At 42.8% G+C, this 121,896-nt stretch overlaps 2 protein-coding genes and 2 long non-coding RNA genes across 6 annotated transcripts in view; 2 read left to right on the forward strand and 2 right to left on the reverse strand.

The window, feature by feature from the left end:
• NRG4 (neuregulin 4) overlaps positions 1–14,498 on the reverse strand; it is a 21,715-nt gene extending 7,217 nt beyond the window's left edge. The window contains exons 1-3 of the mRNA XM_069765529.1: positions 14,286–14,498; positions 13,807–13,876; positions 6,461–6,551 (exon numbers count right to left, since the gene is read on the reverse strand). Coding sequence (XP_069621630.1) covers positions 6,461–6,551; positions 13,807–13,816 — 101 coding nt within the window. The 5' untranslated portion in view covers positions 13,817–13,876; positions 14,286–14,498. The remainder of the gene's footprint in view (positions 1–6,460; positions 6,552–13,806; positions 13,877–14,285) is intronic.
• A 25,229-nt stretch (positions 14,499–39,727) lies between these two features.
• Positions 39,728–40,554, forward strand: LOC138674167 (uncharacterized). Its single transcript, XR_011320513.1, has 3 exons — positions 39,728–39,931; positions 40,149–40,259; positions 40,441–40,554. It is a non-coding gene; the product is annotated as an uncharacterized lncRNA (long non-coding RNA).
• Positions 40,555–46,004: 5,450 nt separating this feature from the next.
• LOC138676338 (uncharacterized) lies at positions 46,005–55,473 on the reverse strand. Its single transcript, XR_011320776.1, has 3 exons — positions 53,363–55,473; positions 52,348–52,463; positions 46,005–49,957 (listed from the first exon to the last, which is right to left on the reverse strand). It is a non-coding gene; the product is annotated as an uncharacterized lncRNA (long non-coding RNA).
• A 979-nt stretch (positions 55,474–56,452) lies between these two features.
• Positions 56,453–120,964, forward strand: TMEM266 (transmembrane protein 266). 3 transcript variants are annotated; one of them, XM_069765531.1, is made up of 11 exons: positions 56,469–56,555; positions 60,554–60,616; positions 70,044–70,140; positions 72,437–72,591; positions 74,803–74,876; positions 77,167–77,223; positions 77,433–77,571; positions 85,031–85,146; positions 86,357–86,534; positions 118,172–118,234; positions 119,936–120,964. In XM_069765531.1, exons 3-11 carry the CDS (start codon positions 70,127–70,129, stop codon positions 120,466–120,468), a joined length of 1,329 nt encoding a protein of 442 aa, XP_069621632.1. In that variant the 5' UTR covers positions 56,469–56,555; positions 60,554–60,616; positions 70,044–70,126; the 3' UTR covers positions 120,469–120,964. The 3 variants fall into 3 exon arrangements, with proteins under 3 accessions (XP_069621631.1, XP_069621632.1, XP_069621633.1); XM_069765530.1 differs by lacking the exon at positions 60,554–60,616 and having other exon boundaries at positions 56,453–56,555; XM_069765532.1 differs by lacking the exons at positions 56,469–56,555; positions 60,554–60,616; positions 70,044–70,140 and adding an exon at positions 71,434–71,665.
• The last annotated feature ends 932 nt before the right edge of the window (positions 120,965–121,896 follow it).

The raw sequence follows: 121,896 nt of genomic DNA on the forward strand, positions 1-121,896 counted from the left end.
AACAGAGACCTAAGAACGGTCTAGTAGCTTAGAGACACACTAAATACTGAAGATGCTCAAGCACCTTCCTACAGGGGAGGGTGCCTTAAATACCTAATGCCTCCCAGCTATAGGCTGGGACATTTCCGGAGTGTATGCCCTGCTCCTTTAAGAATCAGGGAGTGCGCGCCATGAGCACATTGCCAGGAGACATGCACGACATGAGTAGGCCCTGGAACCTGGGAGCCGGAGCAGGATATACTGGCGGGCGGCCGTGATGATGAGCATTTCAGCGTCCCTACCGGGGGATGGAAGGGGAAGGGTGCAGGGATGCTGGTGTTACAGAGTCCTAAAAATAAAAAGATAAACAAGTACAGTAATAGAAAGGGGGTTATAATAATATTAGGTGAGAACCATGTAGCTTAGAGGTAGTAAGGTAGTGTATACAGCCTAAGGCAAATGGTAAATATACAGTTAGGTCCATATATATTTGGACAGAGACAACATTTTTCTAATTTTGATAATAGACATTACCACAATGAATTTTAAACAAAACAATTCAGATGCAGTTAAAGTTCAGACTTTCAGCTTTCATTTAAGGGTATCCACATTAAAATTGAATGAAGGGTTTAGGAGTTTCAGCTCCTTAACATGTGCCACCCTGTTTTTATAGGGAACAAAAGTAATTGGACAGATTCAATAATTTTAAATAAAATGTTCATTTTTAGTACTTGGTTGAAAACCCTTTGTTGGCAATGACTGCCTGAAGTCTTGAACTCATGGACATCACCAGACACCGTGTTTCCTCCTTTTTGATGCTCTGTCAGGCCTTCACTGCAGTGGTTTTCAGTTGCTGTTTGTTTGTGGGCCTTTCTGTCTGAAGTTTAATCTTTAACAAGTGAAATGCATGCTCAATTGGGTTGAGATCAGGTGACTGACTTGGCCATTCAAGAATATTCCACTTCTTTGCTTTAATAAACTCCTTGGTAGCTTTGGCTTTATGTTTTGGGTCATCGTCCATCTGTAGTATGAACCGACGACCAATCAGTTTGGCTGTATTTGGCTGGATCGAGCACAGTATGGCTCTGAATACCTCAGAATTCATTCGGCTGCTTCTGTCCTGTCTCACATCATCAATAAACACTAGTGACCCAGTGCCACTGGCAGCCATGCATGCCCAAGCCATCACACTGTCTCCGCCATGTTTTACAGATGATGTGGTATGCTTTGGATCATGAGCTGTACCACGCCTTCGCCATACTTTTCTCTTTCCATCATTCTGGTAGAGGTTGATCTTGGTTTCATTTGTCCAAAGAATGTTCTTCCAGAACTGTGCTGGCTTTTTTAGATGTTTTTTTGCAAAGTCCAGTCTAGCCTTTTTATTCTTGATTCTTATGAGTGGCTTGCACCGTGCAGTGATCCCTCTGTATTTACTTTCATGCAGTCTTCTCTTTATGGTTGATCTGGATATTGATACGCCTACCTCCTGGAGAGTGTTGTTCACTTGGTTGGCTGTTGTGAAGGGGTTTCTCTTCACCATGGAGATTATTCTGCGATCATCCACCACTGTTGTCTTCCGTGGGGGCCCAGGTCTTTTTGCATTGATGAGTTCACCAGTGCTTTCTTTCTTTCTCAGGATGTACCAAACTGTAGATTTTGCCAATCCTAATATTGTAGCAATTTCTCAGATGGGTTTTTTCTGTTTTCGCAGCTTAAGGATGGCTTGTTTCACCTGCATGGAGAGCTCCTTTGACCGCATGTTTACTTCACAGCAAAACCTTCCAAATGCAAGCACCACACCTCAAATCAACTCCAGGCCTTTTATCTGCTTAATTGAGAATGACATAACGAAGGGATTGCCTACACCTGTCCATGAAATAGCCTTGGAGTCAATTGTCCAATAACTTTTGATCCCTTGAAAAACAGGGTGGCACATGTTAAGGAGCTGAAACTCCTAAACCCTTCATCCAATTTTAATGTGGATTCCCTCAAATGAAAGCTGAAAGTCTGAACTTCAACTGCATCTGAATTGTTTTGTTTTAAATTCATAGTGGTAATGTCTGTAACCAAAATTAGAAAAATGTTGTCTCTGTCCAAATATATATGGACCTAACTGTATAGAATGGTGGATAGGATAAACAGAAACAAGTAGTGAGATGGGGAGGAGAGGAAAGGGGGAGGGGGTGTTTTGGATAATCTCCACAAAGAAACAGAGTGTCCAGTTTGAGTTGTGGGATATGAAAGGAAGAGATGTTAGGAGAAAATTCTTATAAAACGGTATATGAAGTAGCAGGGTAGTTGTATGCAGAACCAAGAAACACACCAGACAGGTCAGGGATAAAGTTGTGGAAAAGAGTAAAGCAGGGTTAGGTAAAAAAAAAATAGCACAGGCTTTGAACATCTCACAAAGCACTATTCAATCCATCATCCAAAAAATGGAGGTAGAATAGCACAACTACAAATCTACAAGACATAGCCACCCACCTAAACTGACATCCCAAGCAAAGATAGCACTAATTAGAGAAGCAGCCAAGAGGCCCATGGTCACTCTGGAGGAGATACAGAGATCCATAGCTCAGATGGGAGAATTTCTCCACACGACAACTATAAGTCGTATACTCCACAAATCTGGCATTTATGGAAGAGTGGCAAGAAGGAAGCCACTTTTGAAAACAAGAAATAAGAAGTCCTGTTTGCAGTTTTTAAAAAACGATGTAGAGGATAGCATGTGAAAAAAGGTACTCTGATCAGATGAGGCCAAAGTAGCACTTAATACTATGTGTGGTGGAAAATTAACACTGCACATCACTCTGAAAACACCATACGGCATGGTTGTGATAGCATCATGCTGTAGGGATACTTTTCTTCTGCAGGGACAGGAAAGCTGGTCAGATATGATGGGAAGATGAATGGAACTAAATACAGGGCAATTCTGGAGAAAATCATGTTAGATGCTGCAAAAGACTTGAGTCTACGTTCATCTTCCAGCAAGACAATTACCCTAAACATACTGGCAGTCACAATGGAATGGTTCAGACCTAAATCCAATTGAGAATCTGTGACAAGACTTGCAAATTGCTGTTGACAGACGCAATCCTCCAATCTCACTGAGCTAGAGCTAGCAAAGAAGAATGGGCAAAAATGTGCAAAATTGGTAGAGACATACCCCAAAAGACTTACAGAAGTAATTGCAGCAAAAGGTGGTTCGACAAAGTAATGACTGAGGGGAGCTGAACACAAATGCACATCACAATTTTCATATTTATATATTTTTTTCAATATTTATAAAATCATGTATCATTTCCTTTGCACTTCACAAATACTTGCTACTTTGGGTTTGGTATATCAAATAAATTCCCAATACAATACATTTAAGTATGCGGGTGTGTGGAAAAGGTTGAATAGTTGAAAGAACTATATATATACATTATATGTATACACTGCTCAAAAAAATAAAGGGAATACTAATGTCCCACATCTATATATCACTGAATGAAATATTCCAGTTGTAAATCTTTATTCATTACATAGCGGAATATGTTGAGAACAATAAAACCTAAAAATGATCAACGTAAATCACAACTAATATCCCACGGAGGTCTGGAGTTGGAATGATGCTCAAAATCAAAGTGGAAAATTAAGTTACAGGCTGATCCAACTTCAGTGGAAATGCCTCAAGACAAGGAAATGATGCTCAGTAGTGTGTGTGGCCTCCATGTGCCTGTTTGATCTCCCTACAATGCCTGGGCATGCTCCTGATGAGGCGGCAGATGTCTTCTGAGGGATCTCCTCCCAGACCTGGACTAAAGCATTCGCCAATTCCTGTACAGTCTATGGTGCAACATGACGTTGGTGGATGGTGCAAGACATGATGTCCCAGATGTGTTCAATCGGATTCAGGTCTGGGGAACGGGCAGGTCAGTCCATAGCTTCAATGCCTTCATCTTACAGGAACTGCTGACACACTCCAGCTATGAGGTCTGGCATTGTCCTGCATTAGGAGGAACCCAGGGCCAACCGCACCAGCATATGGTCTCACAAGGGGTCTGAGGATCTCATCTCTGTACCTAATGGCAGTCAGGCTACCTCTGGTGAGCACATGGAGGGCTGTGCAGCCCTCCAAAGAAATGCCATCTCACACCATTACTGACCCACTGCGAAACCGGTCAGTAATGGAGGATGTTGCAGGCAGCAAATAGCTCTCCATGGCATCTCCAGACTCACATGTGCTCAGTGTGAACCTGCTTTCATATGTGAAAAGCACAGGGCGCCAGTGGGAAATTTGCCAATCCTGGTGTTCTGTGGCAAATGCCAAGCATCCTGCACGGTGTTGGGCTGTGAGCACAACCACCATCTGTCGATGTCGGGCACTCAGACCATCCTCATGGAGTTGGTTTCTAACCATTTGTGCAGACACATGCACACTTGTGGCCTGCTGGAGGTCATTTTGCAGGACTCGGGCAGTGCTCCTCCTTGCACAAAGGCTGAGGTAGCGATCCTGCTTCTGGGTTATGCCCTCCTATGGCCACCTCCACGTCTCCTGGTGTACTGGCCTGTCTCCTGGTAGCGTCTCCAGCCTCTGGACACTATGCTGACAGACACAGCAAACCTTCTTGCCACAGCTTGCATTGATGTGCCATCCTGGATGAGCTGCACAACCTGAGCCACTTGTGTGGGTTGTAGAGTCCGTCTCATACTTCCACGAGTGTGAAAACACAACCAACATTCAAAAGTGACCAAAACATCAGCCAGAAAGCATTGGTACTGAAATGTGATCTGTGGTCCCCATCTGCAGAAACACTCCTTTATTGGGTGTGTCTTGATAATTGCCAATAATTTCCATCTATTGTCTATTCCATTTGCACAACAGCATGTGAAATTGATTGTCAAACAGTGTTGCTTCCTAAGCGGACAGTTTGATTTTACAGAAGTTTGATTTAGTTGGAGTTATATTCTGTTGTTTAAGTGTTCCCTCTATTTTTTTGAGCAGTGTGTGTGTGTATATATATATATATATATATATATATACATACATACACAGTGGGGAAAATAAGTATTTGATAAACTGCCGATTTTGCAAGTTTTCCCTTATACAAAGAATGGAAAGGTCTGTACTTTTTATCGTGAGTACACTTCAGCTGTTACCTGTATAAAAGACACCTTCCTGCACACTCAATCAATCATACTCCAACCTCTCCACCATGGCCAAGACCAAAGAGCTGTCTAAGGACGCCGGGGACAAAATTGTAGACCTGAAACAAGGCTGGGATGGGCTACAGGACAATAGACAAGCAACTTGGTGAGAAAGCAACAATTGTTGGAGCAATAATTAGAAAATGGAAGAAACGCAAGATGACTGTCAATCTTTGTCAGTCTGGGGCTCTATGCAAGATCTCGCCTCATAGGGTAAGGATGATTCTGAGACAGGTCAGGAATCAGCTCAGAACTACACGGGAGGACCTGGTCAATGACCTGCAGAGAGCTGGGACCACAGTTTCAAACATTACCATTAGTAACACACTATGCCATCATGGATGAAAATCCTGCAGGGCACGCAAGGTCCCCCTGCTCACGTCAGCACATGTCCAAGCTCATTTGACGTTCGCCACTGACCATCTGGATAATCCAGAGGAGGCATGGGAGAAGGTCATGTGGTCAGGTAAAACCAAAATAGAACTTTTTGGTATCACCTCAACTTTCCATGTTTAGATGAAGAAGACGGATGAGTACAACCCCAAGAACACTGTCCCAACCATGAAGCATGGTGGGGAAACATCATAGGGAGGACAGATGTTGTCATGTATTGCAAGATTTGGCGAACAACTTCCTTCTCTCAGTAAGAGCATTGAAGATGGGTCTTGGCTGGGTCTTCCAGCATGACAATGACCCGAAACACACAGTCAGAGTAACTAAAGAGTGGCTCCATAATAAACATTTCAAGGTCCTGCAGAGGCCTAGCCAGTCTCCAAACCTGAACCCAATATAAAATCTTAGAAAGGAACAGAAACTCAATGTTGCCCAGTGACAGCCCTGAAAACCTAAAAGATCTGGAGAAGATCTGTATGGAGGGGTGGGCCAAGATCCCTGCTGCAGTGTGTGCAAACTTGGTCAAGAACTACAGGAACCTCTGACCTCTGTAATTGCAAAAAAAGGTTTCTGTACCAAATATTAAGTTCTATTTCTCTATTGTATCAAATACTTATTTCATGCAATACAAAGCAAATTAATTATATAAAAATCATACAATGTGATTTTCTGGATTCTTTTAAAGATTCTGTCTCTCACAGTTAAAGTGTACCTAGGATACAAATGACAGACCTCTCCATTCTTTGTAGGTGGGAAAACAAAATGTGTATCAAATGCTTATTTTTCCCACTGTATATATTACATTAAATCAATACATGTAGGTATATGGCATCTGAAAAGGGCCATCTATAGAAAATTAATTTAGATGTTGAAGGAAGACATACACTCCACTCACCTGCAGAGTTGCTTAGGACCTATGCTATAACATATGCCTCCATTCAAACAGAAAGATTTGTGCCCTTTCTCTGCACAGGGTACTCCATGACCTGAAACACAAGAGGATCCAGTGTAAACAATTCTAGAATCATAATCACCATGCTGTCTGGCTTTATAACTGAACTGCTGATCTCCAACTTAGATAACATATCAGTATTGTCAGTATCTCAATCACAGGATTAGTCTGTTATGAAGAAAGTGAATGGTATTGCATGAGCCCCATACATTTTCCTGTATAAACAAGGACTATATAATGGAAAACAGCAATGAAACATGCCTTTTTATTAATATCTTTGCCTCAATAGTTAGGGAAAATGTCTGTGTACTGTGTAAACCCAGCTGAGAATGGAACATTTCTTTTTGTGTTCACATAAAAAAGACTGAAAAAACACTGCATTCCACATTGAGGCTTGGGAAAGATAATAAAATGCTTTACAGAATGCACGATTGGGCCGCAATCACAATAAAGGAAAACACAAACAAGAAAAACTGTATTCTTGCGTTTTATAACAGTGCGAACACACACACACACAAAACCTAAGGACTACAGCCTGTGAGCAATCTTAGCAGAGTTAAAAGCAACATGTCAACAGTTTTGTCCCATATGAGATAAGACCACCACCTTTCAGCCCTCATATACAAGATTCTAATATGATGTTTATCTGACCCTGATCTAGCCTGCAAAACAGAAAAACGCCTTTTATTTTACTCACCTGTGGGGCGGTGGGTGTCGCTGGTCTTGGTTCGGTGCCTCCTCTCTTCTTGCGATGCCTTCCTCCTTCTGTGGTTCTTGTGGATGATGCGTTCTACATAATCCACACAGTCTCCCCAGCATAGCGCTCCCGCACAGGCATACTTCTCTGCCCTGACCCTGAGGGCAAAGCAAAGTACTGCAGTGTGCGTGCGCCGAGAAAGGTCAAAGAGCCTCTGCATATGAGCATTGCAATACTTTAATCTGCCACAGAAGCGTAATGCCAGGGAGCACCGTGTGGATGACATAGAAGACATCATCCACATGAAGCACAGACGGAGGACGGCATCAAAAGAAGAGAGGAGGCACCGGATCAAGACCACCAACGCCCATAGGAACGGACAGCCCCACAGGTGAGCATAATAAAAGGTGTTTTTCTTTTGTAGTCCAAAAACTACAAGTCAGGACTTATTTGCGCACATACTGTGGTTACATAGGTTGAAAAAAGACCTGGGTCCATCAAGTTCAACATTTCTTGAGTTCCAAACATCAACATATTGGTCAGTATTTTGCAAAACTTCTGAAAGTTGAAGACATTTGCTGTTTTTTGTTAAATACACAGGAAAATAGTTTTGAAAAATATATTAAAATGCACATTTGCACCCAAATAAACGCAATAAACACTGTAGGGTCACCAATCTCTGTCCTGCTTTCTACGAAGTATCAGCTTAGCAAAATGTCTAACTCGTAGATGATGGTCTAATCTGGATACAGTTGTATCAAAGTATATACCAAAGTGCATGCAAGATGACACTATCCAATGATTAATCCTTACTGACATACAAGCGGAAACCCTTTCAACACTTGAGTGGCTGTGATTATCTCCTCTTCCTCTTTTAGTTATCACATAATAGGTTATTATACTTCTCTATTATTACACTCTCAGTTACTCTTCAAACTAGATTGCACTTTATCCCATAGCACATCTCCAGGAGGATGCAGTGTGACGTGCTGTGATGATTGTATAATTATATGTAGCTCATTAAAGAATGATTGCTAGAAAGTTTCCCTAAACAATAGAGAGGTAAGGTGTGCTACCTTGTAGCATTTACTGTAGATGTTGATGAGAACCCTGTAAATGATAAACTACATTGTATTGTTCATGTACTATCTATATCTAGCTGGATAGAAGAAGTCTTGTGACTTCAGCAAATTATGGCAATTATTAAAAAGGATCTGTCAGCAGGTGAAAAGGGCCTAGTCTTTGCTCTAATTTTATTCTCGCTGCTCCAATGATTCAGGGACTATTTGTTTTATTTTTATTTAAATCTGCAATGCAGCTCTTGAGATTTGACCCTTTTTTTAATGCAAATATTTAATTTAATGGATTTTTTTTTTACCAAAGTGGGTGGCTCACAGGGTAATAAATAGCTGATAGAGACCGGCAGATGCTGGATGGACATTGTTCCCCACTGCGGCAGAGGGCACATCGCTCCTCAGAATATAGTCAGATAAATTAAAAATTTTCAGTTATGATATGGGTATGTCTCCTGATGAACCTACATAGGGGAAACGCGTCGAGCAAAGCATACTCAATGCTATAAATAAACTAACATACTTGGTCATATTTACCGAGCAAAGCATACTCAATGCTATAAATAAACTAACATACTTGGTCATATTTATCAAAATGTCACTGGGTTTAGGTCAGTTTGCACCTTTTTGCACTATCTTTGCACTTTATCTTTGCCTCATAGGCTCGCCTGCCTTGGTAATTTTCACCATAGGCTATTTTGGTCTGTTCCTTTTTCTATTATAGCGTCTAATAGGGACAGACGACTAGAGCGGGGGCTCCATTTGCGCAGGAATATAGGGAGCCAACCCCCGCAGGCAGGTAGGGCGCATTTTTAGGTACAGCATAGGGGTATTTGTACATGGCCGGAGTATAGGCCTTAATGTGCAATATAGTATACGAGTATTCAATATACACACTTGTTGCAGAGTCTTTTTTTCTGTACAATAGATGTGCCTTAAATATATGTGCAAAAAGTTATTCCATCTAGCACATCTTTTGCACAATGTTAGTCCAGTGACATTTGTCTGTTTTGTTTTGTCTGTCTGTATGGTCTGCTGAGTGGTATCCTATTTTCCGCATGACAGGGCCTACTAGGGACAGTTGGGGCCAGTCTACGTTGAGCGGGGGCGCCAATGCGCAGGTTTTATTGGGTGCCAACCTCCGCTGCAAGGTAGGGTACAGATAGTTGGCCCTATAGGGAATTGATGCACTTTGTATCTTTGTTAGCAGCCATACGTGTTTTTAGGTCGTGTATGTTGTACTGGTTTATAAATAAATTTAGTAAATGTTAAGTTTTATTGGTGTCATTTACTGTACCTTTAATAGTGTCATATGTCGGTGAGCTACCGGGTCAAGACCACAAACGCCCATAGGAATGGACCGCCCCACAGATGAGCATAATAAAAGGTGTTTTTCTTTTGTTGCAGGCCAGATCAGGGGAATATAACATGATATCAGAATGCTGTATATGAGGGCTGACAGGTGGTGGTCTTATCTCATATGGGACAAACCTGGTGAATGGTTCCCTTTAAACATTGTAAAACTCCCAGGGCATATCAGGCTGAAATTAAAGACCCATATTCATAAAATATTTGGATTAACAACCAGTGAGGCCAAGATTTGAAAATCTTGTCCGGTTGTTCCAACTAAATAAATGCTGTGAGCATCTTGAGTAAAGATCTGAAAAAAGGGAGAGGGAAATTAATAGGTAAATTTTGTAAAAGGATCTTGTGAAGGACATTCATTTTAGCTATAGAACATGTCCCAAACCAAGTAAAAGTGTTTTTTTGTCCAAAAACTAATTGTTATGCTCTAAAGAAGAGAAAAATACTTTATGTTGTATAACCATGCAAGGTCCTTAGATGAGAAGATGCCCAAGTATTCAATGGAGTCAACAGACTGTAAAGGAGTTGGAAAGCTTGAAACCACTGAGATTGAAAAAAGGAAATGTTAAGGATTACTGACCTTTGATAGTTTCTTCTGAAATGTTACACCACAAGAAAATAAGGCCGGCAGTGCACTACTATGTCAGATATAAAAGGCAAAATCCACAGGTCTCTGCATAAAAAATGGGTGGTCCTCTGTGTAAATCAGAGAGATACAACAAAATCCTTCATGAAGAGAGTTATATTCACGGTCCTTACCACATGAATCTTCATCTAAGATTTCAATTTATTCACTTAAGGTGCATACGGGAACTAATATACAGAAGACAAATTTCTTATTTGACATTTGTCTCCCGTATATTATATCCTGTGTGTGCCTTATGTAAATAAATGGAAATATTGGATGAAGAGTGAGTGCCATGAATATACCTCTCTTCATGAAGGATTTTACTAAAATATTTCATAATGCCTCATGTGTCTGTAATTCCATAACAAGTTAAAGATATTTTGAGTGAAATAAGTCAAAATAAAAGATCATCTGCATAGGCTGACACTTGATGTTGGATTTCTCCCAGAGGATCTTCCTTGAAAGTCTTGGTTATACTGTATATACGACATAGGAGGGGTTCTAGTGATAAAATAAGGACTAGGGGCACCCTTTGTGCGTACCATTTAATATGCCAAAAGAGGAACAGCAGACCAATGACCCTCTGTAGATGGGGTAGAATATTGACTTTTTAAGTATTACAGTTTTTTCTCTTGTACTTGGTACAATAGCTTGCTTCGCAGAATGCACAGTTCTCCTGTGACCACTGATGGAGGAGCATGTGGCCAGACCTGCACCTCAGCCTCTTCGAATTTAGACTATCAGGCAGCATCTTGATGTGTGATCTCCACAGAACAATCGTCCCAAGATCTAGGCACAATTATTTTCTGCCATGTGTGAACTTAATAGTAAGCAAGACATTTTCTTTCTATAAGAGTGGTTTTACACTCTAGATTTTTTTGGAAAAATGTCATTTTAATTTTTTGAGCCAAAGACACAAGAGTGTCCTCTAGGAAGGTACTTCCTTTAAATTTTGCATTCCCTTTGACTCGGTTTCTGGTTTTGGCAACAAAAAAATCACCAAAAACTACAAGTCAGGACTTATTTGCGCACATACTGTGGTTACATAGGTTGAAAAAAGACCTGGGTCCATCAAGTTCAACATTTCTCGAGTTCCAAACATCAATATATTGGTCAGTATTTTGCAAAACTTCTGAAAGTTGAAGACATTTGCTGTTTTTTGTTAAATACACAGGAAAATAGTTTTGAAAAATATATTAAAATGCACATTTGCACCCAAATAAACGCAATAAACACTGTAGGGTCACCAATCTCTGTACTGCTTTCTATGAAGTATCAGCTTAGGAAAATGTCTAACTTGTAGATGATTGTCTAATCTGGATACAGTTGTATCAAAGTATATACCAAAGTGCATGCAAGATGACACTATCCAATGATTAATCCTTACTGACATACAAGCGGAAACCCTTTCAACACTTGAGTGGTTGTGATTATCTCCTCTTCCTCTTTTAGTTATCACTTAATAGGTTATTATACTTCTCTATTATTACACTCTCAGTTACTCTTCAAACTAGATTGCACTTTATCCCATAGCACATCTCCAAGAGGATGCAGTGTGACGTGCTGTGATGATTGTATAATTATATGTAGCTCATTAAAGAATGATTGCTAGAAAGTTTCCCTAAACAATAGAGAGGTAAGGTTTGCTACCTTGTAGCATTTACTGTAGATGTTGATGAGAACCCTGTAAATGATAAACTACATTGTATTGTTCATGTACTATCTATATCTAGCTGGTTAGAAGTAGTCTTGTGACTTCAGCAAATTATGGCAATTATTAAAGAGGATCTGTCAGTAGGTGAAAAGGGCCTAGTCTTTGCTCTAATTTTATTCTCGCTGCTCCAGTGATTCAGGGACTATTTGTTTTATTTTTATTTAAATCTGCAATGCGGTTCTCGAGATTTGACCCTTTTTTTTAATGCAAATATTTATTTTAATGGATTTTTTTTTTTACCAAAGGGGGTGGCTCACAGAGTAATAATGCAGACCAGCCTAAGGACCCCCAGATATTTACCCATGATTTATTACCTATTCACAGGTGGTAACTTTTGATCTCTAGGGATGCCAGTGTTAGACTTTTATCAATCCCCTAAAATGAGGATGTCCATGCACCCCTGCATCCCACTCTATCACGTGACTGCAGTGAGGGTTGCTAGCACTCCATACAAACTCAGTGGGAGATATGAAAACAGCTGGGCAAAATTTTAAATATCAGAATTAATACAACCACTCATTCAGTGTAGTAGGAAAGAAACTGTCAGTGATGCAATATTCCATGCCAGCTAATCTCATAACTACACCTGGATTTATGGTGACTGGTTGTCTTTATTAAATCCTTTGTTTCCCCATTGCATCATTCAGGAAGTTAGGAATGACGCATAATGACAACACTTGCCGCCTCACTAATAAGTGTTACTGACACTTTTGTAGTTTAACGCATGAACTAAGAGGCTTTTCAGTTACATCATCCACTTACATATATACGTGATTTAGTGGGGAACATGTGAGAGCATATTTATAATAGAATAGCACAAACCACTACAATAGCCATATTTCTTATAATTCCATAGTCAGAATAAGCCTTTCCTCTCCTAAAAATCAGCCACTGTCATGTACAATGCTATAGAGCACTGCAACCAATCACTGGCTTCAGATGTCTTGGCCGCACACTACTGGTACCGGTGATTTAATCCCGGGGTGGTCACACGGATTGGGAAGCAATCAGAGGCTGGTGGGAAGCACAGGAACGGCAGCGCAAGAGAAGTACAGGATTTATTATAGCTGTTTGTAGTCTTGCTTCATTAATGTCTCTTGTTGACCTTTACTTTGAAAGTGATGGTTACATATTTACGTATGAATCTCAGTTATCTCCATAAAAAAAAACAACTTTTTCTGCACTCATTTTTAACATTATCTTGTTAGTACTCCTCCTTTATAGCAGAACTCTGTTTAATGATGAACACAGCATCCAGGAATAAAGACATATTAGTTAGACTAGCTTCATATACCCTCATTTCACGGTTAGCGTACAGACTACAACTTTGTTATCATACACTGGTCTCCTGACCCAAAATTACTGCCTCATATGTGCGTATGAGGATGTTAGTTTAGTTCAGGAGACCTGTAGCCAGATTGGAAATCGCAGTCCCTTCCTAGACCATGAAATGCGGATGTATGAAGCTGGCCTAACACCATTTTTCGAAGACATATAGTTATTTGTACTGATAATGTCTGTAAAGCGCTGTGGAATTAAAGGAGTTAAATAAGTGAGTAAAATAAACAATAATAGTTTGTATCTTCTTATTAATGGTTTAATATTCATCTGTGACATTTTAGATGAAATGCAATTACCGTAAAGCAAGGAAGCAGCATCCAAGCATATGGTTACTGACTTTTTCACATTATTTATCACATTTTACATAAATTCACATAATGTTCCGCAGCATGCTGAAATTGGCAATGTGCTGCCTTCTCAGTAGAAACAAATGATCTTACCAAATGTACTATGCTTAATATATAAATCTACCTGTTGTCATATTATGCAGACAGATAACTTGGTCTTGGCTTAGAGACAAAGATATGTAGGAGAATTGAGTCTGGAATGATAAAAAAAATCTGTATGAATGAATGATAAAAAAAGGAATAAAAGAATGATAACATTCATTTACAAATGCATTCTGCATGATAACAATTATGTTACCATTAGAGATGCTACGTTCATTGAAAAATATGTAAAATTGTTCATAAAAAGTGCAGTATTTTTTCTTATTCTCTTCAAATAGGAACAATGGGCAAAACTCAAATATAGAGCGTGTATACATATTTCTTTTCTAAGTAGCGCATATTCGTCCTAACACACTAGTAATGACTAGTAAAGGTCTACAAATCTGGACACAGACAGGCCCACATAGTGTGTAAGCATTGCCAGATGTTTCACATACACATGGACTCAGTCGTATAGGGCTGACACATAGAACTGGGCTGTGCTGGTGTTTAGTTACTTACAGAATCTTGGCATCTAGGAGAGATAGTAGAGCTTGTTGCAGGCACTGTCTGTGCCACCCCATGCAGTCCTAGTATGGAGATGAAGCTTCCTGAGCTGCACACAGCTACTCCTCCCCTGGGCTGATCTCTCCGTTTTCTTCTAGGGTTTTCCACTATCTATTCTTTAATTACTAGTACATTACATCTAGTAGGATTAGTAATGCACTGTATTATGTGTTCTTTTACCTTCTCAGTACTTTTATACCTAGCACTTACATTTCCCAAAAACTTATTGCATCACTGGAATGTTGCCGATTGCATAATTTTGCAAGTGATATATTTAGCGGAGGCATGATTTTGCCTATGGCTGCTATAAAACCGGAAAATATAATCTTGGCAGAGTTTGTCTGCAAGAGTGTTTTCCTATAACTAAGCATCCTGTATAATTGTTAATAAACAATTCTAAAAAAATACCTGACATCAGGAGAAAACAGGAAATAAAGGTTACAGACAAGGCAATTGAACTGTATCGAATGAGTGAACGCACTGTATTAGAATACAGTAAAAAAAATCAGTTGAAACAATTTGCTGTGAAATTTTTGTTTAGTTCAAATTGTTGTTTAAAATTGTACATGCTGGAAAAAACATAAAAAATGTACCTGTTAAATAGGATGCAATTTTTAAGATAAATAATAAATACAAAACCTGTTTTATTTACTCATCTTGTTTTATTCGAAGAAACGTATTAAAAGATATACAAAATACATATAATACAAAGGGATAGTGAGACAGTGAAAAATACCAAACCAATGGAACCGCAGGTCAGAGGAACATAGATAAGTTCAAGATGCCCAAAATACAATCACATTTATGAATGTGTATATCAGGTATGTACCAGATCAATATGAGAGGGGAGTAAAGCCACAAGTGGGGCCATTTGGTATTTTTCAGTCTCACTATTGAGTCACCCACCAGGGCCGTGGGGTACCCGGTACCGGGTCCGGTATTCACAGGGGGATGTCACGGTGGCGACCCGGTCTGTGTCCCTGGGCGCCAATGTAAAAGGGAAATTGAATAAAGTTTATGTTCGTGACGCCACCTGTGATATTCGGTCAGTGGGGACCGACGCTGCTTTAACCCCTTTACCCCCAAGGGTGGTTTGCACGTTAATGACCGGGCCAATTTTTACAATTCTGACCACTGTCCCTTTATGAGGTTATAACTCTGGAACGCTTCAATGGATCCTGGTGATTCTGACATTGTTTTCTCGTGACATATTGTACTTCATGACAATGGTAAAAATTATTTGATAGTACCTGCGTTTATTTGTGAAAAAAACGGAAATTTGGCGAAAATTATGAAAATTTCGCAATTTTCCAACTTTGAATTTTTATGCAATTAAATCACAGAGATATGTTACACAAAATACTTAATAAGTAACATTTCCCACATGTCTACTTTACATCAGCACAATTTTGGAACCAAAATTTTTTTTTGTTAGGGAGTTATAAGGGTTAAAAGTTGACCAGCAATTTCTCATTTCTACAACACCATTTTATTTTAGGGACCACATCTCATTTGAAGTCATTTTGAGGGGTCTATATGATAGAAAATACCCAAGTGTGACACCATTCTAAAAACTACACCCCTCAAGGTGCTCAAAACCATATTCAAGAAGTTTATTAACCCTTCTGGTGCTTCACAGGAATTTTTTGAATGTTTAAATAAAAATGAACATTTAACTTTTTTTCACAAAAAATGTAATTCAGCTCCAATTTGTTTTATTTTACCAAGGGTAACAGAAGAAAATGGACCCCAAACATTGTTGTACAATTTGTCCTGAGTATGCCAATACCCCACATGTGGGGGTAAACCACTGTTTGGGCGCATGGCAGAGCTCGGAAGCGAAGGAGTGCCATTTGACTTTTCAATGCAAAATTGACTGGAATTGAGATGGGACGCCATGTTTCGTTTGGAGAGCCCCTGATGTGGCTAAACATTGAAACCCCCCACAAGTGACACCATTTTGGAAAGTAGACCCCCTAAGGAACTTATCTAGAGGTGTGGTGAGCACTTTGACCCAACAAGTGCTTCACAGAAGTTTATAATGTAGAACCGTAAAAATAAAAAATCATATTTTTTCACAAAAATTATCTTTTCGCCCCTAATTTTTTATTTTCCCAAGGGTAAGAGAAGAAATTGGACCCCAAAAGTTGTTGTACAATTTGTCCTGAGTACGCTGATAGCCCATATGTGGGGGTAAACCACTGTTTGGGCGGATGGGAGAGCTCGGAAGGGAAGGAGCGCCGTTTGACTTTTCAATGCAAAATTGACAGGAATTGAGATGGGACGTCATGTTGCGTTTGAAGAGCCACTGATGTGCCTAAACATTGAAACCCCCCACAAGTGACACCATTTTGGAAAGTAGACCCCCTAAGGAACTTATCTAGAGGTGTGGTGAGCACTTTGACCCACCAAGTGCTTCACAGAAGTTTATAATGTAGAACCGTAAAAATAAAAAATCATATTTTTTCACAAAAATTATCTTTTTGCCCCCAATTTTTTATTTTCCCAAGGGTAAGAGAAGAAATTGGACCCCAAAAGTTGTTGTACAATTTGTCCTGAGTACGCGGATACCCCATATGTGGGGGTAAACCACTGTTTGGGTGGATGGGAGAGCTCGGAAGGGAAGGAGCGCCGTTTGACTTTTCAAAGCAAAATTGACAGGAATTGAGATGGGACGCCATGTTGCGTTTGAAGAGCCACTGATGTGCCTAAACATTGAAACCCCCCACAAATGACACCATTTTGGAAAGTAGACCCCCTAAGGAACTTATCTAGAGGTGTGGTGAGCGCTTTGACCCACCAAGGGCTTCACAGAAGTTTATAATGGAGAGCCGTAAAAATAAAACAAAAATTTTTTCCCACAAAAATTATTTTTTAGCCCCCAGTTTTGTATTTTCCCGAGGGTAAAAGGAGAAATTCGACCCCACAATTTGTTGTCCAATTTGTCCTGAGTGCGCTGATACCCCATATGTGGGGGGGAACCACTGTTTGGGCGCATGGGAGGGCTCGGAAGGGAAGGAGCTCCATTTGGAATGAGGACTTAGATGGAATGGTCTGCAGGTGTCACATTGCATTTGCAGAGCCCCTAATGTACCTAAACAGTAGAAACCTCCCACAAGTGACACCATTTTGGAAACTAGACCCCCTAAGGAACTCATCTAGATGTGTTGTGATAGCTTTGAACCCCCAAGTGTTTCACTACAGTTTGTAACGCAGAGCCGTGAAAATTAAAAAAAAAAATCTTTCCCCCCAAAATTATTTTTTAGCCCCCAGTTTTGTATTTTCCCGAGGGTAAGAGGAGAAATTCGACCCCAAAAGTTGTTGTCCAATTTGTCCTGAGTGCGCTGATACCCCATATGTGGGGGGGAACCACTGTTTGGGCGCATGGGAGGGCTCGGAAGGGAAGGAGCTCCATTTGGAATGAGGACTTAGATGGAATGGTCTGCAGGTGTCACATTGCATTTGCAGAGCCCCTAATGTACCTAAACAGTAGAAACCTCCCACAAGTGACACCATTTTGGAAACTAGACCCCCTAAGGAACTCATCTAGATGTGTTGTGATAGCTTTGAACCCCCAAGTGTTTCACTACAGTTTGTAACGCAGAGCCATGAAAATTAAAAAAAAAAATCTTTCCCCCCAAAATTATTTTTTAGCCCCCAGTTTTGTATTTTCCCGAGGGTAAGAGGAGAAATTCGACCCCAAAAGTTGTTGTCCAATTTGTCCTGAGTACGCTGATACCCCGTATGTTGGGGGAAACCAACGTTTGAGCGCATGGCAGAGCTCGGAAGGGAAGGAGCGCCATTTGGAATGCAGACTTAGATGGAATGGTCTGCAGACGTCACATTGCGTTTGCAGAACCCCTAATGTACCTAAACAGTAGAAACCCCCCACAAGTGACCCCATATTGGAAACTAGACCCCCCAGGGAACTAATCTAGATGTGTTGTGAGAACTTTGAACCCCCAAGTGTTTCACTACAGTTTATAACGCAGAGCCGTGAAAATAAAAAATCTTTTTTTTTCCCACAAAAAATATGTTTTAGCCCCGAGTTTTGTATTTTCCCAAGGGTAGCAGGAGAAATTGGACCCCAAAAGTTGTTGTCCTATTTGTCCTGAGTACGCTGATACCCCATATGTTGGGGTAAACCCCTGTTTGGGCACATGGGAGAGCTCGGAAGGGAAGAAGCACTGTTTTACTTTTTCAACGCAGAATTGGCTGGAATTGAGATCGGACGCCATGTCGCGTTTGGAGAGCCCCTGATGTGCCTAAACAGTGGAAACCCCCCAATTATAACTGAAACCCTAATCCAAACACATCCCTAACCCTAATCCCAACAGTAACCCTAACCACACCTCTAACCCTGACACACCCCTAACCCTAATCCCAACCCTATTCCCAACCGTAAATGTAATCTAAACCCTAACTGTAACTTTAGCCCCAACCCAAACTGTAGCCCTAGCCCTAACCCTAATCCTAACCCTAGCCCTAACCCTAGCCCTAACCCTAGCCCTAACCCTAGCCCTAGCCCTAACCCTAGCCCTAACCCTAGCCCTAACTCTAACCCTAGCCCTAATGGGAAAATGGAAATAAATACATTTTTTTAATTTTTCCCTAACTAAGGGGGTGATGAAGGGGGGTTTGATTTACTTTTATAGCGGGTTTTTTAGCGGATTTTTATGATTGGCAGCCGTCACACACTGAAAGACGCTTTTTATTGCAAAAAATATTTTTTGCGTTACCACATTTTGAGAGCTATAATTTTTCTATATTCTGGTCCACAGAGTCATGTGAGGTCTTGGTTTTTGCGGGACGAGTTGATGTTTTTATTGGTAACATTTTCGGGCACGTGACATTTTTTGATCGCTTTTTATTCCGATATTTGTGAGGCAGAATGACCAAAAACCAGCTATTCATGAATTTCTTTTGGGGGAGGCGTTTATACCGTTCCGCGTTTGGTAAAATTGATGAAGCAGTTTTATTCTTCGGGTCAGTACGATTACAGCGACACCTCATTTATATCATTTTTTTATGTTTTGGCGCTTTTATACGATAAAAACTATTTTATAGAAAAAATAATTATTTTTGCATCGCTTTATTCTCAGGACTATAACTTTTTTATTTTTTTGCTGATGATGCTGTATGGCGGCTCGTTTTTTGCGGGACAAGATGACGTTTTCAGCGGTACCATGGTTAGTTATATCTGTCTTTTTGATCGCGTGTTATTCCACTTTTTGTTCGGCGGTATGATAATAAAGCGTTGTTTTTTGCCTCGTTTTTTTTTTTTTTTCTTACGGTGTTTACTGAAGGGGTTAACTAGTGGGCCAGTTTTATAGGTCGGGCCGTTACGGACGCGGCGATACTAAATATGTGTACTTTTATTGTTTTTTTTTTTTTATTTAGATAAAGAAATGTATTTATGGGAATAATATTTTTATTTTTTTTTTCATTATTTTGGAATATTTTTTTTTATTTTTTTTTACACATTTGAAATTTTTTTTTTTTACTTTTTTACTTTGTCCCGGGGGGGACATCACAGATCAGTGATCTGACAGTTTGCACAGCACTCTGTCAGATCACTGATCTGATAGGAGTGCAGGCTGCTTCACAGTGCCTGCTCTGAGCAGGCTCTGTGAAGCCACCTCCCTCCCTGCAGGACCCGGATCCGCGGCCATCTTGGATCCGGGGCTGGAGGGAGCAGGGAGGGAGGTGAGACCCTCGCAGCAACGCGATCACATCGCGTTGCTGCGGGGGGCTCAGGGAAGCCCGCAGGGAGCCCCCTCCCTGCGCGGTGCTTCCCTGTACCGCCGGCACATCGCGATCATCTTTGATCGCGGTGTGCCGGGGGTTAATGTGCCGGGGGCGGTCCGTGACCGCTCCTGGCACATAGTGCCGGATGTCAGCTGCGATAAACAGCTGACACCCGGCCGCGATCGGCGGCGCTCCCCCCGTGAGCGCTGCCGATCGCATATGACGTACTATTGCGTCCTTGGGAAGTAAAGCCCACCCCACATGGACGCAATAGTACGTCTAATGGCAGAAAGGGGTTAAGCGGTCCTCTGGGGTGATGTTATGGCAGCTAGACGGTATAACTTCCCAAAGGTGAAGTATATCCCCAGGACTCCCGGTGTGTAGATGGAAGATGGTGAATGGCGCAGTAAAGAACAAGGACACAGGTTTGTAGTCTCTTTACCTGGTTTACTGAAGACTTCAGGCAGCCACAGAGTTCGGCCGGCTTGGAGGCAAGTTGAGAGTCTCCTTTTCCAGGTGAAGTTAAAAGCCTTCCTCTAGCGCGGTGGTGCTGTAGTCCCTTACTGCCTATGGCTTCTGATAAGGTCCTCACAGTTCTTCTCTGTCCTCCATATACGATAGGACACACACCCAGGTGACTCAAGCCTTTTTACAGGGTCTCTATCACGACCTGTGCCTCCTGGGTATTGAGGTATTGAACTTGCAGTTCAGCTGTTCTGCCGGTCTCTGCTATGTGTCTTAGAGTCAAACAAAAGCCTCGGTGTTCCGGCTGCCAGTTATCTGCGCTTCAGAGGGGGATTGCTCGTTCGCAGCCGTCCTCCCCTGATGTCACTCTCCTGTGCTTCGCTCTCCTACACGCTCGCAGCAATCTGTTCTGCTTTCGGTATTATTTCTGTCCAGGAGCTGCAGCACTTTCTCGTGGCTGCACGGCCCCTCTGCTTCCTTTCCCTCTGTCTTTCTGACAGGAACCCTCTGGCACTATCTCACTAACTTTCCCTCCAAACCACAATATATATAGGGGAGTCACCTAGGAATAGGATCAAAAGCTCCCTCTTGTGGCCTGGAGTGTGAACATGTTGCATGTTTGTATTTACCTGGTGAAAGTTAACCTTGCTTGCCTCCAAGCGTAACATCACTCTCCCCGTGAGGAAAGCAATGTCACTGTGACGACCAGGACCCTGGGGCGTCACACTCTTTCTTTTTATTATTTGTATTTTGTAAATCTTTTAATACGGTTCTTCCAAATAAGCATTACTTTTTAGTGACCCTTTTGTTCTTTTATGTGCATTCTTTCCTCTATATGTTTCATGTTTTTATATATTGATAGATAGGACGTTTCTGACCGCGGAGATACCAAATATGTGTATATTTGGTTTTTTTATTGTTTTATTTTGAATGGGGGGTGATTTGAACTTTTATATATTTTTTTAATATTTTTTAAAATATTTTTTTTTACTTTTTACTTGCTTCAATAGTCTCCATGGGAGACTAGAAGCTGCAGTTGTCTGATCACCTCTGCAACAGAGAGCAGCGCTGCACCCCTGGTTGTCATGACATCGTATCGGCGACCTGTGGTCATGTGACACGGGCGCCGATAGGAGGTAATGACACACTTCCTGCGCGTGCATTTTAAATGCCGCTGTCAGAGTTTGACAGCAGCATTTAACATGTTAACAGCCACGGGTAGATCACGATTCCACCCACGCCTGTTTGGGGCACATGTCAGCTGATCAGATCAGCTGTCATGTGCCGGAAAAGGTGCAGGCTCATCACCGGAGCCCGCACCAAACGGGGTGGCGTCCAATGACGGACTATGTCCGTCATTGGACGTTAAGGGGTTAATTGTCAACAACTCTCAGTCGCCAATTGAGTAGTTGTGCTCCAGAGAATGCCTTGGGAAGAAACCACAGGTCACCATACGGCTGCAGGAGGACTTTTGGGTGAGAACTTCTCCAACCCCAGAAGATGAAGCATCTACCTCCAGAAAGAATTGCTTGTTTACTTTCGGTCAAAGTAATACTGGAGTGGAGGAAAAGACTTGTTTCAGGGAGAGAAAAGCATTCTCAGCCTCTGGAGTCCATACCTTCAGGTCAGCAGCCTTACGGATCATAGCCGAGGTGAGAGTGGTCGGGGACAAAAAATGCGGAATGAATTGTCGGTAATAATTGGTGAATCCAAGGATTCGCTGGATAGCTTTCATGCCAGCAGGGCGCGACCACTCGAGGATGGAAGACACCTTCTCTGGATCCATCTCCAGGCCTGTGTCCAAGATGATATAATCTAGGAAAGTCAGAGAAGATTGTTCAAGCACACATATCTCAAATTTAGCGTAGAGGTGATTCTCTCTGAGTTGCTGCAGGACTTGGTAATCGTTTATTCTTTGAAAGGGCAGATCTTGAGAGAAGACCAAGATATTGTCCAGGTAAACCACGACACAAATATAGAGGAGGTCACGAAAGATGTCGTCACAAATTTTTGGAAGACAGCTGGGACATTTCTGAGCACAGATGGCATAACTGGGTACTCATATTGACCATCCCAGGTGTTGAAAACCGGCTTCCATTAATCTCCACAGAGTATCCAGATTAGATTGCATGCTCCTTGCAGATCCAGCTTGGTAAAAATCCTCACACCTCTTAGGCGGGCGAACAACTCTGGGAGCAACGGTAAGAGATATTTGTACTTGATTGTAATTTGATTGAGACCCCTAATGTAAGAGGAAAGAAACATGCATAAACACAGGGATCACCATACAATATTAAATGTTTTATTGGTATACAAACACGCCTAAACATATTAAAAGCATTTAAAATATAACAAATAGCCTATGTCAACTTTGAGGTATGGCTAACCTCCATTCTCTGATCCATACAGTAGTGCAAATTGCTTATCGACAATAATAGAGCCTGTTAACCAAATTAGCATACAGCACTGTGACTGGCACTCAGGATAGAGACTGTGTAGCAAATAAAAGTCATTTGCTAATGCTGTAATAGCAAACAAATAGTCACACATAAATGCAATTAATGTAATTAAAGTGCTGTGCAGTACAAAATATTGACTTTAATAGTCACTATAATATTCATTATAGCCAAAATAGTTATGCAGACATACAAGAACAATCATAAAAGGCTAATAGCCACTAACTATATGCAGCATCTGACACTGTGAATGCTTGAAAGCCTGCAAACAGGATCTCTACATACAGAAAGGCACTATCTTACCCAAAATCTCTGAATGAATGAACATGTTTATGCATGTTTCTTTTCTCTTGTTACAATATGGTTTGTTTTGACATGCTACGTGTAGATGTCTTTCATATGATGGTGCCCTCCTTTTTGTTTTTGTGTGTCTGATTGAGACCCCTATAATCAATCAATCAATCAGTCCGTGCTCATACTGTGGTAAGCTGTGCCTGTGTGTTTTGTACATTTTTTACTGTGATACAGGAATTGGTTTTCCCTTGGACTATAACTCTATTTCTGTGTATATTACATCAGGCTACATCTGCCTCATTTGCCCTTTACAAAATTGCCTGTTTTAAGAATAAGGTATATGCACATTATGGCAGTGTTATATTTGTTGCACGTGAATCCATTTTTTCTGGTCCTTGTCTTGATTCACTTTTGTTTTTATGGATGTAATTAGACTTTAATAAAATTTGTACTTCTTTATCCCTTTCACTTTATACTCCATTTTTCTCCTGTTTTCATTTCATTCAAGTTCCCCAGTCAATTTCATAACGAGATTATGGAGTTATCGTACATTCTAGCTGTATACTGGTTACTTTTTCGAGATCTCGGGAATGGGCAACATGCCTGCTGGGATCTCGATCCATTGTATCACCTCAGGGTGCTAGAACGACTATTCGAAGCCAGGTAGCAAAGCTGTGTTTTGTCTCCAAGCTTAACGGGTACCCAGCCAGATCTGACGGGCAAAAATCGCCACCTTTGAGAAGTTATGATACATCATAGGTTTTGGAGCTTCAGCTATAAAACAAACCAGGAGAGGGGGGACTAGGACCATCCCAGGGACTGGAAAAGGTGTGACTAACCAAGGGGTTAAATGCTCGTGTGACGCCGTGTGTGACTCCCTCTTTCTTGTTGTTCACTTTTAAGGGGGGTCACAACGTGTATCCTGTTGGAAGTAATTGGAAATAGCTGGCACCATACAGGTTTATCTACAAGGCCAAGCATCATGCCAGCAACTGACATGTTTCATCTGTTTATACCTTGGGTACTACCACTTGTATTTGCATATCTGATCATTGTATGTGTATAACCATTGTGTATATAGTGTTTTGTCTAGTGTGCCCATAAGGCAAATATACAGTGGGTACGGAAAGTATTAAGACCCCTTTAAATTTTTCAATCAGTTTCATTGCAGCCATTTGGTTAATTCAAAAAAGTTAATTTGTTTCACATTAATGTACACTCTGCACCCCATCTTGACTGGAAAAAAAAGAAATGTAGTAATTTTTTCAAATTTATTAAAAAAGAAAAACTGATATATCACATGGTCGTAAGTATTCAGACCCTTTGCTCAGTATTGAGTAGAAGCACCCTTTGGAGGTAGTACAGCCATGAGTCTTCTTGGGAATGATGCAACAAGTTTTTTCACACCTGGATTTGGGGATCCTCTGCCATTCTTCTTTGCAGATCCTCTCCAGTTCCGTCAGGTTGGATGGTGAACTTGGTGGACAGCCATTTTCAGGTCTCTCCAGAGATGCTCAATTTTGTTTAGGTCAGGGCTCTGGCTGGGCCAGTCAAGAATGGTCACAGAGTTGTTCTGAAGCCACTCCTTTGTTATTTTAGCTGTGTGCTGAGGGTCATTGTCTTGTTGGAAGAATAAACTTCGGCCAAGTCTGAGGTCCAGAGCACTCTGGAAGAGGTTTTCATCCATCTCTGTACTTGTCCGCATTCATGTTTCCTTCAATGACAACCAGTCGTTCTGTCCCTGCAGCTGAAAAACACCTCGATAGCATGATGCTGCCACCACCATGTTTCACTGTTGGGATTGTATTGGGCAGATGATGAGCAGTGCCTGGTTTTTTCCACACATACTGCTTAGAATTATCACCAAAAAGGTCTATCTTCGTCTCATCAGACCAGAGAATCTTATTTCTCATAGTCTGGGAGTCCTTAATGTGTTTTTTTTAGCAAACTCTATGCGGGATTTGATATGTCTTGCACTGAGTAGAGGCTTTTGTCGGGCCACTCTGTCATAAAGGCCTGACTGGTTGAGTGCTGCACTGATAGTTGACTTTGTGCAAAGTAGTGTATAATTCAGATTATTCGTCAAACTCAATCTGACAGGTGCCCCGCCCCCTATCAAAGTGTATCAAAGTGTGTAACCCCTCCCCTTGTCTGACGGCTGGTATCCAGCTGTCCCTCCTTGTTTGATTCCCCTTTTTGATATTGTTTAATATAGTTTAATTTGTTGTAGTTTTGATATTATTCCTCGTATTTTGTTTTTATACGTAGTCCGAGTTTGATTCTGTAAGCTGTGTTTTGAGAACTTATATAACACATGTTTATAATTATAGCCTAGTCGTGTATTTATTTTACACGTGGTTTATAACACCTTTCTCATTTGTTTTATATTAGATTTTACACGTAGCCCGAGTTTGATTCTGCAAGCTGTGTTTTATTCAGTGTATTCATATAGTGGAGAACTTAAAGCTGTCTATTTGTTTTTGTAAATGGTGAACACTAACTAAATGGTGAACATTACCTAAATGTTTAGGTTAACTGCGGTTCAGAGGTTTATAACACCTAGGTCAATTGTTGTTGTATTTGCGTACCCAATAAATGTTTATTTTCACAAGCAGAAGAGGCAGCTTTTCTGTTTGTACATGTATTGTACCTGAAGGTTATTGCGGGTCATGTGCCCAGGCATTGGTTTTTATAACGCCGAATGTTTGATATTTGCTTTCTCTTTTTTGTGTCCTGAAGATGGCATCTGAGAAGTTATTTAGATGTTATCTGTGGGGCATTGTAAGCTGTGTTTATTCACAGTGTAGCAGATTTTCTCCTTGTGGCTGCCTTATATACACAATATATATATATATATATATATATAATATGCCACAATGTTACAACACAAGCAAGTAAGAAGCGGTATTTTATACGAATATAAATTTTATTTCTCACAATAAAACAACAGCTCAAATTTTAAGTTAGCTAACAGCATGATGCTGACAAATGCATCTTTGCGGTATCTGATAATGACACAATGAACATTAATTCTGCATTATTTTATCACATGATGAAAATAGCCATTTTATATTGAATTACTGCAGATCGCCGGCATGACTGAGTGTAATATTGCACTCAATACTGTGCAAAGGGTCTGAATACTTATGTCCGTGTGATATTTCAGTTTTTCTTTTTAATAAATTCGCAAAAAAAAATACGAATAATCTGACAGGTGCCCCGCCCCCTATCAAAGTGTATCAAAGTGTGTAACCCCTCCCCTCCCCTTGTCTGACGGCTGGTATCCAGCTGTCCCTCCTTGTTTGATTCCCCCTTTTGATATCGTTTAATATAGTTTAATTTGTTGTAGTTTTGATATTATTCCTCGTATTTTGTTTTTATACGTAGTCCGAGTTTGATTCTGTAAGCTGTGTTTTGAGAACTTATATAACACATGTTTATAATTATAGCCTAGTCGTGTATTTATTTTACACGTGGTTTATAACACCTTTCTCATTTGTTTTATATTAGATTTTACACATAGCCCGAGTTTGATTCTGCAAACTGTGTTTTATTCAGTGTATTCATATAGTGGAGAACTTAAAGCTGTCTATTTGTTTTTGTAAATGGTGAACACTAACTAAATGGTGAACATTACCTAAATGTTTAGGTTAACTGCGGTTCAGAGGTTTATAACACCTAGGTCAATTGTTGTTGTATTTGCGTACCCAATAAATGTTTATTTTCACAAGCAGAAGAGGCAGCTTTTCTGTTTGTACATGTATTGTACCTGAAGGTTATTGCGGGTCATGTGCCCAGGCATTGGTTTTTATAACGCCGAATGTTTGATATTTGCTTTCTCTTTTTTGTGTCCTGAAGATGGCATCTGAGAAGTTATTTAGATGTTATCTGTGGGGCATTGTAAGCTGTGTTTATTCACAGTGTAGCAGATTTTCTCCTTGTGGCTGCCTTATATACACAATATATATATATATATATATATATATATATATATATATATATATATATATATATATATATATAATATGCCACAATGTTACAACACAAGCAAGTAAGAAGCGGTATTTTATACGAATATAAATTTTATTTCTCACAATAAAACAACAGCTCAAATTTTAAGTTAGCTAACAGCATGATGCTGACAAATGCATCTTTGCGGTATCTGATAATGACACGATGAACATTAATTCTGCATTATTTTATCACATGATGAAAATAGCCATTTTATATTGAATTACTGCAGATCGCCGGCATGACTGAGTGTAATATTGCACTCAATACTGTGCAAAGGGTCTGAATACTTATGTCCGTGTGATATTTCAGTTTTTCTTTTTAATAAATTCGCAAAAAAAATCTACATTTCTGTTTTGTTCAGGCATGATGGCGTGCAGAGTGTACATTAATATATATATCTCAGAATGCAACTGAATAGTAATGCTAATTAGTCCATATAAATAGAAAATTATGTAGAAACCCAAAGTTTTGATAAGTGTATGAAAATACACCAATATTAACTATTTTCGCCCGCATTTTATATAAAATCTGCATAAAAAAATCTTCTTGGCTGCACCAAAACACGTAAGAAACAAATCTACAACTTTTAGCGCTGCCGCATCCGCAGATATTATTCCAGCGTTCTTTAATTCTACATTATTTTATCACACATTAATTTCACAACTTTTATATGATATTTATAACACATTCTCATTTATAAGGGATTTATAACACAATATTGTAAAATCATTTATTGGTTCGCGGCCTTACTAATATCCTTTGAAAATAAATTCAGCATTATTATTCCATGCTGTGACATTTTTATTCTGCAGCAACCTGTTTAGTAAAAATTCAGCATTCTTTTTATATCTTTGGTTTATATTATATTAGCTTTTTGTCATAGGTCAGGGATTTTTTGCACTTTATTAATATGCGGTTATTAGTCATTTAGGACTTATGTTATCATGTTTTTGCACTTTATTAATATGCTGACCACATAGGTCAGGGATTTTTGCACTTTATTAATATGCGGGCCACATAGGTCAGTGATTTTTGCACTTTATTAATATGCTGTACACATATAGTATTTTTGATATCTCAAAAGGGTGTGACACATTCACATATATTATTCCAGCTTTCTTTAATTCTACATTATTTTAGCACATATTAATTTTACAGGGGCCTGTGCTGTCTATAATTTGACTCCTTTTTATTCAAAGACATCTAACATATACAGACTTTTAATGTTTTTGTGTAAAATCGCGGGCAGACCGGCACGAACACACACACACACACACACACACAACACAGAACCCACACACAACAAACACACAGAACCCACACACACAACACATACAACACACACAAGAAATAGACATTTAGGACTTATTTATGATTAATATGCGATTATTAGTCATTTAGGACTTATGTTATCATGTTTTTGCACTTTATTAATATGCTGACCACATAGGTCAGGCACGAACACACACACACAACACAGAACTCACACAAAACAAACACACATAACATACAAAACACACACACAACACATACAACACACACGACAAACATACACACACACACAACATACAGAACACATACAACACATGCGACACACACACACAAACAACACACACACAACAAATACACATGATTTTTTGCACTTTATTAATATGCGGTTATTAGTCATTTAGGACTTATGTTATCATGTTTTTGCACTTTATTAATATGCTGACCACATAGGTCAGGGATTTTTTGCACTTTATTAATATGCGGTCCACATAGGTCAGTGATTTTTCCACTTTATTAATATGGTGTACACATATAGTATTTTTGATATCTCAAAAGGGTGTGACACATTCCCATATATTATTCCAGCTTTCTTTAATTCTACATTATTTTAGCACATATTAATTTTACAGGGGCCTGTGCTGTCTATAATTTGACTCCTTTTTATTCAAAGACATCTAACATATACAGACTTTTAATGTTTTTGTGTAAAATCGCGGGCAGACAGGCACGAACACACACACACACACACACACAACACATACAACACACACAAGAAATAGACATTTAGGACTTATTTATGATTAATATGCGATTATTAGTCATTTAGGACTTATGTTATCATGTTTTTGCACTTTATTAATATGCGGTTATTATTCATTTAGGACTTATGTTATCATGTTTTTGCACTTTATTAGCATAATCAATTACTTATCACGGCCACTAGATGGCATAATATCATATTAATTATACATTGGGGTATACTTTTGAAAACTTACAAATTCATTGGAAATTTTTAAACCATTATTGCTTAGGCAAATACAGAATATAAAAAGTAAAAACATTAAATAGTACAAAAATGTTTTATTGTCAGAACTAATTGGAAATAAAGAACACATTTTAAGCTAACCGCACTCACTTTACACAATCAGAAAAAAGGAAACACACTTTAAGTTAGCTAACAGCATGATGCCGACAAATGCATCTTTGCGGAATCTGAACACAACACATACAACACACACGACAAGCATACACACACAACATACAGAGCACATACAACACATGCGACACACAACAAACACACATAACATACAAAACACACACATCACATACAACACACACGACAAGCATACACACACAACATACAGAGCACATACAACACATGCGACACACACACAACACACACAACAAATACACATGATTTTTGCACTTTATTAATATGCTGTTCACATATAGTATTTTTGATATCTCTTATTTCCCTGGTGTAAAATCTCGTTGATGGCTTACAAAGACATTTCAATACTATAAAAATTCTTACAGAATATAAAAATGGTTTACTGGCAGTACTATACTGCGACTGGCTTATTTTTGTACAAATTCAGGCTGTTTGCTGATCCCCTTTCTGTATTTGCAAACCGTGCAATATATCTTTATAGAAATAACACTTCTGCACCCACGGGCGTTTCTCAGCCAACCAGGCATCCGGTACGCATCACTGTGAAATAATGCAAAAAATACAGCTGTGTGCGGCTGGCTGCAGCAACATTTTGCTATTATAAGTTTATGGTTTGTAAAGAACACGCATCACATACAGAACTCTCACACACACACACACACACAACACACAACACGCACATATGAAAAATGACAATCATTGTATGTGATTTAAAAGACTTTAGTTAGATTTATCAGGGGTGATTTAGTTTGAAAGCACGCAGTTCCGCGGTAATGGTAGGTGTTGGACATGCATTTAACAGTCTTTCATATGTATCGCAGAAAGATTTTAGTCCCATCTGTGCGAGTTTGCTTTGAGCGTACTGCGCAGACATGTCAGTAAACATTTTGACATGGGCAGCATCCCACGAAGGACGACATGTGTAAGGTGTATGTACAGCAACTTTCTGCTTTCTATCTACACGGCGCCGGGATACGGCGCGTTTCTTTAGAGGTAATACAGGGGCAAAAACGCTAGAAGAGCCTGCAAGAGCAGTATCTGCAGATTGCACAGTCTGGCACACAGGTATATTGAGGGGCTCTATGGGTGACCACATACCCTCGGAGAGCTGTTCAATTTCTCTGTTTTCAGGAGTAACTTGTGGTATGGCGTCTGGGCTATTGGAGGGCCGTGTTATGCGGGTCCTAGCGTTCTGCGCTGCCCGTTTCTCTCTTGAAACGCGCGTATATTTCTGATGTGAAATCTCGGGGCTTGGATTCCCGGGTTGTTTTGGTGCCGCGGAGCATTCATCACGATCCACAACACAGATGGGCGAAAGAGATGTTGCGCGCACCGCCGTATTAGCTCTTTGCGGTTGATTCTCTGCAGCGCCGTAATTACGCCGGTGCAAAACTCGTTGCTGAAGAGGCGACGTATCTAAAAGAAAAGATACAAGTGGCGGTTAGCCGCGAAACGGATCAAAATTGGAAAAGCTAAACGGCGACGCATAGCTATGATACTGCGTAATATTTGAAAAGTTAACGGGGTCAGCTACCCATGAAATCATTGTAACAATATTTACATAAACATGTATAGAGCAGACCAGATATATACTTACAAGTATGAAGCGGGAATTGTTCCACAACAGCTCCTGATTTAACGGGCGGCGCAATGCTCAAACTCGCAGAGGCGGGAATATTCTCTTTTTCAAGCTGTATTTTCCGGGCAACTAGATTAGCGGGTGTAAGTAAAAATATAACGATTAGCGAACATAGAATTGATTTTCTACACAAAACTGCAGCATTGAGACGGTATATATATATATATATATATATATTTTTTTTTTTTTTCAAAAATGAATTTTCTGACAGTTAGCTAGCAGCTGTAAGTAAATAAGAGCATTACACAAAAGTGAGAATCGCCTGTATTCCAGGTGAACAGATACCTTTTCTATTCTTGAAACACCTGCGTAACGAGCTGCCGCGTCTTTTAGGCGCATCGGGTGGCGATGAAATTGCAGGGTTCTTGACATCTATGATCTCCACGTCGGAACCCAGCGTATCGCATGGTTCGGGAACACACCAGTTTTCAGGCATATCGTGCGATGTCTCCGTGTCAGTATCTGTATGAGAAATTGCGCGTAGTTCGTGTTTACATACAAAGGATTAAAGCAACTGACGTAGTATAATATAGTTTTACGGCATAAACATATTTGCGGTGTAAATTAATATAGCAAGACTTATGTCGCTATATATTAATAATTCAGTATTATATTGGTGGCTACCGCTATTATCTATTGTATTACACAGATTAGAATGTAGAATGTTAGCCCGCAAGGCCTGGGTCCTCTGTATCAGTCCGTCATTGTTAGTTTGTTTACTGTATGTGCTATTTGTAACGTGTATGTAACCCCGTCTCATGTACAGCACCATGGAATCAGTGGTGCTATGTAAATAAATAATAATATATATATTTAGCGTTCTTACATGTGATACATGAAAGATAAATATCTTTGTACCGTGTTACAATGAAATTTCTCCCTATCTAAAAGCAAAAAGGCGCGCCTAATTACCCATGATGAGGTGAAGAGCAGGGCCATTATCGGTTAGCGGCTCCACGGCTTCAATGCGCTCATAATTCTGCGTTATGAAATTATTGCGCCAATCGGGCGACATACACGGCTCTTAAATAAGAAAGAATGCGTGAATATATAATTAATATAAATTACTTATAATATAATGACTCAATCAGAATGAGTCAATACTCTGCACATTATACGCGTATAATACCTAGTTGTGTGCTTGCAAGAAGGGGGCTGCATTGATCGCGAGGGTATTGGGCGTCCATCTTAAATAAATAGGGGAAAAGTTTTATCTATAACTGCTCCGCCAATAAATACAGTTTAAAACTACATTACAAAAATATGCGTTACAGGCAATGATAATATTATGCCGCAAATAAAACAGTAACACTTACTTTTTCAGAGAGTAGCGCAGCTGTTCAGAGGCCCTACATTAAACACTTACTTTTTCAGAGAGTAGCGCAGCTGTTCAGAGGCCCTACATTAAACACTTACTTTTTCAGAGAGTAGCGCCGCTGTTCAGAGGCCCAGAAAAATGTTGTTTAAGATTCTGCTTCTCAAGCTTGGAGGAACTATCCATGTATTTAAAGAGAAATTACCACCCACCGTGACCACACCTACAGGGAATCCGCATTATACGGCACCCGTGACTAATTGCTAACACATGTCAGATAGCAATGGTGGTTATGCCCCCGCCAATGCATCTAGCTGACAGTATAACACTAACTTATTAAACAAATAACATCCTTAATTATGGTTTTAGAGATGCATAGTTAAATATAATTAAGCAATTGCGAATAATAAGCTAACTGTCTTATATACTTACATTTAGAATAGTTCTTCTTTTAGTCTAGTCTGGCTTCTGGTGGATGTCTGCTGTACTATAGTGGTACAGCCAGCTGTATTTATCCTGAGTGTCAGAAAACAAGCCAGCTGTTAACACCCAGAAACACACCCAGTTACGACCCACCGAACGCCTTCTGTTAACACCCAGAACACACCCATACATGCAATTAATGCATGTATTAACTCAGTATTATACGCGTATAATGTGCAGAGTATTGACTCATTCTGATTGAGTCATTATATTATAAGTAATTTATATTAATTATATATTCACGCATTCTTTCTTATTTAAGAGCCGTGTATGTCGCCCGATTGGCGCAATAATTTCATAACGCAGAATTATGAGCGCATTGAAGCCGTGGAGCCACTAACCGATAATGGCCCTGCTCTTCACCTCATCATGGGTAATTAGGCGCGCCTTTTTGCTTTTAGATAGGGAGAATTTTTTTTTTTTGTTTAAATAGTTTTTTATTGAAAGCAAATGTGAACAATACAATTTATGCATTTTCCAGTATTTTGCAAAATTTTAACATTTTCCAAGCCCCCAACAATCCCAACAAAACCCAACCCCCCCCCTCCCCTGACAGCTCATACCCAGTTATACTTTTGTTACCAGTATTGATGGTTCTTTGAGCCATTTGACTCACTTATGTCCGCTTGTTCCTCTAGCACTCTCTTCCTTTCAGAGGCCCTCATCCTCCCATTTCCCATAACTACTCATCCCAGCTCGAGCCACGGAGACCACATTTTGTCAAATGTTTCTATTTTCCCACGTCTTTTATAGACCCCCTTTTCCAAATTGAGACCATATTTAACATAATTCAGGAATTCACCCCTTGTAGGCGGTTCCTCTTTGATCCAGTTCCTTGCTATTACCTTCCTTGCCATATATAATAGCCTAGCTATTGCTATCTTCCAGGTGTTATCCACTCTGATTTCCTCTACATGTCCCAGTATACACACTATCGGATCCCTCGGCACTCTGCATTTATACGCCCCTTCCACACGGCTCATTACCACCAACCAGAAAGCAACCAGTCTTGGACATGTCCACATCATGTGGTATATTCCTGCATTCTCAGTCCCACATCTCGGGCATTCGGAGTCAGCACGCAACCCCGCTCTGTGCAACACTTCCGGTGATTTATAGACTCTGTGTAAGATGTACAGCTGCGATAGTCTGTACGGCTCACTCAGTGACACTCGTGGAACCCACTCCAACACCGACTCCCAGGTTTCATCCTCCATTGGGCCTAAATCTCTTTCCCATTTCGCTCTCGCTTTTAAAGGGAAGTCTAGCAGATGTGCATGTAGAAGGTCCTTATAAAGGGTGGTAATGATTCCCCTTGTGGACCCTTCCCCACACACGTATTCCAGAACTATGTCCTCCTGGATCTCAATACCACCACCCTTGTTCTGAGCTTTAAAAGCATGTTTCATCTGAGCATATTGATATTCCCCAGTCGGTCTCAGTCCAAACTCCCCTTGCAGCTGCGAAAAGGACTTTAATCCTTGTTGTTGAATTATCTGAGCCACCAAGTGGATTCCTTTGGCCTGCCACTCCGCCAGCACTCCAAGGGCCGCAAACTCAACCAAATTATTATTAAACCATATCGGTGTAAATTTAGTCAGCCCCGTGACCCCCCGAATCTGTCGCAGTCTGGTCCATAATTTATATATCAAAAACATAGTTGGGTATAATTTCCCCAATGCATCCAAGGAACCATCCTCCAGACACTGCGCTACCGGTCGTCGGTCCGTCATCCCCTCCATCAAGTGCTGTACCGCACTGGAAGACGCCTCCCGCGCCCAGCCCTTCAAATGTTGGCTCTGGGCTGCAAGAAAATATAACTCAGGATTAGGTAAAGCCAATCCTCCATCTTCCTTGGGTCGCTGAAGCGTCTCCAGGCGAATACGTGGGCACCGCCTCCCCCATATCAGACTTCTAAATAGAGCATTAATCTGCCGGAATTTCCCACGTGGAATCCAAACTGGCGCATTATGTAGGACGTAGAGTAATTTGGGCATCACAACCATTTTAATGAGATTAACCCTACCTACCACCGATAAGTGTAATTTATTCCACGCATCCACTTTTGCTTTAAGAGCGCCCATGAGAGGTGTCAAATTCCTATATAAAAACTCTGTAACTGGCATCGAGATCCATATTCCCAGGTATTTGAAAAGGGATACTACCTTAAGCCGCCCCTCTCCCAATGGCTCACTTCTACTCTCCTCCACCTCAAAGAGGACCGATTTATCCCAGTTTATCCTCAATCCCGATAAGTCTCCAAATTTCCCAACGATCTCGATAGCCCCCTTCAAGGCTTCATCCGGGTCCGCCAGGAACAGTAAGATGTCATCTGCATATAATGCAATCTTCTCCTCCACACTCCCATATCTGAACCCAGGGACCTCATCCGATTGCCGGATCTTGGCGGCCAGTGGCTCCACAGCTAAGGCAAACAGAAGGGGCGACAGTGGGCAACCCTGCCTCGTACCTCTGGCCAGCTTTATAGGCTGAGAAAGCTCCCCATTCACTCTAATTCTAGCTGTTGGTAGTGAGTATAACAGTTGAGTCCACGCCACAAATTGCGGGCCAATACCCATACATTTCAACACCCGCCAGAGATATCCCCACTCCACACTGTCAAACGCCTTATGGGCATCCAAGGATGCAATAACCCTTCGGCCACAATTGTCAGACTTCAGCTGCAGGTTCATATGCAGCCTCCGCAGATTAACCGCTGTAGATCTGTCAGGCATAAAACCAGATTGATCCGGATGTACAAGGTTAGCAATGACGCTGGACAAACGGGTAGCTAACACCTTGGCCAAGAGCTTGACATCGATGGTTAACAGAGAGATTGGCCGATATGACTCAGGCTTCCCCAGATCCTTATCCTCCTTCGGAATAACCACTATATTAGCCTCCCTCATAGATGCTGGGAGAAACCCTTGGCATCCAGCCTCCTCCAGTACTAACTTTAATCTGGGAATCAGCACTTCCTCCAAACTTTTATAGATTTCGGCTGGTAACCCATCAACCCCAGGTGCCTTCCCATTGGCCATAGACTTCAGCGCCCGACTCAGTTCCTCCTCGGTGATAGGGGCATCGAGGCTCACCCTATCCTCCTCACTCAATTTCGGAAGACCCAGACTCTCAAGGAAAGTCTCCGTTTCTCCGGCTGACTCATTGACCTTGGAGGAATATAAGTCCGCGTAAAAGTCCGCAAAGACCTTTATAATATCCGGTGTTTCAGATACCCTGCTCCCCCCATCCGAAACCAACGAGTGTACATACGAGGTACTACGCTGAGCCGCGGCTACCACCGATAGCATGTGTCCAACTGTCTCTCCCTCCTGAAAATAAGCCACCCTCTGAAACTCCCGCTTCCTTTCAGCTTTCCCCAGCAGAATCTTTTCCATACAATTTTGCGCTGTTCTCAATCTTTTCTCTGCCTCGGAAGTCCCCAGCACAACCATCTCGTCCTCCGCGGCTTTCAGCTCCTCCAACGCCACTCTCTCCGCTTCCCTCGTCTTCCTCTTACACCTACTAATGTCTCTAAATAGTAACCCTCTCAGGTACGCTCTCATTGCATCCCAAACGGTTAGAGCATCTGTACTCCCATCATTTAACGCAAAGAATTCCGTCACCTCCTTCCCTATACCGTCCAAGTCAATGCTCTGTAACCAGTTAGGATGGATCTTCCATTCTCTCCCGCTTGCGGTCCGTGTCCCCAACAACCTAACCTCTACCTCAATTGGACTATGATCCGAAAGGGCCCTCGGCAGATAACGCACCTCCCCCACCATTGTGTCCAACAGGCGATTACCCAGTGCCATATCAATTCTGGATAGCGTAGCATGAGCCGGTGAATAGCACGAGTATCCTCTCTCCCCAACATGTCTGACTCTCCATAGATCAATCATGCCTAATTCACGCACATAGGTTCCAAATGTTGTAGTGTGCCCCTCCGACCTATTCTGGGTGTTCTTATTTTTATCCCAAAAGTCATCACATATATTGTTCAAATCCCCAATAATTAAGATTGGCAGTGGTTCCCATCGTCCCACCCTCTCCAATACCTCCCTGATCTTCTTACTTGAATATGGAGGTGGAATATACATTGCCGCAACGCACAATCTCACTCCATACAATATACATTGTATCACCACATACTGACCCTCAGCATCCACGCATACTTTCACCTCTTCATATTGCACTCCCACCGGCACCAACACTGACACACCTCTTGAGTACGTCGAAAAGGTAGAATGATACCCCTTCTGTATCCAACGTCTATTCAGTATGTCCACTTTCTCCTGTATCAAGTGCGTCTCTAGCAAGCATATCATAGAAGCCCGTTGATCCTTCGCATACTGCAAGCTCGCAGCTCTCCTAGACTTATCCGCCAGGCCTCTCACATTCCAGCTCAATATCTTAAAGCGGTCCCCTATTATGTGACTCATCATCTTTAGTTGTGTCGTTACTCCCGGTTCTGAGCTGTCTAACTTCCCTTCCCACCCTCACCCCACTCCCCCCTCCCCCACACCCCCCAATACTATACATTCTGCCTCTTATCAAGAGTGGGGCACCATCACCCATTGCGAACACTCTTGTTAACGTAACCTTCTCCTTCCGCCTCCCGCTACCGTTTATAACAGAATTCGGCGCAATTCTTAGAAGAACAATATAATTGAACCTGTATTGTATTACAACTGCAAGAAGCTAAATAAACTTTTAGTACGCTGCACACCCTTCCTCCCTCGTACTTCTCCGCCGCATCAGCACTCCCAGTGCTTTCCCTGAGTAATATCCAACTCCACCCTCCAACCTTCACATTTCAATTACCAGTGTACTGTCAATCAATCTCTTTTTTTCCCCCCTTTTTGAAAGATTTAAGATATCTCCCGACCAACCCGCCTCACATTTTCAATCTCCTTTCCCTTTAAGTTTTTTAGCGTTAAGATCTATCCACTGGGTAGCGTCCTCCGGCGTCTGGAAAAAATGAATCTTATCCAACGCTACCACTCTCAGTCGTGCCGGAAACATCATGGAGTATTGCACTCCCAGTTCTCTCAGCCGTCTCTTGATACCCGTGAACATCATCCGTTGTTTCTGTACCAGGGCGGAATAGTCAGGGTAAATAGCAATTCTTTGACCTCCAATTGTCAGATCCGTCATGTCTCTAGCCTTCCTCAGGATAATGTCTCTGTCTCTGTAGTTTAGGATTTTGGCAAGCACGGTACGGGGACTTGCTCCAGGGACAGGTGGTTTCGGTGGGATCCTGTGGGCTCTCTCTACCGCAAATACTTTTGTCAGTGCTGCATCACCAAAGGTCTCAAGGAGCCAGCTTTCAATATACTCCGTGGGATTCCTCCCCTCAGTTTTTTCAGGGACACCCACTATACGAATGTTATTTCTTCTGGACCTATTCTCCAGATCCTCATTTTTTGCAGCTAGCTCCGATATTGTTTGAGCAAACTTCCTCTCCGCTTTCTGCAGCTGCACTATATGGTCTTCTGCAGTGCTCACTCTTTCCTCCACAGCCCCCACACGTTTGTCAATCTTCTGCAGGGCTGCATTTATCTGGGCTGTATCCCCTTTAACCTCCTGTATCTGCTGGGTCAGGGATTGTTTGCAGGATGATACCAGTGCAAAGACATCTCTAAGGGTGGGCTCTGCTCCTGACTCCTTATCTTCAGGTCCCCCCGCTACCACCGCCATGTCACCATCCCCACTCTCCTGTTGTACCTCCTGCTCCTCTGCTGGGCTTTCCTCCTCTCCTTCTGTGTCTGTGTCCCCTCCGGCGTCCTCCTCTGCTTTTCCTGTGTTCCCTGCGGCTTCCACTCTAGCAAACTGCTGGAGCTTTGCCGCCACCGCCATTCTTTTCTGGCATGCCGCGTTGTCCTTCTCCGCCTTCTCCCTGGCGTCGGCGCCATCTTGGCCGGTCCCTGCCTCGCCGGCTCCGGCGTCTCTTTGTCTCCTCCTGGTCATGTTTGCCGATCTCGGGGCCGCCGCTATTCACCGCCGCACTCCCGGGACTCTCCTGCAGCCGGTAAGCGCTTTGAATCGCCGCTCAACTGCGGCTTATCAGGATAAACTCAGCGTTAGCAGCGGGAGCGCTCTGTCACGCGTCCGCTTACATGGACGTTCAGGCCACGCCCCCTAGATAGGGAGAAATTTAATTGTAACACGGTACAAAGATATTTATCTTTCATGTATCACATGTAAGAAAGCTAAATATATATATTATTATTTATTTACATAGCACCACTGATTCCATGGTGCTGTACATGAGACGGGGTTACATACACGTTACAAATAGCACATACAGTAAACAAACTAACAATGACGGACTGATACAGAGGACCCAGGCCTTGCGGGCTAACATTCTACATTCTAATCTGTGTAATACAATAGATAATAGCGGTAGCCACCAATATAATACTGAATTATTAATATATAGCGACATAAGTCTTGCTATATTAATTTACACCGCAAATATGTTTATGCCGTAAAACTATATTATACTACGTCAGTTGCTTTAATCCTTTGTATGTAAACACGAACTACGCGCAATTTCTCATACAGATACTGACACGGAGACATCGCACGATATGCCTGAAAACTGGTGTGTTCCCGAACCATGCGATACGCTGGGTTCCGACGTGGAGATCATAGATGTCAAGAACCCTGCAATTTCATCGCCACCCGATGCGCCTAAAAGACGCGGCAGCTCGTTACGCAGGTGTTTCAAGAATAGAAAAGGTATCTGTTCACCTGGAATACAGGCGATTCTCACTTTTGTGTAATGCTCTTATTTACTTACAGCTGCTAGCTAACTGTCAGAAAATTCATTTTTGAAAAAAAAAAAAATATATATATATATATATATATATATACCGTCTCAATGCTGCAGTTTTGTGTAGAAAATCAATTCTATGTTCGCTAATCGTTATATTTTTACTTACACCCGCTAATCTAGTTGCCCGGAAAATACAGCTTGAAAAAGAGAATATTCCCGCCTCTGCGAGTTTGAGCATTGCGCCGCCCGTTAAATCAGGAGCTGTTGTGGAACAATTCCCGCTTCATACTTGTAAGTATATATCTGGTCTGCTCTATACATGTTTATGTAAATATTGTTACAATGATTTCATGGGTAGCTGACCCCGTTAACTTTTCAAATATTACGCAGTATCATAGCTATGCGTCGCCGTTTAGCTTTTTCAATTTTGATCCGTTTCGCGGCTAACCGCCACTTGTATCTTTTCTTTTAGATACGTCGCCTCTTCAGCAACGAGTTTTGCACCGGCGTAATTACGGCGCTGCAGAGAATCAACCGCAAAGAGCTAATACGGCGGTGCGCGCAACATCTCTTTCGCCCATCTGTGTTGTGGATTGTGATGAATGCTCCGCGGCACCAAAACAACCCGGGAATCCAAGCCCCGAGATTTCACATCAGAAATATACGCGCGTTTCAAGAGAGAAACGGGCAGCGCAGAACGCTAGGACCCGCATAACACGGCCCTCCAATAGCCCAGACGCCATACCACAAGTTACTCCTGAAAACAGAGAAATTGAACAGCTCTCCGAGGGTATGTGGTCACCCATAGAGCCCCTCAATATACCTGTGTGCCAGACTGTGCAATCTGCAGATACTGCTCTTGCAGGCTCTTCTAGCGTTTTTGCCCCTGTATTACCTCTAAAGAAACGCGCCGTATCCCGGCGCCGTGTAGATAGAAAGCAGAAAGTTGCTGTACATACACCTTACACATGTCGTCCTTCGTGGGATGCTGCCCATGTCAAAATGTTTACTGACATGTCTGCGCAGTACGCTCAAAGCAAACTCGCACAGATGGGACTAAAATCTTTCTGCGATACATATGAAAGACTGTTAAATGCATGTCCAACACCTGCCATTACCGCGGAACTGCGTGCTTTCAAACTAAATCACCCCTGATAAATCTAACTAAAGTCTTTTAAATCACATACAATGATTGTCATTTTTCATATGTGCGTGTTGTGTGTGTGTGTGTGTGTGAGTTCTGTATGTGATGCGTGTTCTTTACAAACCATAAACTTATAATAGCAAAATGTTGCTGCAGCCAGCCGCACACAGTTGTATTTTTTGCATTATTTCACAGTGCCTGATGCGTACCGGATGCCTGGTTGGCTGAGAAACGCCCGTGGGTGCAGAAGTGTTATTTCTATAAAGATATATTGCACGGTTTGCAAATACAGAAAGGGGATCAGCAAACAGCCTGAATTTGTACAAAAATAAGCCAGTCGCAGTATAGTACTGCCAGTAAACCATTTTTATATTCTGTAAGAATTTTTATAGTATTGAAATGTCTTTGTAAGCCATCAACGAGATTTTACACCAGGGAAATAAGAGATATCAAAAATACTATATGTGAACAGCATATTAATAAAGTGCAAAAATCATGTGTATTTGTTGTGTGTGTTGTGTGTGTGTCGCATGTGTTGTATGTGTTCTGTATGTTGTGTGTGTATGCTTGTCGTGTGTGTTGTATGTGATGTGTGTGTTTTGTATGTTATGTGTGTTTGTTGTGTGTGTCGCATGTGTTGTATGTGCTCTGTATGTTGTGTGTGTATGCTTGTCGTGTGTGTTGTATGTGTTGTGTTCAGATTCCGCAAAGATGCATTTGTCGGCATCATGCTGTTAGCTAACTTAAAGTGTGTTTCCTTTTTTCTGATTGTGTAAAGTGAGTGCGGTTAGCTTAAAATGTGTTCTTTATTTCCAATTAGTTCTGACAATAAAACATTTTTGTACTATTTAATGTTTTTACTTTTTATATTCTGTATTTGCCTAAGCAATAATGGTTTAAAAATTTCCAATGAATTTGTAAGTTTTCAAAAGTATACCCCAATGTATAATTAATATGATATTATGCCATCTAGTGGCCGTGATAAGTAATTGATTATGCTAATAAAGTGCAAAAACATGATAAGTCCTAAATGAATAATAACCGCATATTAATAAAGTGCAAAAACATGATAACATAAGTCCTAAATGACTAATAATCGCATATTAATCATAAATAAGTCCTAAATGTCTATTTCTTGTGTGTGTTGTATGTGTTGTGTGTGTGTGTGTGTGTGTGTGTTCGTGCCTGTCTGCCCGCGATTTTACACAAAAACATTAAAAGTCTGTATATGTTAGATGTCTTTGAATAAAAAGGAGTCAAATTATAGACAGCACAGGCCCCTGTAAAATTAATATGTGCTAAAATAATGTAGAATTAAAGAAAGCTGGAATAATATATGGGAATGTGTCACACCCTTTTGAGATATCAAAAATACTATATGTGTACACCATATTAATAAAGTGGTAAAATCACTGACCTATGTGGACCGCATATTAATAAAGTGCAAAAAATCCCTGACCTATGTGGTCAGCATATTAATAAAGTGCAAAAACATGATAACATAAGTCCTAAATGACTAATAACCGCATATTAATAAAGTGCAAAAAATCATGTGTATTTGTTGTGTGTGTGTTGTTTGTGTGTGTGTGTCGCATGTGTTGTATGTGTTCTGTATGTTGTGTGTGTGTGTATGTTTGTCGTGTGTGTTGTATGTGTTGTGTGTGTTTTGTATGTTATGTGTGTTTGTTGTGTGTGAGTTCTTTGTTGTGTGTGTGTGTTCGTGCCTGACCTATGTGGTCAGCATATTAATAAAGTGCAAAAACATGATAACATAAGTCCTAAATGACTAATAATCGCATATTAATCATAAATAAGTCCTAAATGTCTATTTCTTGTGTGTGTTGTATGTGTTGTGTGTGTGGGTTCTGTGTGTTTGTTGTGTGTGGGTTCTGTGTTGTGTGTGTGTGTGTTCGTGCCGGTCTGCCTGCGATTTTACACAAAAACATTAAAAGTCTGTATATGTTAGATGTCTTTGAATAAAAAGGAGTCAAATTATAGACAGCACAGGCCCCTGTAAAATTAATATGTGCTAAAATAATGTAGAATTAAAGAAAGCTGGAATAATATATGTGAATGTGTCACACCCTTTTGAGATATCAAAAATACTATATGTGTACAGCATATTAATAAAGTGCAAAAATCACTGACCTATGTGGCCCGCATATTAATAAAGTGCAAAAATCCCTGACCTATGTGGTCAGCATATTAATAAAGTGCAAAAACATGATAACATAAGTCCTAAATGACTAATAACCGCATATTAATAAAGTGCAAAAAATCCCTGACCTATGACAAAAAGCTAATATAATATAAACCAAAGATATAAAAAGAATGCTGAATTTTTACTAAACAGGTTGCTGCAGAATAAAAATGTCACAGCATGGAATAATAATGCTGAATTTATTTTCAAAGGATATTAGTAAGGCCGCGAACCAATAAATGATTTTACAATATTGTGTTATAAATCCCTTATAAATGAGAATGTGTTATAAATATCATATAAAAGTTGTGAAATTAATGTGTGATAAAATAATGTAGAATTAAAGAACGCTGGAATAATATCTGCGGATGCGGCAGCGCTAAAAGTTGTACATTTGTTTCTTACGTGTTTTGGTGCAGCCAAGAAGATTTTTTTATGCAGATTTTATATAAAATGCGGGCGAAAATAGTTAATATTGGTGTATTTTCATACACTTATCAAAACTTTGGGTTTCTACATAATTTTCTATTTATATGGACTAATTAGCATTACTATTCAGTTGCATTCTGAGATATATATATTAATGTACACTCTGCACGCCATCATGCCTGAACAAAACAGAAATGTAGATTTTTTTTGCGAATTTATTAAAAAGAAAAACTGAAATATCACACGGACATAAGTATTCAGACCCTTTGCACAGTATTGAGTGCAATATTACACTCAGTCATGCCGGCGATCTGCAGTAATTCAATATAAAATGGCTATTTTCATCATGTGATAAAATAATGCAGAATTAATGTTCATCGTGTCATTATCAGATACCACAAAGATGCATTTGTCAGCATCATGCTGTTAGCTAACTTAAAATTTGAGCTGTTGTTTTATTGTGAGAAATAAAATTTATATTCGTATAAAATACCGCTTCTTACTTGCTTGTGTTGTAACATTGTGGCATATTATATATATATATATATATATATATATATATATATATATATATATATATTGTGTATATAAGGCAGCCACAAGGAGAAAATCTGCTACACTGTGAATAAACACAGCTTACAATGCCCACAGATAACATCTAAATAACTTCTCAGATGCCATCTTCAGGACACAAAAAAGAGAAAGCAAATATCAAACATTCGGCGTTATAAAAACCAATGCCTGGGCACATGACCCGCAATAACCTTCAGGTACAATACATGTACAAACAGAAAAGCTGCCTCTTCTGCTTGTGAAAATAAACATTTATTGGGTACGCAAATACAACAACAATTGACCTAGGTGTTATAAACCTCTGAACCGCAGTTAACCTAAACATTTAGGTAATGTTCACCATTTAGTTAGTGTTCACCATTTACAAAAACAAATAGACAGCTTTAAGTTCTCCACTATATGAATACACTGAATAAAACACAGCTTGCAGAATCAAACTCGGGCTACGTGTAAAATCTAATATAAAACAAATGAGAAAGGTGTTATAAACCACGTGTAAAATAAATACACGACTAGGCTATAATTATAAACATGTGTTATATAAGTTCTCAAAACACAGCTTACAGAATCAAACTCGGACTACGTATAAAAACAAAATACGAGGAATAATATCAAAACTACAACAAATTAAACTATATTAAACGATATCAAAAGGGGGAATCAAACAAGGAGGGACAGCTGGATACCAGCCGTCAGACAAGGGGAGGGGTGTTGTGAGTTCTGTTTTTGGGCTCCCTCTGGTGGTTACTGATGGTACTGGGTGACTTGTCTTTCCTGGGTCTCTGGGTTCCACCTGTTCCATCAGGATATGGGAGTTTCCTATTTAACCTGGCTTTGCTGGCATTTCCTCGCCGGTTATCAATGTATCCAGTGTGTCTTGTTACCTCTGCTCCCTGCTCCTAGAACCTTCTGGTCAAGCTAAGTTTGGATTTTCCTGTTTTGGTGTTTTGCTTTATTTGGTTTTTAGTCCAGCCTGCAGATATGTGATTCTTGCTGCTGGTTGCTCTAGTGGGCTGAAATTGCTCCTCATGTACCATGAGTTGGCACATGAGTTCAAGTAATTTCAGGATGGTTTTTTGAAGGGTTTTTCGCTGACCGCGTAGTTCACTTTTGTATCCTCTGCTATCTAGCTTTAGCGGGCCTCATTTTGCTGAAACTGTTTTCATACTGCGTATGTGCTTTCCTCTCATTTCACCGTCATTATATGTGGGGGGCTGCTATTTCTGTGGGGGATTTCTCTGGAGGCAAGAGAGGTCTGTGTTTCTTCTAATAGGGGAAGTTAGATCTTCGGCTGGAGCGAGACGTCTAGGATCATCGTAGGCACGTTCCCCGGCTACTTTTATTTGTGTGTTAGGTTCAGGGTCGCGGTCAGCTCAGGTTCCATCGCCCTAGAGCTTGTTTGTATCTGTGCTTGTCCTTAGTGATCCCCTGCCATTGGGATCATGACAGACGGGTTACACACTTTGATACACTTTGATAGGGGGCGGGGCACCTGTCAGATTGAGTTTGACGAATAATCTGAATTATACACTACTGTGCAACTTTCTCCCATCTCCCTACTGCATCTCTGGAGCTCAGCCACAGTGATCTTGGGGTTCTTCTTTACCTCTCTCACCAAGGCTCTTCTCCCATGATTGCTCAGTTTGGCTGGACGGCCAGGTCTAGGAAGACTTCTGGTGGTCACAAATATCTTCCATTTAAGGTTTATGGAGGCCACTCTTAAGCATGTGACTTAAATATGAGTGTCTGAGCAAAGAGTCTGAATACTTATGACCATGTGATATTTCAGTTTTTCTTTTTCATTAAATTTGCAAAAATTTCTACATTTCTGTTTTTTCAGTCAAGATGGGGTGCAGAGTGTACATTAATGTGAAAAAATGAACTTTTTTGAATTTTCCAAATGGCTGCAATGAAACAAAGAGTGCAAAGTTTAAAGGGGTCTGAATATATTTTACCACTAACAAGAAGTACAATATGTCATGAAAAAACTTTCTCAGAATCAGTGGGATACGTTGAAGCGTTCTAGAGCTATAACCTCAAAGTGACAATGGTCAGAATTGTAAAAATTGGTGTTGTCATTAAGTACCAATTTGGCTATGTCACTAAGGGGTTAAAAGAATCCAGAGAATCACATTGTATGATTTTTACATAATTAATTTGAATTTATTGCATGAAATAAGTATTTGATACAATAGAAAAATAAAACTTAATATTTTGTACAGAAACCTTTGTTTGCAGCTATAGAGGTCAGACATTTTCTGCAGTTCTTGACCAAGTTTTCACACACTGCAGCAGGGATTTTGGTCCACTCCTCCATACAGATCTTCCCCAGGTCTTTCGCTGGGCAACATTGAGTTTCAGCTGCCTCAAAGATTTTCTATCGGGTCCAGGTCTGGAGACTGGCTAGGCCACTCCAGGACCTTGAAATACTTCTTCTGGAGCCACTCCTTGGTTGCCTTGGCTGTGTGTTTCAGGTCATTGTCATGCTGGAATGCAGGAAAAGGTTTGCCACCAGAGGCGGGCTCCCCCAAAGACACATGTGAAGCCATTAGGAATCAAGGAAGCGTGCACTCCCAATGAGAAAAAAAATTAACCAATGAAAAGAGAAACTGGTTTCCCTGAAAGGAAAACAGAGAACCTGCCCAAAGGGCATCGAGTGGCAACTAGGCTTTGGAATCAACCCAGGGAGGAGAGAAAGGGGAAAATAAAAGGGGGATTCCCTGCGTAGATCGTAATTATGCCTTGAATGGAGGAACCAGAGTTTGGAGGTCCACTAGCGGGCCGTAACAGTTAAATTGAAATAACAAGGAAAGAATTCAGAACATGCTACTGTGAACATGCTGGAGACCAAACGTTGAGTACATACTGAAGGGAATCTCTATAGCGCCCTGGATCTCATCAGAGTGATGTAAGCACTTTTCCATCAACAAATGGCTCTGAAGAAAAAACAAAAAAACAAAGAACCGTCTGAAGAGTCAACCCCTTGCCTGTTGAAGAAGATAGAACATAGTTTACCCTGGACGACTCAGCAGACTCATATCAATCAAGAAGCTAAACTCAAGCATACTGGGAAGAGGATGGTCATAGGTACTAACAAAATTGTAGTCTAGATGGGCATTGGAGGGCACATTAGTGTCTGAGCGTCGAACTCAAACAGAGAGATAGGTACCGTCCTACTACAAACAAAAAGAACTTATGAGGAAAAAGTCCCTGAAAAGCTGGAGAGTGCCACACCACACCTGGGAGGAGACCAGCAAACTCCAGAAAAAATTGAGGAGCACATAGCATCCAGAAGAAAACCTGACTGACGAAAGGAACAACATTCAGTATGATGTCATGGGCGACCTTCATCCGTCCTGGACCATCTGGGACAGGGGCGAGGATTCTCGTGTGTGGTCCCATTTATCTTCATAAGAGCCACAACCGCCGATGATAACGGTGAAAATAAGGATACGATTGTTGCCGAAATAAAAAAAAATGTTTTTGCTATGCTCCTCATCGGATCCAGGCCTGGAGCAGCCCTCGTACAATGGTTGATACTTGTGCAGAGTAATATCTAACTCTTGTCAGAGGGGGGGACTTGATCCTGCAACACTCGGAAATCAAATCCAAGAAACGATAGGCTCTTGTGTTCAAGGCTTTATCCGGTTCCGGTGTCTATAAGAAAGAAGAGGTAAGTACTGACAAACAAACAGGGAGCTCGTGTATTGAAATAGCTTAAAAGACTCTAGGATTGCACAGAAAAAGGTCATGAGAATCATAGTATATATTGGATCTGACTCAGTAAGAGATAGCCAGAACATATAAACTGCCATTGGTGAATCTTGTATGGTAGGTGTACCACACTAGCTAGTGGGTAGAACCTGAGGACAGCACTGTAATCTGACCTACTGGATAGCTAATGGTAGGTCTGTATAACCAGATGGTCAGTAAAGGCACCTGGGAAACAATTAGTGGAGGCACTGACGTTATCAGTCCAGGTTGGCAAGGTAAAAGCACACACGGACGGTGACTCTGTGGAGGTAGAGGGCAACAAAAGGGCGAACGAGGCTGCTAAAGTAGCAGCAAGGCGGCCTAGGGAGCAGTGGACGGTGGCGGGGAGTCAGAGTATTCCAGCCACACTGAGCCTAGATGTCCTGAAATCCCTCCAGCTGCCCAAAGAAGGAACACTGGGAGAGAATGGGAGCTGAGCTGAACTCAGAAAGAGTATGGGAGAATAAGGATAAATCGTATATACCAAGATCCCTGCTCCCAATCATGGCGCAAGCAACACAAGATGCCTTCTGGATCGCCTCACCTGAATACAGGACAGAACACCAGTACCCTGCAGTATTCAACCCAAGGCATGTCTGCATCTCTGAAAAGACGACTGCTTCAATCTACTGTACTGTACCTGGTAGGTGATGCGTCTGAATCCTGGATAGCAGAGAGAGCGCTGCTGCTGACAGCTGTAAGTATCCTGCAACTCATTGTCTCTATGTGGGAGTACAGTGTGACTGTTCATACTGTACTCCTCCAGAGGTATGGAGAAGATCCATCTGAAAAAGAAAAGACGTTACTGGAAAACGACGAAAACCGCGGTCTATTAAAAGACCGGTGTTCACCTCCTACTGACACTAAGCTAAAATTGACCAGCTTGACCCCGATCGGTGGGGTGTACACTACTGAGGAGAAGCTAACTTTTGTTATTTGCATAGTGTCCTCCTAGTGGCAGAAGCATACACCCATGGTTTCCTGTGTCCCCCAATGAAGCGATACAGAAATAAGAGTTAAATATAAACCAAATCATTATAAATCCAATTTATACCAACAGGCATTTCAACAATAGATGCTAATAAAAAATAACAGATAATGTAAATCAATACTATACCCGACATGGAGTACAAACCCTTCCTCAACCCAACACGTGTCGCTAGCTTGTGTATCTTTGTCAGGGGTAGTCAGTCAAGTGTCAGTAAAGTCAGGTATATATAGTAGTAAGTGCACTTACTGATGTTTCAATAAACGCCAACACATGTGCACGGTGCCAACACGGTGCATAGGCAGCATCAATAGTAAAAAGTTGGTCACACAGGGTTAATTAATAGCAGCGTTAACGGAGTGCGTTACACCGCAGCATAACGCGGTCCGTTAACCCTGCCATTAACCCTGTGTGAGCGCTGATTGGAGGGGAGTATGGAGCGGGCACTGACTGCGGGGAGTAAGGAGCGGCTATTTTGCCACCGACTGTGCCCGTCGCTGATTGGTCGTAACTATTTTGCCGCGACCAATCAGCGACTTGGGATATCCGTTACAGACAGAAGGACAGACAGAAAGACAGAAGTGACCCTTAGTCAATTATATTGTAGATTTTTCTCTTAACATTGAAAAAAATAGGTGCAAGTTCGATACAAAAAAGGTCCATCTTCCAGATCCAATTGGAGATGAAATCGTGATTTTATTGTTAATCCATTAAAAAGATATACATATTGCAAAAATAAAATAAATGAAGAGGGAGACCTACACATTTCGAACGCCAAACATTCTTAATCTTGGAGGACCTTTTTTCCTTGAACTTGCATCTACAAATGCTGGGTGGTGGCGTGTCCTCGTACTTCCTCACTAATCTGAAGGGAAAGGGTGAGCTGGTGTTTTTTCGTTATACTTTGAACAAAAAAAATAGGGGCAAATGCAATAATGAATAGGATAATTTCAAAGTCTGCAAAGAACAAAAATTAAAGTGCAAGACACTCTAAATATAGAAACACACACTATTACAGCAGTATTTTACTGCCAAGGGATACAAAGTGATTCCAGCAGAGGTAATAAAATCATGATTTATTGACAAAATCTTAAAAACAAACATAAAGGGAAAAACAGGGTGGGAATAAACCTTCAAAGGGGGATGTGCGGAGAGAAAGGAGGCAGGGTCTACCATACAAGTGAAGGTTTTGGTGATGCAAATGATTGGAAACAGAGTTATATAGCCGTATATACCGATCTTTCAGATTCCGTCTTCTTAGTCATATCAAAGTCAGGGGTTCCAAATATAAAGTGCTTAGTGCAATAAAACAATACAATAAGGCAGATAACAAATCACTGACAGACTGTCATAGAGGTGTATAAAACGGCATATGTTATTATAAACCAAAAGTGGTTTCATACATACAGTGGGGCAAAAAAGTATTTAGTCAGTCAGCAATAGTGCAAGTTCCACCACTTAAAAAGATGAGAGGCGTCTGTAATTTACATCATAGGTAGACCTCAACTATGGGAGACAAACTGAGAAAAAAAAAATCCAGAAAATCACATTGTCTGTTTTTTTATCACTTTTTTGCATATTATGGTGGAAAATAAGTATTTGGTCAGAAACAAACAATCAAGATTTCTGGCTCTCACAGACCTGTAACTTCTTCTTTAAGAGTCTCCTCTTTCCTCCACTCATTACCTGTAGTAATGGCACCTGTTTAAACTTGTTATCAGTATAAAAAGACACCTGTGCACACCCTCAAAAAGTCTGACTCCAAACTCCACTATGGTGAAGACCAAAGAGCTGTCAAAGGACACCAGAAACAAAATTGTAGCCCTGCACCAGGCTGGAAAGACTGAATCTGCAATAGCCAACCAGCTTGGAGTGAAGAAATCAACAGTGGGAGCAATAATTAGAAAATGGAAGACATACAAGACCACTGATAATCTCCCTCGATCTGGGGCTCCACGCAAAATCCCACCCCGTGGGGTCAGAATGATCACAAGAACGGTGAGCAAAAATCCCAGAACCACGCGGGGGGACCTAGTGAATGAACTGCAGAGAGCTGGGACCAATGTAACAAGGCCTACCATAAGTAACACACTACGCCACCATGGACTCAGATCCTGCAGTGCCAGACGTGTCCCACTGCTTAAGCCAGTACATGTCCGGGCCCGTCTGAAGTTTGCTAGAGAGCATTTGGATGATCCAGAGGAGTTTTGGGAGAATGTCCTATGGTCTGATGAAACCAAACTGGAACTGTTTGGTAGAAACACAACTTGTCGTGTTTGGAGGAAAAAGAATACTGAGTTGCATCCATCAAACACCATACCTACTGTAAAGCATGGTGGTGGAAACATCATGCTTTCGGGCTGTTTCTCTGCAAAGGGGCCAGGACGACTGATCCGGGTACATGAAAGAATGAATGGGGCCATGTATCGTGAGATTTTGAGTGCAAACCTCCTTCCATCAGCAAGGGCATTGAAGATGAAACGTGGCTGGGTCTTTCAACATGACAATGATCCAAAGCACACCGCCAGGGCAACGAAGGAGTGGCTTCGTAAGAAGCATTTCAAGGTCCTGGAGTGGCCTAGCCAGTCTCCAGATCTCAACCCTATAGAAAACCTTTGGAGGGAGTTGAAAGTCCGTGTTGCCAAGTGAAAAGCCAAAAACATCACTGCTCTAGAGGAGATCTGCATGGAGGAATGGGCCAACATACCAAAAACATTGTGTGGCAACCTTGTGAAGACTTACAGAAAATGTTTGACCTCTGTCATTGCCAACAAAGGATATATTACAAAGTATTGAGATGAAATTTTGTTTCTGACCAAATACTTATTTTCCACCATAATATGCAAATAAAATGTTAAAAAAACAGACAATGTGATTTTCTGGATTTGTTTTTCTCAGTTTGTCTCCCATAGTTGAGGTCTACCTATGATGTAAATTACAGACACCTCTCATCTTTTTAAGTGGTGGAACTTGCACTATTGCTGACTGACTAAATACTTTTTTGCCCCACTGTATGCTCACATGTAAAGCGCCATGGAATAAATGGCGCTATAATAATAAATAATAATATGTTGAATTATAAAGTGCTATAAGACCGCCAAAGTTAGGAGTGACAGAACTTGTGGAAAGGCCAGGACAGGCGCACATACCCAACCCCTACACGGGGTGTCTAACCCTGTAGACCCCCTACGAAGAAGCTTTTGTGAACGGGGGATGTGTTGCGGTCCTGGTCTTTTCACAAGCTCTGTCTCGGTTTAGCTGGCAATCATTACAATTTGACAGTACAACGTACCATGGATGAAGTCGCTCTATTCTACGTATACCAAGAACTTTCCAAAGCAGGTAATGGTAACATTTAAACATGCTGCACACATGTTTTCTTCAGTGCTCTTGTTAGTGTGCTGAATGCTTGTGGAGAAGAAAATAAAATAAAACTGGGCTCACATCCATGTACTCGAAATAATTATTCTAAAGGCTTCTTCAGAAGAGCTTATTATAAGATGTTCAGAAACCTTACAAACACATTACAGCCAGCGAGCCAATGCACATGACCCATTTTCCATATGGACCAACAACGTGTGGAAAAAATTGCACCATTGACTATTGTGGTCTGATTTACAGAAGAGGTTAGTGCACGTACATAAGTAGCTACTGCACATATCCGCTATGCAGAAGAGCACACGGAGGCACGTCACGTCCAAAATTTAAGCATGTGACTGGCCTAACTTTTAATAAGGCTGTCTGAACCCGGCTCAAATCAGTCAAGTATACAAAGATCAAACAAATCTGGTGGAAATGAGAACATATAAAAGATTAAAGAAATATTCAGAAAATCAACCAAACGTCTAATTGACCTTTTGTGTTTTCGCTCCAAGGATCACTCTTATTTTTTTTAACATTCAACATGTAGTGATGTGTTAATTTTTCACCCATTACAACCTGGTTTTATCCAATGCTACCACTACAAAGTGCATAAGACAAATGAGTTCAAGGAGACAAATAGATGTGACTCAGCACTTCTCGCAGTCGCTCTGCCATGCACTTCTCCTCTAGCTGAATGTGTTTAATAGCCTCATGTGATTACAAGATGAGTCAGCCACTGGCATCATTTATTGGGAGCATTACTATACTTATGGTCATGCTACACTACAAGATACTATTCAAAAGAGCATGTACAATGGAACGCTTTACCTAAAATTTACAGAATAATGTAAACTTGTCATAGTTTAGGTTTCTCCATAAAGCTCCAATTAATTGTAACCACCTAATCAAAACAAAATCGGACATTTCTAATAGGATTTACTCACATTAATATCCATCATTCAACTGCATATATGGCTGGTCACTACAAAGAAAAAATGGCCCACATTTATTAATAATTCCAAATTTTGCACCAATGAAATTGAAGAGGATCTATGCCCAGAATTCCTCCTAATTTATAAAAAAAAGCATGTGCCTCTTAAGAAATCCGATGCATTTTGAACTAAATAAAAGTGGAAAAGTGTGTTTTATTTCAAATAAAACACTTTATACTTGTTATGTCTTTATTTACCATATATGTTGTGCGCTTGATGTCACCTGACAATACAAAGGTGACATCAACCCCACAAATATGAACCCCACTTGCCACCGCTACAGGGCAAGTGGGAAGTGTTAGAATCTGTTTTGTTTTGACCATCCGCCATCTTGTTGTGGTTTTCTGGCTGCTGGTCTTTTTCCCTTGGTGCTGGGTTGTCTTAGTTCAGGTGATTGTGTCACCCTTTATTACCCAGCACCTGCCTCCCATTCCTTGCTGGACAATAGTGTTAATCCGCTAGAGTTCTGGCTAGGTGCTTAGACAACTTTCTGTGTTTGATATTGTGCAGTTCTGGGATCTCTAGTTTTGCTATCTTTAGTTTCTGTTTTCAGTTTGTTTCTGCAGCCTTCTCTGTGTTTTCTATTAGGAGGTGACCTGTTTTTTTAAACCCAGTACTTAGATCTTTTAGGGACCTCCTTCCCCTTATCTATAGGTCTTCGCTGAGTTTAAACTAGGATCGTTGGTGGGTCTATTCACAAGGAATGGGTTGCCCACTTCATCATAGGGTTTCAGCCTAGCAGTTTTGTAACAGGAAGAGCCGTGCAAAGCACCAGAATTGGTGAACCTAAAAGATGTGCCTTTTCTGGGCGGCTGTTGGCTGCTATTTTTAGGCTGGGGTGTCAATATCCATGGCACCTTACCAGCCTGAGAATACCAGCCCCCAGCTTTAGCTTGGCTGGTTGTCAAAAATGGGGGGACCCCACACCATTTTATTGTTTATTTAAATAATTTAAAAACAACAGCGTGGGTACCCCTCTATTCTTGATAACCAGCCTTGCTGAAGCTGACAGCTGAGATTTGCAGCCCCCAGCTGTCAGTTTTGCCTGGCTGGTTATCAAAAATACAGGGGAAGCCACACCGTTTTTTTAATGTATTTATAGCGCAGGCAGCAGGTTATGAATACTCCCATCAGCCACTCTCGCTGTTATTAGCGGCAGCTGGAGTAGGCTGATGGGAGTAATAGTCCAATCAGCCGCCGCCTGCTCTCATTGTTATCACTTGAATACAACTCTCATCATTCTCCCCTGCTCGCACTGATCGCCGGCAGAGCAGGGAAGAATGAGGCGAGCGGTCTTCAGCACCTGGGAACAGAGCTAATTGAAGTGCTGCATCTCAAGCGACGGTGCGTGTGGTACTGATGCGGCACACGGTTACCACACGTGTGCCACAACACACGGATACCTCTGGTATGTGTGAAATGGGCCTAAGGCAGGTTTCAGAATCTGCCTGAAAAAGATATCACGTGCAAATGCCCTCTCGGGATGGGTGGGGGACCCAGCAGTTGGACCCCCAGTTATCGGGAAGTTATAGCGCTCAGGATCACGCCCTGGTTCTCGGGATGGGTGGGGGACCCAGCAGCTGGACCCCCAGTTATCGGGAAGTTATAGCGCTCAGGATCACGCCCTGGTTCTCGGGATGGGTGGGGGACCCAGCAGCTGGACCCCCAGTGATTGGGAAGTTATAGCGCTCAGGATCACGCCCTGGTTCTCGGGATGGGTGGGGGACCCAGCAGCTGGACCCCCAGTGATTGGGAAGTTATAGCGCTCAGGATCACACCCTGGTTCTCGGGATGGGTGGGGGACCCAGCAGCTGGACCCCCAGTGATTGGGAAGTTATAGCGCTCAGGATCACACCCTGGTTCTCGGGATAGGTGGGGGACCCAGCAGCTGGACCCCCAGTGATCGGGAAGTTATAGCGCTCAGGATCATGCCCTGGTTCTCGGGATGGGTGGGGGACCCAGCAGCTGGACCCCAGTGATCGGGAAGTTACAGCGCTCAGGATCACACCCTGGTTCTCGGGATGGGTGGGGGACCCAGCAGCTGGACCCCAGTGATCGGGAAGTTACAGCGCTCAGGATCACACCCTGGTTCTCGGGATGGGTGGGGGACCCAGCAGCTGGACCCCCAGTGATCAGGAAGTTATAGCGCTCTGGATCACACGCTGGTTCTCGGGATGGGTGGGGGACCCAGCAGCTGGACCCCCAGTGATTGGGAAGTTATAGCGCTCAGGATCACGCCCTGGTTCTCGGGATGGGTGGGGGACCCAGCAGCTGGACCCCCAGTGATCGGGAAGTTACAGCGCTCAGGATCAGGCTGCCGTCACACTAGCAGTATTTGGTCAGTATTTTACATCAGTATTTCTCAGCCAAAACCAGGAGTGGGTGATAAATACAGAAGTGGTGCATATGTTTCTATTATACTTTTCCTCTGATTGCTCCACTCCTGGTTTTGGCTTACAAATACTGATGTAAAATACTGACCAAATAATGACTAAATACTGATAGTGTGATCCCGGCCTCACACCCTGGTTCTCGGGATGGGTGGGGTTCCCAGCAGCTGGACGCCAGTGATCGGGAAGTTAAAGTTTTCCATTAATTAGTGACATACTCCAAACCTGAGAGCAATACATTCTAGTGAGAAGCCTAGAATGGCCGCAGCGTCGGTATGGAGCCAGTCACACACTTCCTGTGCAGTTAGAACACCTGCATACACTACTGGCGCCATGACACTGACATCACAAGCCTTCACTGCTCAGTTCACACTTGTACAGACCAACTGGAACAGACGCGTCTCCCTCAGCAGAACACAAGGCTGCGCTTCTCGCTCTCACTTTCCCGCCCAGAGCTCAGGAGGGATACTGACAACACGCAGTGCAGATAATCCCCACTAATCTCTCCGCACAACAGCCCTCATCCAACATGGCCGCCTCTGCTCAGCTGACAAGAACTGCAGCTCCGTAACCTGAGGTGAACCGACGGTGTGTACGTCAGCGCAGTAGACGTGCGACACGTGATCGCAGCGCGCTCTCTGATTGGCCGTAATACTTGGTCAGGTGGTGGAGGCTTAGCGGAGGTTCTGCGGCGGAGTCGTGGTTTCCAAGGAGACGTTTGGAGAGAATGTGGAGGAGGAGCCGGTCCGTTTTCTGTGAGTTTAGTGACCTGTCCGTGGCACGTGTGTGGGGCCTCAGTGGGGGCAGAGCGCGGGGCACTGGGCTGGACTCGGGAGGTGGCAGAAGGACACGTGTTGTATGCGGCTGTGGGGGTAGAAAGGCTGCGGGACCCTCATTATGGCGGCTGCTCGTGCTGGAGAGACGTGACATGTCGCCCTAGGTTCTTAAAGGGAATGTCCAGCCTCCCTGTCACCCAGTGAATCAGACACAGCTGTGGTGTGCTTTTTCACACTGAACCAGCCACGTGTTAGTTAATTGCAGGGGCTTCAATGTATCTTTGTGTAGCCTGAGTTTCATCCACTGAGTGCCATCCATTGGGGGGTTTCCTGCAGTATCAGATTGTTGGGGGTCCTCTCAGCCAGTCATCTGACAAGGCCAGCTGTTTGGTGACTGTGCCAAGCGTGGGACCCTCAGCCACCTGACATTGCTGGGCTATCCCATGTTATAGAGGTGGAAACCCCATGACATTCTTTGGACGTAGACGTTCGGAGACCATATGCGTTTCCATTAGTCTGGTAATAAAAGCCAGATCCGTGTCCCGCTCCTCAGGGTCTGTGCACACGCTGAGGAAAATGTCTGCGTCTCTTGGCAGGAAAAATGCGCGTATTTGAGTGAGGTCAATAGTGAAAACCTTAGGGTTAACCCTAACCCAAATCTGCAAGTCACAAATACTGAACGTGTGCATGACACTTCGGGTTTCTCACTCACTGGGCTGGCATCAGGTTTTGCCATAAATCCGCACTCATAAAATGCGACAAAAACGGACCAAATCTGCAACGTGTGCACACAGGCTAAAGGTACCGTCACACTCAGCGACACTGCAGCGATATAGACAACGAGCCAACCTAAACTAGATCGCTGGAGCGTCGCTGTAGAGACGTCAAACACGGCAACACCAGAACGATGCAGGAGCGATCCAGTGACGTAACGGCGACTCACTTATCTTTCTCGCTGGTTGTTCGCTCCATGTAAAATGTTGCTGGCGTCGTTGCTTTTGATGTCAAACATGACGATACACGCCGACCTGACGACCAAATAAAGTTCTGGACTTCTAGCTCCGGCCAGCGATGGCATAGCGGGATCCAGATCGCTGCTGCGTGTCAAACACAACGAGATCGCTATCCAGGACGCTGCAACGTCACGGATCGTTGTCGTTCTCATTGCAAAGTTGCTGAGTGTGACGGTACCTTAAAGGTACCTTAAAGGTACCGTCACACTAGACGATATCGCTAGCGATCCGTGACGTTGCAGCGTCCTCGCTAGCGATATTGTCCAGTGTGACAGGCAGCAGCGATCAGGCCCCTGCTGTGCTGTCGCTGGTCGGGGAAGAAAGTCCAGAACTTTATTTGGTCGCTGGACTCCCCGTAGACATCGCTGAATCGGCGTGTGTGACACCGATTCAGCGATGTCTTCGCTGGTAACCAGGGTAAACATCGGGTAACTAAGCGCAGGGCCGCGCTTAGTAACCCGATGTTTACCCTGGTTACCATCGTTAAAGTAAAAAAAACAACCGCTACATACTTACCTACCGCTGTCTGTCCTCGGCGCTCTGCTTCTCTGGTCTGGCTGTGAGCACAGCGGCCGGAAAGCAGAGCGGTGACGTCACCGCTCTGCTTTCCGGCTGCCCGGCGCGCACAGCCAGACCAGAGAAGCAGAGCGCCGAGGACAGACAGCGGTAGGTAAGTATGTAGCGGTTGTTTTTTTACTTTCAGGATGGTAACCGGGGTAAACATCGGGTTACTAAGCGCGGCCCTGCGCTTAGTTACCCGATGTTTACCCTGGTTACCGGGGACCTCGGGATCGTTGGTCGCTGGAGAGCTGTCTGTGTGACAGCTCTCCAGCGACCAAACAGCGACGCTGCAGCGATCCGGATCGTTGTCGGTATCGCTGCAGCGTCGCTAAGTGTGACGGTACCTTAAAGGGACTCTGTCACCTGAAATTGGCGGGACTGGTTTTGGGTCATATGGGCGGAGTTTTTGGGTGTTTGATTCACCCTTTCCTTACCCGCTGTCTGCATGCTGGCTGCAATATTGGATTGAAGTTCATTCTCTGTCCTCCATAGTACACGCCTGCGCAAGGTAATCTTGCCTTGCACAGGCGTGTACTACGGAGGACAGAGAGTGAACTTCAATCCAATATTGCAGACAGCATGCAGACAGCGGGTAAGGAAAGGGTGAATCAAACACCCAAAAACTCCGCCCATATGACCCAAAACCAGTCCCGCCAAATTTAGGTGACAGGTTCCCTTTAAGACTGCATTCCAAATCAGCTTGGGTGGTACCATCCCAGAGACATGGACCCCTCCCCCCCCCCCCCCAGGTGTCATCCCAGCTCTTCTGTTTTTTGCTGAATCCGCTGTGTCTGATCTCATTTTATCCATTGACTCTTCGCAATGGATCAGTGAAACACCTAAGACACTCGGATGGATCACTGAAGCACAAAGTCTGTCTTCAGTGTGTCGTCCGTTTTCCTCTTAGACTTTGATGGCTGAGTCTGATCCACACAACAGATGGGGATAGGAGATTTACACAGTGTGAGCACAAGGCCGGACTAGGACGTCTCACATGAATGTGTGAGCGAAGCCTTAGGCTGTGTTCACAAAATGTGTCTTCAGCTCTTCAATGTTAATGCCTGATGAATAACATTGGGATGTCCCTTTGACAAACATTTGGCCACAATTTTATGCCCACAGTGAGTTGTGTAGGCATGAAGATTGTAGACGCCCTTTTGGCCAGATTTACAATATGAGATGCTGCATGTGTCATAGAGCACATGGAGTGGGAGAGCTTTCAGCTTGTACAATCGTACCCATTAATATATGGCATACTTCTATTTACTGATGGTCCGCAATGCATTAGTGCTGATTTGGACCAGTATTCATCCCACAGGTGATACCAGACAGTATGGTGTCATTGGAAATGTTAGAGTATTGTGATCAGTTTATTATAATAGCTAAATAGATTTTGTGAAGTGAAAACCGTTCCCGGTGACTACCTATTGAAGCTCATCAAGAGAATGCCAAGCGTGTGCAAAGCAGTCATCAAAGCAAAAGGTGGCTACTTTGAAGAACCTAGAATATAAGACATAATTTCAGGTGTTTCACACTTTTTTGTTAAGTATATAATTCCACATGTGTTAATTCATAGTTTTGATACATTCAGTGTGAATGTACAATGTTCATAGTCATGAAAATACAGAAAAATCTTTAAATGAGAAGGTGTGTCCAAACTTTTGGTCTGTACTGTATATTAGACTTTTTTAATGGAAAGGGGCTAGAAACAAGAATTTAGACTGGCAGGATCCCTTTCTTCTTTATATTTTTGTTCTTTTAATATATATATTTTTATTTTACTCGTTGTGCACCTCCTCATAAAGTCTTAAAAACTTTTTTTTTTTGGGGGGGAGGGGCTCCTAAGCAAACTTGGTTTGCTCTGGAAGGCTGTGGCCCAAACTCGGTCAGAAGAGAAGCAGCGAGAGCGGCGGTACTCCTCCAGAGAGACAGTGCATCTGACCGAGTTTGGGCCACAGCCTTCCATAGCAAACCGAGTTTGCCTAGGAGCCCTCGCACCAGCATATTGTACCGCCCCACAGCATTACTCCAGTAAGGTGTTTTTTCGCCTCCGACTTTGTTTTACTCGGCAACACCAGATAAAATGGAATTGTTCTGAGGAAGGTCCATTGGGACCGAAAACGTTTAACAGCATCTGTTGAATCTGTGTCTGGACGTACAATAAAAAATCAACAAATTACCACTTCATAACTTATTTGAGTGCCAAGTTCTTGTTATATATTGATTCGTGGGTTGGATACCCTACTTGAGCACCAACTTCTCACCTATTGACTGAGTGCCGTGTTTACGTACTATACTTTTACAATGTAATAATAATAATAATATGTAAACCTATGAAGCTGCGTTCTGACACTTTAAAGACTTATATTACAAAGGCAAAATTCGTCTCATACTTAACCCCAGTGTAATCAGGCGAGTCAAAATTTCAATCACGTCAGAAGACAAAACCAGGGAAGACACCGATTGGTAAGTTTATTAACATACATTACATTTACACAGATTTCTGGCGGAAAAAAAAAGTTTAATGATAGTGCTTCTTAAAAGTGCATCTTTTGCCAGTTTGAACATGTTAACCCTTTACGGAGGAGGCCAAATTTTTCAAATGTGACATGTCATTTTATGTGATAATAACGATAGAATGTTTTAACTTATCCTAGTGATTTAGAGAGGTTTTTTTTGTGGCACATTGTACTTTATTATAGTGGAAAGTTTAGATAGTTTATCAATTTTGAAACTTTGAATATTTATGTTTATTTCAGACAGTTAAACCACGGCAAATAATTAATAAGTAACATGTATCTTATGTCTGCCTTACATCAACACTATTTATCAAATATCTTTTTATTTTGATAGAATGTCAGAAGGTTTAAAAATGAAGCAATTTTACATTATTTTTTTTAAAGGAAATTTGCTAAGTATTTTTTAGATTCCTATTCAGTTTTGAAGTGACTGCCATAGTCTGTGTTAATACCAATCGCTGGATGATGCAGCAGGGTGTCAGCTATAGTATACAAATGCTGCATTTTCACCCATTGGGGGATGCTATTCTCTTATGTCTCAGGTCAGTAAAAAGCCGTATTGGTGAGCATTAAACATTTGAACTAGCCACATTATGGAATTCTGGCTGTAGAGCTAAATAAATCGTCTTTCATGTGGTAATTTGTCCTCTCCGTTGTGGAAATACTGGCTTGTAAAGTTTATACGTTGTTAAACCCAGCTGGGCATTACTCACGATTCTTCTCTGGGGCCATGTACTTTGTCCAATACATGATGTTTACCAGTTATAAGCAGGCAGCAACTAACTGGAGGGACATAAAAAAGAATACGTTTCTATAATAGCTTAGGACAGGTTTTCTCCTATGTGAGACGTATTGATACAGCCCTGTTCTCACTGGATTCACTGCAGAGCTGTGTCTGATTACAAAGTTCTCAGAGTGGAGCAGAGATGAGTGTGACTATAAACACCTGTAGACATAGCTGTGAAGTTGGTAAGCCAAACCTCCGACTCCTCAATTTCCATGATACTGACTCAACCAAAATGGCCTCCGACTCCACGACAGGAGGCGTATTGATGAAGTGCTAGGTTCATATTGCGTTAGTGCAATCCGTTTAGCGCCTAGCGCTAGCAGATTGCGCTAACGCAATGTTGTTTTATGGGGTCGCGTTAAACGTCCCCGCTCTCGCAGATCTCCGATCTGCGAGAGCGGGGAACGGACCTCGGGTGCCCCGCGGACGCTGCAAGCAGCGTCCACGGCGCGCCACAAAACACCGGCACATCGCTACCGCGTGCCGAAAATGGCACGCGCTAGTGATGCGCGTCCCCATTGCTGTTAATGGGCGCGCTAACGGACGCGTTGCACGGCGTTAATTTTGCCGTGCAACGCTGTCCGTTAGCGCGGTCACATTAACGCAATATGAACCAAGACAAAATGTGTGTTGGGCTGGTGGGGACGCTTTTACAAATTAAATACTATGTAAGTAATACTCTCATGCTGTAATCTATCTGGCTAAACTGTAGGGGATGTTTTACCCCTTGTATTATTGCCTTTGTTGATTTACATGATATGATAAGCACTTCACTACGCTCTATTTGCACTATATAGTGCCCCCCAATATTTACTGTCCAGTAGTTTTTCTATTCCATTTTTAATATGTCACATTGAATAAAAATGATTTTTTAATGGGTATATACTCTTTGGTTATTTATTTAACAGTTTCTTGTGCATTGTGTTAATCTATGAGTTTAATTACCCAAAATTTAGTTTAAGTGGGTCTTTTTTTTTTTTTTTGCTTCGTTTTATTCAGCATTGCAGTCACTATTGCATGATGTGGCCAGTTTAAAGGGAACCTGTCACCCCCCCCCCCCCTCAAATCGAAGATGAGCTAAGCCCACCAGCATCAGGGGCTTATTTACAGCATTCTGTAATGCTGTAGATAAGCACCTGATGTAACCTGAAAGATGAGAAAAAGAGGTTAGATTATACTCACCCAGGGGCGGTCCTGCTGCGGCCTGGAGCCTCCCATCTTCTTACGCTGATGTCCTCTTCCTTGCTTCCTGTTGCGGCTCCAGCGCAGGTGTACTTTGTCCTGTTGAGGGCAGAGCAAAGTACTGCAGTGCGCAGGCGCCGGGAAAGGTCAGAGAGGCCCGCCGGTGCCTGCGCACGGCAGTACTTTGCTCTGTCCTCAACAGGACAGACAAAGTACGCCTGCGCTGGAGCCGCAGCGTGAAGACAAGAAAAGGACGTCATCATAAGAAGATGGGAGTCCCCAGACTGGTCCGCAGCACCCATAGGATCGGACCGCCCCTGGGTGAGTATAATCTAGCCTCTTACCTTTCAGGATACATCGGGGGCTTATCTACAGCATTACAGAATGCTGTAAATAAGCCCCTGATGCTGGTGGACTTAGCTCATTAGCTTCGATTTTGGGGGTGACAGGTTCCCTTTTAACATGCTCAGATTGGTGAAGGATCCCCTCTAAAGAAAACAAAAAAGAAAAAGCAAAGGCCATACAAGGGGATCACCAGGCAGCAAGGAAATGTGCAACAAACACAGCTTTTATTAAGGTATAACACAGGACAAAAACATTAAAAACATCTAAAAACCATAGAAAAACAATAGCCTAAAATAAGGCATGTGCCTGTATACAAATGCAGGGGGATTTTGGGGGTGACAGGTTCCCTTTTAACATGCTCAGATTGGTGAAGGATCCCCTCTAAAGGGAATCTGTCAGTGGGATTTCAACTCCCAAACTATTTATATGCACGTGTAGCTCTTAACCAAACACAACAAGTATGACAAGGACACATGGTATTAATCATTTACCGTATATACTCGAGTATAAGCCGAGATTTTCTGCCCATTTTTTTGGGCTGAAAGTCCCCCTCTCGGCTTATACTCGAGTCACCCCCAGGGGTCGGCAGGGGAGGGGGAGCGGGGGCTGCCTAATTATACTCACCTGCTCTTGGCGCGGTCCCTGCAGGTCCCTGACTTCCCAGCACCCCAGCTTCTTCCTGTACTGAGCGGTCACATGGTACCGCTCATTACAGTAATGAATATGCTGCTCCACCTCCCATAGAGGTGGAGCCGCATATTCATTACTGTAATGAGCGGTAACGGTGACCGCTCAGTAGAGGAAGAAGCTGCAGCGCCGGGGAAGCAGGGACTGCACCGCGCCAGGAGCAGGTAAGTATAATGGGGAGGGGAGCGCTGCGCGATGTTCACCTGCTCCTCGTTCCGGCGCTGCTCCGTCTTCTGCAGTGACGCTCAGGTCAGAGGGCGCGATGACGTGGTTAGTGCGCGCCCTCTGCCTGAACGTCAGTGCAGAAGACGCTGAAGATGGAGCGGAGCCGGAACAAGGAGCAGGTGAATATTGAAAGTGCCAGGAGCCTGAGCGACGAGAGGTGAGTATGTGATTTTTTTTTTTTTTTTTTTTTTTATCGCCGCAGCAGCAAATGGGGCAAGTGTCTGTATGGAGCATCTATGGGGCCATAACGTTTGTGCAGCACTATATGGGGCAAGTGTCTGTATGGTGCCATAATCAACGTTTGTGCAGCACTATATGGGGCAAGTGTCTGTATGGAGCATCTATGGGGCCATAACGTTTGTGCAGCATTATATGGGGCACGTGTCTGTATGGAGCATCTTATGGGGCCATAATCAACATTTGTGCAGAATTATATTGGGCAAATGTGTCTATGGAGCATCTTATGGGGCCATTATTAACCTTTATGCAGGATTATATGAGGCATATTTTAATATGGAGCATCTTATGGGGCCATCATAAACTTTATGGAGCATTATATGGGGCTCCAGATTCAATATGGATATTCAAAAACACTTAACCTACTGATATCTCAATTAATTTTACTTTTATTGATATCTATTTTAACTATTGACATTTACCGGTAGCTGCTGCATTTCCCACCCTAGGCTTATACTCGAGTGATTAAGTTTCCCAGTTTTTTTGTGCAAAATTAGGGGGGTCTGCTTATACTTGAGTATATACGGTACCTATAGTTTACCCTCTCCATGTGTCCATTGGATTGTCAGACCTATCATCAAAATGTCTCACAAACACCAAACCAAAAAACGATGATCGCAAGGTCAATTTATCCAAAATGTATTCAAATTTCATTATAAACCACAAACTTTAAAATACATAGTACCAATTAGGGAAAAGAGGGGAATAGAAAAACATTCTTGCATAGTGTGATTCATATTAAGCGGCGCAATCATCCGGGCAAAGGACTTATTTAAATCATGTATATAGAGATGTATAAGTATTGATTCTCTACCTCCGTCCGCAAGTATTTATTAATCTAACATCAAATGCAACCTGTCATTATTATACATATCTGCGTAGCCCCAGCTATTTGCCGCGAGGAAACATATTATCCACAATTCCAGATTACCCCAGCCTATGCATAGACAGAGATCACCTCCCCCCCCTTCCCCCATATACCACCGGCTACCCAGTTCCACCATAGGGTCTCCCAAAATAGCAAAGAACAATACCAATAAATAATGTTATATTTGCCAGTGGATGGCTGCAAGAAGTTGGGGGCTATACCGATGCCCAAACAAGTGCCTCCGCCCCGACGCGCGTTTCGGACCTTTCCTTTTTCAAGGGGCCTCCCAAACTATTAATATGCACATGTAGCTCTTTCAAAGATAAATTCTGCAATACCTTTACATGGCCAAGACCGTTCCTTTACCACTGGGAAATCGATGTTTGAATTGATATGTAAATGATTCTGAAGATCCTGTAGATCTGAATCATTAGTCACTCCAGTTTTTGCCTGCATTTCTTGAGGTGATTGATGGGTTTGTCCCTTGTTTTGTACATCAGGAGTGACCTGTCAGTCAATTAGAGCAGTGCAAGAGGGCGGCCGGGGACGACACCAGACTAATCTTGTCTCTGCCTATGGTCCCTGGCTGTATATTAAAGGGACTCTGTCACCTGAATTTGGCGGGACTGGTTTTGGGTCATATGGGCGGAGTTTTCGGGTGTTTGATTCACCCTTTCCTTACCCGCTGGCTGCATGCTGGCTGCAATATTGGATTGAAGTTCATTCTCTGTCCTCCATAGTACATGCCTGCGCAATGCAATCTTGCCTTGTGCAGGCGTGTACTATGGAGGACAGAGAATGAACTTCAATCCAATGTTGCAGCCAGCATGCAGCCAGCGGGTAAGGAAAGGGTGAATCAAACACCCGAAAACTCCGCCCATATGATCCAAAACCAGTCCCGCCAAATTCAGGTGACAGGTTCCCTTTAAATTGTCAAAGTGTTTCAGAGGAAAACATACCTATCTGCAAATGTGCAGCCAGGCTCTCACTCATGCTGCTTTTTTTGTGGCTGCTATAAATGCTATGTGCCAAATGATCAAATTGCCCACTATAGGTGGGATTCCCTATTGAGCTGCTGAGACTGCAGACTGGTTATCTGAGACCTAGGGATATTTCTTCTTCAATACAGAAAGTGAAACTCGTATGTTATATAGAGTTATTACAAACAGAGTGATCTATTTCAAGTGTTTATTTCCGTTAGTTATGGCTTACAGCCAATGAAAACCCAAAAGTCATTATCTCAGTAAATTAGAATAATAAACAAAAACACCTGCAAAGGCTTCCTAAGCATTTAATAGGTCCCTGAGTCTGTTTTCAGTAGGCTCCACAATCATGGGGAAGACTGCTGACTTGACAGATGTCCAGAAGGCAGTCATTGACACACTAGACAAGGAAGGTAAGCCACAAAAGGTCATTGCTGAAGAGTGCTGTACCCAAGCATATTAATGGAAAGTTGATTGAAGGAAAAAGTGTGGTAGAATAAGGTGCACAAGCAACTGGGATAACCGCAGCCTTGTCAGGATTGTTAAGAAAAGGCCATTCAAAAAATTTGGGGAGATTCACAAGGAGTGGACTGCTGCTGGAGTAATTGCTTCAAGAGCCACCACACACAGACGTATCCAGGACATGGGCTACCAGTGTCGCATTCCTTGTGTCAAGCCACTCATGAACAATAGACAACGCCAGAAGCGTCTTACCTGGGGCAAGGAGAAAAAGAACTGGACTGTTGCTCAGTGGTCCGAGGTGATGGTTTCAGATGAGAGTAAATTTTGCATTTCATTTTGAAATTAAGGTCCCAGAGTCTGGAGGAAGAGTGAAGAGGCCACAATCCAAGCTGCTGGAGGTCTAGTGTGAAGTTTCCACAATCAGTGATGGTTTGGGGATCCATGTGATCTGCTGGTGTAGGTCCACTGTATTTCATCTAGACCAAAGTCAGCGCAGCCGTCTACCCAGGAAATTTTAGAGCACTTATATTTCATTCTCCAGCAGGACTTGGCACCCGTCCACACTGCCAAAAGTACCAATGCAAATAGTAAAGATGAATGGAAACTCCAGCTCCAATAAAAGGTGAAAGTCTTTATTAATCCAAATTTAAAAATGGTAATCCAACGCACATAGTGAACAAGTGGATGAGAGCGATAGTGTCTGCTACGCGTTTCGATCCATAAGGATCTTACTCATGCCTTAGGAAAAACCGGATATAAAGGTCTAGATATACCTATCATAAGCCAATGACACAATTCTAATTGAACACGTGATAAATCCGGAAAGGTCCTAAACATATATAACAAAGACATATAACAATATGACTAAATAGTACACAAATTGAATAAAAAAACAATTAAAACATTAACAATAATGATATAATATTTCATTTCTTTTGTTCAGACCTGCGGGAAAACGGGTGTTTAAATTATATATCCAAAAAGCCTCTCTAGTTAAAAGGCGTCTTTTCATATCCCCGCCACGATTATTTTGATATACTATTTCAATACCATGTACTCTAAGATTAGATACATCCCCACGATGCACTGTGCCAAAATGCTTAGACACCATAGAGATGTTTCTATTAGGGACATGTAATTTATTAACATCTCTCAAATGTTCGGTGACCCGTGTTTTTAATTTTCTCAAAGTACAGCCTACATAAGAAATTTCACAGACTAAACAGTCTATCTTATAGACCACATTTCTAGAATGGCAATTAATAAAACTTTTGATGTTATATTTATTTGTATTCTCGGAGTTCTGAAACGTATTTCCCAAATGTGCGTGTGCACAAGTGCTACACGCGGCAGTGCCGCATCTAAAAAACCCCTTATAATCAAGCCAAGTACCAGATTTGTGGATCGCAGGTGGAGCACTAGGAGCGATGGAATCTCCTATGGTTTGGGCTCTTCTGGACACCACGCTAACGCCATCCTTAAGAATATGCATCAGCGTGGAATCCTCATGTAAGATAGGTAATCTTTTGTTAATAATGTCTCTAATAGAGTTAAATTGGGGACTGAATTTTAAGGAAACATATGGCTTATTCTCATATTTACTGGCATGCGTATTGTTGATCCTATCAGAGACCAACAAATTTTCTCTCGTTTTTCTATCAACTATAGCATTAGCTCTATCTAGTGACCACTGTGGATATTTTCGAGCTCTCAATCTATTTCTTAGGCTCTCAAACTTATTATTCATATCAATCTCTCTGCTGCAGTTACGTTTCAATCTTGTAAATTCACCAGTTGGTATCGCTTTAATTGTGTGGGCTGGGTGGCTGCTAGTAGCGTGGAGAATAGCATTACCACTGATTGGTTTAGCATATGTCTTGCTGGCAATAATTTCATTCACATACCCAGATAGCTCAAGATCCAAAAAAGAAATTTTGTGTGGATCAGAAACAAAAGTGAATTTAATTCCAAAATCGTTGGCATTAATATAATCCACAAATCCCGGTATGGCAGACACATCGCCCCCCCAAATTATGAGGGTGTCATCGATGTATCTGCCATACCAGGAGATGTGGTCCATAAAAGGGTTGTTAACCGAATAAATGAACCTTTGTTCCCAATATGCCATGGTTAGGTTCGCTAAGGAAGGGGAATATTTCGCACCCATCGGAACTCCCGACTTTTGTACATAAATTTGTTTGTCAAATGAAAAGATATTATTCTTCATAAGAAAAAAAGAAACTTGCAACGTAATTTGAGAAAATTAAAAACACGGGTCACCGAACATTTGAGAGATGTTAATAAATTACATGTCCCTAATAGAAACATCTCTATGGTGTCTAAGCATTTTGGCACAGTGCATGGTGGGGATGTATCTAATCTTAGAGTACATGGTATTGAAATAGTATATCAAAATAATTGTGGCGGGGATATGAAAAGACGCCTTTTAACTAGAGAGGCTTTTTGGATATATAATTTAAACACCCGTTTTCCCGCAGGTCTGAACAAAAGAAATGAAATATTATATCATTATTGTTAATGTTTTAATTGTTTTTTATTCAATTTGTGTACTATTTAGTCATATTGTTATATGTCTTTGTTATATATGTTTAGGACCTTTCCGGATTTATCACGTGTTCAATTAGAATTGTGTCATTGGCTTATGATAGGTATATCTAGACCTTTATATCCGGTTTTTCCTAAGGCATGAGTAAGATCCTTATGGATCGAAACGCGTAGCCGACACTATCGCTCTCATCCACTTGTTCACTATGTGCGTTGGATTACCATTTTTAAATTTGGATTAATAAAGACTTTCACCTTTTATTGGAGCTGGAGTTTCCATTCATCTTTACTATTTGCATTCGCTTGGCGTCTCGGTCAGGACGGACTCTCGTGCTCTACATCTGGTGGTCTGGTCGGTGAGCTGGCTGCGGCTTTCAGCCGTTTTTTCTCTTTTGTTATATTTATCCAAAAGTACCAATACCTGGTTTAAAAACAACAGTATCACTGTGCTTGATTGGCCAGCAAACTCGTCTGACCTTAACCGCATAGAGAATATACACCAAGAACTGAGTGCAATTACTGAACATACATTTCAGTAGACCAACATTTCGGACTTTAAAATCATTTTTCAAGCTGGTGTTATAAATTATTCTAATTTTCTAAGATAATGACTTTTGGGTTTTCATTGGCTGTAAGCCATAATGACTCTATATAATATACGAGTTTCACTTTTTGTATTGAAGAATTGAAATGACCTTTTTAACGATATTCTAATTTAGTGAGAAGCACTTGTAGGTCTATGCTCTACTGATGATGATTCTTGCCTTATGGTGTCACCTCTAACCTGAAGATAATTCTATCTTCCCTAGTTGCAGTCTGTAAATGACTGCCATTGAATCTCTCAGACTCCTGTTTAGCTATTGCAGTGGTATGAGGGTGGGGATTACTAGACAGATTTGTACAGGGGTTGGAACGTAGAATCAGATTGCACTGGTTTGTGAAGGAAGATTGTATATTTTTATAGATTACGGAGTTGCATTAGATAATTATGTATGAAGTTTCTGGGTATGTTATTACACTTTTTATTTTCTAGATGGTTTCAAGGGTCACATTTTCTCTCATGCCTGGATTAAATAACATCTGAAATATGAATGTGGCGTTTTTGCACAAGTTATCATGGCTAATCCACAGTAAGTATCACTGGATCACTCCTAGGCATCTGCCTTTGGGCAGAATTTCTCCCAGATTGAACTGGGAGGTAGTGAGCCCATTACTATTAAAGTGAACCTGTCAGCAGGATTGTTCTCAGTAACCTACAGACATAGTCAGGTTGGCACTGTTATACTGATTAAAATGATACCTGGTGCTGAAGTCCGTCCTGTGGTTGTTGTTTGATCCTTATTTTCAGTGATGAGTTAATGATATGCTCGTGCCCCGGGGTGGGCTTGTGGGGGATCTTCATGTGGTGTTCTGATTAGGTATTCATCTGTATGGCTTCCGACAGGTCACTGATCCATCAGTAACCTGCCCCCTAGTTTACATAACAAATATTATATCCAGCTCTGGCAAAAATTGAGACCACCACATCAAAACCCTGTCATGGGCAGCCCAATTTCCAGACCTGAACCCCATTGAAAACCTCTGGAATGTAATAAAGAGGATGATGAACAGTCACAAGCCATCAAACAAAGAAGAATTGCTTAAATGTTTGTGCCAGAAGCAGTGTGAAAGACTGGTGGAAAGCATGCCAAGACACATGAAAGCTGAGATTATAAATCATGGTTATTCCACAAAATATTGATTTCTGAACTGTTCCTGAGTTAAAACATTAATATTGTTGTTTCCAAATGGTTATGAACTTGTTCTCTTTGCATTATTTGAGGTCTGAAAGCACTGGGGTTTTTGTTTTTTTAATTTTGACCATTTTTTTTTTGTCAGGAAAAAAAATGCAAAATTTATTGCTTGGAACTTCGGAGACAAGTTGTCAGAAGTTTATAGACTAAATGAACAATTTACATTTTACTCAAAAATATACCTATAAAGAGAGAAATCGGACAAACTGAACATTTTGCAGTGGCCTCTTAAGTTTTGCATCGGAGGTGATGCCTGTGCTTCAGCCTGATTACATATGTAATGAATTATATACACATTTGTTTGATGTTATCTTAAAGTTCCTTAAAAAAATGTTTGAAAATGGCGCCAGCCGCGCATGCGCAGTAGCAGCTATTGGTGATCCTCCAATTCCTCCTCCAAGATGGCGCCGCCTGCGCAGTAGCAGCGATCGCTACCTTGGAGGAGGATTTCTTTTTTTTTTTTCCCCTTCTAGCAGTTATTGGCTATAGCTGCTGCGCAGGCACCATCTTGGAGGAGGATTTTTTTTCTCTCTAGTAAAATGGCGCCACCAGCTATCAGATCTCCAATAGCTGCTAATGCGCAGGTGCGGCCAGCATCATTTGCCAACAGATTTTCTTTTTTTCGTTTAGGAACCAGCGCCTGCCTGCAGAATGGTTTCCCCCCCCCCCCCCACTTCCCCAAGATATATATAATCTTCATTATGTAAACTAGGGGGCAGTGAGGGATCAGTGACCTGTCAGCAGTCTGCATTATAAATACCTAAGCAGAACACCACATGAAGACCCTGCCCGCCCAGGAGCATGAGCATATCATTAACTGAAAATAAAGATTAAACAACCACAAGATTGATTTCATCACCAGGTATCATTTTAATCAGTATAATGGTGCCGACCTGACACTGTCTGTGGATTACTGTGCACAATCCTGCTGACCGGTTCCTTTTAAACAGATAGAGAGAAGATGAATTGTGTATAATAACTGATATATTTGTAAAGCTGCTTTTCCTTGGTGAATTACCATATATACCTGTGTATAAGCCGAGTTGTTCAGCACATTTTTTTTTTTTTGTGCCTAAAATGCCCCCCTCGGCTTATACACGAGTCACGGTACAGAAAGCCGGCGGGGGCAGCGGGTGCCAGGAGCCGGCGCACACATACTCACCTACCAGTGCGCCCTCGGTGCTGGCACTGCATTCTGTTCAGGCCACCAGCGCCTGCCTGCAGCTCTTCCTGTGCTTGGCGGTCACGTCGTACCGCTCATTAACGTGATGAATATGGATGCGTCTCCACTCCCATAGGCGTGGAGCGCATATTCATCATCTTAATGAGCGGTACCACATGACCGCTGAGCACAGGAAGACGGACGGAACGGGGGAGGCATGCATACAGGGATGGAACGGGGGAACCACGCATAGCAGGAGAGGGATGAGGGGACAATGCATACCCGGCTTATACTCGAGTCAATAAGCTTACACAGTTTTCCGTGGCAAAATTAGGTGCCTCGGCTTATACTCGAGTCTATGCGGTAGCTAATCGTTTGAAAGTCGATTTCGGTCAGTACCCGAAGGGTGATACATGCATGACATTACTTCATGACTTGGGACTTGCTTCTTTGCTTTTTTATTGTTTATAGGTCTAGCTGGCTGAAGCCATGTTGTGGCAAGAGGGCTACTGTGTGGCACGTATTTCTGCTCAGTGCCGGAGTGAATAGCTTCCTGGTAGCCTGCGTGATCATAGTGGTAATTCTAATGACCATGGAGCTGCTGATAGACACCAAGCTACTTCAGTGTGAGTTATTATAAATTTCAATAATTTGTGTCGCTCGTCGTAGATTTGCTAGATGTATGGCATTGTATATTACCACTGTAGAATCTCTAGAATGCGGACATCAATCCAGGCCTTGGTGTTATGTACTGTATAATTGCTTCAACAGATTTAAGGGGAATCTGTCACCAGGCTTTTATTCCTCTATCTCAGAGCTGTATGACGTAGGGACAGAGACCCTGATACCAGCGATGTGTTACTTACTGGGCAGCATGTTGTATTTTTGACAAAATCAGTTTGTTTTATTTCAGATTCAAGATTTCTTGATATTTTTTTTTTCTTCCACATCCTGAAAACAATCTCCCTTTAGGTTTTCCTTCATTTTTAAGAGTAAAAAGTTGCAGGGGGCTAGGTCAGGCGAATAGGGTGGGGGGAGAAACCATTGTCATGCCTTTTTTTTTTTGCCAAATTGGTTGATTTTTCAACGTTGTGTGGGCAGGCACGTTGTCGTGATAAAGTAGCCAGTCCCCCCAAGCTCCACAACTCAAGTATTTTTTTTTCCCCTCATTACTCACGCAATCGTTTCAGCACTCGCAGATAGTAATGCTGGTTCACTGTGGTGCTCTGAGAAACAAATTCAACGTGAACTACTCTTTTGTCAAAAAAACAAGCCATCATGGATTTTCAAATTTGATTTGACTTGCCGGGCATGTTTTGGTCTGGCCGATGAAGCTTCCACTGGCTGGATTGCTGTTTTGTTTCAGGATTATTGGCATAAATCAAGATTCATCCCATGTGATGACTTTTGACAGAAAGTCATGGTCAGTGTGCCAGTTTTTTCAATTCCTGAGACTCTCAGACAGTTCTCTCACTGGTCATCGGAAAGCAGTCGTGGAACAAACTTTGCTGTGATGTCTCCTGTTCAGATCTTCAGTTAGGATTGTTTGGTATGAACTCCAGGAAATTCCAGTTACCTTATTTCCTCCAATTCGTCGACTATTTTGCAGCGACCAAACGTGATGGCTTTTTGAACATTTTCATCTGTTCTGGACATTGAGGGGCGACCTGAACGGGGTTCATCTTTAAGTGGCATTTGTCCACTTTTGAACTGGGCAAGCCACTCGTAATTCTTGCCTGGCTTACAGCTTCCTTCCCATAAGCTTCCCAAAGCAGTGAAACTGTTTTCTTTAACCGGAAATAGAACTAGATGTCGGCGCTTTGTTCTTTAAAGTTTTGCCATCGCAATATCACTTTGGGAGGGGATTAAGAATACAGTCACTCTGTCCGCTGCTATGGTTTCTCATGAACGCTACTTGGCCAGCTGAGCAGGGAGAGTGTCTAGTAGCGTACCTAGCGGGAGAGGGCACTGCCAACCCACTTGCTTACAAAATATTTTTTTTTTTTAGGTGCCCCTCATATATGAAATTACAGGAAATAAAATGGTGGGTACTGTCTAAAGGTTGCTAATTTAATAGAATGTTTAAATAGGCAGGTAATAGATGAGTAAGGAGGAGCCAAGGGACCATAAGTCCATGCCTAATAAGACCAAGAATACGATGAGGAAACTGTTATTGATTGGCAGATGAAATATCGACAATATATTGATCTGTTAAGATGCAAAACAAAAATCAGTGTTTTATCTTCTGCAGCTATACTGAGTGCTGAGCTCTGTATAACCACATCCACACCACTGATTGGCAACTTTCTATGTACACTGTGCATAGGCAGAAAGCTGGCAATCTGGCCGGGGCAGGGCTATCCAGAGCTCATGGACTCAGGATCTCTGGTTCTACATCAAGCAGCTCTCAGATTAGCTTGTAAACACCAGTGACAGATTTCCTTTAAGCTGTTTTTTTTTATGGGGTGACGTGGACAAGCCCTCTGGCTTCATTTTTATACAAAATAAAATGCTTATTTATAGTAACTTGTTTGAGTAACCTGTAAATATAAAGGGGCTGTTAGTTACAAGGAAAAAAAATTTGGGGGGCAGAAACAGTTCCTTTTTCAGCTAGAGGCTATATGTGATATTTCAGGTCAAGCCCCGTTTAATAAAAGTCACAATTGAAATAATCGGAGAGAAAACGCTACCGCGTTGCTTTACTCTTTGTGTTGTGAATCTCATTTGCTGCTATAAAATCCTTCAGAAAATCTTGCAGAACTGCACATGTGTGAACAGACTTACTCAGACTGGTGATATCAATTATTTTATTTATTTTTCTACTTAATTTTTCTTAGTTTCTAATGCATCGCAGTGTTCAGGGATCATTCACTGGATTAGTCTGTCCATTCTCTCCTTGTTCTTTGTAGAGGTAAGCTTTTTTTATATACTTACAATATTTATCACAAGTGGTCTAACCTCTCTGAAGTCCGCAGTATTTTGTCCCCCCGCTGGCAGAAGTTACGTACTTATCATACATTTTTTCATCTGTTAGCTTTAATCGGTCAAGTGCAAATTGGAAAACATACTAGTAGTGTCCTAGAAGCTCCCAGTAACTCTTAATCCGTGTATTGCCTACAGATTACGGTATATATTATTATTTATTTATATAGCACCATTAAATATCACTTACAGTAAACAAAACTAACAATGACAGACTGATAAAGAGGGGGGATGACCCTGCCCTTGCGGGCTTACATTCTACAGGATTGTGGGGATGGAGACAGTAGGTCGGGGTTGCAGTAGCTCCAATGGTGTTGAGGTGGTCGTGTGGTCATTACAGGCTGTACGCTTTCTTGAAGAGATGGGTTTTCAGGTTCCGTTTGAAGGATCCAAATGTGGTGGATAACCAGATGATGGGGGATATTCGGGAGAAGTCTTGGAGGCGATTGGGTGAGGAGCGAATAAGCGTGGAGGAGAGGAGGAGGTCTTGGGAGGACCGGAGATTACGTGAGGGAAGATATTGAGAGATTAGTATGGAAATATATGGAGGAGAAAGGTCATGGATGGCTTTGTAAGTCAGTGTTAGTAGTTTAAACTTGATACGCTGGGAAATTGGGAGCCAGTGAAGGGATTTGCAGAGGGGAAGCAGGAGTGTAGCGAGGAGAGAGATTAATTAGTCGGGCAGCAGAATTAAGGACGGACTGGAGGGGTGCTAGAGTGTTAGAGGGTAAGCCACAAAGGACGATGTTGCAGTAGTCGAGGCGAGAAATGATGAGGGCATGCACAAGCATTTTGGTAGAGTGAGGATTGAGGAAAGGACGGATTCTGGAAATATTTTTGAGCTGGAGGCCACAGGAGGTGGCGAGAGCTTGGATGTGCATTTTAAAGGTTACTCCGAGGCAGCGGATTACCGGGATGGGGGAAAGTGTGAATTCATTTATTGTGATATATAGATCAGGTAGGGAAGGTGTGCGAGATGGAGGAAAGATAATTAGTTTGGTTTTGTCCACATTGAGTTTGAGGAAGCGAGAGGAGAAGGAGGATATGGCTGATAGACACTCTGGGATCCTGGAGAGCAGAGAGGTGGCATCTGGGCCAGAGATGTAGATCTGAGTGTCATCGGCATATAGATGGTTCTGGAAGCCGTGGGACTTTGAGTTGTCCCAGGCCAAGGGTATAGATTGAGAAGAGAAGATGTCCTAGGTCAGAGCCTTGAGGGACACCAACAGAGAGGGGGCGAGATGAAGAGGTAGTATGGGAGTGAGAAGTAGTATGGGAGTGGGAAACGCTAAATGTGCGGTTGGTGAGGTATGAGGAGATCCAGGATAGGGCGAGGTCTTTGGCACCAAAGGAAGAGAGGATCTGTAGTAGGAGGCAGTAGTCAACTGTGTCAAAGGTAGAGGACAGGTCTAGAAGGAGGAGTATAGAGAATTGTCTATTAGCTTTGGCTGTAAGTAAGTCATTCGTAAGTTTGGTCAGGGCAGTTGCAGTGGGATGGTGGGGACGGAAGCCAGATTGTAGGCTGTTGAAGAGAGAGGTAGATGCAAGGTGAGAGGAAAGTTCAGCGTAGACGTGCTCCTCAAGTAGTTTGGAAGCAAATGGGAGCAAAGATATGGGGCGATAGTTGGACATAGCACTTGGGTCAAGGGAAGGCTTTTTGAGGATAGGTGTCATTGTGGCGTGTTTGAAAGCAGAGGGGAAGGTACCAGAAGTTAGTGATAGATTGAAGAGATGAGTTAGGGATGGGATTAATGTAGTGGTGAGGTTGGGGAGGAGGTGGGATGGGATGGGGTCAAGCGCACAAGTGGTAAGGTGTGATTTAGAGAGAAGATGAGCAAGCTGTCCTTCAGTGATTTTTGGAGAGGGAAGTTATGGGGTTAGGTCATTGGTCTGGCATACAAAGGGGTTGTGGTGGTCGGACAACAAAGACTTGCCTTGTTTGGTCTATCTTATTTTTGAAGTGTGTGGCAAAGTCCTCAGCAGAGATTAAGGAAGTCGGAGGGGGCAGTGGTGGGCGGAGGAGGGAGTTAAAGGTGTTGAACAACTGTTTGGGGTTGTGGGATAAAGAAGATACGAGGGATGTGAAATAGGCCTGTTTAGCAGAGGTGAGAGCTGATTTGATTGCAAGTGTTGCTTGTTTGAGTGCAGTGAAATCATCTTCCGAATGCAATGCAGATGAAATTTACTCTTATTTTCTTTGTTTTTTGTTTTTTTATTAGACCATATTCAGGATCATTGTTCTGGGTATCTGGGATTATATTGAAAACAAAGTTGAGGTGAGTTTTCTCTTCTTTTTTTTTTTTTCTTTTTAGTGTTTCTGACAAACTGACTGGCATCATTCTGTTACAAGAAATGGTTCCCTAAGTAAGACCACATCCATGTACAGACCTTGTCACTGGGCTATATTCTAATCTCGGGGTCCTAAATTGCATAGAACCAATAATGCAGGATTTTTTTTCTTCAATAGTATTTGTGTACTCAACAGGTATTGGATGGAGCTGTCATTATTCTCTCACTTGCTCCCATGGTGGCATCTACAGTAGCCAATGGACCTAGTAGTCCATGGGATGCCATCAGTCTCTTTATTTCTTTGAGGATTTGGAGGGTGAAGAGAATTATTGATGGTAAGTGACATTTTATGTTTTGTAATTTTGAAGCTATTTGGTCGAAAATACTTTTACCAATCATTCTTTCTTCTCTTATTTTCTATAAAATTATTTCCAACAAGCATTTACTAATTTTACTACTATCTTTTTGCTTTTTCGTTCCCATTTGCTAATGTGCTACAATTCTTCTTTTCTGGGTGTTTATAGCAACCCCTCTTTTTGTCCAATTGTGGCTGGAATAGGATTATAACTGAACACATTTCACTGTGGCTAAGTGATCGTCTGCAGCCTATGGTCGAGGAGGCCCAACTACGTAAATGATACCAAAGAGCTTCTTCTACACCTTATTGCCTCATAACTTCTCTTTGGAGGCTTTAGCATTTCATTGTCAGCAAACATAGCAATTATCCTAAGAACGTGTGGTCTTATATATGGTCTGTTAAATGTTGTTATTTTTCAGAAAAATATCTTCATTTTGGCAAGTGATTTGTAAATAGAAAGTTGCCCATTGGGGGTGAAATTCTTGAGTTCAGTGGCCAACCACTATATGGCTTGTTGGTAGACGAGTCTTCTCTCTATATTCTACCATCATCACGTGCTTGGATAACATCAAGTTCTATGGTCTTTACATAGATAATCTCAGTAGGAGAATTGGGAACAAACCTCACATTTTGTCTAGTATTTGAATGATAGTTAAATTTAGACTTTACCCTATAACAACATGACAACCGTGCATCTGTTCTTGCTAACATTCTACATCCAAAAGATGGTCTACCGGTAATTAAAAAACAATTATATAGAAAATCAGTTAGTGGGAACACTATTCACCATGCTGAAAATTGCCATCCAAAACCTACAGCTAGGAATATGCCAATTAGTACATTTATTCCAGCCTAATGTGTTTGCACAGAAAACTCTACTTGTGAAAATGAATATAAAGTTATTTTCAATAGGCTTGGATAATGTGGGTATAGGAAAAAGAACTGAAGTAGAGCTAAAGGCATTAAATATCTCAATACTAAATCTAACAGACTTTAAAAATGCAATAATATCTTTTCTACTCCATTTAGTATGAAAATATTTCTACTTTTCTACTACTTCTTTCCATTTGATTTATCACACATTTTGAAGAACTGCATTACATAAACCATGATTTCAAGTCTGTACACTCCACATTCTGATCCTTAACATATACATAGCTTACTACTTAAGGATCTTTTCCTTATGCCACTCTGAGATGTGATGTACTGTATATACTAGAGTATAAGCCGACCTGAATATAAGCTGAGGCACCTAATTTTACCACAAAAAAACTGGGAAAACCTATTGACTCTAGTATAAGCCATATATGCATTGTCTCATCATACCCATTCTGGTAGGCATGGCTCCCAATCCCTATCCTGGTATGCATGGCTCCCTCATCCCTATCGTGGTATACATTGTCCCTTCATCCCCATCCTAGTATGCATGGCACCCTCATCCTCATCCTGGTATGCATGGCACCCTCATCCTGGTATGCATGGCTCCTCATCCCCATCCTGGTATGCATGGCTCCTCATCCCTATCCTGGTATACATCGTCCCTTCATCCCCATCCTAGTATGCATGGCACCCTCATCCTCATCCTGGTATGCATGGCACCCTCATCCTGGTATGCATGGCTCCTCATCCCTATCCTGGTATGCATGGCTCCTCATCCCTATCCTGGTATACATCGTCCCTTCATCCCCATCCTAGTATGCATGGCACCCTCATTCCTATCCTCGTATGCATTGTCCCCTCATCCCCATCCTGGTATGCATGGCACCCTCATCCCTATCCTTGTGTGTATGGCCCTCATCAGAAAAAAATAAAATATAAATATATTATAATATAAAAATCCTACTTGCCTTCCTGTTCTCCCTCGCAGCGTCTTGTTCCGATGCCAGCAGCTGATTTATGCTTGTTGGTAATGACGTAATGCGCTGCTTACAAGCAGAGGACAGCTGCTGTGCCGAAATACTTGTTTCTCTCCATGCTGGGACTATGTGTGGAGGGCAGTAAGTATTCATTGCTATTTAATAGCGTGCACAGTAGCAGCACCCACCGGCTTCATGCAGTGGCCGGGCGATCACATGTGCCCGCTACTTAAGGGAATGAATATTCACTGCCATCCATGCCCATGGTAGAGGAGAGAAGTGAATATTCATTCCCTTAAGTAGCGGACACACGTGATAGCCTGGCAGCTGCAACTACTGTGCATGCTATTAACCCCTTCTCGACTTGTGCCGTACTAGTACTGCGCAGGTCGCTTCTCTCCCTTTGATGTGGGCTCCGGTGGCATCCGCGGGTGTAATCGCAATCCACCCGCGGCTATTAACCCATTAAATGCTGCTGTCAAAGGCTACTTTCACACATCAGGTTTTTTGCATCAGGCACGATCCGGCGAATGTTGGAAAAACCGGACCAGCGCAGATTGTGAAAAACTGATGCGACTGATCTGTTCTTTCGATGGATCCGGCTAGCATATCTAGATTATTGGCTGGAAAAAAAAATTTGGAGCATGCTCAGTTTAAAAAAAAAAAAAAAAAAAGGAATCCAGCGCCAGAATCCGTCATTTTCCGGATCCGACACCTTCCGGCTCCCATAGGCTTCCATTCTAGAAAACAGCCGTAAGTGGTTTTTCCAAAAATTGGAAACGGCAGATATTCCGGCGAAAAACAGACGAAACACAATGTCATCCGGCGCAATCCGGCACTAATACAAGTCTATGGGAAAAAAAACTGGACCCGCGACAACACTGGCCGGATCCGATTTTTTTTCTTTTTAAATTTAGCCGGATTGAGCCTGATAGCGAAAACCTGATGTGTGAAAGTAGCCAAACTCTGACAGCGGCATTTAACACGCGCTTCCCGCCATCGGGTTTGAAATCCACCCATCGGTGACCCCATCACGTGATCGCGGGTCACCGATGGGTTGGCATGACAACCAGAGGTCTCGTGGAGACCTCTATGGCTGTCACTTCTGGCTTGCTGTGAGCACCGCCTAGTGGTTGGCGCTCATAGCAAGTGAGGTATTCTGCTATATACAGTTGATCTGATCATCGCCTGTATGTAGTAGAGCCGATCGGGTTATGGCAGCTTCTAGCCTACCATGGAGACTATTGAAGCATTCTAAAAGTGAAAAAAAAAGTTTGTTTTTTTTTTTTTATGTAAAAGTGTCAATCACCCCTTTCGCCCCATTCAAAATAAAACAATAAAAAAAAAAAAAAATCAAATATACACATACTTGGTATCCCTGCATTCAGAATCGCCAGATCTATCAATATAAAAAATTCCTTTTTTTTTTGGTCGCAGCGACCTTGTATTACAATGCAATAATGGGCGATCAAAAGATCGTATCTGCACTAAAATGGTACCAATAAAAATGTCAGCTCGGTGCGTAAAAAATAAGCCCTCACCCTACCCCAGATCATGAAAAATGGAAACGCTACGGGTCTTGGAAAATGGCGTAAATCTATTATTTTTTATTTTATTTTATTTTTTTTTTTTTTAGCAAACTTTGGATTTTTTTTTCACCATTTAAATAAAAAAGAACCTAGACATGTTTTGTGTCTATGAACTCATCAATGACCTGTAGAATCCTAATGGCCGGTCAGTTTTAGCATTTGGTGAACATGGTACAAAAAAGTCCAAAAAAGATTGTGAAATTGCACTTGGAATTTGTTTCCCTTTTTTGAGAACACGATATGGTAAAACCAGTGGAGTCGTTCAAAAGTACAACTTGTCCCACAAAAACAAGCCCTCACATGGCCATATTGACGGAAAATTAACAAAAGGTATGGCTATGAGAAGGGGAGCGAAAAGCAGAAACTCAAAAACGAAAAAGGGCAAGGTCTCATAGGGGTTAAAGAGCAATGAATATTTGTTTCTCTGCCTCCTGTGACCCGTCGCTCTCCCTCCATCTTGTGGGACCCTCATTCGAGTATAAGCCGAGGGGGGCTTTTTCAGCATAAAAAATGTGCTGAGAAACTCTGCTTATACTCGAGTATATACAGTATGTAAATCCTGAAAGAAATCAAATGACCATTAAAACAAATATAACTGGTACAATTTCCAATATCAATTAATTTATACATTGCAACACAATGCCTGTTCTTTACGCCATTTATTGCCAATTCTTGGAAAAAAAATTAAAATAAAAACGCGTCAGAACACATTTATGGATCCCATCCACAAAATATAGTTCCAAAACGATCATTATCAGGAACCTTTAAACGTTTCTTGGAAAACTCATTCTGTAAATCTAGTTTCCAAGTACAGGTAATGGGAAGAGTATGGGTGGAGACTGGCAGAATGTCCTATTAATGATAGAGACATGCTGGATTTTTTTTATATTGAGTTGCGTATACCAGCAAGTCTACAGTACAGAATTGAATTAATATATTTATATTAAAGGGTATCAGTCACCAGGTTTTTGCTACCTCATCTGAGGGAATCCTAATGTTGGGAAGAAGAGCTGAATCCAGTGATGTATCACTTAGATTACTGGGTGCAGCAATTCTCACACAGAGGTTTTAGACTTGCATGAAGTAGAGCAGAGTAAGCTGCCCCCTCCCACACTAGGCGTTCCATGTACCAAGTCCATAGAGAGTGAGCTGCCTGTCGGTCACAGGAGGGGGAGTGTTGGACCAACGCTCACCAACCAGCTAGATACAGCAATAAGCTATTGCAGCTAAAAGAATGATTGTAAGCAAACCAAACCTCAGAGCTTGATAAGAGCGGCATTGCTGAAATGTGTGAATAAAATGAATTAAGGCTATAAGAACCCGCAGTGGTTTGAATCGCATCACCTGTTATGCATCGTTAATAGGGATGAGCGAATAGCTTCGGATAACTCCTTATCTGAATAGCTGCCTCGGGAGCCCGGACACCTGAGTATTATGATTATCACACAGCCGCGACACATGCAGCTGCCGGACACCTGATTATCGGAGCGCTCCATGTATCCGGGTTCCGCTGCAGCTTCTTCGGTAAACATTACAGCTATTTGGATAAGGAGTTTTCCGAAGCTATTCGCTCATCCCTAATCGTTAAACCTTATTCTCTGCTTTCCCATCTTTTTGTGATGATGATGGGTTTTAACTGTTTTTCTAAATAAAGGTGCGATTTTTAAGTTTTTTTCTGGCCATTCTGGATGGCAATTTAATTACGGTAACCGTAAACCGTAACCGTAGTGTGGTATGCGTTTTCGTCAAGGGGAGAAATGCAATGTAAACAACTGTAAATGAGTGATATTATGCACTGCTATGAGATGTTTGGCTTAAATTCCATATTTCAATATATTTACTACTTATAGCTTGCATAAGATTTCATATTTAATTTTTTCAAATTTGGGAAACATTTCCGATATATTGTCCTAGCACTGATTTCTCTTGCCACTTCAACTAGGGTTCCGGTTTTGGCCTTTCAGTCCCTATTATGCAGACTGACCCTGCCTGTATTACATCCTTAGTGAGGGGTGTCATGCCTTGATGAGATATGTCTTATTCCCCTGATGAAGCAGCTACTGAGGAAACGCATTGGGAGGCACACGGGGTCAGACCAGGTTTAAAGGTGTCTTTAGCCATTAATGTCCCTCACATCTCAGGCAAATTTGCTTTTATATTTTAATTTGTTTTTTTTTTACACCTTTTGTATATTTAATAAAAACTTATATTTATTGATTTTGAGAAAAACCCTATCTTTGTGCTTTTTCTGTTCACATCTCCCACAAATTGAGAGATTGGTGAAACAGATGGGATTTATTTTGTCGCTGTGACCAGTGGGGTACCGCAGGGGTCAGTATTGGGACCTGTTCTCTTCAACATATTCATTAATGATCTGGTAGAAGGTTTACACAGTAAAATATCGATATTTGCAGATGATACAAAACTATGTAAAGCAGTTAATACAAGAGAAGATAGTATTCTGCTACAGATGGATCTGGATAAGTTGGAAACTTGGGCTGAAAGGTGGCAGATGAGGTTTAACAATGATAAATGTAAGGTTATACACATGGGAAGAGGGAATCAATATCACCATTACACACTGAACGGGAAACCACTGGGTAAATCTGACAGGGAGAAGGACTTGGGGATCCTAGTTAATGATAAACTTACCTGGAGCAGCCAGTGCCAGGCAGCAGCTGCCAAGGCAAACAGGATCATGGGGTGCATTAAAAGAGGTCTGGATACACATGATGAGAGCATTATACTGCCTCTGTACAAATCCCTAGTTAGACCGCACATGGAGTACTGTGTCCAGTTTTGGGCACCGGTGCTCAGGAAGGATATAATGGAACTAGAGAGAGTACAAAGGAGGGCAACAAAATTAATAAAGGGGATGGGAGAACTACAATACCCAGATAGATTAGCGAAATTAGGATTATTTAGTCTAGAAAAAAGACGACTGAGGGGCGATCTAATAACCATGTATAAGTATATAAGGGGACAATACAAATATCTCGCTGAGGATCTGTTTATACCAAGGAAGGTGACGGGCACAAGGGGGCATTCTTTGCGTCTGGAGGAGAGAAGGTTTTTCCACCAACATAGAAGAGGATTCTTTACTGTTAGGGCAGTGAGAATCTGGAATTGCTTGCCTGAGGAGGTGGTGATGGCGAACTCAGTCGAGGGGTTCAAGAGAGGCCTGGATGTCTTCCTGGAGCAGAACAATATTGTATCATACAATTATTAGGTTCTGTAGAAGGACGTAGATCTGGGGATTTATTATGATGGAATATAGGCTGAACTGGATGGACAAATGTCTTTTTTCGGCCTTACTAACTATGTTACTATGTTACTATTTATCAATATTCATAACATATGTTTAAATTAATTTAATCACTTTTAATATTGTGAAGAATTAAGCATGCGAACAACCTTGTATACTGTCTGAGCCCACACACAGCCCTCATATTCAGTATGAGCCCCTTAGCCTCCTATGTACAGGGTGAGCCCCCACATAGCCTTTGATGCTGGGGAGGGCATGATGCGGACTGTGGGCCATTGTATCAGCCCTTTGGCTGTCTCTTTCACATACGGCCATCTGGCTGTTCCAGTCCGGCCCGCGGGCCACAGTTCGCCTGGGGCTGACCAAAACTATACTACAAGTATTATTTTTATATGGGGCTAAGTTCCCTACATACATGTGTGAGTGGTTTAATTAGCGTTTTGGGGGTGATGGATTCCCTTTAAACATTGTATATTAGACATATAGAAGTTAAAGACTACACATCACAGGACAGTTGCAGATTATAGACCGCTTACATCCACTGCAGATCACAGTACCAGGGAAGGTGATAAGATTCTCCATATCTCGGCTGCACGCTGCAGAGTTTTTTGGTGTGGAAATTTACATGAGTGGAACACATGGAGATTACGTGACATCTGCCGTGGGATATTTTCTGGTAAGTGTCTAACTATCCTAACATACATGTTGTGTATCTCCTCCTTGCAGCTTATGTCTTACCTGTAAAAGTGGAGATGGAGATTGTGATACAGCAGTATGAAAAAGCCAAGCTAATCCAGGAGGAGCAGTTGGAACGACTTACACAAATGTGCCAAGAGCAAGCGGTGTGTTGTGATTTTTTTTTCCCCCTCTTTCATAAAATCTTCATCACATATGAGAGCACCGTTACAGTAATAATAATAATCTTTATTTTTATATAGCGCTAACATATTCCGCAGCGCTTTACAGTTTGCACACATTATCATCGCTGTCCCCGATGGGGCTCACAATCTAAATTCCCTAACCGTATGTCTTTGGAATGTTGGAGGAAACCGGAGAACCCGGAGGAAACCCACGAAAACACGGGGAGAACATACAAACTCCTTGCAGATGTTGTCCAAGGTGGGATTAGAACCCAGGACTCCAGCGCTGCAAGGCTGCTGTGCTAACCACTGCGCCACCGTGCTGTCCTATAGTAATATATGTGTGCTACTGTACAATTCTTGCATTTGTGTTAAGAAGAAAACACACAGTCATTATGTAAGACGTGACGATTTCTAGTGCTCACACCACTAAATTAAAATCTTTTCGTCCAGCTTGTTTTTCATTTCCACTTTGGAGTTCACATTATGTACTTAAATAATCAGTGGAAACAAGGATTGCATTTTGATTTTCTAGCACTAGGTGGCGACACTTTACCGGTCACAGATATGCAGTGAAGACATTCATCAATTCTCCAAGTCATCTTCTAGTATATCATCTGTTAGGGTCCATTCACACTACATTTGCAGTGTACGTCTGTGTCAATATTGATGCGGTGGATTCTGAATCGGAGCTAGTTTTGGGTGGCATCTGAGTCGGTAATAATATACTGACTCCAGTTTAAAAAATATTATCCAATGTAAAAACCTTCTAATGATCAAATTTCATTGGAATTTAGAAAAGTATAGAAACATTAATATAAATGTGTTTTTTTTTTTTTTATGTTCTCTCAATCTAAGCCTCACAGTGACGCTAAAGCATATATACCACTCTGGATCCTTTTTTTAATCTATTTTTATTTTATTTAAACTCTGACAGTATGAGTACTGTCATACTTCAGTATGCTACTGAAGGACAGATGTGTGGTCAGGTTTGAGTTATATGTTTGGAAATCCTTCTTACTTATTCCACCAACATACTCTGCAAATGCAGTGATAATCCACTTTTACCAGTGCTTGTAACATGAGGTCACATTTCCAGAAAATAAAGCTCATCCTGTATTTGTCTTTATTTCCCTAATATTCATAAAGTACTATTTCTCATACCAATATCTGTCATCTTCTCCTTTCCTAGTTTGAAATTCGGCAGCTAAGAGCGCACCTTGCGCAGCAAGACCTGGATCTGGTGGCTGAGAGGGAACGAGCCTTAAAACTCCCACATGAGCTACAGAACAAAAACAGCCGCTTCATGGTGGTGGGAGGAAGAGATTCTGATGAGGAAGCAACCGAGAATCTCACCGAGCTGTCACATGGTGAGTGCACAGTATAGCGATTCCTTGTAGTGCACACATTTATTACATTGATAGAACTGATTGGCCGCCATGGTCCTGAGGATGTGATTTGTTAACGGAGAGGGCCAAGGAGGATCGATGTGGGATCAGTGGAAAATTAATAAGCTAGTTTAGTTTTTACATTCTTGTGCTATAAACCTGTTGTTGAAGCCTGAAAAATCCTTCCGTAGTTTATTCACTCCGTCATCAGTAGTTTTTTGGCACAGTTTAGTTTATTATAGTACAGATTTTATGATACATCGGGTCTGCTGAATTTGCATTGCAGTGCGTAGGCGCTGGGCCTCTCTAACCTTTCCCGACTCCTGCGCGCGATGCAGTACTTTGCTCTGCCCTCAACAGCGCAGACAAAGTACGCCTGCGCCGGGGCTGCAACAGTAAGCAAGGAGGATGACGACATCGTATGAAGATGGGAGGCGCTTTACCCGGACCTGCGACGCCCATCGGACCGGACCGCCCCTGGGTGAGTATAATAAAAATTGTTTTTCTTCTCTTTCAGGTCGGACCAGGACTTATCTACAGCATTATAGAATGCTGTAGATAAGCCCAGAAAGGCAGTGGTCGTATCTTATAGCGGCAAAACGAGGTAACTGGTTCCCTTTAATGGTTTATCAGGACTTATGTTGAGTAGCTTTGAGTTTTTTTGGTCTCATTACTATCTATTGTCTATTTTGTATGTACATCTTGGTCTATCTACCTCGTTGCATTTTGTTTATTTGCACAATTTATCTCATGGTGTTCTTTGTAGACAAATGGGACCCATTAGAAGGTTGTTACTGTGTTCCAGGGTAACCGGTCCATTTTTGTGGGTAACCTCAGTGAGCACATTGGGGGAGGGTTTTTTGTCCTTACATAGACACTACAGAGCTCCAGGTGTAACCGCACCCCTAGCACTGAGTGACACTGCCTCTTGCTTTAGGGCCGGCTGTCAGTCAGTGCTGCGGCGCTGCTACAGCCACCGCTCTCTGTGCTCAGAGCTGGATGGAACCCGAAAGCTGCCAGTGGGAATACAGTTCTTTTTTTCCCCACACCGTTAGCTAAGTGCGGGAGTGGCGCACCATAAGAACACTATTAACCTGCCGATTAATCTGTATCTGCAGGTTAATAGCTTTTTTTTTCTGTTTCTGTGATAGATCTGATGAGAAAATAAACCCTGATTCAGAGCCTGTGAACTTTAGGGCAGAACCACCATATGTGGTAGATGTCACCAGTGGATCTGAATGATTAGGAATAGTTTTAGCAACTCTGGCTGCGATCAGATACCATCTCATCATAACTTTATAGTTGGTTTCTAGCATCAAAGTATTAAAGGGAACCTGTCACCCCCCTCAGGCGTTTGTAACTAAAAGAGCCACCTTGTGTAGCACAAATGCATTCTGACAAGGTGGCTTTTTTAGTTATACTCCCTGCACATGCTGAAATAAGCATTTATAAAATGTGCCCCCTCATACGTGAAACCGTCCCGGAGGCGGATCTTTCCTTCCTAATCACGGGCCTGTGTGCGCCGGGCGTCGCCTCCTCTTGCAGCATTATTGTCCCCGGCGCCTACACATTGGTTTTTTTTGGGGCATGCGCAGTTGCGCTGCCCTTTGTACTTACAGCGCAGGCGCCGGGGATGATAATGCAGCATAAGGCTATGCAGATAAGGCTATCTTGGCAATTACCCAAACTCGGAACCTAAGGGAGGATGAGGCACCTGCTCAGGAACACTCTGTTTCCTTCAAATGGGTAAACTGTCCTTCCCGAAATTTCCCTAATCACAGGGAATTTTAAGCGATTATGTCTAAACACTGGGAGCACCCTGACAAGGGCTTCCCAGGAAGGAAGCGGCTAGATATTCTTTATCCCTTTAGGCCAGACCTCGTTAGTAAACTGGATGAGTCCCTTAATCTGGATCAACCGGTTTCCCGCCTGTCTTTCAACACAGTCTTGTCTTTACTGGACTGTGCATCTCTTAAGGATTCTACGGATAGACAGATTTAATCTTTGTCAGCCTTTGAAGCAACTGGGGCATCCCTCTGTCCCATATTTGCCTCCACCTGGGTGGCTGAGTCCATGTCTACCTGAGCAGGAATGCTTTGTCAGGGTATTCTAGCGGCAGCTCCTCCAGATGAGATGGTAGATCTGGCAGATCAGATTGCCCATGCTGGCAAATATCTTGTGACTGCTCCCTTTGATGTGGCTGGTTGCTCCGCCAGGGCTATCAGCAACATTGTTGCTATACGCCGCATTCTCTGGCTGAAAGGATGGAAGGCGGAAAAAAGTCCCTCACTGGCTTTGCCTTCCAAGGCTCTAGAATTTTTGCGTCCAACTAGATCCAATAATTTCGGATGCCACCAGCGGGAAAAGTACCTCGCTTCCCCAGTCCAAGTCTAAACGTTCTTTTAATAGGAAAGGGTTGCTTCAATCTCAAGAGAGATAGTAACTTACGGCTGCAAAATCGACTTTTCTTCTCCCCCCCCTCCAGGAAGACGTTTCCTTCTGTCTCACCCGCCAAGACATCTGTCACAGGCCCCAGGGGTTCTTCAGGCCACCTCTTCCCTACCACGCACGGGAGTAATTATAATAATAATAATAATAATTTTTATTTATATAGCGCCAACATATTCCGCAGCGCTTTACAAATTATAGAGGGGACTTGTACAGACAATAGACATTACAGCATAACAGAAATACAGTTCAAAACAGATACCAGGAGGAATGAGGGCCCTGCTCGCAAGCTTACAGACTATGAGGAAAAGGGGAGACACGAGAGGTGGATGGTAACAATTGCTTTAGTTATTCGGACCGGCCATAGTGTAAGGCTCGGGTGTTCATGTAAAGCTGCATGAACCAGTTAACTGCCTAAGTATGTAGCAGTACAGACACAGAGGGCTATTAATTGTACCCCTCCCCAGGAACAAACGGTTTTCAGGGTTTTACTCTATTCCTTTCATAGTCCTGAAGAAAGACGGATTTCTCCTTCTGATTTTGGACCTCAAGTGATTGAACTGTCACATTTGGATCCGCCATTTCAGGACTGAGTCCCTATGTTCGGTAATCGCTTCCATGTAACTGGGAGAATTTCTTCACATTCCTGTTTGTGTTTAGCATCAGAGGTTCCTATGGTTTTCTATCCAGGAGGATCTTTATCAGTTCACAGCCCTTCCTTTCGACCTGGCCTCTGCCCCCAGACTATTCACGAAGGTCATGGCAGCGGTCCTGAACATCCTTCGCTCCAAGGGAATTCTCATAATTCCTTACTTGACGATCTTCTATTCAAGGGGCCGTCCTGCCGAGACTGCAACCAGAGTCTTCAGTTTACTCTGGGCACTCTGGTCCACCTTGGCTGGATTATCAACAGAGAGAAGTCCTCCATGACCCCAGCTCAGCACCTGGTGTTTCTGAGTATAAGGTTCGACACGACCCAAGCCTGTGTCTTCCTTCCAAAGGAAAAGTTTTCATCCCCCTGCCAGGGGATCCGTACTCTAAAGCGACCAGCTTCTCTCCCTCCTACGGTCCTGCATGAGAGTTCTAGGGAAGAGGATTGCCACCATGGAAGCCATTCCTTTTGCCCAGTTCCATAACAGTCCTTTTCAGCTGGCCCTCTGGTCGGCTTCGGGCAAGAGGACCTTCTCCCTGGATCGGCCCGTGCAATTTTCTTTGCCCTTCGCCACTGGCAGACCCTCTTCGCGGGCCAGCCGGTCCGCATACAGTCGGACAACACCACGACTTGCATAAAATCGTCAAGGCGGAACTCTCAGCAAACAGGTTATGATAGAGGTAACAAGGATTCTGCGATGGGCAGAATGTTTTGTTTCCGCCAGATCAGCCGTGCACATTCCGGGGTAGAAAATCGGGCAGTGGCCCACCTTAGCAAGAATGGACCCTGCTAAGGTGCTCTCCCCACAGCCCACACCGAACATCAGCACCGCTGACACCGAACTTATCCTGAGGAAGACACCATGCCTCCTGTTACCCTGCTGTACCACCGCCAGCCCTCAGGTAAGATACTTTAAATTTGGACAATAAGACGGACCCACATCTTATAAAAATCTTTTTTTTCTGCTGTTTTCACCCCAAAATTTGGGGTGCATCTTATAGTCCGAAAAATCGTGTATACTGTATCAATCATATCTGACTCCGTTACGGTTTTTAAAATGGGTTGGTTCCAATTCTCAGAATGTTTGAGATGTCGCTCACTAGATGCAAATTTTATACGTATGGTATGGGGCTGCCCTATTCTTCTTTCCTACTCGAGCGAGGTAACATCGTTGTTGGCATCCTTAATACAAACCCATGTTCCTCTTAGTCCATTAGTCTGTTTATTTAGGGTATTGGATGAGGAGACGTGGGGATACCATGCTAGGATTTTCCTGCTTGAGACACTTTTTCTGGACAGCAAGATGTTGGCATTACGTTGGATGTGTGGTTCATATCCCTCTCTCAGAGCTTGGATTGAATTGTTAAATTCAGTTATACCGTATGAACGAGCACTATATCAGAATAGGGGTTGTTTAGGGAAATTTGACAAGATTTGGGACAGATAGAACTCTTTTTATCTTGCTCTACTAGTACGTAGTGGTCTAGTACCACCGTGAATATTATCGTTAAAATGCATCAAGTTATATTTTATGGCATCACAAGACTATTATCTACTATATAATTGTCTAAGGGTCACTTCCGTCTTTCTGTCTGTCTGTCCTTCTGTCTGTCACGGATATTCATTGGTTGCAGCCTCTGTCTGTCATGGAATCCAAGTCGCTGATTGGTCTCGCCAGCTGCCTGTCATGGCTGCCGCGACCAATCAGCGACGGCCACAGTCCGATTAGTCCCTCCCCTGCAGTCAGCGCCCGGCGCCCGCTAAATACTCCCCCGCACTCACCGCTCACACAGGGTTAATGCCAGCGGTAACGGACCGCGTTATGCTGCGGGTAACTCACTTCGTTACCGCCGCTATTTACCCTGTGTAACCAAGTTTTTACTATTGATGCTGCCTATGCAGCGTTAATAGTAAAAACATCTAATGTTAAAAATAATAAAAAAAAATAAATTATATACTCGCCTTCCGCCGCCTTTCCCGCTCCGATGACCGCTCCATGCAAGCGGCAGGTTCTGGTGGTATGGGAGAAGGACCTGCCATGACGTCACGGTCATGTGACCACGACGTCATCACAGACCCTGCGCAAGAAGGACCTGCCATGACGTCACGGTCATGTGACCACGACGTCATCACAGGCCCTGCGCGCCTGCGCGAGAAGTACCTGCCGTGACGTCACGGTTATGTGACCGCGACGTCATCACAGGTCCTGCGCGACAAGGACCTGCCATGACGTCACGGTCATGTGATCGAACTACAACTGGCCCTCGGAAGGTGAGTATATGTTTATTTATTTTATTTTTAACCTGTGACATACATGGATGGGCAATATACTACGTAGCTGGGCAATATACTACGTTGCTGTGCAATATACTATGTGGCTCTGTGCTATATACTATGTGGCAGGGCAATGTACTATGTGGCTGGGCAATGTACTATGAGGCTGGGCAATGTACTATGAGGCTGGGCAATGTACTATGAGGCTGGGCAATGTACTATGTGGCTGGGCAATGTACTATGTGGCTGGGCAATGTACTATGTGGCTGGGCAATGTACTATGTGGCTGGGCAATGTACTATGTGGCTGGGCAATGTACTATGTGGCTGGGCAATGTACTATGTGGCTGGGCAATGTACTATGTGGCTGGGCAATGTACTATGTGGCTGGGCAATGTACTATGTGGCTGGGCAATGTACTATGTGGCTGGGCAATGTACTATGTGGCTGGGCAATGTACTATGTGGCTGGGCAATGTACTATGTGGCTGGGCAATGTACTATGTGGCTGGGCAATGTACTACGTGGCTGGGCAATGTACTACGTGGCTGGGCAATGTACTACGTGGCTGGGCAATGTACTACGTGGCTGGGCAATGTACTACGTGGCTGGGCAATGTACTACGTGGCTGGGCAATGTACTACGTGGCTGGGCAATGTACTACGTGGCTGGGCAATGTACTACGTGGCTGGGCAATGTACTACGTGGACATGCATATTCTAGAATACCCGATGCGTTAGAATCGGGCCACCATCTAGTTAATAATATTGTGTAAATATACTTGGCAAGCGGGATAGTTGCAGTTTAATTAGATGTGTAGTATCATTTTGAGCTATATACTACCAAATATATATGTGGTTCAATATTGGTTTCTGTTTATTTGTTAATTAATCTATTGTCCATACAGCATTATATGGACTTGAGAAACTAAAGTTGTACAAACAGTTTAATGTACAAATTTGCTGTTCTTTTATAACTGCTTTGACAGATGCATATGTATTATTTTGGTTGTATACTAATGTGTACATTTTGTGGTTTAATTAACGAATTAAAAAAAAAAGAGATCCCCGTAATCCTGATAGCTCCAGACTGGCCAAGAAGGGCCTGGTGAACATGCTCATGGACGCCCCCCGAAAGCTTCCAAGCCATCCAGATTTTCTCTCTCTAGGCCCCCTCTTTCACCAGAGTTCACAGTCTCTAAGTTTAACAGCATGGCCGTCGAGGTCGTAGTACTGAGGGAGGTTGGTTTGTCCCATCAGGTCTTTCAGACCATGATTAGGGCCAGAAAACCAGCATCCTTGTGTATCTACTACAGATGCTAAAAGGCCTTCTTCTGGTGGAGTGAGGTTAATGGTTTGGTCCCTGTGTCATTTTTTCTTCCTTACATTCTTGGTTTTCTATAAGCGGGTCTTGACGCTAGTCTATCGCTCTGTCAATTCTTTTCCAGCGAAATCTGGCTTCTCGTTCCCAGGTAAAGACCTTTCTTCAAGGAGTTGCCCTCCTGGCACCTCCTTATCATCTTCCTATAGGTCCATGGAATTTTAACCTTGTCTTTGGCGCTCCAGTGCACTCCTGTTGAGCCCATTCAAGACATCACGTTTTCTCTCCTGTCATGGAAAGTTGTCTTCTTAGTTGCACTACGTCCATCAGGAGAGTTTCCGAGTCAGCGGCATTGTCCTGCCATTCCCCGTTCCTGATTCTACATCAGGACAAGGTATTTCTCAGGCCTGTTCCTTCCTACCTAAGGTGGTCTCTTCATTTCACATTAATGAAGACATTGTCCTTCCTTCTCTGTGTCTCTCTCCGGTCCATCCCCTGGATTAGTTCCTCCACAAGCTGCATCCTGTCAGAGTTATCTGAATCTACCTTTCAAGGACTGCTCCCTTTCGTCAATCTGATGCCTTGTTCGTCATCTCTGAAGGTCGTCGTAAAGGGCTCCCAGCTTCTAAGTTCACTATTGCCGTTGGATTCGTTCAGCAATATTGGAGCCTTACCGTGTTCAGAACAAACAGCCTCCTCCAAGGGTGAAGGCTCAATCCGCTCAGCGGTGGGAGCCTCCTGGGCTGTTTGTGACCAGGCCTTGGCTTTCCACATTGTAAGGCCGCAACCTGGTCATCTTTGTACTCCTTTGTGAGTTTTAAACGGGTTCATACCCATGCCTCTTCTGATGCAGGCCTGGGAAGGAAGGTGCTGCAGGCGGTGGTTACGCACCGGCCGACCTGAGTTCGTTTTTATTTGCATCTTTTCTGTTTCCCACCCTAGGAGCTGCTTCGGGACGTCCCATGGTTACCTATGTCACCCAACTTGGGGGGTGCTTGGGGGAACTGAATGTTACCCCGTAAAGGGGCTAGAGTTAGAAAGGGGGGAGGAATATTTTAGTGAGTCCCAGATTTTAGGGAGTGTGATATTATGGGGTTTGAAATATGTTTGCATTGGGTTGAGAGGAGCCATAGTAAGACATCAAGGGGGAGGGGGGTGGTACTCCGGAATTTTATTCCAAAATTGTGCTGATGTAAAGTAGACATGTGGGAAATGTTATTTACAGTGGAGAAATAAGTATTTTATCCCTTGCTGATTTTGTAAGTTTGCCCACTGACAAAGACATGAACAGTCTATAATTTTAAGGGTAGGTTAATTTTAACATTGATAGAATATCAAAAATAAAATCCAGAAAATCACATTGTATAAATTTGTATACAGTACAGACCAGCACCCCATCACTCTCCTTCTTGGTCAAATAGCCCTTACACAGCCTGGATGTGTGTTTGGGATCATTGTACTGTTGAAAAATAAATGATGGTACAACTAAACGCAAACCGGATGGAATAGCATGCCGCTGCAAGATGCTGTGGTAGCCATGCTGGTTCAGTATGCCTTCAATTTTGAATAAATCCTCAACGGTGTCACCAGCAAAGCACCCTCACACCATCACACCCCCTCCTCCATGCTTCACAGTGGGAACCAGTCATGTAGAGTCCATCCTTTCACCTTTTCTGCGTCGTACAAAGACATGGTGGTTGGAACCAAAGATCTCAAATTTGGACTCATCAGACCAAAGCACAGATTTATCGGTCGTCCATAACAGCACTACGGAAACCTACAGATACATAAGGGCGGCACCTCTCCCACGCATCAGTTGGTTTCCTGTTCCTGGAGGACAGGATTCCCTTCAGATACGACGACTTCGTTCACCTATCAACACCCAGGCCGGCTGTCCGACCCAGGTAGCGAGGGGGTCTCCTACCTTGGGCAGTGCGGGTCCCTGGAAGCGCCACGGTGGGTCCGGGTAGGACTCCACGACAGTGAGCGGTGCAGGCTGGGGCGACGTCCGGAGGAGGTCCATCCCCAGTGGCAGCAAGGTGAGTGTGTCCCCCCCCAGAGCGGTTCACCCTCCTGGGCCTCGGTCTTCCCCACCTCTGGCCCCCGTCAGTGCAGTGCGGTGCAGGCTTTCCGGGAGCGCCCTGTGCGCTCCTTTCGGTTCGGGGGGCGGGACCGGAGCCGGGGGTCGGGCGCTGGCTTCTGCCGCGATTGCCGCTGTGCTGCGGCCGTGAGCGGCGGTAGTGTAGCGGCGGGTGGCTGGGGGGTCCGGAGGAGCCGTCCCCGGCTTCCGGAAGCGTCCCTGAGCTCTCTGCCCGAAACCGGAAGTGACGCGCAGGGGGTGGGGCCTAAACCGGCCGGTTTTTTGCTTACAGCGCCGCTGTCCTGCATGCGGCGGGGGCGATTGGGGGTGGGGGAGCTTCCTGCACGTGGGGGGGTTGATTCGGCCACACAGCTGCACATGTTCCGGATCCGGGGAAGGGCTATTTATAGCCGAACAGAACGCTGCAGGGCTGCTTGTGTGCCCATCTGCAGCTATGGATGAGCCGGAAGCTGCCGTCGGTCTGCTGGAGCAGGAGCTGGACAGATCCTCGGAGAAGTCCCATGCAAACCCCCAGCCGAAGACCCGCGGACGCAGTTTTCAGCCTAGTCGCAGATCTAGACAACAGGATCTGGACCGACCCCCCCCCCCAGTGATCCGGTACCTACCGCTACTGCCTGGGTAAGAGATCTTCGTGAACATACCCTGATGCAGTCTTTTCCTATGTTTATTTCTGTAGGGGAAAAAATGCGCTGGTAAAGTAAAAAACAAGGAGTGCGCACTATGCGCTTGCCATTTGCCCGACGCCTACCCTAAGAGACTTTGTCAGTCGTGTGTGCGGCAGACGGTGGCGGAAGAGTCTCCTGATTTTACATCAAACCTTAGGGAGATTATCAGGAAGGAGGTGAAAGATTCCCTAAAATCCCTGTCCCGGGGGGAAACTTCCAAAAGAAGAAGGGAGCCTAGCGCCTCAGATTCGGATTCGTCCGCTGGCCCTAGAAAGGAGAATGATTCAGACACCTCTGTCTCCTCGGCGTCCTCTTCAGAAGAGGATTCTAATCGTTTCTGTTTCCCGCTGGACCAGATGGACAAGCTGATCAAATCAGTTAGATCCACCATGGGGGTGGCTGACGAAAGGCCAGAACTTTCAGCGCAGGATCTAATGTTTGGCGGTCTAGACCCAAAAAAGCGTAGGTCTTTTCCGCTTAATGACAAGGTTCAGAACCTTATCAAAAGGGAATGGAAAAAGCCAGAGAAGAAAGGCTCTTTTCCACCGGCCTTTAAACGCAGATATCCCTTTGAGGACCCCCTGGTGAATACGTGGGATAAAGCACCAAAATTGGACGCAGCAGTAGCTAAGGCGTCTAAAAGATCATCTATCCCCTTTGACGACATGGCTTCCCTAAGAGATCCCCTCGATAAGAAGGCTGACTCTTTTCTTAAAGGGACATGGGAGATGTCAGCGGGTGCCCTAAGACCTGCAGTAGCGGGGACATGTGCAGCCAGATCAATGATGGTTTGGCTGGATCAGCGAGGATCCAAATTGGAAGAGGGAGTCTCCAGGGATTCTATGTTAAAATTCCTGCCAACAATTCAGAATGCCGCTGCCTTTCTCGCGGACGCATCTGCAGATTTGGCAAGGATGGCGGCCAGAGCGGCTGGATTATCAAATGCGGCACGCAGGGCCCTATGGCTGAAATGTTGGCCGGGTGACCTTCAATCGAGATCCCGTCTGTGCTCTATCCCATGCGAAGGGGAATACCTGTTTGGTCCAGTCCTGGACGAACTGCTGGAGAAAGCCGGAGACGAGAAGAAAAAATTTCCCAGTCTACCGACCACTTCTTACAGGCGTCCCTTCGCAGGGAAAAGGTTCTTCCGAAGGAGACTGGCTAGAGACCAGAGCAGATGGGACGATAAAAGGAAGAAAGGTACTGGATTTATGTTTGGAGGTGGGGGACGTCAGGAACCATCCGGGGAAGTCAAAAAACCACCCCAATGACTAGTCGCCCCGGTGGGAGGTAGACTATCTGCCTTCTACCCGGCCTGGTCTAAAATCTCCAGTAGTGATTGGATTTTGGGGATAATAGCTACGGGTCTGCAGCTAGAGTTCTCCTCTATCCCTCAGAACTTCTTCAGAATCACCCCTCTCAGGTCCTCTCCAGCAGAACAGGCGGCCCTGGAAGCGGAAGTTCACGACCTGCTCAATAAGAATGTCTTGTCAGAGGTTCCGGAAGGAGAACAGGGTAGTGGATTCTACTCTCCTCTATTCCTGATACGTAAACCTGACGGCTCCTTCAGAACAATTATTAACCTTAGAGCTCTGAATAATTTCCTGACCGTTCAATCATTTAAAATGGAAACTATTAACACCGCAATAAAGCTGCTGTTTAAAAACTGCTTTATGGTAGTATTGGATTTGAAGGACGCCTATTACCATATCCCTATTTATGCAGGTCACCAACGATACCTGAGGGTGGCGGTACGGTTGGATGGGGTAGTCAGACACTTCCAGTATAGGGCCCTTCCCTTTGGTATTTTGGTCGCCCCTCGGGTGTTTACCAAAGTAATGGCGGAAGTTATGGCACACCTGCACGAGTCTGACATTCTAATAATCCCCTACCTGGACGATCTCCTTATCGTAGGTAAAACGGCGGATCACTGTCTGGAGCAGTTACATAAAGTGATGTCGGCTCTAGAGCATCTGGGGTGGATGCTAAACGTTAAAAAATCACGGTTACAGCCCATGACGATGCAGCAATTTTTAGGCCTGACCCTGGATTCCCAGGTTCAGGAATGCAGTTTGCCTCAAGAAAAAATTGATCGCCTGCACCTTCAAGTGCTGAATGCCTCTAAAATCCCCACCATGTCCCTTAGAAGAGCCATGTCTCTGTTAGGCTCTCTCTCGTCCTGTATTCCAGCGGTCCGATGGGCCCAGTATCATACGAGGATACTTCAGGGCGAGGTGCTGTTACTTCAAAAAAGGTTGGGGGGATGTCTGGAGAGCCTGCTGACCCTATCCCAAGATGCTATTGTATCCATCGGACGGTGGCTAGACCGAGAGAACCTGTCCACGGGGGTCCCCTGAGAATATAATGTAACTCGTATTGTCACCTCGGACGCTAGCCCTTCTGGGTGGGGGGCTCACATGGGGGATACATTGGTCCAGGGGCTTTGGGATCGGGGTCAGATGGAGATGTCTTCCAATCTAAAGGAGTTAACGGCTGTGGAACAGGCGGTTAAAACACTCTTTGTCTATCTACAGGGCCACCACGTGCGGGTATTCTCGGACAATCGGGTCACCGTGGCATACATAAATCACCAAGGCGGGACTCGTTCCAAATCCCTGATGTGTGTAGCAGATCGTCTGTTTCATCTAGCAGAGCAACATCTTTTCTCATTGACGGCTCTTCACATAAGAGGGGCAGAAAACACTACGGCGGATTTCTTAAGCTGCAACACATTAAGGCAGGGAGAGTGGTCCCTGAACGGCTCCATCTTCAACCTCATCGTGGAAAGATGGGGTCAGCCAGAGGTAGACCTGTTTTCCACAAAAGAAAACAGGAAAGTGGCACAATTCTGCTCTCTGAACCCCAGAGAAAATCCCCTGTCAGTAGACGCCCTCCTCATAGACTGGAACTTCAGGCTAGCCTACGCCTTTCCTCCCCTGTCTCTACTTCCTCTGGTGGTGAGGAAAATCAGGAAGGACAAAGCCACAGTGATATTAATTGCCCCCTTCTGGCCCAGAAGGACGTGGTTTCCATGCCTAAGGGCTATGTCGATATCCGATCCATGGGTCTTGCCAGACATCCCGGATCTCCTATCCCAGGGCCCAGTCTACCATCCTCGGGCGGTTGGCCTTCATCTGACGGCGTGGATTTTGAGCGGGCGCTGTCAAAAGATAGGGGGTTCTCTCCGGCCCTTATTAACACGCTGCTGAAGAGCAGAAAAATGATAACCACAAAAATCTATGTCAGAATCTGGAAGAGATTTCTTCAGAACCCGGGGGCAACAGCTGGACAGTCAATACCGATTGTCCAGATCTTGGAATTCTTACAAAAGGGGTTAGATATGGGGTTGTCCCCAAATACTCTTAAAGTGCAGGTGTCAGCCTTAGGGGCCCTCTTTGGCTGTAACATTGCTGAGAATCACTGGGTCAGCAGATTCATCAGGGCAACAAAACGGTCTAGGCCAATGGTAAAGAATAGGGTCATGCCATGGGACCTGAACCTAGTCCTCTCAGCCATGACAGAGGCCCCATTTGAGCCAATTACTTCAGCCTCTATTAAAAATCTATCCCTTAAAGTAGCCTTCCTGGTAGCCCTAACATCGGCACGTAGGATAGGCGACATCCAAGCATTATCCAGGGTTCCCCCTTACATGCAGCTTAGGGATGATAGAGTAATACTGTCCCCTGATCCAGCATATCTTCCTAAAGTAGTGTCCAGATTCCACAGAACACAGGAAATAGTTCTTCCATCTTTTCTCCCCAATCCTACTAACGATAAGGAAAGGAAGCTACACACTTTAGATGTAAAAAGATGTATCCTGGAATATCTAGCAGTAACCGATCCCTGGAAGATAGATAACACCCTATTTGTGTCCTATCAGGGTAGTAGGAAAGGTCATAGAGCATCGAAATCTACTTTAGCTAGATGGATCAGGGAGGCTATCTCGCTGGCATACGTCTCAAAGGGCAAGCCGGCGCCTAAAGGTCTAAAAGCGCATTCCACTAGAGCTATGGCGGCTTCGTGGGCGGAAAGATTGGAGGTGTCGATCGACCAAATTTGTAAGGCTGCTACTTGGTCTACTCCAAACACTTTCTATAACCACTATAGATTAAACCTGTGTGCCTCTTCTGACCTCTCTTTTGGTGTGAGGGTGCTGCAAGCTGTAGTCCCTCCCTAGTTAGTTACTCTCTGTAATTCTCTCCGTAGTGCTGTCATGGACGACCGATAAAGTCTTAGTTACTCACCAGTTAACGGTGTTTCTCGGAGTCCATGACAGCACCTGTACATACCCTCCCGTCTTCTTAAGTTCTGGGTGTACACCTCTTCCTTTATTTATATAATTCACGGGTAGTGAATAGTTTATTATTGTATCATGGTTTATTATGTATGCTATTAACCTTCGTGGTCCTCTTGTGCTCTGTAAACCAACTGATGCGTGGGAGAGGTGCCGCCCTTATGTATCTCTAGGTTTCCTGTTCCTGAAGGGCGGATCCCCTCTCTCCGTAGTGCTGTCATGGACTCCGAGAAACACCGTTAACCGGTGAGTAACTAAGACTTTCCTTTGGTCTAATGTCCATTCCTTGTGTTCTTTAGCCCAAACAAGTCTCTTCTGCTTGTTGCCTGTCCTTAGCAGTGGTTTCCTAGCAGCGATTTTACTATGAAGGCCTGCTGCACAAAGTCTCCTCTTAACAGTTGTAGTAGAGATGTGTCTGCTGATAGGAAACTGTGTGGCATTGACCTGGTCTCTGAGCTGCTGTTAACCTGCAATTTCTGAGGCTGGTGACTCGGATAAACTTATCCTCAGAAGCAGAAGTGACTCTTGGTCTTCCTTTCCTGGGGCAGTCCTCATGTGAGCCAGTTTCTTTGTAGCGCTTGATGGTTTTTGCAACTGCACTTGGGGACACTTTCAAAGTTTTCCCAATTTTTCAGACTGACTAACCGTCATTTCTTAAAGTAATGATGGCCACTCATTTTTCTTTACTTAGCTGCTTTTTTCTTGCCATAATACAAATTCTAACAGTCTATTCAGTAGGACTATCAGCTGTGTATCCACCAGACTTCTGCTCAACACAACTGATGATCCCAACCCCATTTATAAGGCAAGAAATCCCACTTATTAAACCTGACAGGGCATACATGTGAAGTGAAAACCATTTCCAGTGACTACCTCTTGAAGCTCATCAAGAGAATTCCAAGAGTGTGCAAAGTAGTCATCAAAGCAAAAGGTGGCTACTTTGAATAACCTAGTATATGAGACATATTTTCAGTTGTTTCACACTTTCTTGCTAAGTATATAATTCCACATGTGTTAATTCATAGTTTTGATGCCTTCAGTGTGAAGTTACAATGTTCATAGTCATGAAAATACAGAAAAATCTTTAAATGAGAAGGTGTCCAAACTTTTGGTCTGTACTGTACATGTATTTGCCTTTTTCAGTGAGAAATAAGTATTTGATCCTCTACCAATCATTAAGAGTTCTGGCTCCTACAGACCAGTTAGACGCTCCTCATAAACTCGTTACCTACACTAAAAAAAAAAAAAAAAAAAACCTCCTGTCCACAGACTCCATTAATCAGTCAGACTCTAACCTCTGCAACATGGGCAAGACCAAAGAGCTTTATAAGGATGTCAGAGACAAGATCATAGACCTGCATAAAGCTTGAATGGGCTACAAAACCATAAGTAAGACGCTTATGAGATGGAGGCAACTGTTAGTGCAATAGTAAGAAAATGGAAGAAATAGAAGATGACTGTCAATCGACATCGATCTGGGGCATCATGCAAAATCTCACCTCATCGGGGAGGAAGGTGAGAGATCAGCCTAAAACTACAAGGGGGAACTTGTTAATGATCTCAAGTCAGCTGGGAACACAGTCACCAAGAAAACCATTTGGAGGAAGAAAAATGCTGCCTATGACCCAAAGAACACCATTCTGCTAAGGGCAGAGGGCTACTTCACTGCATCAGTGGGAGAATGGATGGAGCCATGTACCGTAAAATCCTGAGTGACAACCTCCTTCCCTCCGCCAGGACATTAAAAATGGGTTGTGGCTTGGTCTTCCACTAAGACAATAACCCCAAACATACAGCCAAGGCAACAAAGGAGTGGCTCAAAAAGAGGCACATTAAGGTCATGGAATGGCCTAGCCAGTCTCCAGACCTTAATCCCATAGAAAACTTATAGAGGGAGTTGAAGCTCCGAGTTGCCAAGCGACAGCCTCAGAATCTTAATGATTTAAAGATGATCTGCAAAGAGGAGTGGACCAAAATTCCTCCTGACGTGCGCAAACCTCATCATCAACTAAAAAAAAGTCTAACTCCTGTGCTTGCCAACAAGGGTTTTGCCACCAAGTATTAAGTCTTGTTTGCCAGAGGGATCAAATACTTATATCTCACTGCTAAATGCAAATAAATGTATAGAATTTATACAATGTGATTTTCTGGATTTTATTTTTGATATTCTATCTCTCAATGTTAAAATTGACCTACCCTTAAAATTATAGACTGTTCATGTCTTTGTCAGTGGGCAAACTTACAAAATCAGCAAGGGATCAAATACTTATTTCCCCCACTGTATAACTATTTTGTGTGACATATTTCTCTGATTTACGGGCATCAAAATTAAGTTTGAAAATTGTGATTTTTTTTTTGCCAAATTTCCGTTTTTTTTCCCACAAATAAACGCAAGTCATATCAAAGAAATTTTGCCTCTTTCATGAAGTACAATATATCACGAAAAAAAACCGTTTCAGAATCGCCAAGATCCGTTGAAGAATTCTAGAGTTATTACCACATAAAGTGACAGTGGTCAGAATTGTAAAAATTGATCTGGTCATTAACGTGCAAACCACCCTTGGGGGTAAAGGGGTTAATAAATTAAAAATTACTTATTTTACTCGGACTCCCATGACAGCAGGACGAGAGAGGGGATCCGCCCATTAGGAACAGGAAACCTACAGATACAAAAGGGCGGTACCTCTCCCTTGCCTCAGTTGGTTTCCTGTTCCTGAAGGGGACGGATGCCTACAGAAGGAATACGGTAGCGGGGGGGTCTCCTACCTCGGCCGGTGCGGAGATCCCTGGAGACGCCACGGTGGTCCTTGCTGGATTTCACGGCAGTGGCGTTCGCAGCAGGGAGCGGAGTCCGGAGGATTTCCTGCCTCCATCAGCGCCGGCACAGGTAAGTATTCCCATTGGTGGTGCAGCGGTATGGCGTGGCTGCGGGTGCCGGGCTCAGGCGTGTGGGTGAGCTCCCGGAGCGCTGCGCTCCATCCCCGGCGTCCTGCACAGCTCTCAGTGCGTGCTGGAGCATTTCCGGGTGCAGTGACGTCAGGGGGCGGGGTTAGCGGTCGCTTCCGGGTCACCGGACGTCTGCGCATGCGCAGTCGTCCCAAGATGGCGGCGCCCATCGCGTCTGTGTGCCGGTTTTGACCGCAAGATCTCCTGCCCTCTGCTGTATCCTGGACCAATAGGGACAGCGCCGGCCCATCTGCTGACCGGATCCAAGGGGTATTTATGCAGGTGGAGATGTTAGATCCCTGCTTTTGGTCGCATTTCGTCATGGAGAGTGGTGGTGAGCAGCAGCAGCTGCCAGACGAGGTACGTCAGAAGCCCAAACAGAAGGATAGAGGCGACCAGCCCAGTCGTAAGAGCTCTTCCGAACAAGGATCCAGAGCTTCGACTAAAGAAACCCCTCGGATTCCGGTACTTTACTTTGGCGCACGGGTAAGTGATCTACGTGAAAGTTCACTCTGTGACGCGGGCCCCTTATACTTTATCATTCCAGGGGAAGAAGAGTACGTGAAAGTCTAAACATAGGGAGTGTGCCCTCTGTGGAGTCCCTCTACCTGACTCTTGTTCAAAAAAACTATGTGCCCCCTGTATACAGCAGACGGTGAGGTCTACAGGAGCGGGTTGGTGGTAGTGACATTAGGTCAGATATTAGTTATCTCCTATATTGTCCTCCCCTAGGTAGCAGAAGAGTCAGTAACTCCGACAAATCTGAGGGAAATGATCCGGCTGGAAGTAAGGGAATCACTACGGTCCCTATCCCAAGCGGAAGGCTCAAAGCATAGGACTCTCTTGGACTCTAATTCTTCAGAGGAAGAAAGAGAGGAAAATTCCTATCTCTCCAGTCCTCTCTCCTCTTCATCAGATGAGGAGTCAGGACGATTCTGTCTACCCTTGGATAAAATCGACAAAGTTGTCAAATCAGTTAGAGGCACCATGGGTATAGAGGAACCTAAATCACAACCCTCGAAACAGGAGATGATGTTTAGCGGACTTGATCGTAAAAAACATAGATCTTTCCCGGTAAACGAAAAGATTCAGGACTTGATCCTTAGAGAATGGAAGAAACCAGAAAAAAAGGGGGCCTTACCACCAGCATTAAAACACAGGTATCCCTTTGACGATCCGGTTGTGGATACATGGGATAAAGCTCCTAAATTGGACGCGGCTGTTGCAAAGGCGTCAAAGAAAGCCTCATTACCCTTTGAGGATATGGGGACCCTCAAGGATCCTCTGGATAGAAAAGCAGATATATTCCTTAAAGGTACCTGGGAGATGGCGGCTGGATCTCTCAGACCTGCTGTGGCGGCAACATGTACGGCCAGATCATTAATGGTCTGGCTAGATCAGTTAGAGTCTCAGCTTAAGGACGGTGCATCCAGGGACACTATTCTGAAGGCTCTACCGACCATCCAGAATGCTGCAGCCTTCCTATCGGACGCATCGGTGGACTCTGTCAGAATGGCGGCTAGAGCGGCAGGACTATCCAACGCGGCTCGCAGGGCCTTGTGGCTGAAATGCTGGTCAGGTGACATTCAGTCTAGAACCAAGCTCTGCGCCATTCTGTGTGAAGGACAATACCTCTTCGGTCCAACTCTGGACGAGTTGTTGGAAAAAGCAGGGGATGACAAAAAGAAATTCCCCAATCTATATTCATCTTACCGCCGGCCGTTCAATCGAAGGAGATTTGGTCGCGGGAAGAAACGTGGGTCCTCTCCCACTAGAGAAAGTTTCAGATGGGAAGACAGACGCGGTAGAGGTACGGGATATATGTTTCGCCGTTCCTCAAAGGATCAGAAAAAACCGGCAGCATTCTCTTCAGCTTGGCTTGACATTACAAACAGTAAATGGGTCAGAGGCATCATTACTGAAGGTCTAAAACTGGACTTCAATCACTGGCCTCGTGAAAAATTTAAATTAACCCCTTTACGTTCCTCCCCCCTTGAGCAAGCAGCCCTGGAAGCAGAGGTTATCAACTTATGTTCCAAGAACGTGCTGATTGAAATTCCGGAATCAGAAAGAGGAAGGGGATTTTATTCTCCTCTTTTTCTGATTAAGAAACCAGACGGATCTTTTAGAACGATCATTAATCTCAAATGTCTTATTAAGTTCCTGGTCAATGAATCATTTAAAATGGAAACAATCAATTCAGCAATAAAAATGTTGTTTAATCACTGTTTCATGGTAGTTGTAGATCTAAAAGATGCATACTATCATGTTCCAATACATGAACACTTCCAGAGATTCCTGAGAGTAGCTGTGTCAATGGGGGGCCAGATTCGCCATTTCCAGTTCAGAGCTCTTCCCTTCGGCTTATCGGCAGCTCCTAGGGTGTTTACAAAGTTAGTGGCCGAAGTCATGGCACACTTACGAGAGTCTGACATCCTAATTATTCCCTACTTGGATGACTTTCTTATAGTAGGGAGCTCTGCAGACCATTGCCGTTCTCAGCTAGAGACAGCCACATCCAAACTTGAGCATCTGGGGTGGATCGTAAATTACGAAAAATCTCGTTTACAGCCCCAGAAAATACAAAGATTTTTGGGACTATTGTTAAACTCAGAATCCCAACAGTGTTGTCTTCCACCCGACAAGTTGTTACATATCCAGCAACAGGTGTCTAGGGCAATTGATAAGCCATCCATGACCCTTAGACAGGCTATGTCACTATTGGGTTCTTTAACCTCTTGCATTCCCGCCGTCCGTTGGGCCCAGTTCCACACCAGACCGTTACAATCCGAGGTGCTGGTTAATGATAGAATCTTACAGGGGTCCCTGCAGAATCAGATTACCTTAGGTGCAAAAGCACTCACATCTCTTAGGTGGTGGCTAGACAGTGAAAACTTATCAGCGGGAGTTCCCTGGGTGTCACAGGTAACACGTGTTGTAACAACGGATGCTAGCCCTTCGGGTTGGGGAGCACACATGGATGACATGATGGTTCAGGGTCTATGGTCCCCTCCCCTAACATCAGCCTCCTCCAACCAGAAAGAGTTAATGGCAGTAGAGCTTTCAGTGAAAAAATTCCTCATATATCTGCAGGGTCATCATGTCAAGATCCTATCGGACAACCAGGTGGCAGTCGCATACATAAATCATCAGGGTGGAACTCATTCCGAGTCACTGATGAGAGTGGCGGATCGTCTGTTCCAGACAGCAGAAAATCACTTCTTATCCCTAACCGCTCTACACATAAGAGGAAAAGAAAACATCAAAGCGGGCTTTCTAAGCCGCAACACCTTGAGACAAGGGGAGTGGTCCCTAAACAATTGCGTGTTCGATCAGATCGTCCACAAATGGGGACATCCAGAAGTAGATTTATTTGCTACCAGGGACAACCGGAAGACAACAAAATTTTGTTCCCTAAATCCCAGGGAAAATCCTCTGACGGTAGACGCTTTTCTAATCAAATGGGATTTTCAACTGGCGTATGCATTTCCTCCACTAGGCCTGTTACCCCTAGTAGTCAGGAAGATAAGAGAAGATCGGGCCAGAGTTATATTGATTGCCCCATTCTGGCCCAGAAGGGCCTGGTTCACTTGGCTCAGGATCATGTCAGTGGAGGACCCCTGGGTACTTCCGGACATTCCAGATCTGCTCTACCAGGGTCCGATCAGTCATCCTCAAGTAAAGAATCTCCATTTAACGGCATGGATTTTGAAAGGGCGTTGCTAAAACGCAAAGGGTTCTCCCCGAGTCTAATTGAGACCCTTATGAAAAGTAGAAAGCAAATAACCACAACAATTTACGCTAGAACCTGGCGGAAATTTCTGGCCTCTTCTGATTTTAATTTAGAAGAGGGATTACCTATAAAACAAATCTTAGAATTTCTGCAAAAAGGCTTAGAGCTAGATCTATCCACTAGTACTCTAAGGGTACAGGTGTCGGCCCTAGGGGCTCTATTTTCATGTAACATCGCCAATAATTATTGGATCTCGAGGTTCATTAAAGCATCTATTAGATCTAGACCCATACATAAAGATAGATCTATGCTTTGGGATCTCAACCTAGTACTGTCAGCATTGACTAGAGAGCCATTTGAACCTTTACAATCAGCTTCAATTAAGGCCCTATCTCTTAAGACAGCTTTTCTTGTGGCAATTACATCTGCCCGTAGAGTAGGAGACATACAAGCTCTCTCCAGGGTTTCCCCTTATACAGAGTTTCTACCAGACAGAGTAATCCTCAGACCGGACCCAGCCTATTTACCAAAAGTGTCATCACGGTTTCACAGGACACAGGAGATAGTTTTACCATCCTTCCTTCCCAATCCCTCCAACCCTAAAGAAGAACTACTCCATACATTAGATGTTAGGAGATGCCTGCTAGAATACATCTCTATTACTGACACATGGAAGAAAGATGATGCGTTGTTCTTATCTTTCCAAAACCCTAGAAAGGGACTCGGGGTATCAAAGTACACACTAGCAAAGTTTATTAGGATTAGGGAGGCTATCTCTTTGGCTTACACTGCAGGTGGAGGTCCGGCTCCGCAGAATCTGAGGGCGCATTCCACCAGGGCCATGGCTACATCCTGGGCGGAAAAGTCTGGAGTATCAATCGACCAGATATGTAAGGCGGCCACATGGTCATCCCCGTCCACCTTCTTTAAGCACTATAGGTTGGATTTGGGGGCTTCCTCTGATCTCACATTCGGGTTAACCCTTGTCAGGCTGCATAATTTTACAACCTTAACAGGCTGCATAGGTACAATTGTACCTTCACATATACCTCCACTGTGGGAAGACTTTACTTGGTTTCAGAAACTAAAGTTCATTCAGCTACAAATGTTATGCTGATATCTATTGTTCAGTGTTGTTACTGGTCACTTATGTTGCTGTCAATTAAGTTAATTCAAACTGGGAGTGGCTTCTACTTGTCTTCCTGCCTCCCTCCTCTCATTAGCCATTTTGCTGTTCATCTCATTGCTGTGAGCACACATTTCTAGGCTTGTGAAGTCTTCAATTTGTTGGAAACGAAGGTAGGAAAGTCTCACAGCATCTAACAGCCAGTTATACCTTTATTCTCATTATGTGGGGACAGAACAGTCAAATTGTCTTTCAGCCTGGACTTGGCTTACATATATTTTGTATGAAACTTATCACTATAGGTATAATTTTTATACGAAAAATGGATAATAATTAGTATCTACATATTGTTTTACGATGTTTTATTTATATTCAGCACAAAATACGAAGCCAAAATTCATCTAGCAAGTCATCATGAGTGATAGTAATGCTGGATCTAGTTTCCGCCATAATCCAAGAAAACGTGTTTGCAGGTTAGTATAATTTTGTGAAAAGCCAATAATGTAGTATTTCGGAAAATTATTTATTTTACATTTTTTCATATTTACAGATTTACGTCTGACGAAATAATGCGAATGCTAGAAGAATCTGATTCTGAGCATGAGGATGAACCATATGTTCCATCTGATGATGAAAACTATGTACCACAAGTGGATGTTACTGAAGAAGATTCAGACATTGAACAAGAAATGGTCATAGAGCATGAAAATGAATACGAATCAGACGAAAGTGTTGAGGATGATTCTGTGCCTCAAAGTGCAGGCGACATTTGGACTGCTAAGGATGAAACTCAATGGTGCAGTAATCCACTGCCAAATGCACAAACAAAATCTCGTAATGTCCTACGACAAAGAGGTGGCCCTGCAGCAATCAGCAACCTATATACAGCAAAAGAGCTATTCAAGTCCATCATGACTCCCGAGATGTGTGACATCATATTACGGGAAACGAATCGAAAGGCCAAGAGAGTTTGTGATGCTTACAACAACGAACTGGTACAACGTTTTCCTGATTCTTCCAAACGGCCACCACAAAAAACATTCAAGCAATTTACTGAAACTGAACTTCATGCATTTTTGGGCATACTGATTGCTGCTGGTGTGCACAGAGCCAACAAAGAGAATCTGGAGGAAATGTGGAATGTTGCTGCTCTGCCTCTTATACGTGCAGCCATGTCTCGTGACCGCTTCAAGATGATACTCAGATTTATCAGGTTTGACAACGAAAATACACGTGCAGAACGTGTGCAAACAGATAAAGCTGCACCAATACGGGACATCTGGACAATGCTGAACAGTAATCTGGAGAGAGCCTACAAGCCATATCATTGTATCACCGTCGACGAGCAATTATTTCCATTTAGAGGTCATACTAAATTTACCCAGTATATACCTTCAAAACCAGCTAAATATGGCATAAAGATTTTCTGGGCTTGTGACTCATCAAATGCCTACCCTTTACAAGGTCAGCTCTACACTGGGAAACCAACTGATGGTCCTCGACAAGTAAACATTGGAGAACGAACAGTATTGGACCTAGTGAGCTCGTATAAAGGCTCTGGAAGAAATGTCACCACCGATAACTTCTTTACAACCATGGAACTAGCTAAGGTATTGAACTCCTGGAACATGACACTAGTTGGTACAGTGAGAAAAAACAAAAGGTTCCTACCTAACAACATGCAGCCTGCCAAAGAAAGGCCTGTATACTCGACAAATTTTGCCTACAATCATGATGCAACAGTCTGTTCATATGTACCAAAGAAGAACAAATCAGTCGTGCTTCTATCATCTATGCACATGACGGGAGAAGTTGAAGAGACACTAGCAGCCAAGCCAGAGATAATAAAATACTACAACATAACAAAAGGTGGCGTTGATGTTATGGATAAAATGTTGGGAGAGTACACTGTGAAACGACGAACATCACGTTGGACTTTGGCATTTTTCTACAATATGATTGATGTCAGTGGGTTAGCATCCTACATCATCTACAGAGAACACAATCCAAGCTTCAGGGCAAAGGATCAACGAAGAAAGTTCCTGAAAGATCTCGCAAATCAGCTGTGTATGATTGCAATTGAAGATCGTAGTACAAACAAAATGATAATGAGAAACCATTTTCTTCGAGGTGCAGTAGAAATGGTGCTTGGACGATGCATTGTGGTAGCATCGCAGCCAGCAGCTGGCCCCAAAATACCTCATGGTAGTCATGGACCCTCCCCTGTTGTTGGTAGTTGCTATGTCTGCAGAGACCTGAGGCGAAAACAACGCAAGACTAGAAAGTCTTGTGTGGTTTGTGTGAAACCCATTTGCGATGAACACTCTGTAGCAAAGCCAACATGCATTACTTGCAAAGAAAATCAATAAAAAAAAGTTTCTTACATTTTCTTTTATAATGTAAATGAACAGTTTTTTACTTGTTTATAATAGTTAAATAGCATTATCATTAAAAAAAAATTTATGCTTTTTCCCTTGCATTATCTTCATTCAAAATATATGAGGTACATTTGTACCTATGCAGCTTGTTATGGATGCAAAAAGATCTCGACCCCTTATCTCGGAAGCGGGTGGAGATATTTTATTGAAATTTGGCCAATATATTCTGGACCAAAAATGTAGAGATGTCACGAAATTTCAGCCCTCTACGTCTTTTCAAAAAAAAGTTATTGCAATTTTAAAACGGAATAGTTACAATTGTACCTATTCAGCCGGATAAGGGTTAAGGGTGCTACAGGCCATAGTCCCTCCCTAAGGAAGCTTACATCTCTGTAATTCTCTCGTCGTGCTGTCATGGGAGTCCGAGTAAAGCATTAAGCTACTTACTGGTAGCGGCATTTCTCGGAGGCCCATGACAGCACCCTTAGTTCCCTCCCTATTCACTGGGGGTTGCACTTCCTATAAATGTATATATTTCACAATACGATACCAGTCCCAATAGATGTCTGATATTTTGTATATAATCTGTATATAGTGTATATTTTTGTGTACTACTAACCGCGGTAGTCCTCTCAAGACTCTGAAATACAACTGAGGCAAGGGAGAGGTACCACCCTTTTGTATCTGTAGGTTTCCTGTTCCTAATGGGCGGATCCCCTCTCTCGTCGTGCTGTCATGGGCCTCCGAGAAATGCCGCTACCAGTAAGTAGCTTAATGCTTTTTTTCTACCTAAAGGGAATCTGTCAGTAAACTGCCCATATGGGCATGTATGTCATGGAAAGTTGAATAAAATGATACCTTGATATGTGTTCTTATGTCTAATTGCAGAGAATTCCACATTGCTGGTGCTATTTCACAACAACAGAGCCAACCTTTCAGCCAATCATTGTCTCTCTATTGCACGCCTTGTTTCCTTCACCCTCCATTGCATGTACAGTCCTCAGTGTTGCCCATTTCTTTGTGCTTCTTCTAAAGATCTTGAACAGCACATTTTGAACCCCAGTCTGCTTTGAAATCTTTTGCTTGGGAGATACCTTGCTGATGCAGTATAACTACCTTATGTATTGTTGCTGTGTTCAGCTTTGCCATGATGTGTGACCTGTGACAGAGTTTGCCTTTTTCTCACCCAGTTTTAAGTTTTCTTTACAAGTGTTTCAGTTATGATTAATTATCAGCATATCAACAAAGAGCAGAAAACTAAATCAAAATCCATATTTGGTGCAAACTCTTTTGTTGATTCACTTTGCATTTTCTTAGTTGATTAAAAAAAAGATATTAACACTTTTTTTTTAAACGTTTTTTGCTGTATTTTTCCTGACGTGACTAACACTTGCACAATACTGCAGATATATATATATATGAGATCAATGTAATTTCATGCTTATTGTCTATGGGTTACTGGTGATGAAAGGGTAAAGGTTTCATGGCATTATGTGGTCATGTGGCGGCAAATGTGAATAATTGATGAAAACAATGGAAAGATTGAGCATCAGATAGCTGTGCATGATTGATATAGTCTAACAGCCCACAGCTACACTCATGCTCAGTCTAAACTCTTACATTAGCTCACGGCCCTCCCTTGACTGCAGGCAATTCGGCCTCAACACGGCCAAAAAAGCTTTTAAACCTCAGCCCAGAATGGGAAAGCAGAGTCTTTCCGTCTCATTGTCAGCTCTGATTGTCATCAGGATGCAGAGAAGTTGGAGGCAGTGGTTTTGGGTCATTTAAAGTAGAGAAAATGTTGAACAGAAAACATCTGTTTATTTCACCTGTAAACCGCAGAGTGATGTAGGAGCCATGCATGTCCCCAAAGGACTGTGGGGTATATGGCTCTCTGGGAAACGCGAACATTCCTGAAACTCTGCAGCTTTTCACAGTTGATAAACCACAAGACAAGTGGGTAACGCTCTGTTACCAGTACCCAAATCACAAGCATCAAAGCACTTAAAGTCGATAAACCACAGGCATTGCTGATAATACTTATTTACCAGCACCACGCTCCTGATGCTTAGTAATGGGGGCTGTCACGTAACAAAAGACAAATCAAGCATGCCACATAATAAGTAGGGTGGCCAGTTTACCGCTGATTTTGTAGCATTTAGGTAATATCTAGAAACTGGACACCCAGATGTGATAAGCAACGATGTCTTTTTATTTAATTTGGCCTTTTTGTTACTTCGTTCCATCTTTGCACTAAACGCCTTACCGTTTTCCTTAATTTGTATATTGGAAATATTGCCACAGATGACTATTGAATATTGTATTCCTCATCATATTGACTGCTGATCAATTTAGACCAACCGTTTTCTTGTTTTTATTTGTTTAGTTTGTTTTTCTTTTTGATTGATCCTCTTAGTGACAGAGCCAATTTGGTAATTAATGACCAGGCCAATTTTTACAATTCTGACCACTGTCACTTTATGTGGTTATAACTCTGGAACGCTTCAACGCATCCCACTGATTCTGAGATTGTTTTTTTTTTCGTGACATATTGTACTTCATGTTAGTGGTAAAATATCTTCGATATAACTTGTCTTTATTTATGATAAAAATGGAAAGTTGGCAAAAATTTTTGCAATTTTCAAACTTTTAATTTCTGTACTCTTAAATCAGAGAGTGGTGTCACACAAAATAGTTAATAAATAACATTTCCCACATGTCTACTTTACTTTTCTTTACATCAGCACAATTTTGGAAACATAATCTTTTTTTTTTTTGTTAGGACGATATAAGAGTTAAAATTTGACCAGCGATTTTTCTCATTTTTCCAACAAAATTTACAAAACCATTTTTTTTTAGGGACCACCTCACATTTGAAGTGAGTTTGGGGGTCAATATAACAGAAAATACCCAAAATTGATACCATTCTAAAAACTGCACCCCTTAAGGTGCGCAAAACCTCATTCAAGAAGTTTATTAACCCAGGTGCTTCATGAGAACTAAAGCAATGCGGAAGGAAAAAATGAACATTTTACTTTTTTCACAAACATTTACTTTGGAACCAATATTTTTTATTTTCACAAGGGTATCAGGAGAAAATGGACAAAGAAATTTGTTGTGCTATTTCTCCTGAGTTAGTCGATACTCCATATATGGGGGAAAGCCACTATTTTGGTGCATGGCAGGGCTGAGAAGGGAGGGAGCACCGTTTACTTTTTGAACGCAAAATTGGCTGGAATCAGTGGTGGGCCCCATGTCGTTTTTGGAGACCCCCTGATGTACCTAAACAGTGGAACCCCCCCAATTCTAATCAAACCATAACCCCAACACACCCCTAACCTTAACCCCTTCATGACCCAGCCTATTTTGACCTTAAAGACCTGGCGGTTCTGAGATTGTTTTTTCGTGACATATTGGGCTTCATGTTAGTGGTAAATTTAAGTCGATAATTTTTGCATTTATTTGTGAAAAAAATGGAAATTTGGCTAAAATTTTGAAAATTTAGCAATTTTCAAATGTTGAACTTTTATACTTTTAAACGAGAGAGTTGTGTGACACAAAATAGTTTAATAAATAACATTACCCACATGTCTACTTTACATCAGCACAATTTTGGAACCCAATTTTTTTTTTGCTAGGAAGTTATAAGGGTTAAAATTTGACCAGCGATTTCTCATTTTTACAGCAAAATTTACAAAACCATTTTGTTTAGGGACCACCTTACATTTGAAGTCAGTTTGAGGGTCTATATGGCTGAAAATTACCAAAAGTGACACCATTCTAAAAACTGCACACCTCAAGGTACTCAAAACCACATTCAAGAAGTTTATTAACCCTTCAGGTGCTTCACAGCAGCAGAAGCAACATGGAACATGGTACACCGACACCCCATATGTGGGGGGGGGGGGGGAACCACTGTTTGGGCGCACGACAGGGCTCGGAAGGGAAGGAGCGCCATTTGACTTTTTCAATGACAAATTGGCTCCAATCTTTAGCGGACACCATGTCACATTTGGAGAGCCCCTGTGTGCCTAAACATTGGAGCTTCCCCACATGTGACCCCATTTTGGAAACTAGACCTCCCAAGGAACTAATCTAGATGTGTGGTGACCACTTTAAACCCTCAAGTGCTTCACAGAAGTTTATAACGCAGAGCCGTGAAAATAAAAAATCATTTTTCTTTCCTCAAAAATTATTTTTTAGCCCACAATTTTTTATTTTCACAAGAGTAACAGGAGAAATTGGACCTGAAAAGTTGTTGTACAGTTTGTCCTGAGTACGCTGATACCCTATATGTGGGGGTAAACCACTGTTTGGGCACACGTCGGGGCTCGGAAGGGAAGTAGTGACTTTTGAAATGCAGACTTGATGTAATGGTCTGCGGGCGTCACGTTGCGTTTGCAGAGCCCCTGATGTGCCTAAACAGTAGAAACCCCCCCACAAGTGACCACATTTTGGAAACTAGACCCCCAAGGAACTTATCTAGATGTGTGGTGAGCACTTTGAACCCCCAAGTGCTTCACAGAAGTTTACAACGCAGAGCCGTGAAAATAAAAATCATTTTTCTTTCCTCACAAATGATGTTTTAGCAAGCAATTTTTTATTTTCACAAGGGTAACAGGAGAAATTGGACCCCAATAATTGTTGCCCAGTTTGTCCTGAGTATGCTGGTACCCCATAAGTGGGGGTAAACCACTGTTTGGGCGCATGTCGGAGCTCGGAAGGGAGGGAGCACCATTTGACTTTTTGAATGCAAGATTGACTGGAATCAATGGTGGTGCCATGTTGCGTTTGGAGACCCCTGATGTGCCGTAAAAGTGGAAACCCCTCTATTCTAACTCCAACACACCCCTAACCCTAATCCCAACTCTAGCTATAACCCTAATCCTAACCCCAACACACCCCTAACCACAATCCTAACCCTAATCCTAACCCCAACACACCCCTAACCCTAACCATAACCCTAACCACAACCTAATCTTAACCCTATTTCCAACCCTAGCCCTAATTCCAACCCTAAGGCTATGTGCCCACGTTGTGGATTTGTGTGAGATTTTTCCCGCACCATTTTTGAAAAATCCGCAGGTAAAAGGCACTGCATTTTACCTGTGGATTTACCGCGGATTTCCAGTGTTTTTTGTGCAGTTTTCACATGTGGATTCCTATTGAGGAACAGCTGTAAAATGCTGCGGAATACGCACAAAGAATTGACATGCTGCAGAAAATACAACACAGCGTTTCCGCGCGGTATTTTACACACCATGGGCACAGCGGATTTGGTTTTCCACAGGTTTACATGGTACTGTAAACCTGATGGAAAACTGCTACGAATCCGCAGCGGACAATCCGCTGCGGATCCGCAGCCAAATCCGCTGCAGATCCGCAGCCAAATCCGCACCGTGTGCACATTGCCTAATTCTAACCCTAACCCTAGTTCTAACCCTAATTCTAGCCGTAACCCTAACCCTAAGGCCAGGTTCACACTGCGATAGCAGCAGCCCATTCAGCACATACGCTAACGGGCTGCTGCTAGTGCAAGTGCCGACGTTTGCATCGCGCTAGCGCAGATAGAGCATCCGCTAGCTCTATCTGCGCTAGCAGTGACGGACCCGGAAACGCTGCAGCTCGCGTCTCCGGGTCCGTCATTCAATGACGGAACATCCCTAGCGCACGCCCATTGTGGGCGTGCGCTAGTGATGCGTCCGACATTGCTGTCAATGGTGGCCGTAACGGACTACGTTACACCGCGTTTATGCCGCGGTGTAACGTAGTCCGTCTAATGGACTGCTTAGACGCAGTGTGAACCAACCCTAGTGGGGCAAAGAAAAAAATAATAATTTTTCTTTATTTTATTATTGTCCCTACCTATGGGGGTGATAAAGGGGGGTTTATTTATTACTTTTTTTTATTTTGATCGCTGTGATAGATTCTATCACAGCGATCAAAATGTACCTGTAACGAATCTGCCGGCCGGCAGATTCGGCGGGCGCACTGCGCATGTGCCTGCCATATTAGAAGATGTTGGCGCTCATCGAACAGACGGACGGACACCAGAAGGGACACAGGTCGGTAAGTATGAGGGGGGGGGTGATAGTGTGATCGGACAGCGGGGCGGGGAGCGGACAGGAGAGCGGAGGGGAGCGGGGGACACTAGATGACAGGACGGAGGACCGGAGGGGAGGAGATCGGTGGGGGGGGGGGGGCAGATTGCGATCTCCAGCCATGGCTGATGCTATTGCAGCATCGGCCATGGCTGGATTGTAATATTTCACCAATTTTCATTGGTGAAATATTACTATCGCTCTGATTGAAAGTGAAAGTGAAACACCACTTTCAACAGCCAATCAGAGCCATCGTAGCCACGGGGGGGGGGGGGTACAACTCCCCCTGTCCCTGCAGGCCAGGTGAAATTACAGTTAACCTTTTCACCCGGTCTGCAGGAGCGCAATCCGACCATGACGCATATGCTGCGTCACAGGTCGGATTGGCACAGGTTTTCATGGCGCATACGGTGCGTCAAAGGTCGGGAAGGGGTTAATCCCAACTGCCAAAACCCTTTGTAGCAATGCTGACAACTGCAGATAACAAGTATCAACCTATTCTAACTGATTTTATGTCTTGTGTGAAAACTGCACTATTTCAAATTGCTGTTTTTGTTTTTTTTTGTTATTAGATTTCAGGTTTTATATACTAAAATTGGTAACCGCTATCAAAAGATTGACTGGTCCATTGAGACCTGGGGACTATGTAGCACATGTAGAATTTATAAACTGACAACAAACAAAAACAAAATAGTGTGCACTAACGCGGCGAAAAAAGGGCAATTAGACCAGACTAGCAAAGTTGCTAACAATGTTCCTGAAAAGATTGAGCGCTTCCAGATTTCTTCAAAAGATACCGTAAGTCAAGGTTTTGCTCTTGACGAGCTCTCACTATGGTCTGTTTTAGCAGGAAAAAAGAGCAAATTTCCTTTCACTTGGTCAAAAGATGTCCTATTTGTGCTATTTAGCAAGGGGCTATTGTTTACAAGGTGATAATGCAGAGCAACCGAAAAACATGTCCCCAAATAATCATGTGAGCCCACCTCCCTTACCTCCATCCAAGACCTGAACTTTACTACATACAAAATATTATTTATCAGCCGTGCAATTTTGCAGCGTGGATATATGATGTGGATAATTCTGCTTCTAAAAGCTTAATCTGTAAAAGTAGGACCTAGCTTTTTGCAAACTATTAATTTGGTAAGAAGGGGACAAAGCTGCTTACATGTTTTTCTTTGAAAGTCACAAATGGGGGGGAAGAGAAAAATTTTACATGAAAATTGTTTAAAAAAGTATATTTGAAAGGGTGTTTCACTAATGTGATATTGGTCACCGATCTTTGGGGTAGGTGCTGACGGTCAAATCAGTGGTGGGCCAACACCCAATTATACAAGTAAATAGGAACTGCTCTGCAGTATTGGGCACTACACAGTTGACTAGGCTCCCCAATTGTTTACATCCAGCTGCCATCAAAGCAAAGAACAGTTGATCAGTGAGGGGTGCCAGGTGCCAGAACCCCTCTGATATCCAAGGATCGGTCATCAGTATCATTGTCCTAAAGCAAAACAAACATTTAATACTAAAAAAACTAATTTAAGTAATAATTAGTACATCATTGTCTGATTAAACGTTTTACTTTGCAGAAGTGATCATGAAGGACGACATGAACAATTATATCACTCAGTATTATAATGAAGCCAGTAGTGGTAAGTTTGCATTTTTGTGTCATAAGGCTTTTAGTACATCTGAATTTAGTATTTCTAGTCTCATATCGCATATACTATTATTACAAGTGAAATCCCAGTTTGATTCCAAGGCCATGTTCACATGATTAGTATTTGGTCAGTATTTTACCTCCGTATCTGCAAGCCAAAACCAGGAGTGGGGGATAAATACAGAAGTGGTGACGTTTTTCTATTATACTTTTCCTCTGATTGTTCCACTCCTGATTTTGGCTTACAGATACTGATGTAAAATACTGAACATGTGAACATAGCCTATAGAGAAAAGCCCCTGTGGTTTGGACAACAGGGCTGTAAGCACACTGTTTCTTCCTGAAAATGAACCTTCTTGACAAAGGAGCCTCTGTGCCCTGAAAGTGTGTCAATATCATTTTGGGGGGCATAAAAGTATTTGTCACACTGTGTCTGCCAGTGGTCACATGACATTATGTCATGTAAGCGCTGTAGCCTATCCAGTACTACTGACTTATGTCACTTGACCGCTGGGAGTTATCGGTGCCAAAATTATTGAAAGGGGTTCTCTTCTGTGGGTTGGGTTTTTATTTTTGTTTGTTTCTGACTGCCATCACACTAGCAGTATTTGGTCAGTATTTTACATCAGTATTTGTAAGCCAAAACCAGGAGTGGGTGATAAATGCAGAAGTGGTGCATATGTTTCTATTATACTTTTCCTCTATTTGTTCCACTCCTGGTTTTGGCTTACAAATACTGATGTAAAATACTGACTAAATACTGCTAGTGTGACGGCAGCCTTTATCTGTGTCACTTTAGCTTCTAAAAGAGTGTTGTCCTGTGGTAGTCAACCTCTTAAAGGCCCCTTTCTCATGTCCATTTTTTGTGTCCGTATGTGGTCCGTTTTTTTAAGGGCCGCAAATAAGGACACGTACACCCATTGTATTCAATGGTGGTGCGCACATGTCAGCTTTTTAACTCGTACCGTGTCAATGTGAAAAACCTGCAGACATGTGAGTTCTTTTTAATAAGAATCATGGACAAAATACGTGCTGCACACGTGCACACTGATGGCCCGTACCAGCACCTGGGATGAAGCTGCACAGTTCACGCTGTTTCCAGGCGCCGGCTGCTAAAGGCAGCTCTCATCAGTGTCTCCTCATCTCCCAGCAGGTCCAGGCGACAGTGGTGGGAGTTGTATTGAGCACCCTCTGTGTACAGCCTGTGTAAAATTTAAGAATTAACTTAAAATAAAATTGTGTGGGCTGTATCCTAATTTTCATAACCAGCAGAGGCAAAACCCACAGCTGAGGTACAAGAAAGGGGGCAATCTCCCCAAACCTTCCCAGGCTATTAATAACAGCTCACAGCTGTTTGCTTAGCCTGGTGAATTTACGAGGACCCCAGAAAAAAAAGACTGTCCCCTATAAATTCAAACCCACAAAGGCTAAACAGACAGCTGTGGGCTGATATTAACAGCCTGGGAAGGGGCCAGAGATAATGCCCCACGTCCTCCCAGGCTACCAACATCAGCTTTCAGCCGCCCCAGAAATGGGCCACCAGTTCGGCTTAAAGTATACAATCATGGCCATTTAATTCACCTTGATCCCTCTCAGGGATATGACAATATCCACAAATATTCAGAGTCCACGTCCAGGACAGGAGCTGATGATAGTGATACTGCCGACGTCTTATTTTATGTGTTTCCTGCAGAAAGTGGCGTACCTGGGACGTGTATAATCACTACAGCAGCTATTGATGTCCATCATCACCCCAACATATCATCTGACCTGTACTCTGCAGAGGTCCCACTCAATCTAGAACAGGCCAGCAACTCCAGCAGTCTTACCTCGGTGAGTGTATCCAGATCTCCAGAGAGCTCAGAAACACTCGCACAGAGTATTAGCAGCCAAGTATTCTGCTCCTCCACAGACTGCAGCACCAGAGAGGAATCCACAGAATACTGTCCTCTGGCTCAGAACACCAGAAACCGAGTGAATAAAACCGTGGTACAGGAACTGTTGTCTTCCCTTTCTGACGACTCGTCCTTCATTCAGAAAGGGTTGAATACAGCCAACTTACACCTCCGCAATCCTGTAGGGTTACACGCAGGAAGCCCTAGACATGGGCTAAACATCTACAACAGGGTGAATCGGGAGGGCTTTGCTGTGTTTCATGACAGGTCAGTGGTTCCACTCAATCTCCCTCTTCTAGAGAGTAAACCTATAGATACAGAGCTAAAATGAAGCCGAGCCTTAGATTTATACCTCCTCAGTGAAATGCTCAGCATTAGAATCCTTCAAGCCAACAGCCATTTATGACGCTATTGAAATTCCGAGCATCGATCGGAACTAAACATGACATTTACTCAGCGATCATCCAGTCCAATGCGATTCCAGTAACTGTGATACCGTTCTGAAGCCAAACGGGATTCGTGTTCATAAGAAGCATAGATTCATTATCTCAGGAGATAGAAGAAATCCCTAAATACAAATTTGCTGCTGGACCTCACACTAGAGTTTACAAGACTGATTCATTACCGCATGCATTTGTGTACAACGGACTATGGAACAACAGGACACACTACACAGGAATATCTGGTGAGCAGGTATGGCCGCATAGCTGAAATACTTCCTTTACGCCTCACTACAGATTTTGTACAAATGCTGCAATATTTTCTAATTCACATTGACATTTTGGCAGTTCTTAGAAATGCAAGTAATAAAGTGACCTGTACAAGTACATAGACTTGTTTTTTTTTTTTTCAACATTATCCACTTCTATTTGAAGATCATTGGTTCACAACCATTACAATGTTATTCAGCTCGTGTTAGCGGAAACTCCGTTTTAATTAATTAATCTTAATTTCAAATCTAAAACCAGTGAATGTGTATCACTCCTGTGCTCGTGTGATGCCAGTACAGTCCCAAATGCATAAATACATCAAAAACGCCTTAAAATGGCTTGGAAATAGAGCCAAATGCTGACAACTAAGGGCTCGTGCACACGACAGATAGCACTCGTACCTCTCATACTCTATGGGACTGTGCACATGTCCAAATTTTTCCTTGGACTGAGTGGTCTTCAGGAAAAATTCTAAAACATATCTGTGGGTCCGTGACAAAAATGTGACAGCACTCGGATGACACCTGATCAGAATAATAGGACTGTTTTTCTCGGATATGCAGAAATTGGTCTAGTGAATCTACACTAACAATCACAAGTGTATGAACGTACGCTGCTACTCCGATATAGTAATAGTCACAATACACAACTAACCTTATTGTCGGCATTGAAGTGGAGTTTACAGTCCCATTCCTGAGTCTTCTGAGAACTTTTTTCTAAAGTTACCTCATTTGAAAAGCTGAATGTCCCAGGAGAGCGCTCTAACCAGTAGCATATAAGTAGTGTTCACTTATATTAGTGTTCAAAGTAGGCACTGTTGGCGCTGCAGGATGATGTCCCACACTGCTATAAAAGCGCCAGAGGACCATACTGAGACTACGCGTTTCAGGGAATAATGCATTCCTTCTTCTGGGCTGAAAATTGTTTGGTAAGTCTTTAAATAGCTCTTCCAGTGCAGCCAACTAGTTCTGTTACTTTGGACCGCCAGTCAATAACTGCATCTGTATTATCTTTCATTGCTACCCCGTACGTTCCCCTATCTATAACAG

The sequence above is a fragment of the Ranitomeya imitator genome, chromosome 4, assembly GCF_032444005.1.
Source record: "Ranitomeya imitator isolate aRanImi1 chromosome 4, aRanImi1.pri, whole genome shotgun sequence".
NCBI classification, from domain to species: Eukaryota; Metazoa; Chordata; class Amphibia; order Anura; family Dendrobatidae; genus Ranitomeya; species Ranitomeya imitator.

Excerpts from the sequence above, each read along its gene's own strand:
- TMEM266 (XM_069765530.1), top strand. Across the intron at positions 74,877-77,166 it reads TCTCCTTGTTCTTTGTAGAG|ACCATATTCAGGATCATTGT; the intron begins GTAAGCTTTTTT and ends TTTTTTTATTAG. Across the intron at positions 77,572-85,030 it reads GGTGAAGAGAATTATTGATG|CTTATGTCTTACCTGTAAAA; the intron begins GTAAGTGACATT and ends TCCTCCTTGCAG.